The sequence below is a fragment of the Phyllobates terribilis genome, unplaced genomic scaffold, assembly GCF_046119375.1.
Source record: "Phyllobates terribilis strain yellow unplaced genomic scaffold, ASM4611937v1 Scaffold_11__3_contigs__length_659146591, whole genome shotgun sequence".
Lineage (NCBI taxonomy): Eukaryota > Metazoa > Chordata > Amphibia > Anura > Dendrobatidae > Phyllobates > Phyllobates terribilis.
Genome location: NW_027362771.1, coordinates 429,313,626 through 429,457,804, shown reverse-complemented (window position 1 = coordinate 429,457,804; position 144,179 = coordinate 429,313,626). Strand labels below are relative to the sequence as shown.

Here is a 144,179-nt window from a genome sequence, read left to right as displayed (position 1 = left end):
TGAAGGATGTTGCAGGCAGCAGATCGCTCTCCACGGCGTCTCCAGACTGTCACATGTGCTCAATGTGAACCTGCTTTCATTTGTGAAGAGCACAGGACGCCAGTGGCGACTTTGCCAATCCTGGTGTTCTGTGGCAAATGCCAAGCGTCCTACACGGTGTTGCCCCCATCTGTGGACGTCGGGCCCTCATACCACCCCCATTGTAGTTGGTTTCTAACCGTTTGTGCAGACACATGCATATTTGTGGCCTGCTGGAGGTCATTTTGCAGGGCTCTGGCAGTGCTCCTCCTGTTCCTCTTTGCACAAAGGCGGAGGTAGCAGTCCCGCTGCTGGGTTGTTGCCCTCCTACGTCCCCCTCCACGTCTCCTCGTGTACTGGCCTGTCTCCTGGTAGTACCTCCAGCCTCTGGACACTACACTGACAGACACAGCAAACCTTCTTGCCACAGCTCGCATTGATGTGCCATCCTGGATGAGCTGCACTACCTGAGCAACTTCTGTGGGTTGTAGAGTCCGTCTCATACTACCACGAGCGTGAAAGCACAACCAAAATTCAAAAGTGACCAAAACCATCAGCCAGAAAGCATTGGTACTCAGATGTGGTCTGTGGTCCCCACCTGCAGAACCACTCCTTCATTGAGGGTGTCTTGATAACTGCCAATAATTTCCATCTATTGTCTATTCCATTTGCACAACAGCATGTGAAATTGATTGTCAATCAGTGTTGCTTCCTAAGTGGACAGTTTGATTTCACAGAAGTTTGATTTACTTGAAGTTATATTCTGTTGTTTAAGTGTTCCCTTTATTTTTTTGAGCAGTGTACACACACACACACACACAGTTGAAACCAGAAGTTTACATACACTATATAAAAAGACATATATGCATGTTTTTCTCAATATTTGACATGAAGTCAGAATAAACCTTTCCTGTTGTAGGTCAATTAGGATTACCATCATGTTTAATATTTGCTAAATGCCAGAATAAAGAGAGAGAGAACGTTTTAAGACATTTTTATTACTTACTGCAAAGTCAAAACTTTACATACATTTCATTTGATGCCATTGCCCTTAAACTGAATGACTTGGGTCAAACGTTTGGGATATCCTTCCACAAGCTTCTCACAATAGTTGGTGGTTGGAATTTGGGACCATTCCTCCTGACAAAACTGGTGTAACTGATCCATGTTTGTAGGTCGCCTTGCTCCCACCTGCCTTTTCAGCTTTGCCCATAAATTTTCAATAGGATTGAGATCAGGGCTTTGTGATGGCCACTGCAAAACATTGACTTGGTTATCCTTAACCCACTTTGTTACCATTTTGGCAGTATGCTTCAGGTCATTGTCCATTTGGAAGACTCATTTCCACTCAAGCTTTAACTTCCTGACTGATGTCTTGAGATGTTGCTTCAGTATTGCCTCAATCTTTTCTCGTGATGCCATCTATTTTGTGAAGTGCACTAGTCCCTCCTGCAGCAAAACAAAGCCACAATATGAGGCGGCCACTTCCATGTTTCACAGTTGGGATGGTGTTTTAAGGCTTCCAAGCTTCTCCCTTTTACCTCGAAACTTAACGATGGTCATTATGCCCAAAAAGTTCAATTTTAGTCTCATCAGCCCACAGGACATGTCTCCAAAAATTAAAGGTCTTTGTTCCTGTGTGCATTTGCAAACATTAATCTGGCTTTTTCATGTTTCTTTTGGAGTAATGGTTTCTTCCTGGCAGAGTGGCCTTTTAGCCCATGTTGATATAGTACTCGTTTCACTGTGGATATTGGCACAATCTTACCAGCTTCCGCTTATCTTCACAAGGTCTTTTGCTTTCGTCCTTGGGTTGATATGCACATGTCGGACCAAAGCACGTTCATCTCTGGGACACAGAACCCGTCTCCTTCCTGAGCAGTATTATGGGTGGACATTCCCACCTTGTTTGTACTTGCATATAATTGTTTGTACAGATGAACGAGGCACCTTCAGGTAACTTGAAATTGTACCCAAGGATCAGCCAGACTCGTGCAAGTCCACAATTCTCTTCCTGATATCTGGGCTGATTTCTTTAGACTTTCCCATGATGCCAAACAAAGGAGTGTTTCATGTGTGCATTAAAATACATCCACAGGTGTGTCTCTAATTAACTCAGATATTGCCAAAATATCTATCAGAAGCTTCCAAACACATGACATCATCATATGGGCAGTCCAGGATTGTTTAAAGGCATAGTAATCTTAGTGTATATAAACTTTTCACTTTGCAGTAAGTAAAAAAAATGCCTTAAAACATTCTCTCTCTCATTATTCTGGCATTTGGCAAATATTAAAAATTATGGTAATCCTAATTGACCTAAAAAGGGAAAGGTTTATTCTGATTTCATGTCAGATATTGAGAAAAACATGCAGATGTGTCTTTTTATATAGTGTATGTAAACTTCTGGGTTCAACTGTATGGCGTGTGTGTCATTCATACACTATATACATAAACACACTACTGTATATTCATACACTCTATATCCATATATATATCTCCATACACACAATGCAGCACATGCCCGCTCGCCGGACTCCAGCTGCTCGGTAGGAGCTCCCGCACACCCCATGCACCCGCAGTGAGGACAGTACGGCCCGTGTACCGCGCAGACTGATCCCTGCTGCACTGATCACTACCAGGGGTGATAACGGTGGAGACCGGCTCACTCCCGGGCTCCAGGCCTTGTGGACGTGGCAAGTAGGCCGCAGACAACGTCCTTTCCGCTCTCCTACCATATTGCTCCTTCAGCTACACATTCAGGGCAGAGGTAGACACGTGACCGGCCCCATAGTCACAAATACTCACGGGTCATGACTCCGGTTCTCCGGGACTCGTCCTGCAACAACTTCCTCCTCAGTCCGCTGCGGGTCACCGTTTGCCGATCACTGATTGGCTGTCCCACATCACATGGGCCATAGCAGCTGCCTCACACAACAACTATTTCCAATGTGTTACACACAAGCCCCGCCCCTTAGGAGGTGGAGCCTCAGTGTAAGCTCAGCGAATGGGAGCAGCCACAACGTGTACGCGTGGTCACTTAGCCGAGTGTTATCGCCGGGAGTTTTGTGGTTAAACGTATTGTCACGTGAGCCCTGACGTCACGGCTTAGTTCAGTAACTCCATTCTGGCTTCTACCTGGAATCCGCGACACTTGCAGGACGTTCTTCTAGTGGACGCTGGAGGGCAGCACTAGACATGTTACAGACAAGGCGGCTGCACTACTGACTCCTCTGTATCTGGAGAGACCGGATGGCTTAGAGGAGTTTTCCAGTGTTCATCATGGTTACAGTTGCCAAGTGCTTGTTAAAACAAGAAACTCTGCACTTTACTTCTTATTAAAAATCATTCCTGTTCTGAAGAATGAAGGGATTATTAATTCTATTGTTTACTGTTCGTTGCCTGGGTTACCGGCCAGCTTCCTATTCTCACATCACTCTGACCAGCTTCAGCCCCCTGCCCGTCTCCCAGGGACAGAGCATTCTCTGCTTAGTGCAGACAGGTAGTGCCACCGTGCCGCTCACCTTTTTAAATGTTTAAAACCTGTGCTTTATTTACTGTGCTTCAATCACCCTCCCCAGGTCCAGTGCTGAGTCTCTGCCCCATCTGTGTTGCTTGTCTGCAGAGCTGACGTCACATCGACGACGTTGCGGCTACTGACTGAGCTCAGCAGCTCTGACTGGCTTTTACCTTCTTTATCGGCAGAGCTGCTGGTCTCAGTGATTGGCTGCAGCGCTGTCAAAGTCAGGCCCAGCGTCAGCACCCAGGCAAGTGCCGGGGCCCTGAGCAGGCGGGGGGGGCCCACTCGCCGTCAGACACCCCAGCGCTATGGGGCCCGTGAGCGGAGGAGTCGGGCAGCGCCCGCGACTGCCCCCCCTCCCCGGCTTGCTCAGGACCCCGGCACTATACTTTCCTCACCCCGTGCCTCCGCAGCAGGTCCTGTCGCTTCTGCGTCTCCTGAATGTGACTCCCCAGGTCAGGGGGCGCGATGACGTCTTTCCACCGCGCCCTCTACTGAGCAGGCACAGCGCAGAGAGCGGGAAGACAGCGACGCTGAGGAGTCCGGAGCAGAGCTGTGGCAGCAGGAGAGGTGAGGTGAGTATTTGATTTTTAAATTTTTTTATGTATGGAGGCATGGGGCATTACAGCATGGAGCATAACATGGTGGCCATACAGCATGGGGCATTAAATGGGGGCCATACAGCATGGAGCATTATATGGGGGCCATACAGAATGGGGCATTATATTGGGGCCATACAGGATGGGGCATTATATGGGGGCCATACAGCATGGAACATTATATGGGGGCCATACAGAATGGGGCATTATATGGGGCCATACAAGATGGGGCATTATATGAGGGCCATACAGGATGGGGCATTATATATATGGGGCATTGTACTGAAAAATATGTTGGGAAAAGGAAGAATGGGCAATTGTAAGTCCTGATTCAGACCTCTAAATTTTCTTGCACGTGAATTAAACGGACTCATTTTCATCAGTGTTTGGCTACGTTCACACAGCTGCATTTCTGGGATGAGAGCTGTTCGTGAAAAAAAGCTGACAGCACGTGGACTGATATTATTCAGTTGGTCTGGGGTTTTTTTTGAGTTCTGAGACCCCAATTTAACAAGACCGGTAATTTTCTCACCGTTCTTCACAATGGGTCAAAGTGGAGCTCCTGATTCGTGAAGAGGCGCACGCCGTCCAATCAGGAGCGTCTGGTGAGTGGAGTACGATTTCTGCTGTAGGGAACGCTGCGGCTCGTCATTAATTAGACAAACCATGGTGTCGCGCCTCCGAATTGCACAAGAATTTTGCAATTCTGGTGAAATTGCTTTTGATGAATCGGGGCCTGAATGTCTACGGGAAAAAAATCACAAGATGCAATAGTCTCTTACATATATTGAATGAGAATCACTGTTCAAGTCTATGGATGTGCAAAGAAAATCACATCCCATATGAATAGTCTGTATAGCATCCAATTTTTACCATCAGTATTTCTTGCATGTAAAAATCTGATGGAGAATTCTCAAGCTCCCATTAGTAAACAGTGAAAATTGGACCGCACGAGGATGTCATCAGTGTGCTGTCTGAGTTTTGCACTGACCCATAGACTTGAATGTGCAGTTTTGATCTGTGACTGAAATGAAAATTGTATGTCTCACTTTTTTATTTTATATGCAAACTTGTCAAAAAAGAAAAAACACCGACATTTGAAGAACCCCTATAATGGGTACCTGTTCTATCCTAGAAAAACAATGCTAGAACTTGTACCCAAAAAAAAACAGATTGAGGCCTAAGGATCTGAGAGGTTGAGGAGCAAATTTTGAAGGTAAGACATTTGGGTCTGAACACCTCCAAAACCACAGATCTTATGGGTGCTTCTGTTATGCATTGCTTATTATTTACCAAAAGTGAGGACAACTGGTGAACCAGCGACAGGATCATGGTTGCCCAAGGCTCTTTGTTACTTGTGGGGAGTGAAGGCTAGCCTGTGGTCCAATCCCACAGAAGAATTACTGTAGCGCATGAATATACTGAAAATGTTATGGCATTGGGATGTACTAATAGAAGAAATCAAGTAGCAGGAGGCAGGGTGATATGTCCTGGGCGTCAGGGCTGTGAAGTTGGAGTCTTGGAGTTGAAGTCTGAGCCCATTTTGGTGGAGTCGGAGTCGGTATAAAATGGACCGACTCTGACTCCTAAAATATATATTAAATTGGGTACAGTAGTTCAATGCAGTTTGTGGGGAATATTTTTTCATAAGAATTTGGGAAAGTCATTAAATGTCCTATAAATGTCTGTCCTATTCCTGATCTAAGGGTCTAGACTTTTAGCTGAGATGAATCTGTGCTACAGTAAATTTATCACTTAAACATGAGCCATGTATGAGGGAGTCGGAGTCGTGGAGTCAGTGTCATGGAAATTGAGGAGTCAGAGTCGGAGGTTTGGCTTACCGACTCCACAGCCCTGATGGGCATACTGACTACTTTCATACCTTATATCAGTGGCCTGGCGACCTGAACATTTTTCTGTTTTGTTGGTCTATTTATTCCTATAAATAAATGTTAATTGTAGGATATTATATTGAGGTGTTTTATTCTGGCACTGATGTACGTAAGTGAAGTGTGTCTGAAGGATGTGACCACAGATCTCTATGTAAGTGACGCGCCCCCTGGGCCTGTGCTGCTGCTGCTGTGCAGGGGGAATACCCGGAGCCGGATCGCTGGGGGTTGTAGTTCTCCGTGGCGGTGACCCGGTCCGTGCCCAGGGCGGTCAAACCAGTGGCAGTCTATTTGTATTGGAATAAGTGTCCGACTACGCCACCCGTGGATTGCGGTCAGTGGGGACCGCCGCTGCGCTGCAGACCGCTGAGGCTGATGTTGTTTGCGCAGCTGAGTATGGGATGACTCCCCACGGGAGAAGTATTGCCTCAGGGCAGCTAATGTGGAAGGTGATGGGAGTGATAGTGTGAGGGTCCCAGTGCTAATGGTGCTGGTGCGGCAAGGAATCACAGAGACGTGTGGTGCAGTTCAGGGTCTTTACTGATGGTACAAGGCAGACCCTCCCGGGAGTACTGGCTAGTATAAGGGGCCTGGTCAGTCTGCGAGCAAGCAGGAGTTCCCCTGGCCAGGTGGAGTTGTAGGCCTCCCCGTTAATCTGCACTCTTCCTGGCTACCTTGCTGTCAGCGGTTACAAGTAGCCCACGTCCCTGAGTATACTGTGTGGTGCTCACCCGTATGGCTGGTGACTTGGGGCCTTCTGTTAGCCTCCGCTCCTGGATGGCGGCGCTGGTCCCTTCTCTGTGACTGAGCCTCCGGGCTTCTATGGCCAGAGGACCTGGAATCCCCTGCCGGCTGGTTTCTGCTGCTGGGTGTAGATCAGTCCCCACAGCCTCGGACTCCGGTGTACGGCTTTAGTATCTTCGTCCAGGGCGAACTCTGCTCAGCTCCAGCCCCTGGACTTCTGCTACTGCTCCTACAGAGCTCCTGTTCTTGCTTTCCCTGTGTCTGGAACTGAACTCCAGACTCTGACTCTGTCTGCAGCTTCACTCTCTAACCCGCCCCAGACCCAGTTTATAAGGGCAGATTCCTCCCCTCCCAGGTCTGGGTGGGCCGTGTTGCATGTTTAGGGATCCTGACCAGAGAAACCTCCCACTTGCTCTCAGACATAATATCTCTATTACTGTGGCAACCAGACCCCTGGGGAGTCACATTCCCCCCTAGTAAATTTTAGTACTCCGGGACTAAACACATTTTTTAAAGAAACATGAATACAAGGTATAACAATAACAAGACAACATATTTACAAGAAACTTTAGTCTGTAGAGGTCACGGCGTTTCCGTGACCGGGTGTCCATATCACCCAAGGTGAAGTTTATGAAACAAAGGGGGTGTCCATGTCACCCAACAAGGCGAAGTCTTGGCACAGAATAGGGGACCTGTCCAAAGCAAACCCCTTGCGTTGTCCTTGGGCGTGGCTGCAAGGCTGGAGCTAGCTACTTTGGGCCGCAAGTAGGCCACGCCAGACAGGTTTTCTCTTCTGCGGCCGTCTTCGCAAGAGGCACCAAGGTGCAACTATCTACAGAACTGTTCCGGTTATCCAGCGTCCATAACCTGTTAGTCCAAATAAATCTGCAGGGTAACTGAGAAACATAATTAGTAACAGGCAACAAACATAAACCATAAACATTTTTCAATAAACAGTCAACTTTACAGTGCATTGGTTTAGATTCTCCAGCGAGCGGGCATCTGACCTCTAGTGACTCTAGTGGACCTACGGAGCTCACTAACTGGTTCTGCACTACAGGGTGTAGGAGGTGTTATGGGCAAGCTGGGCAGCTTTCTGCGCACTCTTTGGCTCACTAGGGGCACGGCAGGCTCACTACTAGCAGAGGGTTGATCCTCCTGTACTGCTGGTGTGGACTCTTCTGCCTCTTGGGCCGGCTGCTCTTCCAGCTCTACCGGTTCCTCTGTAGGCACTTGCGGGGCTGGCTGGAGAAAGGTGAGGACGGGTACCACGACAGCGCCGTTTACTTGTGTCCAAGACCGGGGGAAGTCTCCGAGTACGGTACTGATCATTTCTTCCCTTTCCTCTGCGGGTTAAGGGTTTTCTTGACCTTCTTCAGGGCTTTGCAGCTGCTCGGGACACTTCTTCAGGTGGTCTCTGGAGACAATGGCTGTGGTTTCTTCTCCATCCTTACTTATTACGCAGATTTTTGGGTTCTCATGGCTTGATGGCAGTACGGTGTACGGGTCCTTCTCCCACTGGTCGTCCAACTTGTGGAGCCGCCTCTTCCTCTTCAAGACCTGCTCTCCAGGTACCAGGGGAACAGCAGGAGCATACTGGTTATAAGCCTTCTCTTGCCTTTCTCTAGCTTGAGACAGACTTCGCTCGACGCTCTCCTGTACTTTCCGATACTGCTGCTGCCGTTCTGTATCCCAGTCTGCCTCTGGCGAGGTGTCCTCAGGCGTCAGGACTCCCATATCCAGGTCAATAGGCAGCTTACCAGGTCTTGCTCTCATTAGGTAAGCCGGGGTACAGTTGGTGGAACCTACAGGGATGTGGTTATACAGGTCCACCAGATCGGGCAGTTTCTCAGGCCACAGACTGCGTTCTTCCAGGGGCAATGTTTTTAGCAGATTTATCACCACCTGGTTCATCTTCTCGCAGAGTCCATTGGTTTGAGGGTGATAGGGTATTGTTCTTATCTTCTTGCAGCCATACAGGTTGCAGAACTCCTGGAAGACCTCCGCTTCGAAGGCTGGTCCTTGGTCTGTCAACACTTGGTCCGGGTACCCGTGTGGACGGCAGAAGTGCTGCTGGAAGGCTCTAGCTGCTGTTTGAGCCGTTAAGTCCTTGACCGGGACCACCACCAGGAACCGGGAGTAATGATCTACGATTGTGAGGGCGTAGACATACCCAGATCTGCTTGGAGCCAGTTTCACATGGTCCAGGGCTACCAGTTCCAGTGGCTGTCTGGTGATGATGGGCTGCAAGGGAGTCTTCTGGCTGGCACGGTCCTTTCTTCTCAGGTGGCACGGGCCACAGTCTCTACACCACCTCTCGATGGCTCCTCTCATGCCTACCCAGTAGAACCGTTCACGCAACAAGAACTCCAGCTTCTTTCCATCCGAAGTGTCCTGCTCCGTTGTGGTATGCCTCCAGAACCATAGCTGCGTCTCGTCTTGGGACCACTACCTGCCAGGTCAACTCATGTGTTCGAGAGTTAACCATTCTCCGGCACAGCTTCTCCCTGTAGAGGAACAGCTTACTTTTCTCCTTCCACAGTTGCTTGGTCTCCTCCGGAGCATCTGGGTCAAGATGGGCATCGGCCTGGGTCAGCATTTCCTTCACCAAATGGACTGCGGGATCACTGTCTTGCGTCTCCGCCCAGTTGTAGTGGGGCAAGGGATTGAACGTCACGGAGCGCCTGTCCTTCACACGGTGGGAATACAGGGTAATCCCATGACGGTGGAACGCAGGGAGCTCAACTTCTTCCAGATCTTCTGGATCTTCCCCTACGTCCGGTAAGTTCGGCATTCTAGACAGGGCATCCGCGTTGGCATTTGAGCGTCCTGCCCGGTATTTGATGGTGAATTCAAAGTTGGACAGGCGGGCCATCCATCTCTGTTCCAGGGCACCGAGCCTTGCAGTGTCCAGGTGTGTCAACGGGTTGTTATCCGTGTACATGGTGAATTTGGAGGAGGCAAGGTAATGCTTGAAACGCTCGGTGACTGCCCACACTACTGCCAGGAACTCCAGCTTGAATGAGCTATAATTCTCAGGGTTCCTCTCCGTGGGCCGTAGCTTTCGGCTGGCGTAAGCGATTACCCGTTCTTTCCCTTGCTGGATCTGGGACAGTACGGCTCCTAGCCCGATGTTGCTTGCGTCTGTGTGGAGGATAAAGGGCAGGCTGTAGTCTGGATATGCCAGGATTTCATCCCCCGTGAGGGCCATCTTCAGCTGGCAGAAGGACTCCTCTTCCAGCTTTTCCCACCTAAAGGGCGGCTTCTGGTTTTTGGCTTTCCGAGATTGACCTATCAGGAGGTCCTGCATAGGGGCTGCCATTTTGGTGAAACCGGGAATGAATCTTCGGTAGTAGCCTACCAACCCGAGGAACTGCCGCACTTCCTTTATGCTGGAGGGTCTTGGCCAGTCCTTAATTACGGTGATCTTATCAGGGTCGGGAGCCACTCCGTCAGCACTCACCACGTGTCCCAGGTACTGCACCTTTGGTTTCAGGAGGTGACACTTCGAGGGTTTCACCTTTAGGCCGTAGTTTGCCAGAGCTTCGAACACTTCTGCCAGGTGTTTCAGGTGGTCCTCGTAGGTCTTGGAATAGACGATGACATCGTCCAGGTATAACAGGACCGTCTCGAAGTTCCGGTGTCCCAGACAGCATTCCATCAACCGTTGGAAGGTTCCTGGTGCGTTGCAGAGCCCGAACGGCATACAGTTAAATTCGCTGAGTCCCATCGGGGTGGTGAATGGGGTCTTCTCCCGGTCCGCCTCTGCTACAGGAACCTGCCAGTACCCGCTAGTGAGATCCAAAGTAGAGAAGAAGTTAGCAGATTTTAATGCAGCTAAGGACTCTTCTATCCTTGGTAACGGGTACGCATCTTTGTGTGTGATACGGTTGACCCTCCTGTAGTCTACACACATTCTCATAGTGTTGTCTTTCTTTTTCACTAAGACTAGTGGAGCTGCCCAGGGTCTACAGCTGTCCCTGATTACCCCAGCCTCCTTCATGTCTTTAAGCATCCCCTTGGCGTGTTGGTAGTGTGCCGGGGGTACGGGTCGGTATCTCTCCTTTATGGGAGGATGGTCTCCCGTGGGGATGTGGTGTTCTACCCCCTTTACTCGCCCGAAGTCTAGCGGGTGTTTACTAAACACTCTCTCGTACTCTCGAACCACCCGATAGACTCCCTGTTTCTGGTGTGCGGGAGTGGAGTCAGTACCCAAATGCAGTTGCTGACACCAGTCCTCCATTGGTTTCTTAGAGCCGTTACCTTCCTCTGGTTGAGATGGAGGCAAGGGTTCCACGGCCTGTACAGAATTCTGGTTTATGGTGAACAATTTGGCTAGCGTGGCATACCGGGGCAGGTGTACTTCTCTCTCCCCGATATTTATGATGCGAAAGGGCACCCTCCCATGGCGTACATCGACCACCCCCCGTGCTGTCAAAATGGTGGGCCTACTGTCTGAGTAGACGGGTTCTACCATTGCTTGGTAGTCTCTACCTCTTAGACCAATAGCTGCCCGGCACCAAATCATCATCTCACTTTTTGGGGACATGGCAATAGGGAACGGGTCACACATTCTCACGCTACCTATCTCACCACCAGATAGTTCCACCTGTTGCCGCTTCATCAGTGCCCGGATCTCTTTTTGGAGCACACGCTGCTGGCCGGAACTGGCGTTCTTGGCAACCTGCTGTAAAATGAGAATCACCTCTGCAAGACAATTTTCAATCACATTAGTTCCCAAGGTTATTCTAGGGTGACTCTCATGACGGTCTATGTCCACTATAATCAGTCCTTGTGCCACCAGTTCGACTTTACCGATCTTAATGGTCACCTCTTTGAATCCCACCTGCGGCACGGGCTGACCATTGCTGGCGATGATACTCAGGTCGTCATCTGGGTAGCGGGTTATGTCCGAGTCATTCCAGTACTGTTTGAAGAGCACGTACGGGATGGTGGTGACCTGTGACCCGGTGTCTAGTAGGGCACTCATAGGAATGCCATCCAGTACCACAGGCAAGATTGGACGTCCCCCTACGTATTTATCACGCCAGTTTGATGGGCCTAATGGTCTTATGCCTGGGGGTTGGCCCTCTACCCCAGGTTGTGCCCGTTTAAATGACAGTACCTTGCTACATGTCCGGGTTGATTGCAGCGGCGGCAGATGGGTCGTCCGTCCTCGTTGTATCTGTCGCTGGGTCTTCCTCTGGCCGGTGGGGTCCTCCTCAGTCGGCGCCACGGGACGTCCTCCGGTCCGGATGCCAGCTGGATCTTTCCTGGAGAAGAGACCTGTAAAGACTGCACAGTTCTGGTTAGCGCGGCAACGCTCTTAGTCAGCTCTTGGACCTGATGGTGCAGGTCTGTAGCCGGGTCACTGTTTAAAGCCTGCGCATCAGCTCCCACAGGCCCTGCAGACAAGGGCGCCGTCTCCTGGTGGTAAGTGATAGCAGGGCGCCTGTGGGTCACAGCGCCACCTGGTGCCGGTTCTCGGAGCACCCGGATGGCTCTGTCCTTGAACTGTGCAAAGTCCAGGTCAGGGTCCTGTAAGGCCATTGCCCGCAACTGGGTTCGGTGGGCATTGCACAGTAGACCCTCAATAAATTGTTCAGTCAACAGCTTATCTTCATTTCCCACGCTGTCAGGGTCTGCCTGCTTAATGGCTCTCAGGGCCTCTTGTAGGTTTAGAGCATAGTCTCTTATACTCTCATGTGCCCGCTGTTTACACCCGTAAAATCTGAGCTTTATTTCGGCTGAGGTGCGGGTATCAAATGTGTCTTTCAGCCGGGCTAGTATTTCTCTGACAGTCCTCTTCCTCCCAGGTGGCCAGGACTTTACCTCCCTTTGGGCTGCCCCGATTAATTGGGCCACCAGGATGCTCACTTTTTGCTCTTCTGTGAGGGGGTATACCTGGAAGAGGCTATCCAGTCTTTCTCTAAAGTCGTTTAGGGTATGTGACTCCCCTGAGTACTGGGGTAGCCAGGTTGCCCCCGGGATATAGGGCATGGTGAATGGCATGACTACTGCAGCGGTTGCGCTGGCGGTGGCTGTGGCAGTGGAGCTCCCCTCGGTGTCCGACATCCTCCTTCCCCCCTAGTGGACCGTGGCCTACCTTGCGATGCTCTTCTTCTGTAGGCCGCGGCTCCGCAGTCGATCGTCGGGGTTGAGGACCTGGCGTCGCGCTCCGATGACGTCAGAGTCGCTCTTCCTCCCTTCCAGGACCTTGCGGAGCGTCAGAGCGTGGGGCGGAGCTTCGGATCTCGCGCGCTTTCGGCGTCCACGCCCCTCTTCTTCCCGTGCGGCGTCCCGAAGATGGCATCCGAAGGCGGGAAGCAGCTGCGGATGGCGGGAAGAAGGCAGAAGACGGCGGGAAACGGTCCAAGATGGCGTCTGATGGCGGGAATCGGCTCCGGATGGCGGGAAACGACTCCGGACGGCGGGAAACTTCACCACAGGTAAGTATAAAAGTCTCTTTTTCAGGCACGCAGTACCCGGTGGTTGCGGGCACGAAATCCTGCCGACTACGCCAAAGTTGACGCGCCCCCTGGGCCTGTGCTGCTGCTGCTGTGCAGGGGGAATACCCGGAGCCGGATCGCTGGGGGTTGTAGTTAACCGTGGCGGTGACCCGGTCCGTGCCCAGGGCGGTCAAACCAGTGGCAGTCTATTTGTATTGGAATAAGTGTCCGACTACGCCACCCGTGGATTGCGGTCAGTGGGGACCGCCGCTGCGCTGCAGACCGCTGAGGCTGATGTTGTTTGCGCAGCTGAGTATGGGATGACTCCCCACGGGAGAAGTATTGCCTCAGGGCAGCTAATGTGGAAGGTGATGGGAGTGATGGTGTGAGGGTCCCAGTGCTAATGGTGCTGGTGCGGCAAGGAATCACAGAGACGTGTGGTGCAGTTCAGGGTCTTTACTGATGGTACAAGGCAGACCCTCCCGGGAGTACTGGCTAGTATAAGGGGCCTGGTCAGTCTGCGAGCAAGCAGGAGTTCCCCTGGCCAGGTGGAGTTGTAGGCCTCCCCGTTAATCTGCACTCTTCCTGGCTACCTTGCTGTCAGCGGTTACAAGTAGCCCACGTCCCTGAGTATACCGTGTGGTGCTCACCCGTATGGCTGGTGACTTGGGGCCTTCTGTTAGCCTCCGCTCCTGGATGGCGGCGCTGGTCCCTTCTCTGTGACTGAGCCTCCGGGCTTCTATGGCCAGAGGACCTGGAATCCCCTGCCGGCTGGTTTCTGCTGCTGGGTGTAGATCAGTCCCCACAGCCTCGGACTCCGGTGTCCGGCTTTAGTATCTTCGTCCAGGGTGAACTCTGCTCAGCTCCAGCCCCTGGACTTCTGCTACTGCTCCTACAGAGCTCCTGTTCTTGCTTTCCCTGTGTCTGGAACTGAACTCCAGACTCTGACTCTGTCTGCAGCTTCACTCTCTAATCCCGCCCCAGACCCAGTTTATAAGGGCAGATTCCTCCCCTCCCAGGTCTGGGTGGGCCGTGTTGCATGTTTAGGGATCCTGACCAGAGAAACCTCCCACTTGCTCTCAGACATAATATCTCTATTACTGTGGCAACCAGACCCCTGGGGTGTCACATAAGCAATGGAAGATAGTGTGGTAAGATGACTCACTCGGCTGCTTCCACAAGTAGACACAGGAACGTTCTGGTCTGCAGGTTTATTTACAACGGCATAAAGCACTGCAGGTTCCACAAAATAAACACGGCCTTGCTGACATAACGGTAAAACAAAAGCTAAACGATCGCACAGTCCATGTGTGTGCGGGATTCACCTGCTTAAGTTGCAGCACACTTCAGCTCCTCCTGAGCTGAAGTTCCACACAGTCTGGAGACTTCCTTCTCCAAACTCACAACTGAGAAAAAAAAAACAGTGACTGAGCATTTACCTTGCCCAGCTACACCCTGAGGTGGAGATATGGTGAATGACTTCCCACCCTTCTCAATGTCATTCATAAAAAACACTCCCTTTTAAAATGGTGGTTTAACCCACAACACATAACATGCTGGAGGAAATTTGTAGGAGGTTTAGTTCACTGAAGCTGGTAGCTGCAATGAAACATATCTCTCCTCACATATATCACCAGTGACTCTGTCACAATAGGTTACTCGCTATCCTCACCTATCGCTTGCTTGACCAGCTGCATGTGGATTATCCAGGAAGGCATATGCAGTGGACAAACTTTTAGGTAGTTTATTCACAGTACCTTGACAAATGATGAAAGATGTCTAGGAAAGATGAAGAGATGAGGAGTATAGAGGTAACAGTAAAATTCTCTCTCCAGGTCTGATGCACACTTCTGCCAAGATGGCACTGACCAGAAAGTAAGGATGTGAGGAAAAAAGATAGGAGGAGTTGCAGAGAGGAAAAGGCAAGATGGGAAATTATATCAGCAATACAAGAGAACATAAAATAACAATGGCCAGTAGATGGCAGCAAAAGACAACAAACTCTTTAACAAGCATACTAATACAATTAAGACATTATATGTATTTCCTAGTGATATTTGTAAGCCCTGATGAAGATGGCAGGACAGCACATGTTTACTGTAAATACATTGTAATCCTGGCCGATTATCTACAGAATGGATTATTATCTCCATATTATTCTGCGGTAATATCGCCCTCTACTGGTCTCTTTTACTATATTATTTATTTTCTTACCTACAAAGTAAGGCAGCAACGCTGCCCTACTCAAGCTATACTTTCACTATATATGTCAGAAATACTGAAATCAAATTTTATACACATCTTGCATTGAATGAGAATTGCCATCGAATGGCCTGATGGGTGGGCCAGAACAGTCCTTGGTGCCTCATTACTGTCTGAAAATTCAGCCTCATTTCCATTGATTGATGTGCATGGTGTCCCCTACATCTTCCATATGGAGCTGTAATGTTTGCATTAACTTAGATTGAGGCACGCAGCGGCCCTTAGATAAACAGTGATAGTGAAAGATTTACAGTTCGATGTAGATGACATAGGGGGCATTACCCACGTGAATCAGAGGCAAAAGTGCTGGATTATCAGCCAGACTGGAGACTCTGAGACTTGATCGAGTCTTCTCACTAATGATTTCTATAGCGCAGGAAACATGTGTAAAGCCATTTTTTTATGGTGTGCCATGCTGTGGTGGTGAAATGAGAGATAGTATGGAAATGGACAGTGTTGGGGTGGGACATTATGGAGAGGAGCAGTGTGGGGGGGGACAGTCTTGAGATGGGCAATGTCATGTGACAGTGTGGAGATGGGGTGACCCTGAAGATTAGGACAAGGTGGAGATATTGACAGCATGAGGGGAAAGACTAGCGAAGGGGACAGCGTGAAGTGGAGAGAGTATGGTAGTTATGGTTCAAAAAGGTAGACAGTGTGGCAGTCATAGTTCATAAGGGAGGACAGTGTGGCAGTCAATGTTTATAAGAGAGGACAATGTTGTGACAATAGTTAATATGGGGGATAGTGTGGCAGTTGTAATTTGTAAGGGGGGCAGTGTGGCAATTAAAGTTCATAAGGGAAGACATTGTGGAGGCTATAATTCATAAGGGAGGCCAGTGTGGTGGTTATAGTTCATATGGAAGGACTACGTGGAGACAGTATTTTATAGGAGAAAAAGTCTGGAGACAATATTTTATAAAAGAAGCAATGGACCATAAGTGAGACAATATGTGGGACAATTTTTATGCATGGAGCCCAGTGAGGGAGAATTATGTAATCAGATGCACAGCAAGGTAGATATTTTTATACATGAGGTATTATAATGACACTGCTATTTTTAAGAAAAATGTGTTTGGGTGTGCTGCAGAAGGCCCTAGAAGAGTGCAGTGCAGTCTGCTCAGAGAAGCTATAGATGTGAAAAGTCATCATTGCTTCTGGACAAGTTGGAGAAAAAAGGAATGATAATGACTCCTATCAGAGAAGAAGTCACCTGTAAGGTGCCTGCATGTAAATGTTTATTTGTGATACTGCCAGCGTCAAATCAGTTCTGTGGTTGCTCTATGGTGCGCAGTCTGATGATGGCTGTTAACAACAAATCCAAGTATCTCCTTACCATCACTGAAGGGGTTTTTCAGGTTTATCACAAAAGTCTGCAGTCACTCTATGTGACTGCAAACTTGTGAATTCTCACATCGCGCGCAGTGTGTGCTGTGAGGATTCTCCAGTGCCGGCGGCGAGACCAAGTATATGCCAGTGCAAGTATGCGATATGCATACTCTCGGCCACATTACGACCAGATGTGTACTGCCTTGCTCAATTCACTTCTAAAAGGAATAAAAAATAACAGTAAAATATAAACCAAGTTTTTACAAATATAAAAAAGAAATTAAATCACCCTCTCTCCTTGTTAAATTTATCAAAATGTAAAATTAATTAACATGTACATTAGAGAAAAAAAAATTGAAAAGCCAGAATAAAATATAATCAAACTGTCATATGTACCCTAAAATGGTATCAATAAAAACAAGAGCTCACCACTAGTGTTGAGCGATACCTTCCGATATCGGGAAATATCGGATCGGATTGGATCGGACCGATACCGAAAAAGTATCGGATATCGCCGATTCCGATACCGGAAACCAATGCAAGTCAATGGGACAGAAATATCGGAATGAAAATAAACCCTTTCTTTCCTTGTAGGTTAATTCTACATGAAGGAAAACAACTAAGAATAATGTAGAATGTATTGGGGGAGGTGGGGGAGACAATAAAGGCATAGAGGTTTAGCCCAATCAAATGGAATAGCAGGAATTAATATTTTTTTTAAGACGTTCTGAGTTACGGAAATATTGACTATGTTAAGTATTTTTATATTTTGTCAGATATTTATGTTTCACTATTTCCATGCTCTTCACCTTCTTTTTTACTTCTCCCACACTTTCTCCTTCATCATCCTCAGCATCTTTTTCATCCTCTTCTTCTTCACCTTCTTCATCTTCTTCTTCTTCACCTTCTTCGTATTATTCTTTTTTTTTACATTCTTCATATTCTACTTCTTCATCTTCTTCATATTCTTCTTCTTCATCATATTCTTATTTGTGACAGGCATTCCTGTAGTTGTTATCTATAAAAGGTTGGACATTACACCTTTCGTTCTGCCCGTCACAAAAGATTTACAACAGGATTTGTCTGCGTTCAGTTTGGCCTGCAGCAGCAGGTCTTTTCCAGGGGCACCACGAGGAGGAACGGACTCACCCCCATACACTGCTTAGTCATCTTCTGCTTATAATTTAGATATTATCTTTTGCTCTGATTTTTAGTCTTATGCTTAATGTTCTTCCGCTTTTTGTTCTGCAGCTTCTTGTATTTCTGCTTCTTGGCTTTCTGTCTCTTGTTCTTCTGTATCTTGGTGCCTGTCTTCTCTTCTTTGTCCTCTTGGTCAACTTCTTCAGGGTCATCTTCTTGGTCTTCTTCGGGGTGGTCTTCAGGGTCGTCGTCTTCGGGGGTCCTCATCTTCGGGGTCCTCGTCTTCTTCGGGTTGGTCTTCTGGGTCCTCGTCTTCGGGGTCCTCGTCTTCTTCGGGGTGGTCTTCAGGGTCCTCGTCTTCTTCGGGGTGGTCTTCAGGATCCTCGTCTTCTTCGGGGTGGTCTTCAGGGTCCTCGTCTTCTTCGGGGTGGTCTTCAGGGTCCTCGTCTTCAGGGTCGTTGTCTTCGGGGTCCTCGTCTTCTTAGGGTTGGTCTTCAGGGTCCTCGTCTTCAGGGTCCTCGTCAGGGAGATCCAGAGTGATTACCAAGAACCATTTCAAAAAGCTTGAACTTGGAAATGTAGCAGAAGGTACAAGAAAGCTGAGGAACTACCGAGAACCAGCTGACGGTACTGGAACCCGGATGGGTAGCAGAAGGTACAAGAGCCAATGGAACTGCCGACGACCAGCTGACGGTACTGGAACTCGGTTACTAAGCAGGAGGTACCTGTGCTAGAAAGCACTACCAAGGACCAGCAGACGTTGGTGGAACTTGGATACCGACAAGGAGGCACCTAATCCAAAGGCACTGCCGAGAACCAGCTGACGGTACTGGAACCCGGATGGGTAGCAGAAGGTACCCATGTAAAAAAAAGTTCAAGGCCGCGAACCGGCCGCAGTTACCAAAACCCACAGTCCTACAGGGGGTGCTTGTCCTATTGACACTATGGAACCAGCCTTCATTGCCTGATCCCGCAGCCCACATAGGAGTCACCTAAACTGCAGGCACCATAGAGTCGGCTAACCCGACCGCAACACGACAGGACAACGCATTGGAGGCAAAGTGACGTTGACACTACCCAGAAACAGCTGGCGTGCTGGAACCAGGCTGGGCAGGAGGGAGTACCCGTGCCAAAGTCACTGCCGAGAACCAGCTGACGGTACTGGAACCCGGATGGGTAGTAGAAGGTACAAGAGCAAATGGAACTACCGAGGACCAGCTGACGGAACTGGAACCCGGATGGGTAGCAGAAGGTACAAGAGCCAATGGAACTGCCGAAGACCAGCTGACGGTACTGGAACTCGGTTACTAAGCAGGAGGTACCTGTGCCAGAAAGCACTACCAAGGACCAGCAGACGTTGGTGGAACTTGGATACCGAGAAGGAGGCACCTAATCCAAAGGCACTGCCGAGAACCAGCTGACGGTACTGGAACCCGGATGGGTAGCAGAAGGTACCCATGTAAAAAAAAGTTCAAGGCCGCGAGCCGGCCGCAGTTACCAAAACCCACAGTCCTACAGGGGGTGCTTGTCCTATTGGCACTATGGAACCAGCCTTCATTGCCAGATCCCGCAGCCCACATAGGAGTCACCTAAACTGCAGGCACCATAGAGTCGGCTAACCCGACCGCAACACGACAGGACAACGCATTGGAGGCAAAGTGACGTTGACACTACCCGGAAACAGCTGGCGTGCTGGAACCAGGCTGGGCAGGAGGGAGTACCCGTGCCAAAGTCACTGCCGAGAACCAGCTGACGGTACTGGAACCCGGATGGGTAGTAGAAGGTACAAGAGCAAATGGAACTACCGAGGACCAGCTGACGGTACTGGAACCCGGATGGGTAGCAGAAGGTACAAGAGCCAATGGAACTGCCGAAGACCAGCTGACGGTACTGGAACTCGGTTACTAAGCAGGAGGTACCTGTGCCAGAAAGCACTACCAAGGACCAGCAGACGTTGGTGGAACTTGGATACCGAGAAGGAGGCACCTACTCCAAAGGCACTGCCGAGAACCAGCTGACGGTACTGGAACCCGGATGGGTAGCAGAAGGTACCCATGTAAAAAAAAGTTCAAGGCCGCGAGCCGGCCGCAGTTACCAAAACCCACAGTCCTACAGGGGGTGCTTGTCCTATTGGCACTATGGAACCAGCCTTCATTGCCTGATCCCGCAGCCCACATAGGAGTCACCTAAACTGCAGGCACCATAGAGTCGGCTAACCCGACCGCAACACGACAGGACAACGCATTGGAGGCAAAGTGACGTTGACACTACCCGGAAACAGCTGGCGTGCTGGAACCAGGCTGGGCAGGAGGGAGTACCCGTGCCAAAGTCACTGCTGAGAACCAGCTGACGGTACTGGAACCCGGATGGGTAGTAGAAGGTACAAGAGCAAATTGAACTACCGAGGACCAGCTGACGGTACTGGAACCCGGATGGGTAGCAGAAGGTACAAGAGCCAATGGAACTACCGAAGACCAGCTGACGGTACTGGAACTCGGTTAATAAGAAGCAGGTACCTGTGCCAGAAAGCACTACCAAGGACCAGCAGACGTTGGTGGAACTTGGATACCGAGAAGGAGGCACCTAATCCAAAGGCACTGCCGAGAACCAGCTGACGGTACTGGAACCCGGATGGGTAGCAGAAGGTACCCATGTAAAAAAAAGTTCAAGGCCGCGAGCCGGCCGCAGTTACCAAAACCAACAGTCCTACAGGGGGTGCTTGTCCTATTGGCACTATGGAACCAGCCTTCATTGCCAGATCCCGCAGCCCACATAGGAGTCACCTAAACTGCAGGCACCATAGAGTCGGCTAACCCGACCGCAACACGACAGGACAACGCATTGGAGGCAAAGTGACGTTGACACTACCCGGAAACAGCTGGCGTGCTGGAACCAGGCTGGGCAGGAGGGAGTACCCGTGCCAAAGTCACTGCCGAGAATCAGCTGACGGTACTGGAACCCGGATGGGTAGTAGAAGGTACAAGAGCAAATGGAACTACCGAGGACCAGCTGACGGTACAGGAACCCGAATGGGTAGCAGAAGGTACAAGAGCCAATGGAATTGCCGAAGACCAGCTGACGGTACTGGAACTCGGTTGCTAAGCAGGAGGTACCTGTGCCAGAAAGCACTACCAAGGACCAGCAGACGTTGGTGGAACTTGGATACCGAGAAGGAGGCACCTAATCCAAAGGCACTGCCGAGAACCAGCTGAGGGTACTGGAACCCGGATGGGTAGCAGAAGGTACCCATGTAAAAAAAAGTTCAAGGCCGCGAGCCGGCCGCAGTTACCAAAACCCACAGTCCTACAGGGGGTGCTTGTCCTATAGGCACTATGGAACCAACCTTCATTGCCAGATCCCGCAGCCCACATAGGAGTCACCTAAACTGCAGGCACCATAGAGTCGGCTAACCCGACCGCAACACGACAGGACAACGCATTGGAGGCAAAGTGACGTTGACACTACCCGGAAACAGCTGGCGTGCTGGAACCAGGCTGGGCAGGAGGGAGTACCCGTGCCAAAGTCACTGCCGAGAACCAGCTGACGGTACTGGAACCCGGATGGGTAGTAGAAGGTACAAGAGCAAATTGAACTACCGAGGACCAGCTGACGGTACTGGAACCCGGATGGGTAGCAGAAGGTACAAGAGCCAATGGAACTGCCGAAGACCAGCTGACGGTACTGGAACTCCGTTAATAAGCAGGAGGTACCTGTGCCAGAAAGCACTACCAAGGACCAGCAGACGTTGGTGGAACTTGGATACCGAGAAGGAGGCACCTAATCCAAAGGCACTTCCGAGAACCAGCTGACGGTACTGGAACCCGGATGGGTAGCAGAAGGTACCCATGTAAAAAAAAGTTCAAGGCCGCGAGCCAGACGCAGTTACCAAAACCCACAGTCCTACAGGGGGTGCTTGTCCTATAGGCACTATGGAACCCACCTTCATTGCCAGATCCCGCAGCCCACATAGGAGTCACCTAAACTGCAGGCACCATAGAGTCGGCTAACCCGACCGCAACACGACAGGACAACGCATTGGAGGCAAAGTGACGTTGACACTACCCGGAAACAGCTGGCGTGCTGGAACCAGGCTGGGCACGAGGGAGTACCCATGCCAAAGACACTGCCGAGAACCAGCTGACGGTACTGGAACCCGGATGGGTAGCAGAAGGTACAAGAGCCAATGGAACTGCCGAAGACCAGCTGACGGTACTGGAACTCGGTTACTAAGCAGGAGGTACCTGTGCCAGAAAGCACTACCAAGGACCAGCAGATGTTGGTGGAACTTGGATACCGAGAAGGAGGCACCTAATCCAAAGGCACTGCCGAGAACCAGCTGACGGTACTGGAACCCGGATGGGTAGCAGAAGGTACCCATGTAAAAAAAAGTTCAAGGCCGCGAGCCAGCCGCAGTTACCAAAACCAACAGTCCTACAGGGGGTGCTTGTCCTATTGGCACTATGGAACCAGCCTTCATTGCCAGATCCCGCAGCCCACATAGGAGTTATCTAAACTGCAGGCACCATAGAGTCGGCTAACCCGACCGCAACACGACAGGACAACGCATTGGAGGCAAAGTGACGTTGACACTACCCGGAAACAGCTGGCGTGCTGGAACCAGGCTGGGCAGGAGGGAGTACCCGTGCCAAAGTCACTGCCGAGAACCAGCTGACGGTACTGGAACCCGGATGGGTAGTAGAAGGTACAAGAGCAAATGGAACTACCGAGGACCAGCTGACGGTACTGGAACCAGGATGGGCAGCAGAAGGTACAAGAGCCAATGGAACTGCGAAGATCAGCTGACGGTACTGGAACTCGGTTACTAAGCAGGAGGTACCTGTGCCAGAAAGCACTACCAAGGACCAGCAGACGTTGGTGGAACTTGGATACCGAGAAGGAGGCACCTACTCCAAAGGCACTGCCGAGAACCTGCTGACGGTACTGGAACCCGGATGGGTAGCAGAAGGTACCCATGTAAAAAAAAGTTCAAGGCCGCGAGCCGGCCGCAGTTACCAAAACCCACAGTCCTACAGGGGGTGCTTGTCCTATTGGCACTATGGAACTAGCCTTCATTGCCTGATCCCGCAGCCCACATAGGAGTCACCTAAACTGCAGGCACCATAGAGTCGGCTAACCCGACCGCAACACGACAGGACAACGCATTGGAGGCAAAGTGACGTTGACACTACCCGGAAACAGCTGGCGTGCTGGAACCAGGCTGGGCAGGAGGGAGTACCCGTGCCAAAGTCACTGCCGAGAACTAGCTGACGGTACTGGAACCCGGATGGGTAGTAGAAGGTACAAGAGCAAACTGAACTACCGAGGACCAGCTGACGGTACTGGAACCCGGATGGGTAGCAGAAGGTACAAGAGCCAATGGAACTGCCGAAGACCAGCTGACGGTACTGGAACTCGGTTACTAAGCAGGAGGTACCTGTGCCAGAAAGCACTACCAAGGACCAGCAGACGTTGGTGGAACTTGGATACCGAGAAGGAGGCACCTAATCCAAAGGCACTGCCGAGAACCAGCTGACGGTACTGGAACCCGGATGGGTAGCAGAAGGTACCCATGTAAAAAAAAGTTCAAGGCCGCGAGCCGGCCGCAGTTACCAAAACCCACAGTCCTACAGGGGGTGCTTGTCCTATTGGCACTATGGAACCAGCCTTCATTGCCTGATCCCGCAGCCCACATAGGAGTCACCTAAACTGCAGGCACCATAGAGTCGGATAACCCGACCGCTACACGACAGGACAACGCATTGGAGGCAAAGTGACGTTGACACTACCCGGAAACAGCTGGCGTGCTGGAACCAGGCTGGGCAGGTGGGAGTACCCGTGCCAAAGTCACTGCCGAGAACCAGCTGACGGTACTGGAACCCGGATGGGTAGTAGAAGGTACAAGAGCAAATGGAACTACCGAGGACCAGCTGACGGTACTGGAACCCGGATGGGTAGCAGAAGGTACAAGAGCCAATGGAGCTGCCGAAGACCAGCTGACGGTACTGGAACACGGTTACTAAGCAGGAGGTACCTGTGCCAGAAAGCACTACCAAGGACCAGCAGACGTTGGTGGAACTTGGATACCGAGAAGGAGGCACCTAATCCAAAGGCACTGCCGAGAACCAGCTGACGGTACTGGAACCCGGATGGGTAGCAGAATGTACCCATGTAAAAAAAAGTTCAAGGCCGCGAGCCGGCCGCAGTTACCAAAACCCACAGTCCTACAGGGGGTGCTTGTCCTATTGACACTATGGAACTAGCCTTCATTGCCTGATCCCGCAGCCCACATAGGAGTCACCTAAACTGCAGGCACCATAGAGTCGGCTAACACGACCGCAACACGACAGGACAACGCATTGGAGGCAAAGTGACGTTGACACTACCCGGAAACAGCTGGCGTGCTGGAACCAGGCTGGGCAGGAGGGAGTACCCGTGCCAAAGTCACTGCCGAGAACTAGCTGACGGTACTGGAACCCGGATGGGTAGTAGAAGGTACAAGAGCAAATTGAACTACCGAGGACCAGCTGACGGTACTGGAACCCGGAAGGGTAGCAGAAGGTACAAGAGCCAATGGAACTGCCGAAGACCAGCTGACGGTACTGGAACTCGGTTACTAAGCAGGAGGTACCTGTGCCAGAAAGCACTACCAAGGACCAGCAGGCGTTGGTGGAACTTGGATACCGAGAAGGAGGCACCTAATCCAAAGGCACTGCCGAGAACCAGCTGACGGTACTGGAACCCGGATGGGTAGCAGAAGGTACCCATGTAAAAAAAAGTTCAAGGCCGCGAGCCGGCCGCAGTTACCAAAACCCACAGTCCTACAGGGGGTGCTTGTCCTATTGGCACTATGGAACCAGCCTTCATTGCCTGATCCCGCAGCCCACATAGGAGTCACCTAAACTGCAGGCACCATAGAGTCGGCTAACCCGACCGCAACACGACAGGACAACGCATTGGAGGCAAAGTGACGTTGACACTACCCAGAAACAGCTGGCGTGCTGGAACCAGGCTGGGCAGGAGGGAGTACCCGTGCCAAAGTCACTGCCGAGAACCAGCTGACGGTACTGGAACCCGGATGGGTAGTAGAAGGTACAAGAGCAAATGGAACTACCGAGGACCAGCTGACGGTACTGGAACCCGGATGGGTAGCAGAAGGTACAAGAGCCAATGGAACTGCCGAAGACCAGCTGACGGTACTGGAACTCGGTTACTAAGCAGGAGGTACCTGTGCCAGAAAGGACTACCAAGGACCAGCAGACGTTGGTGGAACTTGGATACCGAGAAGGAGGCACCTAATCCAAAGGCACTGCCGAGAACCAGCTGACGGTACTGGAACCCGGATGGGTAGCAGAAGGTACCCATGTAAAAAAAAGTTCAAGGCCGCGAGCCGGCCGCAGTTACCAAAACCAACAGTCCTACAGGGGGTGCTTGTCCTATTGGCACTATGGAACCAGCCTTCATTGCCAGATCCCGCAGCCCACATAGGAGTCACCTAAACTGCAGGCACCATAGAGTCGGCTAACCCGACCGCAACACGACAGGACAACGCATTGGAGGCAAAGTGACGTTGACACCACCCGGAAACAGCTGGCGTGCTGGAACCAGGCTGGGCAGGAGGGAGTACCCGTGCCAAAGTCACTGCCGAGAACCAGCTGACGGTACTGGAACCCGGATGGGTAGTAGAAGGTACAAGAGCAAATGGAACTACCGAGGACCAGCTGACGGTACTGGAACCCGAATGGTTAGCAGAAGGTACAAGAGCCAATGGAACTGCCGAAGACCAGCTGACGGTACTGGAACTCGGTTACTAAGCAGGAGGTACCTGTGCCAGAAAGCACTACCAAGGACCAGCAGACGTTGGTGGAACTTGGATACCGAGAAGGAGGCACCTAATCCAAAGGCACTGCCGAGAACCAGCTGACGGTACTGGAACCCGGATGGGTAACAGAAGGTACCCATGTAAAAAAAGTTCAAGGCCGCGAGCCGGCCGCAGTTACCAAAACCAACAGTCCTACAGGGGGTGCTTGTCCTATTGGCACTATGGAACCAGCCTTCATTGCCAGATCCCGCAGCCCACATAGGAGTCACCTAAACTGCAGGCACCATAGAGTCGGCTAACCCGACCGCAACACGACAGGACAACGCATTGGAGGCAAAGTGACGTTGACACCACCCGGAAACAGCTGGCGTGCTGGAACCAGGCTGGGCAGGAGGGAGTACCCGTGCCAAAGTCACTGCCGAGAACCAGCTGACGGTACTGGAACCCGGATGGGTAGTAGAAGGTACAAGAGCAAATGGAACTACCGAGGACCAGCTGACGGTACTGGAACCCGAATGGTTAGCAGAAGGTACAAGAGCCAATGGAACTGCCGAAGACCAGCTGACGGTACTGGAACTCGGTTACTAAGCAGGAGGTACCTGTGCCAGAAAGCACTACCAAGGACCAGCAGACGTTGGTGGAACTTGGATACCGAGAAGGAGGCACCTAATCCAAAGGCACTGCCGAGAACCAGCTGACGGTACTGGAACCCGGATGGGTAACAGAAGGTACCCATGTAAAAAAAGTTCAAGGCCGCGAGCCGGCCGCAGTTACCAAACCCACAGTCCTACAGGGGGTGCTTGTCCTATTGGCACTATGGAACCAGCCTTCATTGCCTGATCCCGCAGCCCACATAGGAGTCACCTAAACTGCAGGCACCATAGAGTCGGCTAACCTGACCGCAACACGACAGGACAACGCATTGGAGGCAAAGTGACGTTGACACTACCCGGAAACAGCTGGCGTGCTGGAACCAGGCAGGGCAGGAGGGAGTACCCGTGCCAAAGTCACTGCCGAGAACCAGCTGACGGTACTGGAACCCGGATGGGTAGTAGAAGGTACAAGAGCAAATGGAACTACCGAGGACCAGCTAACGGTACTGGAACCCGGATGGGTAGCAGAAGGTACAAGAGCCAGTGGAACTGCCGAAGACCAGCTGACGGTACTGGAACTCGGTTACTAAGCAGGAGGTACCTGTGCCAGAAAGCACTACCAAGGACCAGCAGACGTTGGTGGAACTTGGATACCGAGAAGGAGGCACCTACTCCAAAGGCACTGCCGAGAACCAGCTGACGGTACTGGAACCCGGATGGGTAGCAGAAGGTACCCATGTAAAAAAAAGTTCAAGGCCGTGAGCCGGCCGCAGTTACCAAAACCAACAGTCCTACAGGGGGTGCTTGTCCTATTGGCACTATGGAACCAGCCTTCATTCCCTGATCCCGCAGCCCACATAGGAGTCACCTAAACTGCAGGCACCATAGAGTCGGCTAACCCGACCGCAACACGACAGGACAACGCATTGGAGGCAAAGTGACGTTGACACTACCCGGAAACAGCTGGCGTGCTGGAACCAGGCTGGGCAGGAGGGAGTACCCGTGCCAAAGTCACTGCCGAGAACCAGCTGACGGTACTGGAACCCAGATGGGTAGTAGAAGGTACAAGAGCAAATGGAACTACTGAGGACCAGCTGACGGTACTGGAACCCGGATGGGTAGTAGAAGGTACAAGAGCCAATGGAACTGCCGAAGACCAGCTGACGGTACTGGAACTCGGTTACTAAGCAGGAGGTACCTGTGCCAGAAAGCACTACCAAGGACCAGCAGACGTTGGTGGAACTTGGATACCGAGAAGGAGGCACCTAATCCAAAGGCACTGCCGAGAACCAGCTGACGGTACTGGAACCCGGATGGGTAGCAGAAGGTACCCATGTAAAAAAAAGTTCAAGGCCGCGAGCCGGCCGCAGTTACCAAAACCAACAGTCCTACAGGGGGTGCTTGTCCTATTGGCACTATGGAACCAGCCTTCATTGCCAGATCCCGCAGCCCACATAGGAGTCACCTAAACTGCAGGCACCATAGAGTCGGCTAACCCGACCGCAACACGACAGGACAACGCATTGGAGGCAAAGTGACGTTGACACTACCCGGAAACAGCTGGCGTGCTGGAAGCAGGCTGGGCAGGAGGGAGTACCCGTGCCAAAGTCACTGCCGAGAACCAGCTGACGGTACTGGAACCCGGATGGGTAGTAGAAGGTACAAGAGCAAATGGAACTACAGAGGACCAGCTGACGGTACTGGAACCCGGATGGGTAGCAGAAGGTACAAGAGCCAATGGAACTACCGAAGACCAGCTGACGGTACTGGAACTTGGTTACTAAGCAGGAGGTACCTGTGCCAGAAAGCACTACCAAGGACCAGCAGACGTTGGTGGAACTTGGATACCGAGAAGGAGGCACCTACTCCAAAGGCACTGCCGAGAACCAGCTGACGGTACTGGAACCCGGATGGGTAGCAGAAGGAACCCATGTAAAAAAAAGTTCAAGGCCGTGAGCCGGCCGCAGTTACCAAAACCCACAGTCCCACAGGGGGTGCTTGTCCTATTGGCACTATGGAACTAGCCTTCATTGCCTGATCCCGCAGCCCACATAGGAGTCACCTAAACTGCAGGCACCATAGCGTCGGCAAACCCGACCGCAACACGACAGGACAACGCATTGGAGGCAAAGTGACGTTGACACTACCCGGAAACAGCTGGCGTGCTGGAACCAGGCTGGGCAGGAGGGAGTACCCGTGCCAAAGTCACTGCCGAGAACTAGCTGACGGTACTGGAACCCGGATGGGTAGTAGAAGGTACAAGAGCAAATGGAACTACCGAGGACCAGCTGACGGTACTGGAACCCGGATGGGTAGCAGAAGGTACAAGAGCCAATGGAACTGCCGAAGACCAGCTGACGGTACTGGAACTCGGTTACTAAGCAGGAGGTACCTGTGCCAGAAAGCACTACCAAGGACCAGCAGACGTTGGTGGAACTTGGATACCGAGAAGGAGGCACCTAATCCAAAGGCACTGCCGAGAACCAGCTGACGGTACTGGAACCCGGATGGGTAGCAGAAGGTACCCATGTAAAAAAAAGTTCAAGGCCGCGAGCCGGCCGCAGTTACCAAAACCCACAGTCCTACAGGGGGTGCTTGTCCTATTGGCACTATGGAACCAGCCTTCATTGCCTGATCCCGCAGCCCACATAGGAGTCACCTAAACTGCAGGCACCATAGAGTCGGCTAACCCGACCGCAACACGACAGGACAACGCCTTGGAGGCAAAGTGACGTTGACACTACCCGGAAACAGCTGGCGTGCTGGAACCAGGCTGGGCAGGAGGGAGTACCCGTGCCAAAGTCACTGCCGAGAACTAGCTGACGGTACTGGAACCCGGATGGGTAGTAGAAGGTACAAGAGCAAATTGAACTACCGAGGACCAGCTGACGGTACTGGAACCCGGATGGGTAGCAGAAGGTACAAGAGCCAATGGAACTGCCGAAGACCAGCTGACGGTACTGGAACTCGGTTACTAAGCAGGAGGTACCTGTGCCAGAAAGCACGACCAAGGACCAGCAGACGTTGGTGGAACTTGGATACCGAGAAGGAGGCACCTAATCCAAAGGCACTGCCGAGAACCAGCTGACGGTACTGGAACCCGGATGGGTAGCAGAAGGTACCCATGTAAAAAAAAGTTCAAGGCCGCGAGCCGGCCGCAGTTACCAAAACCCACAGTCCTACAGGGGGTGCTTGTCCTATTGGCACTATGGAACCAGCCTTCATTGCCTGATCCCGCAGCCCACATAGGAGTCACCTAAACTGCAGGCACCATAGAGTCGGCTAACCCGACCGCAACACGACAGGACAACGCATTGGAGGCAAAGTGACGTTGACACTACCCGGAAACAGCTGGCGTGCTGGAACCAGGCTGGGCAGGAGGGAGTACCCGTGCCAAAGTCACTGCCGAGAACCAGCTGACGGTACTGGAACCCGGATGGGTAGTAGAAGGTAAAAGAGCAAATGGAACTACCGAGGACCAGCTGACGGTACTGGAACCCGGATGGGTAGCAGAAGGTACAAGAGCCAATGGAACTGCCGAAGACCAGCTGACGGTACTGGAACTCGGTTACTAAGCAGGAGGTACCTGTGCCAGAAAGCACTACCAAGGACCAGCAGACGTTGGTGGAACTTGGATACCGAGAAGGAGGCACCTAATCCAAAGGCACTGCCGAGAACCAGCTGACGGTACTGGAACCCGGATGGGTAGCAGAAGGTACCCATGTAAAAAAAAGTTCAAGGCCGTGAGCCGGCCGCAGTTACCAAAACCAACAGTCCTACAGGGGGTGCTTGTCCTATTGGCACTATGGAACCAGCCTTCATTGCCAGATCCCGCAGCCCACATAGGAGTCACCTAAGCTGCAGGCACCATAGAGTCGGCTAACCCGACCGCAACACGACAGGACAACGCATTGGAGGCAAAGTGACGTTGACACTACCCGGAAACAGCTGGCGTGCTGGAACCAGGCTGGGCAGGAGGGAGTACCCGTGCCAAAGTCACTGCCGAGAACCAGCTGACGGTACTGGAACCCGGATGGGTAGTAGAAGGTACAAGAGCAAATGGAACTACCGAGGACCAGCTGACGGTACTGGAACCCGGATGGGCAGCAGAAGGTACAAGAGCCAATGGAACTGCCGAAGATCAGCTGACGGTACTGGAACTCGGTTACTAAGCAGGAGGTACCTGTGCCAGAAAGCACTACCAAGGACCAGCAGACGTTGGTGGAACTTGGATACCGAGAAGGAGGCACCTAATCCAAAGGCACTGCCGAGAACCAGCTGACGGTACTGGAACCCGGATGGGTAGCAGAATATACCCATGTAAAAAAAAGTTCAAGGCCGCGAGCCGGCCGCAGTTACCAAAACCCACAGTCCTACAGGGGGTGCTTGTCCTATTGACACTATGGAACTAGCCTTCATTGCCTGATCCCGCAGCCCACATAGGAGTCACCTAAACTGCAGGCACCATAGAGTCGGCTAACCCGACCGCAACACGACAGGACAACGCATTGGAGGCAAAGTGACGTTGACACTACCCGGAAACAGCTGGCGTGCTGGAACCAGGCTGGGCAGGAGGGAGTACCCGTGCCAAAGACACTGCCGAGAACTAGCTGACGGTACTGGAACCCGGATGGGTAGTAGAAGGTACAAGAGCAAATTGAACTACCGAGGACCAGCTGACGGTACTGGAACCCGGATGGGTAGCAGAAGGTACAAGAGCCAATGGAACTGCCGAAGACCAGCTGACGGTACTGGAACTCGGTTACTAAGCAGGAGGTACCTGTGCCAGAAAGCACTACCAAGGACCAGCAGGCGTTGGTGGAACTTGGATACCGAGAAGGAGGCACCTAATCCAAAGGCACTGCCAAGAACCAGCTGACGGTACTGGAACCCGGATGGGTAGCAGAAGGTACCCATGTAAAAAAAAGTTCAAGGCCGCGAGCCGGCCGCAGTTACCAAAACCCACAGTCCTACAGGGGGTGCTTGTCCTATTGGCACTATGGAACCAGCCTTCATTGCCTGATCCCGCAGCCCACATAGGAGTCACCTAAACTGCAGGCACCATAGAGTCGGCTAACCCGACCGCAACACGACAGGACAACGCATTGGAGGCAAAGTGACGTTGACACTACCCGGAAACAGCTGGCGTGCTGGAACCAGGCTGGGCAGGAGGGAGTACCCGTGCCAAAGTCACTGCCGAGAACCAGCTGACGGTACTGGAACCCGGATGGGTAGTAGAAGGTACAAGAGCAAATGGAACTACCGAGGACCAGCTGACGGTACTGGAACCCGGATGGGTAGCAGAAGGTACAAGAGCCAATGGAACTGCCGAAGACCAGCTGGCGGTACTGGAACTCGGTTACTAAGCAGGAGGTACCTGTGCCAGAAAGGACTACCAAGGACCAGCAGACGTTGGTGGAACTTGGATACCGAGAAGGAGGCACCTAATCCAAAGGCACTGCCGAGAACCAGCTGACGGTACTGGAACCCGGATGGGTAGCAGAAGGTACCCATGTAAAAAAAAGTTCAAGGCCGCGAGCCGGCCGCAGTTACCAAAACCAACAGTCCTACAGGGGGTGCTTGTCCTATTGGCACTATGGAACCAGCCTTCATTGCCAGATCCCGCAGCCCACATAGGAGTCACCTAAACTGCAGGCACCATAGAGTCGGCTAACCCGACCGCAACACGACAGGACAACGCATTGGAGGCAAAGTGACGTTGACACTACCCGGAAACAGCTGGCGTGCTGGAACCAGGCTGGGCAGGAGGGAGTACCCGTGCCAAAGTCACTGCCGAGAACCAGCTGACGGTACTGGAACCCGGATGGGTAGTAGATGGTACAAGAGCAAATGGAACTACCGAGGACCAGCTGACGGTACTGGAACCCGGATGGGTAGTAGAAGGTACAAGAGCCAATGGAACTGCCGAAGACCAGCTGACGGTACTGGAACTCGGTTACTAAGCAGGAGGTACCTGTGCCAGAAAGCACTACCAAGGACCAGCAGACGTTGGTGGAACTTGGATACCGAGAAGGAGGCACCTAATCCAAAGGCACTGCCGAGAACCAGCTGACGGTACTGGAACCCGGATGGGTAGCAGAAGGTACCCATGTAAAAAAAAGTTCAAGGCCGCGAGCCGGCCGCAGTTACCAAAACCCACAGTCCTACAGGGGGTGCTTGTCCTATTGGCACTATGGAACCAGCCTTCATTGCCTGATCCCGCAGCCCACATAGGAGTCACCTAAACTGCAGGCACCATAGAGTCGGCTAACCCGACCGCAACACGACAGGACAACGCCTTGGAGGCAAAGTGACGTTGACACTACCCGGAAACAGCTGGCGTGCTGGAACCAGGCTGGGCAGGAGGGAGTACCCGTGCCAAAGTCACTGCCGAGAACTAGCTGACGGTACTGGAACCCGGATGGGTAGTAGAAGGTACAAGAGCAAATTGAACTACCGAGGACCAGCTGACGGTACTGGAACCCGGATGGGTAGCAGAAGGTACAAGAGCCAATGGAACTGCCGAAGACCAGCTGACGGTACTGGAACTCGGTTACTAAGCAGGAGGTACCTGTGCCAGAAAGCACGACCAAGGACCAGCAGACGTTGGTGGAACTTGGATACCGAGAAGGAGGCACCTAATCCAAAGGCACTGCCGAGAACCAGCTGACGGTACTGGAACCCGGATGGGTAGCAGAAGGTACCCATGTAAAAAAAAGTTCAAGGCCGCGAGCCGGCCGCAGTTACCAAAACCCACAGTCCTACAGGGGGTGCTTGTCCTATTGGCACTATGGAACCAGCCTTCATTGCCTGATCCCGCAGCCCACATAGGAGTCACCTAAACTGCAGGCACCATAGAGTCGGCTAACCCGACCGCAACACGACAGGACAACGCATTGGAGGCAAAGTGACGTTGACACTACCCGGAAACAGCTGGCGTGCTGGAACCAGGCTGGGCAGGAGGGAGTACCCGTGCCAAAGTCACTGCCGAGAACCAGCTGACGGTACTGGAACCCGGATGGGTAGTAGAAGGTAAAAGAGCAAATGGAACTACCGAGGACCAGCTGACGGTACTGGAACCCGGATGGGTAGCAGAAGGTACAAGAGCCAATGGAACTGCCGAAGACCAGCTGACGGTACTGGAACTCGGTTACTAAGCAGGAGGTACCTGTGCCAGAAAGCACTACCAAGGACCAGCAGACGTTGGTGGAACTTGGATACCGAGAAGGAGGCACCTAATCCAAAGGCACTGCCGAGAACCAGCTGACGGTACTGGAACCCGGATGGGTAGCAGAAGGTACCCATGTAAAAAAAAGTTCAAGGCCGTGAGCCGGCCGCAGTTACCAAACCAACAGTCCTACAGGGGGTGCTTGTCCTATTGGCACTATGGAACCAGCCTTCATTGCCAGATCCCGCAGCCCACATAGGAGTCACCTAAGCTGCAGGCACCATAGACTCGGCTAACCCGACCGCAACACGACAGGACAACGCATTGGAGGCAAAGTGACGTTGACACCACCCGGAAACAGCTGGCGTGCTGGAACCAGGCTGGGCAGGAGGGAGTACCCGTGCCAAAGTCACTGCCGAGAACCAGCTGACGGTACTGGAACCCGGATGGGTAGTAGAAGGTACAAGAGGAAATGGAACTACCGAGGACCAGCTGACGGTACTGGAACCCGGATGGGCAGCAGAAGGTACAAGAGCCAATGGAACTGCCGAAGATCAGCTGACGGTACTGGAACTCGGTTACTAAGCAGGAGGTACCTGTGCCAGAAAGCACTACCAAGGACCAGCAGACGTTGGTGGAACTTGGATACCGAGAAGGAGGCACCTAATCCAAAGGCACTGCCGAGAACCAGCTGACGGTACTGGAACCCGGATGGGTAGCAGAATGTACCCATGTAAAAAAAAGTTCAAGGCCGCGAGCCGGCCGCAGTTACCAAAACCCACAGTCCTACAGGGGGTGCTTGTCCTATTGACACTATGGAACTAGCCTTCATTGCCTGATCCCGCAGCCCACATAGGAGTCACCTAAACTGCAGGCACCATAGAGTCGGCTAACACGACCGCAACACGACAGGACAACGCATTGGAGGCAAAGTGACGTTGACACTACCCGGAAACAGCTGGCGTGCTGGAACCAGGCTGGGCAGGAGGGAGTACCCGTGCCAAAGACACTGCTGAGAACTAGCTGACGGTACTGGAACCCGGATGGGTAGTAGAAGGTACAAGAGCAAATGGAACTACCGAGGACCAGCTGACGGTACTGGAACCCGGATGGGTAGCAGAAGGTACAAGAGCCAATGGAACTGCCGAAGACCAGCTGACGGTACTGGAACTCGGTTACTAAGCAGGAGGTACCTGTGCCAGAAAGGACTACCAAGGACCAGCAGACGTTGGTGGAACTTGGATACCGAGAAGGAGGCACCTAATCCAAAGGCACTGCCGAGAACCAGCTGACGGTACTGGAACCCGGATGGGTAGCAGAAGGTACCCATGTAAAAAAAAGTTCAAGGCCGCGAGCCGGCCGCAGTTACCAAAACCAACAGTCCTACAGGGGGTGCTTGTCCTATTGGCACTATGGAACCAGCCTTCATTGCCAGATCCCGCAGCCCACATAGGAGTCACCTAAACTGCAGGCACCATAGAGTCGGCTAACCCGACCGCAACACGACAGGACAACGCATTGGAGGCAAAGTGACGTTGACACTACCCGGAAACAGCTGGCGTGCTGGAACCAGGCTGGGCAGGAGGGAGTACCCGTGCCAAAGTCACTGCCGAGAACCAGCTGACGGTACTGGAACCCGGATGGGTAGTAGAAGGTAAAAGAGCAAATGGAACTACCGAGGACCAGCTGACGGTACTGGAACCCGGATGGGTAGCAGAAAGTACAAGAGCCAATGGAACTGCCGAAGACCAGCTGACGGTACTGGAACTCGGTTACTAAGCAGGAGGTACCTGTGCCAGAAAGCACTACCAAGGACCAGCAGACGTTGGTGGAACTTGGATACCGAGAAGGAGGCACCTAATCCAAAGGCACTGCCGAGAACCAGCTGACGGTACTGGAACCCGGATGGGTAGCAGAAGGTACCCATGTAAAAAAAAGTTCAAGGCCGTGAGCCGGCCGCAGTTACCAAAACCAACAGTCCTACAGGGGGTGCTTGTCCTATTGGCACTATGGAACCAGCCTTCATTGCCAGATCCCGCAGCCCACATAGGAGTCACCTAAGCTGCAGGCACCATAGAGTCGGCTAACCCGACCGCAACACGACAGGACAACGCATTGGAGGCAAAGTGACGTTGACACTACCCGGAAACAGCTGGCGTGCTGGAACCAGGCTGGGCAGGAGGGAGTACCCGTGCCAAAGTCACTGCCGAGAACCAGCTGACGGTACTGGAACCCGGATGGGTAGTAGAAGGTAAAAGAGCAAATGGAACTACCGAGGACCAGCTGACGGTACTGGAACCCGGATGGGTAGCAGAAGGTACAAGAGCCAATGGAACTGCCGAAGACCAGCTGACGGTACTGGAACTCGGTTACTAAGCAGGAGGTACCTGTGCCAGAAAGCACTACCAAGGACCAGCAGACGTTGGTGGAACTTGGATACCGAGAAGGAGGCACCTAATCCAAAGGCACTGCCGAGAACCAGCTGACGGTACTGGAACCCGGATGGGTAGCAGAAGGTACCCATGTAAAAAAAAGTTCAAGGCCGTGAGCCGGCCGCAGTTACCAAAACCAACAGTCCTACAGGGGGTGCTTGTCCTATTGGCACTATGGAACCAGCCTTCATTGCCAGATCCCGCAGCCCACATAGGAGTCACCTAAACTGCAGGCACCATAGAGTCGGCTAACCCGACCGCAACACGACAGGACAACGCATTGGAGGCAAAGTGACGTTGACACTACCCGGAAACAGCTGGCGTGCTGGAACCAGGCTGGGCAGGAGGGAGTACCCGTGCCAAAGTCACTGCCGAGAACCAGCTGACGGTACTGGAACCCGGATGGGTAGTAGAAGGTACAAGAGCAAATGGAACTACCGAGGACCAGCTGACGGTACTGGAACCCGAATGGGTAGCAGAAGGTACAAGAGCCAATGGAACTGCCGAAGACCAGCTGACGGTACTGGAACTCGGTTACTAAGCAGGAGGTACCTGTGCCAGAAAGCACTACCAAGGACCAGCAGACGTTGGTGGAACTTGGATACCGAGAAGGAGGCACCTAATCCAAAGGCACTGCCGAGAACCAGCTGATGGTACTGGAACCCGGATGGGTAGCAGAAGGTACAAGAGCCAATGGAACTGCAGAAGACCAGCTGACGGTACTGGAACTCGGTTACTAAGTAGGAGGTACCTGTGCCAGAAAGCACTACCAAGGACCAGCAGACGTTGGTGGAACTTGGATACCGAGAAGGAGGCACCTAATCCAAAGGCACTGCCGAGAACCAGCTGACGGTACTGGAACCCGGATGGGTAGCAGAAGGTACCCATGTAAAAAAAAGTTCAAGGCCGCGAGCCGGCCGCAGTTGCCAAAACCAACAGTCCTACAGGGGGTGCTTGTCCTATTGGCACTATGGAACCAGCCTTCATTGCCAGATCCCGCAGCCCACATAGGAGTCACCTAAACTGCAGGCACCATAGAGTCGGCTAACCCGACCGCAACACGACAGGACAACGCATTGGAGACAAAGTGACGTTGACACTACCCGGAAACAGCTGGCGTGCTGGAACCAGGCTGGGCAGGAGGGAGTACCCGTGCCAAAGACACTGCCGAGAACCAGCTGACGGTACTGGAACCCGGATGGGTAGTAGAAGGTACAAGAGCCAATGGAACTGCCGAAGACCAGCTGACGGTACTGGAACTCGGTTACTAAGCAGGAGGTACCTGTGCCAGAAAGCACTACCAAGGACCAACAGATGTTGATGGAACTTGGATACCGAGAAGGAGGCACCTAATCCAAAGGCACTGCCGAGAACCAGCTGACGGTACTGGAACCCGGATGGGTAGCAGAAGGTACCCATATAAAAAAAGTTCAAGGCCGCGAGCCGGCCGCAGTTACCAAAACCCACAGTCCTACAGGGGGTGCTTGTCCTATTGGCACTATGGAACCAGCCTTCATTGCCAGATCCCGCAGCCCACATAGGAGTCACCTAAACTGCAGGCACCATAGAGTCGGCTAACCCGACCGCAACACGACAGGACAACGCATTGGAGGCAAAGTGACATTGACACTACCCGGAAACAGCTGGCATGCTGGAACCAGGCTGGGCAGGAGGGAGTACCCGTGCCAAAGTCACTGCCGAGAACCAGCTGACGGTACTGGAACCCGGATGGGTAGTAGAAGGTACAAGAGCAAATTGAACTACCGAGGACCAGCTGACGGTACTGGAACCCGGATGGGTAGCAGAAGGTACAAGAGCCAATGGATCTGCCGAAGACCAGCTGACGGTACTGGAACTCGGTTACTAAGCAGGAGGTACCTGTGCCAGAAAGCACTACCAAGGACCAGCAGACGTTGGTGGAACTTGGATACCGAGAAGGAGGCACCTAATCCAAAGGCACTGCCGAGAACCAGCTGACGGTACTGGAACCCGGATGGGTAGCAGAAGGTACCCATGTAAAAAAAAGTTCAAGGCCGCAAGCCGGCCGCAGTTACCAAAACCAACAGTCCTACAGGGGGTGCTTGTCCTATTGGCACTATGGAACCAGCCTTCATTGCCAGATCCCGCAGCCCACATAGGAGTCACCTAAACTGCAGGCACGATAGAGTCGGCTAACCCGACCGCAACACGACAGGACAACGCATTGGAGGCAAAGTGACGTTGACACTACCCGGAAACAGCTGGCGTGCTGGAACCAGCCTGGGCAGGAGGGAGTACCCGTGCCAAAGTCACTGCCGAGAACCAGCTGACGGTACTGGAACCCGGATGGGTAGTAGAAGGTACAAGAGCAAATGGAACTACCGAGGACCAGCTGACGGTACTGGAACCCGAATGGGTAGCAGAAGGTACAAGAGCCAATGGAACTGCCGAAGACCAGCTGACGGTACTGGAACTCGGTTACTAAGCAGGAGGTACCTGTGCCAGAAAGCACTACCAAGGACCAGCAGACGTTGGTGGAACTTGGATACCGAGAAGGAGGCACCTAATCCAAAGGCACTGCCGAGAACCAGCTGATGGTACTGGAACCCGGATGGGTAGCAGAAGGTACAAGAGCCAATGGAACTGCCGAAGACCAGCTGACGGTACTGGAACTCGGTTACTAAGCAGGAGGTACCTGTGCCAGAAAGCACTACCAAGGACCAGCAGACGTTGGTGGAACTTGGATACCGAGAAGGAGGCACCTAATCCAAAGGCACTGCCGAGAACCAGCTGACGGTACTGGAACCCGGATGGGTAGCAGAAGGTACCCATGTAAAAAAAAGTTCAAGGCCGCGAGCCGGCCGCAGTTACCAAAACCAACAGTCCTACAGGGGGTGCTTGTCCTATTGGCACTATGGAACCAGCCTTCATTGCCAGATCCCGCAGCCCACATAGGAGTCACCTAAACTGCAGGCACCATAGAGTCGGCTAACCCGACCGCAACACGACAGGACAACGCATTGGAGACAAAGTGACGTTGACACTACCCGGAAACAGCTGGCGTGCTGGAACCAGGCTGGGCAGGAGGGAGTACCCGTGGCAAAGACACTGCCGAGAACCAGCTGACGGTACTGGAACCCGGATGGGTAGTAGAAGGTACAAGAGCCAATGGAACTGCCGAAGACCAGCTGACGGTACTGGAACTCGGTTACTAAGCAGGAGGTACCTGTGCCAGAAAGCACTACCAAGGACCAACAGACGTTGATGGAACTTGGATACCGAGAAGGAGGCACCTAATCCAAAGGCACTGCCGAGAACCAGCTGACGGTACTGGAACCCGGATGGGTAGCAGAAGGTACCCATATAAAAAAAGTTCAAGGCCGCGAGCCGGCCGCAGTTACCAAAACCCACAGTCCTACAGGGGGTGCTTGTCCTATTGGCACTATGGAACCAGCCTTCATTGCCAGATCCCGCAGCCCACATAGGAGTCACCTAAACTGCAGGCACCATAGAGTCGGCTAACCCGACCGCAACACGACAGGACAACGCATTGGAGGCAAAGTGACATTGACACTACCCGGAAACAGCTGGCGTGCTGGAACCAGGCTGGGAAGGAGGGAGTACCCGTGCCAAAGTCACTGCCGAGAACCAGCTGACGGTACTGGAACCCGGATGGGTAGTAGAAGGTACAAGAGCAAATTGAACTACCGAGGACCAGCTGACGGTACTGGAACCCGGATGGGTAGCAGAAGGTACAAGAGCCAATGGAACTGCCGAAGACCAGCTGACGGTACTGGAACTCGGTTACTAAGCAGGAGGTACCTGTGCCAGAAAGCACTACCAAGAACCAGCAGACGTTGGTGGAACTTGGATACCGAGAAGGAGGCACCTAATCCAAAGGCACTGCCGAGAACCAGCTGACGGTACTGGAACCCGGATGTGTAGTAGAAGGTACAAGAGCAAATGGAACTACCGAGAACCAGCTGGCGGTGCTGGAACCCAGGGTAAATACTAAAAACAGAGTGGAGCCAGAGGTGTAATTGGAGCAAGTTTTAAATCAGTAGTACAGTGGATGTGGACAAAGCAGGAGAATTTGCCGGACACACAGCAGGGGAACAGCTGACGTTACTGAACCCCAATAACACTGGAGCAAGCGTTGACTGTGCAGACGGCACTTCTGAGCAGCAACTAGCGGTATTGGAGCCCAGGGTAAATACTAAAAACAGAGGAGCAAGAGGTGTATTTGGAGGAGGTTTTAAATCAGTAGTACAGTGGATGTGGACAAAGCAGGAGAAATTGCCATCCGCACAGCAGGGGAACAGCTGACGTTACCGAACCCCAATAACACGGCAGCAAGTGTTGACTGTGCAAACGGCACTTCCGAGCGCCAACTGGCGGTGTTGGAGCTCAGGGAAGTAGGCGCTCAGGGATAATACTGAAAACAGAGGAGCCAGAGGTGTATTTGGAGGAGGTTTTAAATCAGTAGTACAGTGGATGTGGACAGAGCAGGAGAAATTGCCGTCCGCACAGCAGGGGAACAGCTGACGTTACTGAACCCCAATAACACGGCAGCAAGTGTTGACTGTGCAGACGGCACTTCCGAGCGCCAACTGGCGGTGTTGGAGCTCAGGGATAATACTGAAAACAGAGGAGCCAGAGGTGTAATTGGAGCAACTTTAAAATCTGTAGTAGTGAGAATGTGGACAGAGCAGGAGAAATTGCCGTCCGCACAGCAGGGGAACAGCTGACGTTACCGAACCCCAATAACATGGCAGCAAGTGTTGACTGTGCAGACGGCACTTCCGAGCGCCAACTGGCGGTGTTGGAGCTCAGGGATAATACTGAAAACAGAGGAGCCAGAGGTGTAATTGGAGCAACTTTAAAATCTGTAGTAGTGAGAATGTGGACAGAGCAGGAGAAATTGCCGTCCGCACAGCAGGGGAACAGCTGATGTTACTGAACCCAATGACACGGCAGCAAGTGTTGACTGTGCAGACGGCACTTCCGAGCGCCAACTGGCGGTGTTGGAGCTCAGGGATAATACTGAAAACTGAGGAGCCAGAGGTGTAATTGGAGCAACTTTAAAATCTGTAGTAGTGAGAATGTGGACAGAGCAGGAGAAATTGCCGTCCGCACAGCAGGGGAACAGCTGACGTTACTGAACCCCAATGACACGGCAGCAAGTGTTGACTGTGCAGACGGCACTTCCGAGCGCCAACTGGCGGTGTTGGAGCTCAGGGATAATACTGAAAACAGAGGAGCCAGAGGTGTAATTGGAGCAACTTTAAAATCTGTAGTAGTGAGAATGTGGACAGAGCAGGAGAAATTGCCGTCCGCACAGCCGGGGAACAGCTGACGTTACTGAACCCCAATGACCCGGCAGCAAGTGTTGACTGTGCAGACGGCACTTCCGAGCGCCAACTGGCGGTGTTGGAGCTCAGGGATTACAGTTCAGGTGGTAGAAACATGAACAGAACAGGAGACCTGGATACTTTTGCCAACAATTATTTATTCTGGAAGAGGACTGGCAAATTCATGAGAGATCCAGGCCTTGTTCATTTTGAGAAAAGTAAGCCGGTCAACGTTATCGGAGGATAGTCGCATGCGACGGTCTGTTAGTACATCACCTGCGGCACTAAAGACGCGTTCCGATAATACACTAGCAGCAGGGCAAGCTAGCACCTCCAATGCATACTGACTTAGCCATGTATCTAGCTTACAGACCCAAAACTTGAAGGGAGAAGAGCCGTCTGGGAGTACACTAAGAGGGCAAGACATGTAGTCTGTCACCATCTGACGGAAACGTTGCCTCCTGCTGACTGGAGCCGTCTGTGATGGTGTAGACATTTGTGGCGGCGGGGACACAAAACTTTGCCACATTTCGGCCATACTGGTCTTGCCTTGTGCTGAGGCGCTGCTTCTGCTCCCTCTTTGTGCAGAGCTTCCTCCACTGCCTCGACGCACTGAGCTGCTTTGTTAAGCACTAGCAGCACTGCTCTCGGTTGGAATGGAGAACATGATGGAATGCACCAGTGCGTCTTGGTACTCCCGCATTTTACGCTCCCGGTTCAACGGTGTTATGAGGCTTTGCAAGTTGTCCTGGTAGCGAGGATCTAGGAGGGTGGACATCCAATAATCAGCCGTGTTGAGAATGTGGGCGATGCGGCGGTTGTTTCTCAGGCACTGCAGCATGAAATCAACCATGTGCTGCAGACTGCCAACTGGCCAAGAAACGCTGTCCCCTGCTTGAGGCGTGATCTCTGCCTGCTCTGCATCACCGCACCCTCGCTCTAGATACTGACTACTAGAGCATTGTGTACCTCCCTCCTCTGGACAGATGTCTTCCTCATCCATTGACTCCTCCTCATCCTCCTCACAAAGTGTCCCCTGCCTAGGCCTTTGTGAGGAACCACGTTGCGCAGACTGTAGAGAAGCAGATGGCATTTGTGACTCCTCATCCTCCACCTCTTCCAAAACCTCGTCCCTTAGTGCTTGCAGTGTTTTTTCAAGCAGGCAGATAAGGGGGATAGTCATGCTGACTAGTGCATCATCTGCACCTGCCATCCGCGTGGAATAATCGAAGGCACGCAAAACGTGGCAAATGTCCTTCATAGAGGCCCACTCAGTGGTGGTGAAGTGTGAACGGCGCGCACTGCGACTTGTTTGCGCCTGCTGCAGCTGGTACTCCATTACTGCTGCCTGCTGCTCACACAACCTCTCCAACATATGTAACGTTGAATTCCACCTGGTGGGTAGGTCACATATGATGCGATGTTCCGGAAGACGTGATCGGCACTGCAGAGCTGCAATGCGTGATCTTGCATTGCTGGAACGCCGCAAGTGAGCGCACTCTATGCAGACCTTGTGAAGCAGTGCATCAAGATCCGGATAGTCCCTCAAAAAACTCTGCACGACCAAGTTGAGCACATGTGCCAGACATGGGATGTGAGTGAGGTTGCCTAGGCCCAGAGCTGCCACCAGATTTCGGCCATTGTCACACACTACCATGCCTGGCTGGAGATTCGCTGGCACAAACCACACGTCGCTCTGCTGCTTGATGGCATTCCAGAGCTCCTGCGCTGTGTGGCTTAGATTCCCCAAAGAAATTAATTTTAATACGGCCTGTTGACGTTTGGCCACGGCTGTGCTCATATTGGTCACCATAACAGGTAACCGTTCACGCGTCGATGTGGAGGTAGACCGTGACGGCTCCTGCAGCGCTGATTCAGAGGAACTGGAGTATGAGGAGGAGTCAATGTGTACAGACTGGATTCCTGCAATCCTTGGAGTTGGCAGAACACGTACAGCGCCACTCTCAAGATCTGTACCCGGCTCCACAACATTTACCCAATGGGCAGTGAGGGAAAGGTATCGTCCCTGTCCATGCTTACTGGTCCAAGCATCGGTGGTCAGGTGGACCTTGCTACTGACGGCGTTTTGTAGCGCATGTTTAATTTTTCCCTCCACATGATGTTGCAGGTCAGGGACGGCTTGCCTGCTGAAATAAAATCGGCTGGGCACATTGTATTGTGGGACTGCCAATGGCATAAAGTTACGGAATGTGTCAGTCTCCACCAGCCTGAATGATAGCATTTCAAGGGCCAGTAGTTTAGCAATGCCAGCATTCAGAGCCTGTGCTCGGGGGTGGTTTGCCGAGTATGGGCGCCTTTTCTCCCATGCCTGTGCTAACGATGGCTGTAGACTGGCCTGGGAGTGTGAGGATGACTGGGAAAGTGGTGCTGTGGGTGGAATTACACTGTGTCTCTGTACAACAGTGCCAGAGATTCTTCCATGGCGATCCTGTGAGGAAGCCGAACCAGCTGTGTGTGAGCTGGAGGAAGAGGCTAGAACATGAGCTGAAGAGGTGGTAGGTGGCGCTGTAGGTTGACCTAGGTCTTCAGTGTGTTTTTGTAACTCCATCACGTGCTTGGTCCGCACATGTTTCCACATATTTGTGGTATTGAGGTTGCTGACACTTTTCCCTCTTTTCACCTTCTGATTACACAGCTTGCATTTGACAAAGCAAATGTCATCTGCAACTGTGTCAAAAAAGGACCAGGCACTGCAAGTCTTGGGAGCGCCCGCTTTGGATTTTGGAAGAGCCATGCTCCTAATGGGTGCCGAAGTGGAGGCTACAGGCAACCAAGTCTGCCCCCTCCCTCTCCCTCCTTTTTGGGCTGTTCGGGGAATCTCTTCCTCAGAGCTGCTCCCACCACCTTCCTGTCCCTCACGCCATGATGGGTCAAGGACCTCATCATCTACACCACCCTCTTCAAACAGCTGCTTCTCCTGGGTAGTCTCGACAGCACAGTACGCACCAGAAAGTGGCACCCGAGTCTCATCATCAGATGCATACTGAGGTGTGCTGCTGACCATAGGCACTGGCCCACCCGCCTCTTCAGATTCAGAGAGACAAAACGGTTGCGCATCACTGCATACTACCTCTTCTTCAAATTCTCGAATTCTGCTTGGCTGGCCCCCTCTTTCCAAGCCAAGAGATTCAGAGAACAGAAGTAGAGATGGCTCCTGTCCAGGGCTCTCTGACTGCCTGGGCAATTTGGCAGGTGGTGAAGAGACAGATGGGTGCTCTTCAGTGCTCAGGACCTGAGAGGATCTGGAACTAATTGAAGTCGATGCGTTAGCTGCCATCCATCCGACAACGGCTTCAATTTGGTCCTCCTGCAGCAGTGGGGTACGGCTAGCTCCTACAAAGCTGCGCATAAAGGACTGTTCCCTGGTAAAACTGGGGGATGCTGAGTCACTGGTGCCCGCAGCAGGCACAGAATCCCCACGTCCTCTCCCTGCAGGCACAGAATCCTCATGTCCTCTCCCTGCAGAAACTCCACGCCCTTTCCCACGACCACATGCCTTACTCCCTGCCTTCTTCATCTTGGTAGACTGATAAAGATAGGCAGAAAAGTACTAAGGGCTTAGTGTGCTTATTCCTGAACAGCTGCTAACAGGTATAAGAAACACTAATTTTATAAAGTGTGGACTAGACTTTAATATGAGCTAATGTGGCCTACACAACTGTAAAGTGGAGTGTTTGGTGAACTTTATTTAGGTTTTTTTTTGTCACAAAAAGACACTGGATGTGCCTAAAGATGTAATAACGATAGTATCACAAACTTTTTGTAGCTATTACAATGTAGGAAGGTAACCTACAATGCAATAGATGAGGCTGCAAAAAATAGGCTAATACTAATCTGGCTGGGGCTGCAGGGCCCAATGCTGCAGAAAGGCTCCTCTAACTACTCCTATATAGTGTGTTTGTAACCAATTTAGCTGAATACGGATGGAACCACCACACTAATAGGAGAAATCAGGAAAAATTATGAATTGGCAAAAAAGGACAATGTATGAGGCAGTGACACACACTGAGTGCACTACAACCAGACGTGGTTGAAGCACACACTACAGGGTGAGCTGCACTCACACACCAGACCTTGCAGACAGCGGTGAACAGTACAGATCCAGAGCACTGTGCACTAGTGCTGCAAGACCAAAAAAATTTCTCTATCTACTCCTATATAATGTGTTTGGAACCAATTTAGCTGAATACGGATGGAACCACCACACTAATAGGAGATATCAGGAAAAATTATGAATTGGCAAAAAAGGACAATGTATGAGGCAGTGACATACACTGAGTGCACTACAACCAGACGTGGTTGAAGCACACACTACAGGGTGAGCTGCACTCACACACCAGACCTTGCAGACAGCGGTGAACAGTACAGATGCAGAGCACTGTGCACTAGCGCTGCAAGACCAAAAAAATTTCTCTATCTACTCCTATATAGTGTGTTTGGAACAAATTTAGCTGAATACGGATGGAACCACCACACTAATAGGAGATATCAGGAAAAATTATGAATTGGCAAAAAAGGACAATGTATGAGACAGTGACACACACTGAGTGCACTATAACCAGACGTGGCTGAAGCACACACTACAGGGTGAGCTGCACTCACACACAGAGACCTTGCAGAAAGCGGTGAACAGCACAGAGAACTGTGCACTAGCACTGCAAGGCACAGCGATTTATAAAGTAGCTTGGGTAAAGCAGAATAGACCAAATAGGTAGCTAAAACTGTCCCTCAGAACAACAGCATCCTATCCCTAACGGAATTCACAGCAGAGTGAGCTCAAAATGGCGGCGGCGTCTTTTATAGTGCATCATGACATCATTTCAGCAGCCAATCACAGCCATGCCATTAGTTAAGATGCCTACATGCCTAACAGGATGTGCCCACACTTCTTAGGATCCTCATTGGCTGAATAAAATGAAAATGGCTCATTGCATTATGGGAACTTCCAATTCCGGTATACGATATTGCAAAAGTATCGGAATTAAGTATCGGAATTCCGATACCGCGAATATCGGCTGATACCCAATATTTCAGTATCGGAATGCTCAACACTACTCACCACTCAAAAAAACAAGTCCTCACACAGTCCCATTGACAGAAAAATAAAAATGTCAAGAATCTCAAAAATTTGCATCCCAAACCAAACATGTTTTTTTTAAAAAAAAAAAATCCATTAAAGGGAACCTGTAAGCAAGTTTTTATAACCCAAACTGATGTTAGGTCGCTATAATGCTGAATAAATCCAAACCTTTGTTTTATCAATCCTTGATTCCATTGCAGAAAAATCCCTATTCCCTTTTTTATGCTAATAATTATACAGTTCTCTAGACTCTCTCGCTCTTTCCCAGCCCACCACCGGACTCGTATCACTGACTGACAGGCCACTCTTCTTTGCGGCCCGGATCCTCAACTGAGATCTCGCTCAGCACATATCGATATTCGGCGCATGCACATATCGATATTCCAGCTCTCCCACTGTCATCATGACCTTACTGAGCATGTGCTGCCCAAGAAATGATGATGCTTGTGCAAGATCTTAGGTGGGGAAGCAGGTTGGAGAGAAAAGTAACTTGTCAGTCAGTGACAGGAGTCCGGTGGAGAGCTAGGAAGGGCAAGAGAGGTAGAAGAGCTGTAAGTGCAGGTCCAAGCACCCTACAATTGTGGCTCATTAGCATAAAAAATTGGAATAGGGATTTCTCTGCAATGGAATAAAACAAAGGTATGTGTGACATGCAGAAGTAGTGCTGTAGCAGAGTGTGACATGCAGAAGTAGAGCTGTTGCTTTAAAAGCATTCAACAACTATTAGAAGTAACACAAGCACAGGAGACAGGAAGTGTCGTGCTCCAGAGGCATCCAGCAACTAGAGGAGGTTAACACAGTTACAGGAGAAGGGGAGTGTTTTAGAAGAGCCCCAGGAGAATTATGGGGAAGTTGTTTACTGTGGGGTCGGAGCCAAAAAGAAAGGTGGCTTATGATCTATATCTCACAAAAGGCAAGGGAACAGAATTCAGGTCAGGAGGGAAGCTAATCAAAGGTCAGTTAGACTCCCTGAGCTAACAGTGTGGAGTATTATTCGCCAGGAAGATAAGGACTGGAAGGAATCGTGTCATACGGATCATCTCCCTCTCACACCCCCCCCTCCATCTCCATGCAGGATAAAGAATGTTGTGTACTAGTGAGTCCTTGTGAAGGAAAAGCCTGTGGTTGTGTATGCATTAAAACTGTGCTGTACTGTGCTACCGGATAATAGACTGTGTACTGCTGTGCTGCAAAGGAGACTCTACTGTTATTACTGGAGCCTGTTGCGCAAAGAGACATTTGCATTGCACTGGCCGTGCCTCATTAAATGTTACTGTTCTACCGTTTATGAAGACTCTTGTCAGATGTGTCTGGTCAGCAACTGAATCTATCATGTGCCTGAGTGAAACTGCAGCCTATAATCGCCCTAACGGTTCCCCCAGGATTCCAACAAATTCATGTAACCGGTCTCACCCCTATCTGAACTAGTGAGGTGCGCCATTTCAATTTTTGTCTCAGACAGCAGAAAAGCTAGAGTTGGCACTGCCACTGAACTGACATACTAATGGTGCAACCTGTGCAGCCCAAGACGTAAGGGGGCCTCCTTCCATGACTAAAGCACGTGGAATTATGCATTATAATGAGGTAATGGACTGCAAACAGCCCAAATATTACGCTTGCACCGGGGCTCTCTTCTGTCTGTGTCCGTTCCTGCATCCAACCCAATGCTCAAGCCATGGCCTACCACAGATCACGGTTGTACTCTGGTCTTAAGACCACATCCTTCCAGCTTTGAATATGAAGCCCATTCGGGATTAAAAAAAATCCTTTCTTATTTATTGGTGATTTAGTTTGTGCTTCTAAACGATTCCTAATCTTTTCAACCTAATCCTCAGCAGATGTCCAGGATTATTTAAACCACCCGGAGCACATACAGTAAATGTAGACCTATTGTACAGTTGTCCCCACTCCTCTGTGCTCCCTTAGTGTACATGTTCTCTATAGTTGTAAAATATTTGCTTTATACTCTGTAAAGATAGACAGGATTTTAGGTGATAGGAGAACCAGTATGTGACCCATCTGTCCTGCTCGCGTCTTCACCGATAACAATCTTATCTATGTAGATGCTATTAAATTCCAAAACTGACAAGTGTCAGAGGCCAGTTGTCCTTTTTTAATCTTCAGGGTCAGTCACCAGTTTATTAGATTTTTCCTTGGAAACTTTTATCCTTGGAAATGTCCCTATTAACAATGAGTAATGACACACACACAAAAATCCTCTCCTCATTTCATTACTAATTTATTTTGACCCTCAAGTTGATTCCCTGGTTTCTTGACATGTAAAATGAAATGTCAAAGTGATTGAATGAAGGACATTTCCTATTTTATCAAAATATTTTACATTTTAACCCCTTACCTCCAACCCCGGTTTTCACCTTCCTGGCAGAGCCCCATTTTTTCAAATTTGACATGTGTCAATTCATGTTGTAAGAACTTTGGAATGTTTCTTCCAGTCCCAGTGATTCCGAGAATCTTTTTTTCCGTGGCACATTGTACTTCATGATTTGGTGAATTTAGGTAGATAAAATTTGTGTTTATTTATAAATAAAATAATAAAAATATCATTATTTTGGGAAAATGTAGAAAAATTAGCAATTTTCAAACTTGTAATTTTTGTACCCTTACAACAAATATCTGGTAACTAATTTGTATGGTATGACTAACATTTTTCATGTTAGTTTACATGAGCATCATTCTAAAATTTAGAAAATCTATTTATTACAAACCTCAGTTTTGAAGTAACTATATGTATTCATTTTACAGACATCATCACTGTCCTCATTGGGGCTCACAATCTAAATTCCCTATCAGTATGTCTGTGGAGGGTGAGAGGAAAACACATTCAAACTCCTTGCAGATATTGTCCTTGGTGGGATTTGAACCTAGGACCCAAGTGCTACAAAGCAATTATGCTAACCACTGAGCCACTTTGCTGTTAACCCTTCAGGTGCTTTACAGGAATTAATGCAAAGTGAAATGAAAAAATATTAAAACATTTCTTTCAACAAAATGTTGCTTTAGCCCCACATTTTTCATTTTCACAACCTGTTATGAGAGAAAATGCACAGAATTTTTCTTCATCAGTTTCTACTGAACACACAGATGCCCCATATGTGGTCAGGATCTACTGTTTGGACACATGACATGGCATGAAAAGGAAAGAGCGTTATTTGATATTTGGATGCCAATTTTGGCTGGAATAATTGTCGCTTTTGCAGAGTTCCCAAAGTGCCAAAACAGCAGAAACCCACCACATGTGACCCCCATTTTGGAAACTATCCCTTCAAGCAATTCATCTAGGGGTGTAGTAACCTTTTTGAACTCACAGGTGCTTCTCGAAAAATTAATCTAGGGCGTGGTGATCATTTTGAACCTACAGATTTCTCACAGAATTTGATTTTTTACACACTAAAAGCACTTCTGTACAGAAATGTATTTGTTTTTGCATCTCTACATTCTGAGAGATATAACTTTTTTTTTTTCAAAAGAGCTGTATATGGGCTTGTTTTTTGATGAATTGAAGCTTTTATTGGTAATATGTTGGACTACATAACATTTTTTTTAAATCTGTTCTTTTCTTTTTTTTTCAATTTTTGTGTGGCAGAGTGAACAAGAGCCAGCAATTTCAAAATTGTCATTTTAGTTTTTAACTCTGTTTATTGTGAGGTAAAAGTGGTAAATAAATGTTATTCTTTGGTTCAGTATTATCACAGTGTTACCAGATTTATATTGAATTTATTTTATGTTTTGCTAGTTTTGCAAAATAAAATCAATTTTTAACAAACAATAATTTGTTTTTACATCGTCATATTAACAGCTGAAACTGGGTGCCACAATTTGTAAAGCAATTTCCTCATATGTAATTGAACAGTACTGTTAGGGCACACAGGAATGCTCTGAAGGAAAGGTGCTCTATTTGAGGCAAGTGTGGGGACATAGCACTGCGCCCTAAGGGTACATGTTTGGGGACATAATACTGTGCCCTAAGAGGACTTTGTGGGGACATCATATAGTGCCTTAAGGGGGCTATGTGGGGACATAGTACTGAGCCCTAAGGGGGCTGTGTGGGGACATAATACTGTGCCTTACAGTGGCTATGTGAGGACATCATTTTGCGTGGTGGGCTCTGTTGAGACATTATACTTTGTAAGGACATCATACTGTGTGAGGGGTTTTGTGGGGCATCATACTGTGTAAGGGGCTTTGTGGGGCATCATACTGTGTGAGGAGCTGTGTTGGGACATCATACTGTGTTGGGACTGTGGGGGCATCATATTGTGTTAGGAGCTGTTGATTAAAATATAAGGGCTCAATAACAGGAGCAGTATGATTTGCTGCATTATATAAACTTATAAAAAGCAATAAATTATATGGTGTTGAGTAGCTGCTACTGGTAGGATACATGTTACAATAATCCCTATAGTAACATGTATTAGCAGTAACAGCGAGTCACCAAAATGAATTTTGCTCAATATGAAGTGATAAAAATTGATATAAAACAGTAATAATGAGCATAATTAAGTTTAGTCAATGAGTTCGGCATCCACAACAGTTACAGTCTCTCATGTAGCCCCTTGGGAAAATTAATTGTTAACCCCTGGTCTAAAACAAGCAGGTAGTACAGAGGCAGTTTCTGTACTTCCTCTTACATACAGACATACATGTGTAGCCAATCACCGCCACAGTGGTGACCAATATGTCACTGTGGTCACAAATCTATTTAGACCAAACAGGAAGTAAAGAGATCTACAGAGAACTGGAGTACGGTATATCATTTATTTTATCATTTTACTGCATTCTTATAGGTTTGTTTTATATTTAGAGGCTGGATAACCGCTTTAATAGTGGGAGCTTGGTGCATTTTGCTGTACGTTGCAGTCAATAATAAAACTGTATTCAGTAGGCTCCAAGGCTCCCTCTAGTGGAGGCTGCATCCCAACAGTGCATTATGTATTATATCAATTATTTATGTGTCTATGTAGGAGCTTTCAAGCTCTATATCAAAATAGGAGAGTGCAGACCACTATAAAGACTTATTAGAAATGAAGATCAAGACACTATTTTGGAACTAAAAACATCTTGCTGTTAAATAGTAGACATTCACTGTAAGAAATTAGGAAAACCCTTATAAAATATTATAATACTAGGAACATGGAGAACAGAATATAATCCTTTCCGATCAGCACTTTCATTAATATGAATAAAAAGAAAGTCGCCTTCTTGTCTGAATTTCAGTTTAAACCCCAGAGTCCTCCCACTGCTGACGAGTATGGCGAGCATTGCCTGTTGGCTCCATTGGTGGTGGCAGAGGTGGTCACTCAGAATACTCTAGACACAGCGTCAATAATGTAAAGTTAGGTCCTTCATCATCATCATACAGTATCTGCACATATGGACAATGGTAACCATAAAATACAACTGAACATTATCCTGATTATCAAGATTCAGGTGTCTTGCACAAGGATGAAAGTTGCCAGTAAACCTAGCAATGCTGCAACCACAGCTCCAATCAGCACCATTCTGTTGGTTACCTGAGGACATGGAAATACATAGGTTAGTTACCAGGACAGCACTGAAGACAAGATGAGACATGACTGATATGGTTACTTAACACAATGGAGACCATTACCAATATCTAACAATTCTCAATAGGTAGTAGAACCTAAAGAAATCAATTAACACATTAAATGACTACACTCAATGATTAGCCATGGGCATAAAAAAGCACAACCGTAGGACCCATGCTCACTGATCATGAGAATCCATAATTTTATTCTACACATACTGTAGGCTGCCGACAGAGCTCTGGGTTTTCATTTACAGTCTACAGTTCTGTGCTTACAGCCTAATGCTTTCCACGTTGTGGTAAGATGCCTCACTCGGCCGCTTCCCTAAGTAGACTCAAGAACCGTGTTTTCTCTGCAGGCTTAATTCTGTGGCATAAAGCTCTGCAGCTCCAGCAAAAATAAACACAGTCTTACTGGCAAAACAACAAAACAAATGATAAATGATAGTACAGGCCATAGCAGTGGGGGTTCGCCCACACAGGTTGTAGTCCCAGCTTTCAGCTCCTCTCTGAGCTGTGGCCTTCCAGTCTGTAGTCCTTGCCTCTCCAAACCCCACAACAGAAAAAAAAATGGTGACTGAGCGTTTAAACCTTGCTCAGCCACACCCTGAGGGGAGGTAGCGTGAATGGCTTCCCACCCTCTTTGCCATTCACATAAAACCACACACTCTTTAGTAAGTTATCTCCCAGCATATAACATGCTGGCATGATTTTTGTTTTAGTTCACACCTGAGTGACACATACCTCCCCTCGTATATCACACCAGTGACTCTGGCACAACGTATAAGATATACAGTACAGACCAAAAGTTTGGACACACCTTCTCATTTAAAGATTTTTCTGTATTTTCATGACTATGAAAATTGTACATTCACACTGAAGGCATCAAAACTATGAATTAACACATGTGGAATTATATTCTTAACAAAAAGTGTGAAACAACTAAAAATATGTCTTATATTCTAGGTTCTTCAAAGTAGCCACCTTTTGCTTTGATGACTGCTTTGCACACTCTTGGCATTCTCTTGATGAGCTTCAAGAGGTAGTCACCGGAAATGGTTTTCACTTCACAGGTGTGCCCTGTCATGTTTAATAAGTGGGATTTCTTGCCTTATAAATGGGGTTGGGACCATCAGTTGTGTTGTGCAGAAGTCTGGTGGATACACATCTGATAGTCCTACTGAATAGACTGTTAGAATTTGTATTATGGCAAGAAAAAAGCAGCTAAGTAAAGAAAAACGAGTGGCCATCATTACTTTAAGAAATGAAGGTCAGTCAGTCCGAAAAATTAGGAAAACTTTGAAAATGTCCCCAAGTGCAGTTGCAAAAACCATCAAGCGCTACAAAGAAACTAGCTCACATGAGGACCGCCCCAGGAAAGGAAGACCAAGAGTCACCTCTGCTTCTGAGGATAAGTTTATCCGAGTCACCAGCCTCAGAAATCGCAGGTTAACAGCAGCTCAGATTAGAGACCAGGTCAATGCCACACAGAGTTCTAGCAGCAGACACATCTCTTCAACAACTGTTAAAAGGAGACTTTGTGCAGCAGGCCTTCATGGTAAAATAGCTGCTAGGAAACCACTGCTAAGGACAGGCAACAAGCAGAAGAGACTTGTTTGGGCTAAAGAACCCAAGGAATGGACATTAGACCAGTGGAAATCTGTGCTTTGGTCTGATGAGTCCAAATTTGAGATCTTTGGTTCCAACCACCATGTCTTTGTGCGACACAGAAAAGGTGAACGGATGGACTCTACATGCCTGGTTCCCACCGTGAAGCATGGAGGAGGAGGTGTGATGGTGTGGGGGTGCTTTGCTGGTGACACTGTTGGGGATTTAGTCAAAATTGAAGGCATACTGAACCAGCATGGCTACCACAGCATCTTGCAGCGGCATGCTATTCCATCCGGTTTGCGTTTATTTGGACCATCATTTATTTTTCAACAGGACAATGACCCCAAACACACCTCCAGGCTGTGTAAGGGCTATTTACCAAGAAGGAGAGTGATGGGGTGCTATGCCAGATGACCTGGCCTCCACAGTCATCAGACCTGAACCCAATCGAGATGGTTTGGGGTGAGCTGGACCGCAGAGTGAAGGCAAAAGGGCCAACAAGTGCTAAGCAACTCTGGGAACGCCTTCAAGATTGTTGGAAGACCATTTCCGGTGACTACCTCTTGAAGCTCATCAAGAGAATGCCAAGAGTGTGCAAAGCAGTCATCAAAGCTAAAGGTGGCTACTTTGAAGAACCTAGAATATAAGACATATTTTCAGTTGTTTCACACTTTTTTGTTAAGTATATAATTCCACATGTGTTAATTTATAGTTTTGATGCCTTCAGTGTGAATGTACAATTTTCATAGTCATGAAAATACAGAAAAATCATTAAATGAGAAGGTGTGTCCAAACTTTTGGTCTTTACTGTGTATGTATATGTATATATATATATATATATATATATATATATACACTGATAGTGCTAGATTTTCTTTCTGTGTTAGTCAAATTAATAGTGTTGGGTAAGTACCACATTGTCTGCGCTGTTGCTTCCAAGTAACCTGTTCACAACTCTATATGCACATTTTTATATGCACTTTTTTTTGCTTTTGTAGCGTAGTATGTGAAATTTGTGTGCACACCATCTGTTCGGAGTCTTTTAAGATTCTGCCAATTGCAGCTTGGCAGCTTCTGAGACTGCTAGATCAGCTGCCGAGCTGTGATTGACAGCATTTGGGAGGGCGGGGTGAAAGTGTATGCCCCAAGATAACACTCTGAAAAATCACCCAGTTGAATTACAAGCAGAGATTTCACATACTGTGCTCCAAAAGCAACAAATGTGAATGTCTCTGGAATGAAGAGATGCAATGCAAAACGTAACAAAGTGACAGAATAAGGAGTTTTTCCAAAGTTTGCAGCTCAATTTTTTGAGCAAGTGACAGGCCCTCTTTAAATAGTCCTGGGTATCCCTGGTGATTCAACTTGTACATTATCACCACAAACTTGTGGTTTTGCAGCTTTCACAAGACAATAAAAAATAACATACATAAGAATTTACACTTGGTGACAATAAACTAAATAATTGAGTTAATGAGTCAAAGTCAATTTCTAATTAATAGGGTCTTTTCCATTTCAGAAAGTGATAGTATATCAATAGCTTATGGCACCACTCTCGGGTCAGTTTCTGATAGACTTTGATACTTTTATCATGCATCTATTCACAAAGCCATAAAATAAAGTGTCCAGGTAGAATTGAGGTTTTACAAGCCCCCAAATAATAATCCATGTCCTTAGTTTTTGTTTGTGCAGCTCATCCCTGTCTGATCTGGCACAAAAGTCAAAAGTTATTTCTCTATACAGCTGATATGTGCCAATGCATAAGAAAGGACTATCTCATGCACAAAAATAAAAAAAGAGAACTAGGGTCAATAAAAGGGCTATACAATATTGAACGGTTATAAGTATATATATTAATATATATATATATATATATAATCTAGAAGAATTAATTCCAGAGTCCTTATGAAATCGATAAATATAATGTTTTATATTTATTGATTCTTCGTGGAGTTAATTTTTTGGATATTATTTATATCTTTGTAATTTTTTATACCGTTTTACTCATGTCCTACAAAGAAATATACATGTTTTTTTAAACTTTACATTATTGTCATTCATTAGAGGGATTCACCAGTGTCGGTACTTATTTTGTTTTTATTCTAATTTTTGGAACTCTTTAGATATAAGGGTGTACCTGAGCACTATGGTCCATTTCATCTGTGTAGTATTTTTAGCCCACCCATACCTTTGGTCATTTTTAAATACAAGAGTATAACATTAGGCGGAAGGTTATGTATTACATTGGAGACAGAACTCACCCTCTGTTTTGCGCTGTGACAAATAAGCGGATTTAAGTCATCTCTAAGCTTAAGATGAGCTTTGGGTTTAGTTCTCACCGGGGATTTGGTGATTTCAGGCTGTCCATTTTGTCTCCTTACCAGCTTGGAAAGCTCTGCATGGATTGCCTTAAAGGAAGCATTCATTGAATTAGTCATAGTGTGTTCAGCACCACAAAAAATCATAATGTCTAGAGACTATTGCTTGTTCTTTGAGTGACTTACCCAATTGCTTAAGAGATCTCAAAAATATTTCCCTTACACAAACTCTGGCTTTATCATTAGAAGTATTCGGCTATGTGCCCATGCTGCGGAAATGAAGCAGAAATTTTGTGCTTCATTTCTGCATGTCCTCTCCCGGATAAAAGCATGCGGAATTCCGCACGCGTTTATCGCGCGTTTTCCACATGCGAAATTGCCTTGCATTTTTTATTGCATTGCAAAGGCAATTCCGCTTGCGGAAACGCAAAATTAATGGACATGCTGCGAATTTTTCAACGCATCATAAACGCTGCGGAAAAATCCGCAGCATGGGCATTGAACTTGCGGAATCCCTTTGGGGACCATGGGGTGCGGATTACCTAGCGTTTAACAAGCGTTTACGCTGCGGAAATTCCACAGCATATACGCTTGAAAAACGCTACGTGGGCACATACCCTTCAGATCAATATGGAAAGATAGATAGATATATTTTTGTGATACTGCTTGCATAGCAACAAAATACAGAACCTTTAGGCGTATTGGCTATGAACATTTTTATCCTCTGACATACTATTGTATGCTGTTTTAAATGTTTATATGGACCAGATCCTTCCTATCCACTGCTCGTACCTCCACATGCACAAGTGCAATGCTGTGTTTCTGATAAATGCCGTCTATAGGAATTTATACAATGCTAAGACTCTAAATATTAATATACCCATACATTTGCTTTGTGCCATTAAGTCAACGTCACACCTATTAGTCAGGTTACTGTTTTTTTTTATAAAATCCAAAGAGTGACAAATTAAGCTTTTGATTTCTCTCACAAACAATATGTTCAAAGTACGACAAAGGTGAAAAATATGTTTACCAGGCAATAACTTAAAGTTCATCCTCATCAAACAGAGCACAAGGAACTAGTAGGCCGGCAGGACATCAAGCAAAGTGGATAATTTGCATCACACGTTCCAGTGCTTCTTTGAAACAGTAACCTCTTTATTGCATTATGATAAATATCCACATCTATATATACTGTATATATAAAGTAGAAAATTTAGGTGTGGTAGCCCGTTGAATAAAAAAAACCATATTTTTCACCCGATTTGAGTTAAAATTTGCATGGCCCATCTTTAACACCAGACTAAAAATATTATGAACATTAAAAGTCGAAATCTTCCCCCTTCACGAGATTTGGGCCCTCGAATTTAGGCTCTATAGAAATAAAGGAGAAAATGCGTGTGTGTGTTTGTTAAAGCCACTAAGGTGTAGTCACTAAGGTGGGGCAACCTAATAAGTCGCTCTAAAGCAGGGATGTCAAACTCAAACACACAGAGGGCCAAAATTAAAAACTTGGACAAAGTTGCGGGCCAACCAATATACAGTATAATGGGCCCTACATAGTCCTCCATACAGAATAATGGCCCCATATAGTCCTCCATGCAGAATAATGGCCCCACATAGTCCTCCATACAGAATAATGGCCCCACATAGTCCTCCATACAGAATAATGGGCCTACATAGTCCTCCATACAGAATAATGGGCCTCACATAGTCCTCCATACAGAATAATGGCCTCACATAGTCCTCCATACAGTATAATGGCCCCACATAGTCCTCCATACAGTATTATGAGCACCACATAGTCCTCCATACATAATAATGGCCTCACATAGTCCTCCATACAGAATAATGGCCCCATATAGTCCACCATACAGAATAATGGCCCCATATAGTCCACCATACAGAATAATGGCCCCACATAGGGGTGGTGATTCTGGTGTCGCCGGCCAAATAAAACCAATCTACGGGCCAGATTAGAGCTCTAAAGTCTGTAATTATAGCAATGGCTGTTGCAGAAGTAACTGGGGCCTCATTTATGAGAATTGCCTCACAGTAAGATGGTTCTGGTTGCCTATAGCAATCAGTGTTCAGCATGAAGCTGCTGAGGTAAAGTGAAAGCTGAGCTCTGATTGGTTGCTATGAACAACTAGAGCAGTCTGACTGTGAGGCAGTCACTCATTTCCTGCTTTATTTATATATAGATTCACCTATTAGATCTCTGATCAGTGTGAGGTGATTACTAAGGGTCATAATACTAAGGACTGTTATTTAAAATGCCGCCCCAAAAAAATCACCATTTATTGAGCAGTTAATCCAAAAGCCAAGAAAGCAAAACCGTCTCAAACAGCTGAGACAAGTGGACAAGGAAACGGATGAGACAGGTTGAATCAAAGGCTGAATGCCTTTTTAAAATCTTCTTATCTATGGAGACATATTCAGAAGCTAACTCTGACTACTAATATGCGGGTTGTATTGATAGGAAACACTACTGCAGACACATTTACACGCCACCTACTACGCCTTGGAAATGACAGGTTCCCTACAGATTCCACTTCTGGCTTAATTTCCTTCCCAGAAAACTTTTGCAAAATGACGTCCTCGGAAACTGGAAGTAATTGACCAAGTTTTCCCTGATATTTGTAACAATTTTAACAAACATCAGTGGCTATGTGAATGCGCAATCCTGGCGCCTGAAAACAATAGTGTCAGCTCCATAAATCTACAAATACTTGGGAGACTGCCCGGTCCAGCGGCCACATACATGTCCTCTGATTCAGTCATGGATAGTGAACAAGCCATAACGTACCCACTGAAGTTCCTAAATTGTTTGGAGCCTCCTGTAATGCCACCGGATAGGCTCACTTTAAAAATAGGAGCTCCGATAATGTTACATAGGAACCTTGACCCACCAAAACTGTGTAACGGCACAAGGTTGTGGGTTAGGAGTTTCATGCCCAACGTTATTGAAGCCACTAGTCTTATGGGAAACTTAAGGGAGAAATGTTTACATTCTGCGTATCCCCTTTCTACCAAGCGACAAGCCCTTCCATATAAAGCTTCTTCATTTGCTATGACTATAAACAAAGCACAAGGCCAATGCCCGTGTTTTTCACATGGTCAACTCTATGTTGCTTGCTCTAGGGTGGGAAACCTGAAAAATCTTTTTATATATGCCCCTGAAGGTAAAACGAAAAACGTTGTTTGCCAAAAAGCACTACAATAGACAGCTGTGTATCTGTAAATGTGTCTTACTCCTTTGTCCGTTAACTACTGATAGGTTACACTGGTGGGAGGGCTGTGAAGGGTTGCACTATGCTGTCCCTCTCTTAATTTTTTTTTGTGTTTGTGAACGGACAGTACATTTTAATATTTAATAAAAATTTGTTCAAAAAGTAGTTGTTGTTCGCCTCAGTGTTACGACACAGTTGTAAAAATAAACAACTGCTAACACCAAACTAACAAAAAACAAGAGTTGAAAAAACTAATTTTAAACACTGAAGATGCCAACTTCAGGGTGAAACGGAAAATTTAACCTTAGCAAGCGTAACCAACAATTTAACATTTTGCAAATAGATATAGGCTGTGTGCCCACGATGCGTTTTTTAAGCGTTTCCGCAGCGGCAATTCCGCTGCAGAAACGCTTAAAAAACGCATGGTAGAAGGCCTGCCATGTTCCCCAATGATAATCCGCATGTGCTGTGCACATGCTGCGGAAATTTCCTCTGCGGATTATCATTGCGGAAAAAAACGCAGCACTACCAATTATTTGGAGGAAGCGCTGCGTTTTGACTTTCATTGGCACGCTTGGATTCTGCATCATTGCATCTGTACATGCGAAATCAATGCGTTTCAATGTGCGGATGGTACCCGAGTGTGGAGGACAGGAGACTCTCGTCTGGACCCGGGTAGCATAGAACCTGTAAAAAAAAATAATAAAATAAAAAATAAATATTATATTTACCTTCTGATGGCCCCCAGTGTCCTTGTCTTCGCTTGCCGGCAGATCGCGGTGGACTGAAGGATCTGAGCTGACGTCATTTAGTCATGTGACGGCAGGTACTTCAGTGTACCACGAGCTGTCGGCAAGCCGAGACGCATCGAATAAATACTCTGGGGGCCATCAGAAGGTAAGTATAGATTTATTTTTTTATTTTTTACCATTCTTTAAGGTCACACTATATAAATCTATGCCGTTTGCATGGATTTATATGTGGCGCCCCTGAGGGTTCGACCGCCACAGGGATGCTGCACTTCTTTAATGGAGTGTAGTGTTCCTCCTCTGAGGTAAGAACAGTGTGATGGTCGGGACCCAACCTTTGCATCCAACACCACATTTCTCCACCAGAGGGGGCTAGAATGCACTAGGTGCTGCCCTCCTGGTTACAGGGAGACTGGGGAACCAAGAGTTAGGGGAACCAGTTAGTGGGTGAGGGCGGAGGACTCACAATTTAGTGACACTTAAATTTCATAGTTAATAAAAAGCCATCTTTGGATTTGGTCTTTGTGCTGTCAATTACTGAGTGGTACTGTGATCTCCCACCCTGAACGCGGATCCTCTGTGGGCCTGCATCGGATGGGGACACAGCCCTCGTACCCTGGCCTTGGGACGAGGGGCAGGTGGCAGACGAGGAATGTCTCAACCCGGTCAAAGACCATGACCAAGAAGGCCCTTAGCTTAGGAGTGTAGCGCCACAGCAAATGGATCCCGGGGAGGATGCAGACAGAGTGGTGTACGCTACCTGTCCTCACCACCTGATATATTCAGAGGGAGTCCGGCTGCAAGAGGGGTGCCGACACCCGACCTTGCTACTCCATGTCCTGGTCGGGAAAGCGGTAGGCCCTGAGCACGGGTCGGGTCCGGGCCACAGCTGCACCCCATCTCTCCATCATAGGACCCGACTCCGAGTCCCCCATCTCCCAGGGTAAAGAAAAGGGCTTTCGAGTAGAGGCGTCACATATATAGTGTGACCAAGTTGACAAGCACTTTCCAAGTGATGCTAAAATCGCTTGGAAAGCGCTTGTCAACCAGCATGCGCAAATGCATGTGAAGAACACTTCACATCCGCATGTCCCTAGCAGGAAAAACGCATGTACAATCCACATGTACAATCCGCATGCGTTTTTTCTGCAAGGGAGATGCAGAAACGCTCAGGAAAAAATCCTGAGCATTTCTGCATCGTGGGCACATAGCCATATAAAATCCATGAGTAAGAACTGGTAAAGTTTGAAATTAGTAGGTTTTTCAACTCTGGCTTTCATCTGTCTATGTGGATATTTATAATTATGAAATAAAGAGGTTACCATTTTAAAGAAGCGCTGGATTGTGTTAAGGAATTTATCCAATTTGCTAGTGAAGATGTTCACCTGTCAAACAAATGCAAAAGGACAGTCTTTTGAGGAACATTTTAGCCGCTGAAAGCTATAAGTATGTCACAGTATATATTTGCATACAGTTTGCATATACTAGTGCTGTTAAGAAAATGCGCTTCCATGGATCTCACAATCTAATTTCTCGGTGTCAAGCACTCCTTTTACGTTGGCAGATAAATTGCTTGCAGCAAGTGTCAATCAATGATATTGCTAATCAGTGCTCGTTTACTACCCTTACGAGTTGCAATTACTGTAATGGTTTTGTACAAAAATCATTCTTGCAATCCTTCATTTCCCCCTCTACATACAGTTTACATTATAGTCTAGATGAAGGGATGTGATGCTGACAAATGAGTTTAATATCTGCAAAAAAAGAATATTTATTTCTTAAAACCATAGCAATGCCCCTGGATTAAGTGCACTGTAATGTAACACTATGCACAAATTTATAACAATAGATGAGCAACTATCGTTTCTCATTTTCCAGGCAGGTTTACAACGGAAAATGAAGCCGAAAGAACATTCATCTGCGCAATCTTTGGTCTGATAATCGCAATTTGTAAAAGTTTCTTAGAGGGAATCTGTCAGCAGGTTTGTGCTATTTAATCTGTAGAGGCAGAAAGCCTGATTCCAGCAATGTGTCACTTACTACGCTGTGTGTTGTAGTTTCAATATAATCAGTGTTTTATTAGCAGGAGATTATCTCTGCCTGACATGGTCTCACCTGCAGGCCAGTCAGGATACTCTGTGTAACCCCCACCACATCACTGATTGGCAGTTGGCTGACAATTCATTATACACTGGAAGCTGCCAGTCAGGGGTGTGGGTGGGTTATACACTGACCAGAAGGCTTAGCTCTGCTACATCTACATCAGGAAAAACAGGTATTCAAGCAAAACTGCACCAAGCAGACCAGTAAGTATTTGTATTTGGTAATCCATTTTGTGGATTATTAGCAACTATGTAATATATTTCATACTTAACCTTATTATAGGTTGTTTAATATATAGTAATTATATTATCTGCATCTTTGCTGTGGTCCCTTATAGTATCCTGGATCCATAAGTCCATGTTTTGCTGTTTACATAGTACATATTAATTGTTAACCCCTTCACCCTCCAGCCTGTTTTCACCTTCCTGACCAGACCAATTTTTTCAATTCTAACCACTGTCACTTTATGACGTAATAACTCTGGAACGCTTCAACGCATCCCAGCGATTCTGAGACTGTTTTTTTCATGACATGTTCTACTTCATTCTAGTGGTAAACTTAGGCTGATATGATTTGCGTTTATTTCTGAAAATATAATTTTTTTTACAAAAAATTTGAAAATGTTGCAATTTTCATACTTTGAATTTTTATGCTCTTAAACCAGATAGTTATACCACACAAAATAGTTAATAAATAACATTTACCACATACTGTATCTGCTTATCAGCAATTTCACATTTTTCCAACAAAATTAAGAAGACCAAATTTTTTAGGAACCACATCCCTTTTGAAGTAACTTTGAGGGCCCTATGTGACAGAAAATACCCAAATGTGACACCATCATTACACCTCTCACTGTGCTCAAAACCACATTCAAAAAGTTTATGAGCCCTTTAGGGGCTTCACCAGAATTAAAGCAATGTGGAAGTAAAAAATTAAAACTTTACTTTTTCCCATCAAAATATTGATTCCAGAGTACACCGATACCCCATACAATGAAGGAAATTATTTGATCCCTTACTGTTTTTGTAAGTTTGCCCACTGACAAAGACATAAACAGTCTATAATTTTAAGGGTAGGTTAATTTTAACATTGAGAGATAGAATATCCCCAAAAAAATCAAGAAAATCACATTGTATAAATGAGATATTTTTTTTGCATTTTGCAGTGAGAAATAAGTATTTGATCCCCTACAAACCATTATGAGTTCTGGCTCCTACAAACCAGTTAGACGCTCCTAATCAACTCGTTACCTGCATTAAAGACAGCTGTCTTACATAGTCACCTGTATAAAAGACTCCTGTCCACAGACTCAATTAATCAGTCAGACTCTACCTCCATAACATGGGCAAGACCAAAGAGCTTTCTAAGGATGTCAGGGACAAGATCATAGACCTGCACAAAGCTGGAATTGGCTACAAAATCGCAAGTAAGACGCTGGGCGAGAAGGAGACAACTGTTGGTGCAATAGTAAGAAAATGGAAGTAATACAAAATGACTGTCAAAAAAGCAAGGGATCAAATAATTATTTCTTTCACTGTATGCGGTGGAAAACTACTGTTTGGGTACATGGCACAGCTTGGAAGGGAAGGAGCACCCTTCAACTTTTAGGGTGCAAAATTGTCTGGAATCGATAGCAGACGCCATGTTACATTTGCAGGGCCCTAGATGTGCCTAAACAGTGGAAATCCCCCACGAGTGACTCCATTTTGGAAACTAAACCCCTCAAGGAACTTATCTAGAAGTGTGGTGAGAACCTTGAACCCACAGGTGTTACAAAGAATTTTATAATGTTAAGCGGTGAAAATGAAAAACATATATTTTTAATTGACCCTGAGGTGCCAAAACAGCAGAACCCCCCATAAGTGACCCAATTTACAAACTACATCCCGAGAGCCAAAGAATTAATCTAGGGGTGCAGTGAGAATGTTGACACCACATGTGCCTTGTGAAGATCTGAGGTTGTTGGTTGTATAAATCACTTAGGCAGGTTAACGATGCAATTAGTTTTATTTCTTCCATCCACGGCCTTACAGTAACTTCAGGTAGATGGCCACAATGAGATGCCCCCAGTCCACAAGATCCCAATCCGGGACCGGTAGTTTCACTAACCCGTACTAGGCGATACCCACTGTCTCCCAACTTTTGGTTGGCCCACAGCTTTTTAATCTCCTGACAGTATAGTCTGCAGTCACAGCCTATTCTCCTCCAGACAATGAATATCACGACCAGCATTGCAATGCATTATACCTGTTAGTGCTGCACTGACAGAAGCCTCTTAGACCATTCTCCTGGCATGGTCTAACAGGCTTGCCATGGCAGGCTGACCTGGAGTTGCCATGGCAACTGGCTCTCGCGATGATGTCACGAGGTGCCGATTGGAAGGGAGAGGGAGCACCCTCCCTCTTCCAGCCTTCTAAATGCTTCAATTGATATCAATTGCAGCATTTAGGGGGTTAAATGGCCTGGGGCATTGCCCTTACTGCTCCTGACAGTGACAACCGTGCTCACACCGGCGATCGCTCGGGCACAGCTCCTGTGCCCGAGCCCTGCACTATCGTCAAGATGTACCCATACAGGTACTGCAGCTCATATATACAAATAGCTATCATAGTGGTGGAAAACACCTTTTAAGTCCTGTAAGATCACATTAATAATATGAAATGATGATCAATTAGCATAACAGTCATAGATCCTTAGCAACACAAGAAGCACTAAGGCTAAGTGCCCACGATGCAGAAATGCAGCAGATTTTTTCTGCACCTCCCTGGCACGAAAAACGCATTCGGATTTTACATGCGTTTTTCCTGCCAGGTAGAAGTGTTTGTCAAGCGTTTTTGCATGCATTTCTGCATGCGAGTTATCAAGTGCTTTCCAAGCGATTTTAGCGTCCCTTGGAAAAGTGCTTGACAACTTGGTCACACTATATAAATCCATGCAAACGGCATGGATTTATATAGTGTGACCAAGTTAATAGTTAAAAAAAGAATAAAAATGGGAAAAATAAAAAAAAAAACATTATACTCACCTTCTGATGGCCCGTCTTCTCTCCGGTGCGTCCCGTCTCTTGTACGGCTCGCGGTGGTGTAAAAGGACCTTCCATGACGTCATTTAGTCAGCGGTCGCGTGACCTGTCACATGACTAAATGACGTCATGGATGGTCCTTTTACACCATCGCGAGCCACGGGGGAGCCAGGACGCACCATAGAGGAGACCGGGGGACATCGGAAGGTGAGTATATATATTTTTCATTTTACTTTTTTTTTTAACAGGTACTATGGTACCCGGGTCTGGAGGAGAGTCTCCTCTTCTCCAGACCCGGGTACCATCCGCACATTGAATCGCGACTCAATGCAAGTCAATAACGGCAATTACGCCGCGTGTCCGCAAAAATAATGGACATGCCGCGGATTTTTCCTTGGGGACCATGGGGCACGTATTACCAAGCGTTTTTTAAGCGTTTTTGCTGTGGAAATTCCGCAGCAAAAACGCTTGAAGAACGCGTAGTGGGCACGCAGCCTAATAATGACATTCAAAAACCTCTCTATTATGGCTCGTTCAAACGATCGCATTTTCGGTCCGAATGCTCTCCATGAGAAAAACGGACAGTACTCAGACCAATGTTATTCAATGGGGCAGTGCAGATGAGTGATATTTTTCACTGACCGAACCTGCGTGTGAAAAAAATCCAAGCATGCACTAGTTTCTTCCATAAATGATGAGACACATCTATACAAGTCTATGGGTGCCCAAAAAATTTGGATGCTTTACGGAGACACATTATAGCATCTGATTTTATGGATACATTGCAATTCTGTTACATAGGGAACTGTAAATGGTCTTGTAAATGATTAATAGTTGGTCCTATAAAAAAAACAGATTGCTCACGATTACACACGGATGTCAAGTGAGGAAAAAGGGTCCACTTTTCTGGATGAAACTCTGAACAAGTTTTTATACGCTTGTATGAACCTACCCTTAGACAAAGAAAAGATCTACTACTAAGAGCAGTTTATGTTCTGGAGGACCTAGCATTTCTGTGTGTTGAGCAGATGATGACTCATTGAATTTAATTATACTGTTCATAATTAAGGATGAGGGGACCCGTGGATGTTCGAGTTCTGGTACAAAGTTCGGTTTGCGTACCAGAACTGTACCCAAACTTCAACCTGAACCCGAATCCCATTGAAAACAATGGGGACCCAAACTTTGGGGCTGGAAAATTCTCTCTCTTTCTCTCTCTGAACATTCCGGGAGAAGTTCTTCTTCGGAGTTTAGCACTTTTAAGTTTGGGTTCGCTCATCTCTATTCATAATTATTCAGTGCCGCCGTAGGGGATACACCAGTGTCTGTGACCACCTAAGAATGTTCTCAAGCTGTAGCTTACCAAATAAACATGATTCATGTTCTTAGAGATCCTTAACCCCTTTACAACCTGTGACATACTTATATAGCATGGGTCACCTCCCTCCCTTTGATGTGGGCTTCGGCGCTGAAGCCACATCTTTTCAGGCACATGACAGCTGATCTGATCAGCTGTCATGTGCCTCTAACATCTTAGCATGTGAAATGCCGCTGTCAATCTCTGATAGCGACATTTAACATGATCTAGTCGGAAGCGCGTCACAAACCACGCCCATCGGCGCCCCTGTCACATGATCACGGAGCGCCGATGGGTTGGCATGACAACTGGGGGTCTGCAGAAGACCCCCGTGCTTGTCATTGCAGATCTACTATAAGTGCCGCCCCATGGCCAGCGTTCACAGCGGATGATCATTTCTGCTATACATAGCAGAGCTGAAGCTGAACCTTGCTATGCGTAGCACGAGCGATCAGAAGATCGCAGCTTCAATTGGAGCAAGTAAAAAGTGTAGAAAAAATGTTTTAAAAATTATAAAAAAAATAAAAAAATATAAAAGTTCAAATCACCGCCCTTTGCCCCATTCAAAATAAAGCTATAAAAAATAAATACACATATTTGGTATTGCTGAGTTCAGAAACGACCGATCTATCAAAATATAGAAGTAATTAATCTGATCTGTAAATGGCGTAACAAGAAAAAAACGCCAGAATTAAGTTTTTTTGGTCTCTGCAAGTCTGCAACATTGCAATAAAATGCAATAACAGGTGATAAAAACATCATATCTACCCCAAAATAGTATAAATAAAAACGTTAGCTTGGTGTGCAAAATAAGCCTTCACTCGGCCCCAGATCCCAAAAAATGGAGACACTAAAGATCTCAGAAAATGGTGCCTTTTTTTTCACAAACTTTGGATTTTTTTTTCACCATTTTTTTCACCATTTAAATAATGACATAATGACCTGGAGAATCTTAATGGCAGTTCAATTTTAGAATTTAGTGAACTAGGATAAAAAAAAAAGAAAAAAAGCAATTGTGGAATTGCACTTTTTTGCAATTTCACTGCACTTGGAATTTTTCCCCGTTTTCTACTACACAATATGGTAAAATCAATGGTGTAGTTCAAAAGTACAACTCGTCCTGCAAAAAAACAAGCCCTCACATGGCTATATTGACAGAAAAATAAAAAAGTTATTGGGGAAAAGGGGAGAAAAAAACGAAAACGCAAAAACAGAATATTCCAAGGTGGTGAAGGGGTTAAGCCTGTCACATTGTCTAAGCAGTCTCATCTGTTGACAGCATGGTATAGAGAAAGAGAAGCTGACCGAATTGATTTATAGATTTTTTGGAAAATGTTCGAAAACAATGAAATCACTAGTAAAGGTCTTCAAATCGAGGAACATTTCACTGGTGATGAAGAAACGCTTTGTGCATAGTCTAGTCTTTTCTGTGGTAACATACGGATGCAAAAACCTGGACGATAAAGAAACAAGACAGAAGAAGAATCGACGCCTTTGATTTGTGGTGCTGGAGAAGGATGTTATCAATACCATGGATAGCAAGAAGAACAAACAAATACATTTTGGAACAAATCAACCCAAATATGTCACTCTGTAACGGGTCTGGGAGGCGGAACCTCTGAGCTACTATACAAGGGGGCGGTCCTTGTAAGGGAGCGGGGGGCGACCAGGCAGGCAGTCACAGCAGGTGACCGGGACAGTCTCTGGAAGAACGGGCAGATGGTCACGGCAAGTGACCGGGGCAGTCTCTGGATGAACGGGCAGATGGTCACGGCAAGTGACCGGGGCAGTCTCTGGATGAACGGGCAGATGGTCACGGCAAGTGACCGGGGCAGTCTCTGGGTAAAGGGTTGGTACGACCTGTGGCGGCTGATGGTAGACGTGAGCTCCCAGGTGAGCAGGCGAGAGTCTCTGGATAAACGGGTGGTCACAGCATGTGACGGCGGAGCCTCCAGGAAGACCAACAGACAGGCGGCAGATGAGCGCTCCCAGGTGAGCGGGCAGAAGTCTCTGGACAGGCGGGTGGTCACAGCACGTGACGGCAGAGCCTCCAGGTAGGCTAGCAGACAGGCAGCAGATGAGCGCTCCCAGGTGAGCGGGCAGGAGTCACTGGACAGGCAGGTGGTCACAGCACGTGACGGCGGAGCCTCCAGGTAGGCTAGCAGGCAGGTAGCAGATGTGCGCTCCCAGGTGAGCGGGCAAGCTGGTCCATAGACAGACTGACAGGAGTTGGAAGGCAGACCGTCGGACCTTAGGCTAGCAGGCAGGTAGCTGATGTGCGCTCCCAGGTGAGCGGGCAAGCTGGTCCTTAGACAGACTGACAGGAGTTGTAAGGCAGACCGTCGGACCTCAGGCTAGCAGGCAGGTAGCAGAATATCAGGCAGGAATAAGACAGCAAGCTGGCAGGAATCTGGCAGGTAACTGGCAACGGGACCTGAGGGCTGAAGCAGAGTAGTGAATAGTGCAACAACATTGCTCGGGCACCTCCATTTTGGAGGAGGTGCCTTATATATGGTGAAGTCCTCCGGCCATTGGCCGGGGACTCCTTAGGACGGCGCGCGGCCCCTTTAAGAGGGAGGGAGAGCGCGCGCGCCCTAAGCACAGTGGCCAGGAAGGAGCGCGCGCTGCCAGCAGAGCGGGAGGAGGACGCCGGGCACGGAGCAGAGAGGTGAGGGGAACAGCGTCCCTGCCTAGCAGAGGGCAGGGACGCCGGCGCTACAGTACCCCCCCCTTTAGGCCCCCCCTTTTTTAGGCCAGACAGAAATTTAGCAAGGATAAGAGGGGCATGGATGTTCTCCTGGGGCTCCCACGTTCTCTCCTCAGGACCAAACCCCTTCCAATCTACTAGAAAAAAGGTCTTTCCTCTTACCCTTTTGGTGGCAAGAATGTTCTCTACCTCAAACTCGTCCTCAGCAGAAACCGGAGCAGGAGGCGTACCTGTAGACTTGGAAAAAGAGTTAAGTACCACAGGTTTGAGGAGAGATACATGGAAGGAGTTAGGGATCCGTAAGTTGGCCGGGAGTTTCAATTTATAGGCCACCGGGTTGATCTGACTGATGACCTCCAGAGGACCAATGAGGCCCTAACTTGTAAGAAGGTATCTTGAGTCGGACATATTTAGATGAGAGCCAGACTTTATCTCCAGGACGAAATTGTGGAGGATCCAGGCGTTTTTTGTCAGCGTGTCTTTTCATCCGTTCGGACGACTGAAGGAGTGCGGATCGGGTACTCTCCCAAATGGAGGAAAATTTGCTAACGAGAGATTCCGCAGCCGGGTTGTCCACAGAGGTGGAGACAGGAAAAGGAATCCGAGGATGCTGACCGAAGACTACAAAAAACGGGGATTTGGAGGAGGATTCGCTCTCGTGATTGTTATAAGAGAACTCGGCCCATGGTAGGAGATCCACCCAGTCTGAATGATGGGCATTAACGAAGTGCCGGAGGTAACTGGTCAGGTTCTGATTGATCCGCTCCACTTGACCATTGGACTGTGGGTGGTAAGCGGAAGAGAAGTCCAGGGTGACGTCTAGCAGTTTACAAGTGGCTCTCCAGAAGCGTGAGGTGAACTGTACCCCACGATCCGACACGATGTGGAGGGGCAGGCCATGAAGACGAAAGATGTGATGAATAAAGTCTTTAGCTAGCTCGGGTGCAGACGGGAGGCCTGGCAGGGGAACGAAATGAGCCATCTTGGAGAAGTGATCAGCGACCACCCAAATGACCGTACAACCGGCAGAGACTGGGAGGTCAGTTATAAAGTCCATTGCTATATGCTGCCAGGGGGCAGCAGGTACAGAAAGCGGAAGGAGGCGACCGGCTGGCAGATGTCTCGGAACCTTGTTGCGGGCGCAGGACACACAGGCAGAAACAAAGTCTATTACGTCCTTGTGCAGGGTAGGCCACCAGTAGTGCCGGGTAATAAGCTGGAGGGTCTTTTTCTGACCGGCATGGCCAGCCAGTTTAGACGAGTGACCCCAGTGAAGGATCTTCTCCCGATCAGGTATTGATACGAACGTCTTTCCGGGAGGGAGACGATTTAGACTCACGGGAGCCACCTGCATTACTCTGGCGGGATCGATGATGTGTTTCGGATCTTCCTCGAGATCAGACACCAGAAAGGATCGAGACAAGGCGTCCGCCTTGACGTTTTTGTCAGCCGGGCGAAAATGAAGAACAAAATCAAAGCGAGCAAAAAACAAGGACCACCGGGCTTGGCGCGGGTTAAGTCTCTGGGCATGCTGGAGGTAAGCCAAGTTCTTGTGGTCAGTGTAAATTATTACCGGGTGAAGAGCCCCCTCGAGCAGGTAACGCCACTCCTCCAATGCCAGTTTGATGGCCAATAACTCTCGGTCTCCTATGGAATAATTGCGCTCTGAGGAGGAGAAGAGTTTAGAGAAGAAGCCGCAAGTTACCATCCTCCCGGAAGATGATTTTTGAGTAAGTACCGCTCCGGCTCCAGAGGAGGAGGCGTCAACTTCCAGGAAGAACTGCTTGTTGCCGTCCGGGCGATGCAGCACCGGGGCGGAAGAGAAGGCCTGTTTTAAGGAAAGAAAGGCCTCCTCTGCTTCGGGCGGCCACTCTTTGGGATTAGTACCCTTTCGGGTGAGCGCGGAAATTGGGGCAGTCCGGGAAGAGAAGTGTGGTATGAAGAGGCGGTAGTAGTTGGCGAAGCCCAGGAACCGCTGAATGGCCTTCAACCCCTCCGGTCGAGGCCATTTCTCTATGGCAGACAGTTTCTCTGGATCCATTCGTAGGCCGGTCTGAGAAATAATGTAGCCCAAAAACGGAAGCGAGGTCTGCTCAAAGAGGCACTTCTCGTATTTAGCGAAGAGGTGATTCTGCCTGAGCCTGAGCAGGACCTGACGAACGTCCCTCCGGTGAGTCTGGAGATCCGGAGAGAAGACCAAGATGTCGTCCAGGTACACCACTACGCAGGAGTAGAGAAGGTCCCGGAAGATGTCATTGACCAACTCTTGAAAGATGGCAGGAGCGTTACAGAGACCAAAGGGCATTACCAGATATTCATAGTGGCCGTCCCGGGTGTTGAATGCCGTCTTCCATTCATCCCCCTGACGGATACGAACCAGGTTGTATGCCCCACGGAGGTCCAGTTTGGTGAAGATTCTAGCCCCTCTCAGACGATCAAATAACTCCGGAATGAGCGGAAGGGGGTACTTATTCTTCACCGTGATCTGGTTAAGGCCTCTATAGTCTATACAGGGACGGAGAGAGCCATCCTTCTTTTTGACGAAAAAGAAACCTGCTCCCGCCGGGGAGGTAGATTTCCGGATGAATCCCCTGGCCAGATTCTCCTCAATATATTCGGACATCGACCGGGTCTCAGCAGCGGATAATGGATAAATACGCCCACGGGGAGGAGTAGTACCGGGTAACAGGTCGATAGGGCAGTCGTATGGTCTATGAGGGGGTAGTGTCTCTGCCTCCTTTTTATTAAAGACATCAGCATAAGACCAATAAAGAATCGGAAGTCCAGGTAGATTAGCTGGGGTAGGAGAAGGACGGACGGGATGGACGGGAACCAGACAGGTCTTATGGCAGTCCTGTCCCCAGCGAAGGACCTCTCCGGTCTGCCAGTCAAGCATGGGTGCATGTCTCTGGAGCCAAGGTAGACCTAGCAAGAGGGCGTGAGAGAGTCCAGGCAGAACATGAAAGGAGATACTCTCAGAATGCAGCATTCCCACCTGCAGAGTAATGGATTCGGTGATGAGTTGGATGGGGCGTGGTAAGAGACCCCCATCCACGGCAGCAACAGACAAGGGTACAGCCAGAGGTTTGGTGGGGATGCGGTATTTCTCTACCAGGGACTGTGAAATAAGATTCCCGGCTGCTCCAGAGTCAAGTTGGGCTAGTTCGAAATAACGGTTCTCCCCGCAGACGATTGAGACTGACAGCAGCAGAGATGGAGAGGATTTATTCTTGTCTAGGTCGACCTCTCTGAGCGAACCTAGACACAGGCGTTTCCCGACCTCTCCGGGCAGGCACGGATCCGGTGCTCCTTACTGCCACAGTAGAAGCAGCTCCCCTCGGCACGGCGTAAGTCCTGACGGGTTTTGACCATCTTGGTCTGGTCGACCTGCATAGGCTCAGGAGAGTGTACCTGGGGAGAGACGGAGGGAGTGACGGGCTTCTGAAAAGTAGGAGCTAGACGTGGAAACCTCCTCTCACGGGTGACCTCTTTGGCACGCTCCTGGAACCGTAGGTCAATCCGGGTGGCAAGAGTTATTAGGTCATCGAGAGTGGTAGGAATGTCCCGACCGGCAAGTTCATCTTTAATACGGCCGGACAAACCCTCCCAGAAGACGGATACCAGAGCGTCGTTATCCCAGGCCAGCTCCGAGGCAAGGGTACGGAACCGTATGGCATATTGGCCCACGGTGAGACTTCCCTGACGGAGGCGTAGCAGTGATGATGCGGATGAGGTCTTCCGTCCGGGTTCGTCGAAGACTTTCCGGAAAGCCGTGAGAAAGGCAGGCAAGTCGGACACCAGGGGGTCTCCTCACTCCCATAGAGGATTTAGCCAGGCCAGGGCCTCCCCGGTGAGATGGGACATGATGAAGGCAATTTTTGCCCGGTCGGAGTTAAACTGGTGGGACAATAGTTCAAAGTGCAGGGTGCACTGATTTATGAAGCCCCGAGCCTGGGCGGAGTCGCCTCCGAAGCGAGGAGGTGCAGAAAGCCGGGGTCCGGGGTAGGATACCATGGTATTAGTGGGCAGCGGAGCTGCCGGATTGCGAGTCATGGCACTGGCGGAGGTTGCTGGCGGAGCAGTCAGAGTGTCCAGGCGAGAATTGACATTCCGCAGGTGACCCAGGATGGACTCCTGTTGGGACCTCTGACGGGACAGTTCATGACACAGGTCCGAGAGCAAGGGAGCTTGGGTGCCACCGGGTTCCATGGCCCGAGCAAACTGTAACGGGTCTGGGAGGCGGAACCTCTGAGCTACTATACAAGGGGGCGGTCCTTGTAAGGGAGCGGGTGGCGACCAGGCAGGCAGTCACAGCAGGTGACCGGGACAGTCTCTGGAAGAACGGGCAGGAGGTCACGGCAAGTGACCGGGGCAGTCTCTGGATGAACGGGCAGATGGTCACGGCAAGTGACCGGGGCAGTCTCTGGATGAACGGGCAGATGGTCACGGCAAGTGACCGGGGCAGTCTCTGGGTAAAGGGTTGGTACGACCTGTGGCGGCTGATGGTAGACGTGAGCTCCCAGGTGAGCAGGCGAGAGTCTCTGGATAAACGGGTGGTCACAGCATGTGACGGCGGAGCCTCCAGGAAGACCAACAGACAGGCGGCAGATGAGCGCTCCCAGGTGAGCGGGCAGAAGTCTCTGGACAGGCGGGTGGTCACAGCACGTGACGGCAGAGCCTCCAGGTAGGCTAGCAGACAGGCAGCAGATGAGCGCTCCCAGGTGAGCGGGCAGGAGTCACTGGACAGGCAGGTGGTCACAGCACGTGACGGCGGAGCCTCCAGGTAGGCTAGCAGGCTGGTAGCAGATGTGCGCTCCCAGGTGAGCGGGCAAGCTGGTCCATAGACAGACTGACAGGAGTTGGAATTAAAGATAAAACCCGGCACTCAGAAGCTTAATTGTCGCTTTTTTTAATAGTAAAGTGGATGAATACAAAAGTACAAACGTTTCGGTCAATTGGGACCTTCATCAGTGTACTAAAAAAACAAAAAAATATGCAAATATTTACAAAATTACAATGGTCAAGTACAAATATATGTTGCACATATAGGTAAATATTGAAGTATGGGAGGGGACGAAAGGGAATAGGATAATGAGGGAAGGTGATGTATTTTGAACAGAGATAGGAAAAAAGGGGGGCATACCAGTATTCAGAGGAAAGCCAGAATTGGGCTGTGTCCACACAATGGCTGTAAAGAGAGTAGATAGCTATTAAGGGACATGAATAGATGCAATGAGCAAAAAAGAAGTCAAAGTGGAACAGGATGTCAGGCACAAACCTTGTATATATGGCAGGCAGGTATAATATGTTGAGGAACGCGGTATCCACCGCTTGTTCTATGGTGGTAGAGTATTGAGCAGGTGATTTGAGCGCTCTTTTATGAGCGTGGGGTGGGCCTCTGTGAGTTCTAAGGTTATCATTGGTGGTAGTGGAGCGCTGTGTAAGAGATGTATGGCCTGTAGGACCTGTGATGACCCGGTAAGGTCCTATTGGTTAGCGGCGGTCACGTGGGCGGAAGTGACGCGACACGTGTGTTCCATTCGTCCAGGAAGTGCGTTCCACCAGGAGTAATGTATAGGACCTGACATAGCAGGGATCCTATTGGAGGGCGGCGGTCACATGGGCGGAAGTGACGCGTCGCTTGCGTTTCAGGGCCCAAAGGATGCGTTCCACAGGGTATTTATATAGCAATAGTGGAGAAGAGGAATGTCCCAATTGACCGAAACGTTTGTACTTTTGTATTCATCCACTTTACTATTAAAAAAAGCGACAATTAAGCTTCTGAGTGCCGGGTTTTATCTTTAATCTATACTTGGTTTGGCACCTTACCCGGGCACCACTTCTACCAGGTGTGCGATAGTTTTTGCTTTATACAACTAATTCCTATATATCAGCACCTTGGTTGGTCATGACTTCCTCCAATACATTCTTCTATAACGCTGAAGAAACCTCCCATATTATCTCCCAATCCAACTTATCCTGTGATTTCCTTCAAGCACCACCAAAAGAAACACGAGGAAAAGATTGGGAAAGGGAGCTCCGACATCTAACGAATATTGAACTGCATTGTGCTACTCTGACCGAATACGTACGCGTTCAGCGCATCCCACGAGGTTTGAGAGTACCACTCCGTCTCACCTTGTTCAGCGACCAAGGGGACTATTGTGCCAAGTTTGAACGCATTTTAAATAAATGTTCTTTCGACTTAATGACTCTAACCATTGAATCCCTGCAGAAAGCCATCTCTTCTTCCAAGGAACATACCACCAACATTGAGACCCAATTATCCACCTTAGTTCCTCCAGAGGAATTCACAACCTTGAAAACCAAGATTCAAGCCACCATCGAACAGCACAGACGTGATACAGAAAACAGGAAACGCATAAAATTCACGAGAGACGCAGAAGATTATCAGCAAGGCCGTGTATACAGATGGCGAGACAAGCGAGCTCCTCGACGAAATTATATGCGTTCAGGACCCTCCTCTACAGATCAATCCACTTCTGGTTCAGAGATAGACAGACGCGACCTCACTACATCTGCTCATTTTTTAGGAAACCGCAAGAAGAATTTCAGAAAAAGAGGACCAGGAGAGGAGGGACCCACAAGAGGCAACATGGACTTCGTACGGGTGACACGCCCCCAGGTGTAGCCCCACTTGTGGTAAATATCTCTTCTCGTTCGTTAAGCATCGCCGAACTTTCTGTATTACAAAAGGGTCTAAATTTCTGTCCTTCCAATCGGTGCAATACGTTTACACTCGATATGGAATTGCAGAGATTCTTTCGTTCGGTCAGAATTAAGGCTCACTTCTCACAGGAATCCATCCCAGACACCACAACAGCTTACACCACAGGTTCCGGTACACCTCACATTACGGCAGCCAGTTTGGGACTCAAACTAAAAAGCACCTATCGACCTCCACATACCCAACACGCGGTCGAAACATTTATTGAATTTATAGACCAGTCATTTCAAAAATTAAGGTCGGATATGGATAAGGGCCTCATACATTACCATCACAATATGTCCAACCTTGACAAGCAAGCCCTAAGAACATTACAAGCAGACCAATCCATTATAATCAAACCCGCCGACAAGGGTGGGGCTATAGTTGTTATGGACAAAAGTACCTACCTGACTGAGATCGTACGCCAACTAGGCGACACGACAGTCTATCAGAAGTTACCAAATGACCCCTCTAACACCACTAAGGCCATCATTACTGAGACGATTGACCGACATCTAGGAATTGGCACTATTGACCTCAAAACACGAGACTATCTAATCAAGAAATTCCCCATAATTCCCGTGTTTTACACACTACCTACAATAAACAAGTGTCTAGAAAACCCACCAGGACGACCCATCGTCGCCTCGACTGATTCCATCTTAGCCCCATTATCCATTTTTCTTGAGAAAATAATCACTCCTCTGATTAAAGAAAGTCCATCATTTTTATTGGACACAGGTGTATTTCTAACTACCATTCACACCATCCATCAGATCCATCCAGAGTCTCTCCTAGTTACTTTAGATGTCAACAATCTGTACACTTGCATTCCCCACAAAAAAGGTATCCAGTGCGTTGGGAACTTACTGGAGAAGTCTGGCATCTCCACGGAAGTTCGCAATCTTAGCATAGACCTACTCACACTGGTCTTGACAAAAAATTTTTTCATGTTCCAAGATTCTTTTTACCTTCAGAAACAAGGGACCGCGATGGGCTCCAATGTAGCCCCTCCCTATGCTAATTGCTACATGGCAACATTTGAGGAGAACATCGTTTACCCCAATACATTATTTCAAACCCATGCCATCTTATGGAAAAGATACATAGCTATCTACTCTCTTTACAGCCATTGTGTGGACACAGCCCAATTCTGGCTTTCCTCTGAATACTGGTATGCCCCCCTTTTTTCCTATCTCTGTTCAAAATACATCACCTTCCCTCATTATCCTATTCCCTTTCGTCCCCTCCCATACTTCAATATTTACCTATATGTGCAACATATATTTGTACTTGACCATTGTAATTTTGTAAATATTTGCATATTTTTTTGTTTTTTTAGTACACTGATGAAGGTCCCAATTGACCGAAACGTTTGTACTTTTGTATTCATCCACTTTACTATTAAAAAAAGCGACAATTAAGCTTCTGAGTGCCGGGTTTTATCTTTAATCTATACTTGGTTTGGCACCTTACACGGGCACCACTTCTACCAGGTGTGCGATAGTTTTTGCTTTATATGACAGGAGTTGGAAGGCAGACCGTCGGACCTCAGGCTAGCAGGCAGGTAGCTGATGTGCGCTCCCAGGTGAGCGGGCAAGCTGGTCCTTAGACAGACTGACAGGAGTTGTAAGGCAGACCGTCGGACCTCAGGCTAGCAGGCAGGTAGCAGAATATCAGGCAGGAATAAGACAGCAAGCTGTCAGGAATCTGGCAGGTATCTGGCAGGTAACTGGCAACGGGACCTGAGGGCTGAAGCAGAGTAGTGAACAGTGCAACAACATTGCTCGGGCACCTCCATTTTGGAGGAGGTGCCTTATATATGGTGAAGTCCTCCGGCCATTGGCCGGGGACTCCTTAGGACGGCGCGCGCGGCCCCTTTAAGAGGGAGGGAGAGCGCGCGCGCCCTAAGCACAGTGGCCGGGAAGGAGCGCGCACCTTCTGTCACCATACAATAAACCCTTGACAAGGAATTAGCATTCCCATGTTGTTTCCCAGGCCTATGCTGTACCCGGAAACTAAAATCTTGTAGAGCCAGGAACCACCTAGTCACTCTGGCATTGTTCCCATTCTTTTCTCGCATCCACCTCAGTGGGGCATGGTCTGACACTAACCTGAACCGTCTACCTAACAGATAATAAATACCTCAGAGTGTCTAACGCCCACTTAATGACCAAACATTCTTTTTCTACAATGGAGTAGTTCTTCTCACAAGTGGAGAACTTCCGACTGAGGTATATTACAGGGTGTCCTTCCCCGTTAATCTCCTGGGACAAGACTGCTCCCAGCCCGACATTCGATGCATCCGTCTGGACCACAAACTCCCTGGAGAAGTTGGGCGCCACCAAGACTGGCTGTTTACAGAGGACCAGTTTCAATTCCTGGAAGGCCGCTTCTGCTTCCGGGGACCACTTGGCCATAGCTGACTTCATCCCTTTCAGAAGATCCGTCAGCTATCAGGGCAAAGTTAGGGACAAATCTTCAATAGTAGCCCACAATGCCTAGAAACGCCGTGACCTGCTTCTTCGAGAGGGGCTGTGGCCAGTTCAAGATCGCCTCGACCTTATTTATTTGTGGTTTTATTTCCCCTCTACCAACCACGTACCCTAGGTACTTGGCTTCCTCCATCCCCATGGTACATTTCTTCGGGTTGATAGTAAAGCCCGCCTCCCTTAGGGCATCAAGTATGGCTTGAACTTTGTCCAGATGACTTTCCCAGTCCTGGCTGAATATGACGATGTCATCTAGGTAGACCAGTACATACTTTTTGTGGGGTGCTAAGATCCGGTCCATGGCTCTCTGGAAAGTGGCCAGAGCTCCCTGCAACCCAAACAGCATCCTGACGTATTGATAACATCCCTCTGGCGTCGAGAAGGCTGTCTTCTCCTTGGCCTCTTTGGACAGGGGAATTTGCCAATATCCTTTGTTGAGGTCCAGAGTGGTGATGTACCGAGTGGGTCCTAGCCTTTCGATAAGTTCATCTACCCATGGCATTGGGTAGGCGTCGAACTTCGAGACCTCGTTCAGCTTCCTATAGTCGTTGCAAAACTGCCGTTCCCCATCTGGTTTCGGCACTAAGACTATAGGACTGGACCATCCACTTTTGGACTCTTCAATGACTCCCAGGTTAAGCATCCGCCTCACTTCTTTTGAGATAACCTCTCTGCGGGCCTCGGGGATCCGGTATGGTTTTAGATTGACACGAACATGAGGCTCTGTGAGAACCTCATGCTCTATGACCTGAGTGAGTCCTGGCAACTCCGAAAACAGGTCTTTATTTCGCTGTAGCAACTCTTTGCACTGTTGCTTTTAGGCACGTGACATTGACTCTGCCACCTTGACCTCTTTCACATCGGCCTCAGCCACTAACCAGGGAGCTTCCACGGGCTATCTATCTTGCCCTGGCTTAATCAAGTTAACATGGTAAATTTGGTAGGGCTTCCTCTTCCCCGGTTGGTGGATTTTATAGTTGACTTCCCCCACTTTCTCTACCACCTCATAGGGGCCCTGCCACTTGGCCATGAACTTGCTCTCCACTGTGGGCACTAGCACAAGCACTCAATCTCCTGGGTTGAACAATCTTACCCTGGCTGACCTATTATACACCCTGGACTGTGCCTCTTGTGCCTTGAGGAGGTGCTCCCTCTCAATGGGCATCACGTGGGCAATCCTCTCTTGCATCTGGGCAACATGCTCCACCACGCTCCTATAGGGAGTGGTCTCAGCTCTTTCGCCACATCCTGGAGTCCTCAAGGGTGTCGTCCATAGAGTAGTTCAAACGGGGAGAAACCTGTGGAAGCTTGGGGAACTTCCCTGATGGCGAACAACAGAGAGGGAAGCAGACAGTCCCAGTCTCAGCTATCCTTTTCCACTGCTTTCCTCAACATTGCTTTCAAGGTTTTGTTAAACCTCTCGACCAGTCCGTCCGTCTGGGGATGGTACACGGAGGTTCTCAGTTGTGCAATCTGCAATGTCTTGCACAATTCCCTCATGACCTTCGACATAAATGGAGTTCCTTGGTCTGTTAGGATCTCCTTAGGCAACCCCGTTCTTGAAAACATGTGGACTAACTCCCGGGCTATACACCTGGCGGAGGATTTTCGTAGTGGTATGGCCTCTGGATACCGTGTAGCATAATCTAATACCACCAGGATATACTGATGCCCTCGAGCGGACTTGACCAGAGGCCCCACTAGATCCATTGCTATGCGTTCGAATAGGACCTCGATGACTGGTAGAGGCACTAGGGGACTGCGGAAGTGGGCCACTGGGGACGTCATCTGGCATGTGGGGCAGGAACGACAATAACTCTTTATTTCTCTATAGCAACTTGGCCTGTAGAATCTCTGGAGGATCCGTTCCTGAGTCTTGTCTGCACCCAGGTGACCACCCAACACATGAGAATGAACCATGTCTAACACCCTGCATCTATAGGGCCCTGGCACCAGCAACTGTTCTATTACCTCACCCCTTGGCTTGGTTACTGTAGCGTCGGCGTCCCTGCCTCCTGCTAGGCAGAGACGCCGTTCCTCTCACCTCCCTGCTCCGTCCTCGGCATCCTCTTCCCGCGCTGCTGGCAGCACTCGCCGCTTCCCGGGCACTGTGCTTAGGGCGCGCTCCCTCTCTCTTAAAGGGGCCGCGCGCCGTCCTAAGGAGTCCCCGGCCAATTGCCGGTGGAGCTCCCAAATATAGGGCACCTCCTCCAAAATGGAGGTGCCCGAGCAAAGTTGTTGCAAAGCCTTTCACCTCTGCTTCAGCCCTCAGGTCCCGTTGCCAGTCTGTTTTCCAGCTCTGTTTACCTGCTTGCATTCCCTGCGGTCCGACAGTCTGTCTACCAGCATCCGCCAGTCTGTCTATGGACCAGTCCGCCTACGAGAGACTCTTTCCCGCTCACCTGGGAGCGCTCACCTGCTACCCGCCAGCTAGCCTACCTGGAGGCTCTGCCGTCACTTGCCGTGACCACCTGCCAGCCAGCCGAGAGACTCTTACCCGCTCACCTGGGAGCGCTCACTTGCTACCCGCCTGCTAGCCTACCTGGAGGCTTTGCCGTCACTTGCCGTGACCACCTGCCTGTCTAGAGACTCTTACCCTGCTGTCACTTGCCGTGACCACCTGCCTGTCTAGAGACTCTTACCCTGCTGTCACTTGCCGTGACCTCCTGCCCTTCTACCCAGAGACTGTTTCTGTCACTTGCCGTATCTACCTGCCCGCCTTCCCTGGGAGCCACCCGCTTCCTTACAAGGACTGCCCCTTTGTATAGTAGCTCAGAGGTTCCACCTCCCAGACCCGTTACAGTTACTCTGTACAGCAAATCCCCATTCACCGCAAAATGAGGGAACCGAGTGTCAGCCCCCGGTTCCTGAGGCACCCCATTTAACATAGTAACATTTTCAAAGGCCGCTTTCAGAGTTAAATCCTTGAGTTGGGCAGTACCAAAGTTTCCCTCGGACACCTCCAGCTCAGGGATATTGGCCTCAGGGGATGTTGCCTCATCCTACTCGCCCACAAACACACACATGGGAAACTCATCTACCATTTTCTGTGGGTAAGTTTCCTTAGGGGCAAGCTGTCGTCCGAGCAACCAGGTGTCCCCGCTTTCCCCCACATTTCCCAGAATAATGCAAAGTCACGTCCAATTATTATGGTATGCAATAGGTCCTTAACGACCGCCACTTCATGAGATGTGGTGCCACAGTCCGTGTTTACGTCCACCTGGGCCACAGGATAGTTCTTGGCGTCCTAATGGATAAACCGGACACCCACCACCTTCCCAGGAACCAGTCGATGAGGGAGTGTGGCCCTTATCAGGGTCACCAAACTTCCTGAGTCCAATAGTCCAGAGACTTGTACCCCGTTTACTGACACTGAGCATGCCTGAGGGCCCTCGCCATGTTGAGAAACTGCGCTGCAGGCGGGGTAGGCAAAATAGGAGCAACGCCGGCCCATGTTGCAGTCCATTGGCTCAGAGTTTATGGGTCACCGGGCGGAAATATGGCCAGGGGTATGACATCTCCAACACACTATATTATGGGGTGGGACCTTGGGCAGCAACTCAGACCCCTCCTGAACTCTAGGACACCCCCAAGGTGAGGCTCTAGCTCCCTTCTTTTGGGTGTCCGCCGCCTTTTGTGAAACCCAGTATTGAGAAGCTACGACCCCTTGTTTTCCCAACGGACTCTCAATCTCCTGGTATCTTTCCACCAACCCCACCAAGTCATCGGCATTATGGGGATCTCCCTGGGAAACCCAGGATTTCACCGACTTCGGGAGAGAGTGTATAAACCTGTCTATAACGACCTTCTCCACCATCTGTGCTGGGGAGGAAGATTCAGGTTGCAACCACTTTTGGACCAGGTGTAGGAGGTCGAACATCTGGGACCGGGGAGGTTTGTCACTGCAATAGGCCTAGTGGTGCACCCATTGCGCCCTGACAGTCAGAGTCACTCCCAAGCGTGCCAAAATCTCCGTTTTCAACTTAGCGTACTCTTTTGCGTCCTGCAAGGCCAGGTCATAATAGGCCTTCTGTGGCTCGCCTGTCAAATATGGCAGCAGTACCTCCGCCCACTGCTCTGAAGGCAATTTCTCCCGCTCTGCCACCCTCTCAAAGACCGTCAGGAACGCCTCAACATCATCACCCGGGGTCATCTTTTGTAATGCTCTTCTTACCGTCTTCCTGACTTGTGAATAATCACCTGGATCTGAGGATGTGGCGGTCCTCCTGCCACGGATCTGCTCTGCCAAGATTTCCATTTGTCTTTGCTGCTGTTGGATCTGCTGCATCAGAAGTTTATTTGTTTCCTGCTGCTGCTCCCACTGCTGTTGTATGTTCTGCTGGCTCTGCTGCATGCTCTGCTGGCTCTGCAGGCACTGCTGCTGTTGCTGAAGTTGCTGCTGGTGCTGCGCTTGTTACGCCTGCTGTGCCTGCAACAGATGTTTAAGCAGGGCCTCCATTTTGTCCGGCGACACTTGCTGGCTTATGGCCGACTTCACCCAGGACATATACGTCTTCTTGTAGCAGTCACACTGCTGCTTGGGATCTGTGCCCATGCTTCTAGCACCAATTGTAGGGATTTGTACTCACTGAGCCGCGTTGGAGGTAGGCACAGGTTCACACAGTGATGCAGTCCGCGGGTTCAAACAAACTGTTGGTTTATTATTAGTGTCCAAACACCAGTGAGGAAACAAAAGTAACAGCCTTTTCCTGGCACAAAAAGGAATAACAGAACAAAGCTCAAAATAACAAGTCCATGTAGCACGGCTTCAACCATTTAACCCTTTTGCAACCTTGGGTTTTGTCGTTTTTGTTTTTTCGTTTTTTGCTCCCCTTGTTCCCAGAGCCATAGCGTTTTTATTGTTTGGTCAATATGGCCATGTGAGGACTTATTTTTTGCGGGACGAGTTGTACTTTTCAACGCCATTACTAGTTTTACCATATCATGTACGAGAAAACGGGAAAAAAATTCCAAGTGCAGTAAAATTGCAAAATAAGTGCAATACCACAGTTGTTTTTTATTTATTTTTTTTACCACGTTCACTGAATGCTAAAACTGACCTGCCATTCTTATTCTACAGGTCATTACGAGTTCATAGACACCAAACATGTATAGGTTCTTTTATAGTTAAGTGGTGAAAAAAAATTCCAAAATTTGGTAAAAAAAAAAAAAAAAAATAGCGCCATTTTCCGAGACCTGTAGCGTCTCCATTTTTCGTGATCTGGGGCTGGGTGAGGGCTTATTTTTTGCGCCGGGCTGACGTTTTTATTGATAACATTTTGGGGTAGATCCGATGTTTTGATTGCCCGTTATTGCATTTTATTGCAATTTTGCGGCGACCAAAAAACGTAATTCTGGCGTTTAGAATTTTTTTCTCGTTACGCCGTTTACCGATCGGATTAATTCTTTTTTTATATTGATAGATCGGGCGATTCTGAACGCGGCGATACCAAATATGTGTATGTGGGGTTTATTTTTTATTATTTTATTTTGAATGGGGCAAAAGGGGGGTGATTTAAACTTTTATATTTTTTTAAAAACTTTTTTTTTTCACTTACTGCATGCTTCAATAGTCTCCATAGGAGATTAGAAGCAGCAGTTGTCTGATCGGCTCTGCTACATACAGGGGACCTGCAGATCCCCTGCATATAGCAGAAATGGTCCTGTGCTATGAGCGCCGACCACTAGGTGGCGCTCATAGCGACGAGATCATGACAACCACAGGCGTCTGCTGCAGACCCTGGGTTGTCATGCACGCCCATCGGCGACCCGCGATCACGTGACGGGGTCGCCGGTGGGCGGGGCTTAGGACGCGCTTCCAGGAAGCGCACGTTAAATGCCGCTGTCAGAGATTGACAGCGGCATTTAACAGGTTAATCGCGATCCACCCGCGGCTGTTGCGGGCACATGTCAGCTGTAAGAATCAGCTGACATGTGCTCGGTTCAGTGAGGGCTCAGCGCAGCAGCCCTCACTGAACGGGCAGTATGCAAATGTGCGTACTAAGACGTCATGGGCTTTAAAGGGGTTAAACAAAGTGCTTTTCTCTGCCTCCTGCAGAGTCTAAGAAGCACATGCAAGGTCTGCTCATCTTGCCCAACACACACAGACAGACTGAGACAGGCGCAGCTGTCTTAAATCAGCCTTGCAAGACCTGGACTGGAGGTAAGTGAGCAGCTGTTCCCCCCCAGCTCTTTCAGTTGCTCGTAAAACCCCGCCCTGTAATCCGGGCCCATTAAATTCCTCTCAGCACTATGTGTTCTGGAGCCTGCTTCTCCGGGTCCTACATCACCGAAGCTTGGCACTTCGGGGACACATACCTCCCGTCCACGACCTGTCCGGCAGCCACCTTACAATGGGCATAAAACTTTTTTAGAAGTTGTAAAATTTTTGTGCAGCTTAAAGTTGTGCATTTTTTTTGGTGTTTTCAAACCACTCCTGTGCCTAAGTGGTCAGAGCATAGGTTGGACAGGTGTGGCCCGCATGGCCAATTCAAGAAAAGTTACACTACTTTCCTGGCGTGACTCACTCCAGAAGTGCTACTCCAGTCCCTGACTGGACCAACATTTCTGGTGAGGTGTGTACAATGCCAGTCGTAATGAACGGGGCCCAGAGTGTTTGTTAATGGAAAAATAAAAAGCTCTAGAACGGAGAATGCATGGACACAAAATGATATAGAAAGATTGCGGCCCCTGCCTACAAGAACTTCCAGTCTACAATGGAAAGGGGAAGATACGGTAGGTGAGGTTAAAAACTATTTTCCCAAAGAGGTGGGTTTATGGGTAAATTTTGATTGTTTAATGGGTAGGAGAGAGCAAGTTCCTGAGTATGGGGAATACATGGGAGAAATCATGGAGATAATGATGTTAAGGGAAGACAAAGAGGGTCCTGAAAGGACTGGAGATTATAAATGGGATATTATTGACAGATTACAAGATGGATGGAGTGGGACAATTTGTAGGCTGCTCTACTTGTCATGATTAAGAACAGCCTAGCTTGTACTTATTTTGTCATACAGGGGTTAGAAATAAAAATACAATTTTTATACCAATTATAAAAAATAAACTTTACTTTATAGATTAGTATCTAGATATATATCAAAACAAGAAAAGTGCTTTCAATATTAAAATAGTCCTGATTTTATTCAACATATATATACTTTTGAACACTGAGATTGTAAGACCAAGAAGGAAAAACTGTGGAATTATGGAAATCACATGTTAATGATATGAAAATGATGAAAAACGGCCAATCCCTTTAACGCATAGTGTGAGCACTGGGGGGATTCATAAGTCTGCAGTCACACAGAGTGACTGCAGACTTATCGATTTGGACTGAACAACCCCTTTAAAATTAGGTAAATACAACCTCAGGTGAACAACAACACATGACAGATTATGTCGTGTCATAATTTATTTAACAAAAACTAAGACAAAATGCAAAAGTAGTGTGTAATAAATTAAGTACACCCTTACTAAGGGTAAGAGGCAGCCAGGTGCTTCTAGTCAAATACTCTTGAGTCTTGATTTATTCTTCATCAGCAAGTGTGACCACCTCTGCAAAAGCAGAAGTTTTTGTCAGTTTGCTGGTTTGGAGCATTCAGGTATGTGTTAACACAATGGCAAAGAGGAAAATCACCAGCAATGAACATTAGCAATTGATGCTGCCTATGAACTGATGAAAAGTTATAACTCCATTTCCAAACTATTTAGAGTCTATCAATATACAGTGAGAAAAAGATTGTTCACAAGTGGAAAACATTCAAGAAAGTTGGAAACCTTTCCAGGAGTGGATGTCCCAGCTAATTTATCCCAAAGACAGATGTGCAATGCTGAGAGAACTTGCAAAGAATCCAAGAGCCACAGCGCAGCCTCTAAAGGTCTCAGCATGTTAAATGGTCATGTTCATTACAGTACAACTAGAAACATGCTGAACAAGTATGGCTTGTTCATAAGGGTTACCAGAGAAAAGCCTCTTCTTTCTAAGAAGAACATGTCAGCACGGCTAAAGTTTGCAAAGTTGCATCTAAACAAGCCACAAGACTTCTGGAACAATGTTATTTGGACAGACAAGATGAAATTGAAGATGTTTGGTGATAATACCCTGCACCATGTTTGGTGTAAACCAAACACAGTATATCAGCACACACACCTGATAGGAACTGTCAAGAATGGTGGTAGAGGGGTGATGATTTTGGCTTATTTTGAAGCCAGAGGACCTGGGCACTTTGCAGTCATTGAGTTAACCATGAATTCCTCTGTATTTCAAAGTATTCCAGAATGAAATGTGAGACCATCTATTTAAAAGCTAAAGCTTGGCCAAAACAGGGTCCTGCAATGGGATAGTGATATGAGCAGACAAGCAAATCTACAGGTGCATCTCAATAAATTAGAATATCATCAAAAAGTTAATTTATTTCAGTTCTTCAATACAAAAGTGAAACTCCTATATTATATAGAGTCATTATAAACAGAGTGATCTATTTCAAGTGTTTATTTCTGTTAATGTTGATGATTGGTCTACAAAAAAAAAAAAATTCTGGCATGGACTTTAAGAACAGTTTTAGACTAATTTGAGGGTGCTGAATTAAAATCTGATCTTATAATTTCTCTATCACATCACGTTTTTGCGCTATAGGTATATAGCCCATTTTCATGAATTCCATGAAAAATATAAGTAGTGTATGAAAAGTGCCGGTTTATACGGTTCACTAAGGTAAATGTAATTTTCATTTAGTCTCCCAATAAATGTGAGAATATCTTTGTTTTCTTTGAACATGCAGAATTTCCATTTGTTATGATAAGAAAGTAAAAAAACAGTTTTCAACGTACACAACAGTCATGTGCAGGTACTGTTTTATTTATTGAAATTTTCAATGAATTTTGATATTTATTGTTTTTATCCTGCTGGTTTTCTGTTTTTTGTTTGTGAATCAATACCTAAGGTGTGTGTGTGTGTGTGTGGGGGGACAGAAATTCAATGAACAAGGAAAGAATGCTAAACTTCAGTTTGGAGTTCCTATGGTTTGGAGAGAACCAAGCAATCATTTAGAAGACAGCTATTTCTGCCTTGTCGATGTAAAAGGTTTCAATAAGAAAAACAAGTAATATTTGCAATACCCGAGTATCCCTTCAGCTATTCAACCAGTTGCCCATAGTGAAGACATACCTGTTCCAAAATTTACTGCGCTTCCAGAAAACGTTGACACAGATCTCTCCTCACATTGTTATACTGATGAAGAAGACAGTCCAGATATTTTTCAGCCATGTGATGAAGATTGTGACAAACCAATTCTGTTTACTCAGTCTGCTTTGAATGATCTGGTTAGAGATCTTTTTCTACCAAAAGAGTCTGCTGAACTATTGGCTTCAAGACTACAAGAGAATTGAATTCTGAAACCCGGTACAAGTGTCTCATTTTATCGTAACAGGGAAGCAGAACTGCGGAAGTACTTCCATTCAGATGGCCAGCTTGTCTATTGTACTGATGTTGAAGGGCTACTTCTCTTTATGGGACTTCCAGCATATGATTCAAGGGATTGGAGGCTTTTTATTGATAGTTCCAAAAGAAGTTTAAAATGTGTTCTGTTACACAATGGAAATAAGTATGGCTCTGTACCAATAGGTCATTCTGTAAAACTTAAAGAAGAATATAAAAACATCAAGATTGTTCTAGAGAGGTTACAATATAATGTTCATGGGTGGTTAATTTGTGTTGATTTGAAAATGGTTAAGTTTCTTTTGGGTCTGCAAGGAGGGTACACAAAACACCCTTGTTTTCTGTGCTACTGGGACAGTGGAGCTACAGCAGAGCATTGGGTGAAAACTGAATGGCCTCAGCGACAGAGTTTGGCATCTGGCGATAAGAATGTCATCCATGATCCTCTACTGGATAGGAAGAGCATTGTCTTTCCTCCCTTGCACATAAAACTTGGATTGATGAAGCAGTTCTTCAAAGCTCTCAATCACAGTGGAGAATGCTTTAACTATATATGTTCAACTTTTCCTGATCTTAGTGAAGAGAAGAAAAAGGCTGGAATATCTGATGGACCTCAAATAAGAACACTAATGAGAGACCCAAATTTTATCACATCAATGAATGAGACATAAGAAAGAGCTTGGAATGCATTTTGTAATGTGGTGCAGAATTTTCTAGGGAATAAGAAAGCAGACAACTATGAAGAGATTGTGTAAGAGCTACTAATGAGTCTGCAAAATCTTGGATGTAGAATGAGTATCAAGATTCACTATTTACACAGCCATTTGGACTTTTTTCCAGAGAACCTTGGGGATGTGAGCGAGGAACAAGGGGAGCGTTTTCATCAGGACATTAAAGCAATGGAAGAACGGTATCAAGGCCGGTGGGACTCACATATGATGGCTGACTATTGCTGGAGCTTGATGAGATACAACCCAGAAGCTGTACATCACAAATCAGCCAAGAAAAGAAAGTTCAAATAACTGCCATTTGCCATTCATCTGTGTGCCATATATATGTGTTTTTATATTTTGTAGTTTAATTCTGTAAGTATATTTGATTTTCTGTACATAGACTTTGTAATCTTTGTTATTCCTTGATTAAAAATATACAAAATGTAGTACCGAAAATCATGTGTTTTTATCAAAAAACATTCGATAGGAGTAATTTTCATGAAAAATTGAAAATATCTCGAAATCCTGATGTGATAGCCAAAAACGGAGTTCGTATTCGTAATCAGCAGCCAAAATTGACTTAAAATATGTTTTAAAACCTTTTGCCAGAAAAATTGCGTTGACCTATGGCTAACAAGACAATGAAAACACAAAAGTCATTATCTCAGTAAATTAGAATACTTTATAACACCAGCGGAGGGTACGTATGAGTTATACATGCTGTTGGCCAGTGGGCGCTGCCTCGCTTCCATACATTTGTATAGAGCGAGGCCGCGCCCTCTAGTTGGCCTCACCAACTGAACGCCAATGTCACGAGACGTGGTGTGGCCTTGCTCAATACAAGTGTATGGAGCGAGGTCACACCCACTAGACGGCTTCTGCCCGGGAGTATGTATAAATCATACCTACCCTCCGGTCCCAACTCAGAAACCAGCGAATCCCCGCTGCGCACAGTGCTTGCACTGGGGGGATTCATAAGTCTGCAGTCACACAGGGTGACTGCAGACTAATCGATTTGGACCAGACAACCATTTTAAGGACTTCAAAAGACCATATTTTTTTTATTATGTTCTGAAACGTAAAAACATAGAATTTAAACATGGTGTACTTAGTTTTTCCTAAGACTGTGGACAAATAGATGGATGGATGGTTATAAATAGAAAGCAATGAAATTGTAATGTTCCTAAACATAAAATCCTTGCACACAAACACCATAAGCATGTGACTTATTAGCAGAGCTCAGCACTGACAAGTTGATCTTAAGAGCATTCATCTTCAGGAGAATGGTGACGTACATTTTACCTTTATTTAGGTTACCTCACTGCATAACTTTCTTATTCTTTGCAAATACAGTGGAAACTCTAAGTAAAATCTTGTTGTATTATTTTCCATCAAGTGTAAATTGATAATCCCATGATAATGTATGCCTGAACATGCTTAACAGCCACATCAAAATTACATTGTAATGTCAGTTTGCAATGATCTCTGGTTTCACAAATGAAATGGAAAACTAATGGCTGAAAGTGAGAGAACATCTGTGGCCATTTTGACTATTTCCTTGATTTACTATCTTTCCATACAAATCACTGATGTCATAGGTTTCAGAGAATGGTGAAGCCAGGGTAGGGATTACTGCACTCTTCAGAGGACACCTGTTGCTGAAGGACTTTAACCAAAAAAGTAGACGCCTAAAAATAAATATCCTGCCTTTAGTTTGCCCAAGACAGTAAAATGAAATCTGCTATCAGGTATGAAACACGTTCTGTCTATTTTGTCATCTGATTGCAGAACTGGAAGTATGACACAAAGTGAAAAAAAGTGAAGAAATGATCTTGTGCTGTAGCTGAGCCCTGTTACTTCATATTACAACATGCCTGTACAAATCTGCTCCAGGTTTAAAAACCAGCTCCAAAAGGATCTAAACTACTGCGGTCTACAGCAAGACTACAGACTACTTTTTGACAGGATCTAGAGTCAAACACTTGAATGCACCTTCCCATCTACTTGTTTTTTTTTTTAATTATTTCCATCCTCTGCTGTCAATTATGAAAGAAGAGGCCAGGGATAGATGAAAAACAAGTTATTGGGGAGGTACACTGAACAGCTTGTTTATGCCAAGGTTGCACCAAGTGCCTATGCTTAGCTTGAACAGCCACAGGGTACCCTGATGAAGAACAACATTCTTTAAAATGCAGGATCCGGAGCCCCAGCAGAGACCCTCCAGGGCCACCAGTGGTGCCTCTGCATTCACTGCTAGCGCGGCGCTCTAGAAGGAATCCACAGTGCTGGCCTGGTACCATGGGGGAGGTGAGTGATGTTGTAGCACCCCGAGGGCTCGGCTGCTACAGGGGTATTGCACCTCAGACCAGAGGTGTGATATTCCACTCCCGGGTAAGGATGGAGTATGGACCAGGGCTCAGTTAGCTGCATGCACCACACACACCCCATTTCCGGGGGACAGCTCGACGGTGCTCCCACTAGACAGAAGTGCAGGCACGACAGCATCTGTTCCTGGCTGGAGTGGGGAGGGGGTGGAATACCCAGTGCTGTAGGGGCAGATAGGGGTGGGTCTCTGGGCATAGGTAGGAGCCCATTCGTTGCTAGTCACCTGGGCTCGGGTGTCAGAAGGAGGTATATAAGGTGGGCACCATCTTAGGACAGGGTTCAGTGCAGTGCAGAGAAGAAGCTAAGAGTGAGAGGAGAAGACAGGAAGCAGAGCCCCTGCATGGCAGGCCTTGTCAGGAGGCTGGAGCCTGAGAGAGAGAGAAAGGAGAATGAACAGAAAGGACAGTAAGAAAGGAAGCAAGGAACAGGAACACAGAGAAAGGCCCAGAGACACGAGGACAGAAGGAACCCCATATGCCCAGGAGATACAGGGTGAAGGGTTGGCAGAGCAGGGTACCGGAACCCAAATTGGTGGAGGCGACTAATCCTCAGCCAAAACCGGAGGTTGTGACCACATCTTGGTGCGACCCCTCACTACATCCACCAGGAAAGCATACCACATAGGGTCAGGGAAACCGGAGAGAGGTTTCGCCAACAGAAGGCCTGAGGAAGCTGGACAAAGGTGGGTCACTGGTGGGGACGGCCAGAGAAAGGAAAGGAAGGGAGTCCTGTGCCACGCTCTGGAATTGCCTGGGAGTTGGTCGAGCCCCTTGCCTGGTGGACGCAGCACGGCTTGGGCAGTCACCGCCGGTACCGAGGTGACTAGGACCAGTAAAGAACTGTGAGTAAAGCATTGGAAACTGCAACCACACGTCTCTGTGTTTCATCGCCGCACCAGCACCATTAGTACTGGGACGCTCTCACCATTACTCCCATCCTCCACACTAGCTGCCCTGAGGCAATACTTCTCCCGTGGGGAGTTATCCCATACTTGGCTGCGCATACAACATCAGCCTCAGCGGTCAGCAGCGCAGCGGCGGTCCCCACTGACCGCAATCCACGGGTGGCGTAGTCGGACAATTACAATACAAATAGACTGTCACTGGTTTGACTACCCTGGGCACGGACCGGGTCACCGCCACACGGAGACTACAACCCCCAGCGATCCGGCTCCGGGTATCCCCCTGCACAGCACAGGCCCAGGGGGCGCGTCAATGTCACTGGCCCCTCCTCCTCTTCGGGGTTGCGGCATGGGGTCAGCGTGATGATGCAGTCAGCATCATTACATGAGCTGGCCACAAACCCAGAAGTGCAGCCTGTGCAGCTGCGCAGGGCCCAACATCAGGAGACGCCGGGAGAAGATTTGCGACAGGCATCGGCTACAGGGACGCAGCACAGCAGACAGGGGTGTGCCAGCAGAAGGGCAAGGAGCCAGTGGTGCTGTCGGTGCTAGGAAGCGGCACGGTAAGGCCAAGGAGCAGCAGGTTGGTTCCACAAGTGCGAGCTGCAGGCATGCAGTTGAAGTCCATGCTCCTTTACCCGGACGGCGAGCAATATCGTCGCCATATCGTCATCTTGGTTTTTTTTACTTTTGAAAAAAATAACCCTAACCCCAACCCTAACCCTAATACAACCCCAACCCTAATACAATCCCAACCCTAACCCTAGCCCAACCCTATCCCAACCCTAACCCCAAGCCCAACTCTAACCCCAAGCCTAACCCTAGCCCAATCACAACCTAATCCTACCCTAACCCTAGCACAACCCTAACCCTAACGCTAGAGTTTATTTTTTATGCCGTTCCTCGTGCGCTATAAGTGATTAGAAGACTTTATTCTTCGAGTCGGTGCGATTACAGCAATACCAGAATCATATCGGGTTTTTATGATTGACAGCTGTCACACACTAAAAGACGCATTTTTTTTAAAAATCTATTTTTTGCATCGTCATATTTTGAGAGCTATAATTTTTCCATGTTTTGGCCGACAGAGTCATGTGACGGCTTGTTTTTTGCGGGATGAGTTGATGTTTTTATTGGTACCATTTTCAGGCATGTGAAATTTTTTGATCGCTTTCTATTCCGATTTTTGGGAGGCAGAATAAACAAAAAACAATTCAGGAATGGTTTTTTTAAAAAAAAAATTATGCTGTTCCGCGTGTGGTAAAATTGATAAGGTAGGTTTATTCTTCGGGTCAGTACGTTTACAGCGGTACCACATTTATATAGTTTTTCTATGTTTTGGCGCTTTTACACAATAAAAGCTATTTTATAGAAAAAAATATATTTTTTTGCATCGCTTTATTCTGAGAGCTATAACTTTTTTATTTTTCGGATGATGGAGCTGTATGGTGGCTTGTTTTTTGCGGGACAAGATGACGTTTTCAGCGGTACAATTTTTATTCATATTTGTCTTTTTGATCGCATGTTATTCCATTTTTTGTTTGGCGGTATGATGATAAAGCATTGTTTTTTTGCTTCGTTTTTTATTTTATTTTTTTTACCATGTTAACTAAAGGGGTTAACTAATGGGACAGTTTTATAGGTCAGGTCGTTCTGGATGCGGCAATACCAAATATGTGTACTTTTATTGTTTTGTTGTTTTTTTCCATAATAATATTTATTGATGGGTACATTATATTTTTATTTTTGGTGGATTATTTTTATTTTTATTTTTTATATTTTTGCAATTTTTTTTTTTCATTTTTTAACACTTTTTTTACTTTTATATTTTGTCCCACTATGGGACTTTCACTTTTTTTTAACTCTGATTGCCTGTATAGCATAGGGATGGAGCACCATCCCTGTGCTATGCAGGCTGTCAGCGCTGCAGATGCAAAAGATACTTTGGTCATGCACTGAGCACTTTGGTCATGCACTAATTTAGTTGACACTATATTGAACAAAAGAACGTATAAGCCATCCCACCAGTGTCCCCGCATATTTTTACGGTTTTGCTTCAGTTCCTTGCACCTTGTACATATGGTGTGCGTGTCCCACCCCTTTCGGGCTTTGCATGTTGTATATTTAGCTTTCCAGTAAGGTCTAGGTCCTTCCCTACCCCCGTCTATATTGAGGCCTTATGGCATGTAGTGAGGTGAGATACTAGACATCGGGACCATCCTGATTAGGTGCACCTTATTGCGGTGGTATGGTATTTTACCCTCTTTTGATCCAAATGTGGTCAACAAAGTACCCTATGTTATTTATATAGAAACAAAAAGGAAAAAGGGCAGCAAATTTCATAATAGATCAAGACTCATGTAATATATATCACCTACAAAGCACTCATATAGAGTCATAAAAAGATCCAAATCATCGATTATAGTAAAAAATAAATCTGTAATTTTATTAAACACAAGACATACATATACATCAATAAAAGAGCTGAACTCATTAGTGACAGCACAAGAGAAAAATTCCTCATCAGTAATGAAACATAGGTCCAGATATAGGCTCACAATCAAAAACACGATGCAAATCACAAAAGGGAAAGAAAAGGGACACAGATCAAGATCTATATATGCATGGCTTCTTTCCAGGATCACAGATGGAGTCCAAACACTCTCATATGGGGTTAAACATCACTTTATGTATATAGAGTAGTCACAACATTGGAACGCCACCCATGGTCCAGAGGGTGGGTGCTCCAAATGCGAATCCCACCATGGAAGGCATGCATAGAAAACTGTAGTCCCCATGAGTAAACATAGTATCACATTGTCAGTATAGTACTTACCTTCCCTATGTGTTGCACCGTTCGGTTTTGTGCCATTTATTTATTTACTGCATGGTATCTACTCATTGCTTTTATTCTAGGTTTTGCATAGAATTAGAAGTATAACTGATGTTACAACATAGAACACTTAACTGCATAGATACATGAACATAACCAGCTTACTACACAGAGACAGGAACAGCACTAGCTTACTACATTGATACAGGAACAGAATCAGCTTTATACATAGCGACAGTATTAGAACTAACATAACTGCAAAGATATGGGATCACAACTGAGCTTACTGTATATATATATATATATATATATATATATATATATATATATATATACATACACATACAGTGCTGTGCAAATTAATTGGGACAAAGCATTTTTTAAGTAAAATCGTAAGCTGGTTACCAGTCAGTGATTCAAGCCAGTTGTAACTTTTTTGAACAGGTGTGAGTGTACAACCGTGAGTAATAAGATGTGGTTTGACTGGTTTTAGTCAGAAAATAACAACTAGCTGCCCCCTCAGCTTCAGTTGAGAGCTTGTTTCTGTGAGGAGTGGTTTAGTGTACTTTTTCTCCATGCCACAATTCCAAGTGTGTGAAGAAATTCCTGGAAGAAAATAAAGTAAAACTGGACTGGCCTGGCAATTCACCAGACTTAAATCCTATAGAAAATTTGTGGAGCATTGTGAAGAGACATCTTGGCAAAATGGACTGTACAACCAAAGAACGCATGATAAACAGTGCCATACAAGTGTGGTTCCATGATGAAGAATTGAAGAATTTATGCAAAAACTTGGTAGAATCAATGCCAAAACGCATTGAAAATCTCATATCTGCCAAATGAGGACATATTTCTTACTAAAATTAGTATGTAACAGTGCATTATAACATTTTCTTATTAAATATTCAAAAATGTTTTTTTTTTTGGCTTTGTCCCAATTAATTTGCACAGCACTACATATATATATATATATATATATATATATATATATATATATATATATACAGTACAGACCAAAAGTTTGGACACACCTTCTCATTTAAAGATTTTTCTGTATTTTCATGACTATGAAAATTGTACATTCACACTGAAGGCATCAAAACTATGAATTAACACATGTGGAATTATATACTTAACAAAAAAGTGTGAAACAACTGAAAATATGTCTTATATTCTAGGTTCTTCAAAGTAGCCACCTTTTGCTTTGATGACTGCTTTGCACACTCTTGGCATTCTCTTGATGAGCTTCAAGACGTAGTCACTGGAAATGGTCTTCCAACAATCCTGAAGGAGTTCCCAGAGATGCTTAGCACTTGTTGGCCCTTTTGCCTTCACTCTGCGGTCCAGCTCACCCCAAACCATCTCGATTGGGTTCAGGTCTGGTGACTGTGGAGTCCAGGTCATCTGGCGTAGCACCCCATCACTCTCTTTCTTGGTCAAATAGCCCTTACACAGCCTGGAGGTGTGTTTGGGGTCATTGTCCTGTTGAAAAATAAATGATAGTCCAACTAAACGCAAACCGGATGGAATAGCATGCCGCTGCAAGATGATGTGGTAGCCATGCTGGTTCAGTATGCCTTCAATTTTGAATAAATCCTCAACAGTGTCACCAGCAAAGCACCCCCACACCATCACACCTCCTCCTCCATGCTTCACGGTGGGAACCAGGCATGTAGACTCCATCCGTTCACCTTTTCTGCGTTGCACAAAGACACGGTGGTTGGAACCAAAGATCTCAAATTTGGACTCATCAGACCAAAGCACAGATTTTCACTAGTCTAATGTCCATTCCTTGTGTTCTTTAGCCCAAACAAGTCTCTTCTGCTTGTTGCCTGTCCTTAGCAGTGGTTTCCTATTTTACCATGAAGGCCTGCTGCACAAAGTCTCCTCTTAACAGTTGTTGAAGAGATGTGTCTGTTGCTAGAACTCTGTGTGGCATTGACCTGGTCTCTAATCTGAGCTGCTGTTAACCTGCGATTTCTAAGGCTGGTGACTCGGATAAACTTATCCTTAGAAGCAGAGGTGACTCTTGGTCTTCCTTTCCTGGGGCGGTCCTCATGTGAGCCAGTTTCTTTGTAGCGCTTGATGGTTTTTGCAACTGCACTTGGGGACACTTTCAAAGTTTGCCCAATTTTTCAGACTGACTGACCTTCATTTCTTAAAGTAACGATGGCCACTCGTTTTTCTTTACTTAGCTGCTTTTTTCTTGCCATAATACAAATTCTAACAGTCTATTCAGTAGGACTATCAGCTGTGTATCCACCTGATTTCTGCACAACACAAGTGATGGTCCCAACCCCATTTATAAGGCAAGAAATCCCAAGTATTAAACCTGACAGGGCACACCTGTGAAGTGAAAACCATTTCCGGTGACTACCTCTTGAAGCTCATCAGGAGAATGCCAAGAGTGTGCAAAGCAGTCATCATAGCAAAAGGTGGCTACTTTGAAGAACCTAAAATATTAGACATATTTTCAGTTGTTTCACACGTTTTTATTAAGTATATAATTCCACATGTGTTAATTCATAGTTTTGATGCCTTCAGTGTGAATGTACAATTTTTAAAGTCATGAAAATACAGAAAAATCTTTAAATGAGAAGGTGTGTCCAAACTTTTGGTCTGTACTGTATATATATATATATATATATATATATATATATATATATATATATATATATATATACATACACACACACACACACACACACACACACACACACACACACACACACACACACTGCTCAAAAAAATAAAGGGAACACTTAAACAACGGAATATAACTCCAAGTATATCAAACTTCTGTGAAATCAAACTGTCCACTTAGGAAGCAACACTGATTGACAATCAATTTCACATGCTGTTATGCAAATGGAATAGACAATAGATGGAAATTATTGGCAATTATCAAGACACCCTCAATAAAGGAGTGGTTCTGCAGGTGGGGATCACAGACCACATCTCAGTACCAATGCTTTCTGGCTGATGTTTTGGTCACTTTTAACTGTTGGTTGTGCTTTCAAACTCGTGGCAGAAGTTGCTCAGGTAGTGCAGCTAATCCAGGATGGCACATCAATGCGAGCTGTGGCAAGAAGGTTTGCTGTGTCTGTCAGCGTAGTGTCCAGAGGCTGGAGGCGCTACCAGGAGACAGGCCAGTACACCAGGAGACGTGGAGGGGGCCGTAGGAGGGCAATAACCCACCTTTGTGCAAGGAGGAACAGGTGGAGCACTGCCAGAGCCCTGCAAAATGACCTCCAACAGACCACAAATGTGCATGTGTCTGCACAAACGGTTAGAAACCAACTCCATGAGGGTGGTATGAGGGCCCGACGTCCACAGATGGGGGTTGTGCTCACAGCCCAACACCGTGCAGGACGCTTGGCATTTGCCACAGAACACCAGGATTGCAAAGTCGCCACTGGCGCCCTGTGCTCTTCACAGATGAAAGCAGGTATTTTTTTGAGCAGTATATATATATATATATATATATATATATATATATATATATATACAGTGCCTACAAGTAGTATTCAACCCCCTGCAGATTTAGCTGGTTGACACATGCGGAATTAACTTGGCATTGTGACATTTGTACTGTAGATCAGCCTGGAAGTGGGAGATGCACTGCAGCAAATTTTTTTTTTTTTTTTTTAAACGTTAAAAGTTAATTCAGAGTGTCATTTATTATTCAACCCCTCAAACCACAAGAATTCTGTTTGGTCCCCCTAAAGTATTAAGAAGTAGTTCAGGCACCAAGAATAATGAGCTTCACATGTGTGGATTAAAGATCTCTTTTGCCAGCCTTTTCTGACTATTTAAGACCCTCCCCAAACTTGTGAACAGCACTCAGAGATGGTCAACATGGGAAAGACAAAGGAGCATTCCAAGGCCATCAGAGCCAAGATCGTGGAGGGTCACAAGGCTGGCAAGGGGTACAAAACCCTTTCCAAGGAGTTGGGCCTACCTGTCTCCACTGTTGGGAGGCTTATGGAACTACTGTTAGCCTTCCACGGCCAGGACAGCCTTTGAAAGTGTCCTCCCGTGCCGAGGCCAGGCTTGTCAGAAGAGTCAAGACTAACCCAAGGACAACAAGGAAGGAGCTCCGGGAAGATCTCATGGCAGTGGGGACATTGGTTTCAGTCAATACCATAAGTAACGTACTCCACCGCAATGGTCTCCGTTCCAGACGAGCCCGTAAGGTACCTTTACTTTCAAAGCGTCATGTCAAGGCTCGTCTACAGTTTGCTCATGATCACTTGGAGGACTCTGAGACAGACTGGTTCAAGGTTCTATGGTCTGATGAGACCAAGATCGAGATCTTTGGTGCCAACCACACACGTGACGTTTGGAGACTGGATGGCACTGCATACGACCCCAAGAATACCATCCCTACAGTCAAGCATGGTGGTGGCAGCATCATGCTGTGGGGGTGTTTCTCTGCCAAGGGGCCTGGCCATCTGGTCCGCATCCATGGGAAGATGGATAGCACGGCCTACCTGGAGATTTTGGCCAAGAACCTCCGCTCCTCCATCAAGGATCTTAAGATGGGTCGTAATTTCATCTTCCAACAAGACAACGACCCAAAGCACACAGCCAAGAAAACCAAGGCCTGGTTCAAGAGGGAAAAAGTCAAGGTGTTGGAGTGGCCTAGTCAGTCTCCTGACCTTAACCCAATTGAAAACTTGTGGAAGGAGCTCAAGAATAAAGTCCACATGAGACGCCCAAAGAACCTAGATAACTTGGAGAAGATCTGCATGGAGGAGTGGGCCAAGATAACTCCACAGACCTGTGCCAGCCTGATCAGGTCTTATAAAAGACGATTATTAGCTGTAATTGCAAACAAGGGTTATTCCACAAAATATTAAACATAGGGGTTGTATAATAATTGACCCACACTTTTATGTTTAAAATTTAATAAAATTCAACTGAGCAACATAACTTTTTGGTTTGTAAGATTTATGCTTCTGTTCATAAAACCTACTCTCGTTTGCAGTTTGAAGGCTCTAACTTATTTGCATCTTATCAAACCAGCTAAATCTGCAGGGGGTTGAATACTACTTGTAGGCACTGATTATATATATATATATATATATATATATATATATATATATATATATATATGTATATATATATATATATATATATATATATATATATATATATATACAGTACAGACCAAAAGTTTGGACACAACTTCTCATTTAAAGATTTTTCTGTATTTTCATGACTATGAAAATTGTACATTCACACTGAAGGCATCAAAACTATGAATTAACACATGTAGAATTATATACTTAACAAAAAAGTGTGAAACAACTGAAAATATGTCTTATATTCTAGGTTCTTCAAAGTAGCCACCTTTTGCTTTGATGACTGCTTTGCACACTCTTGGCATTCTCTTGATGAGCTTCAAGAGGTAGTCACCGCAAATGGTCTTCCAACAATCTTGAAGGAGTTCCCAGAGATGCTTAGCACTTGTTGGCCCTTTTGCCTTCACTCTGCGGTACAGCTCACCCCAAACCATCTAGATTGGGTTCAGGTCTGGTGACTGTGGAGGTCAGGTCATCTGGCGCAGCACCCCATCACTCTCCTTCTTGGTCATATAGCCCTTACACAACCTGGAGGTGTGTTTGGGGACATTGTCCTGTTGAAAAATAAATGATGGTCCAACTAAACGCAAATCGGATGGAATAGCATGCCGCTGCAAGATGCTGTGGTAGTCATGCTGGTTCAGTATGCCTTCAATTTTGAATAAATCCTCAACAGTGTCACCAGCAAAGCACCCCCACACCATCACACCTCCTCCTCCATGCTTCATGGTGGGAACCAGACATGTAGAGTCCATCCATTCACCTTTTCTGCGTCGCACAAAGACACAGTGGTTGGAACCAAAGATCTCAAATTTGGACTCATCAGACCAAAGCAGATTTCCACTGGTCTAATGTCCATTCCTTGTGTTCTTTAGCCCAAACAAGTCTCTTCTGCTTGTTGCCTGTCCTTAGCAGTGGTTTCCTAGCATCTATGGGCCTGCTGTACAAAGTCTCCTCTTAACAGTTGTTGAAGAGATGTGTCTGCTGCTAGAACTCTGTGTGGCATTGACCTGGTCTCTAATCTGAGCTGCTGTTAACCTGTGATTTCTGAGGCTGGTGACTCGAATAAACTTATCCTCAGAAGCAGAGGTGACTCTTGGTCTTCCTTTCCTGGGGCGGTCCTCATGTGAGCCAGTTTCTTTGTAGCGCTTGATGGTTTTTGCAACTGCACTTGGGGACACTTTCAAAGTTTTCCCAATTTTTCGGACTGACTGACCTTCATTTCTTAAAGTAATGATGGCCACTCGTTTTTCTTTACTTAGCTGCTTTTTTCTTGCCATAATACAAATTCTAACAGTCTATTCAGTAGGGCTATCAGCTGTGTATCTACCATACTTATGCACAACACAACTGATGGTCCCAACCCCATTTATAAGGAAAGAAACCCCACTTATTAAACCTGACAGGGCACACCTGTGAAGTGAAAACCATTTCTGGTGACTACCTCTTGAAGCTCATCAAGAAAATGCCAAGAGTGTTCAAAGCAGTCATCAAAGCAAAAGGTGGCTACTTTGAAGAACCTAGAATATCAGACATATTTTCAGTTGTTTCACACTTTTTTGTTAAGTATATAATTCCAAATGTGTTAATTCATAGTTTTGATGCCTTCAGTGTGAATGTACAATTTTCATAGTCATGAAAATACAGAAAAATCTTTAAATGAGAAGGTGTGTCCAAACTTTTGGTCTGTACTGTATATATATACTATATAATCGGCCTATCCCATCTGTCTGTCCGTCCAGGAAATCCTGCGCCGCTGCTCGCAGCAGAAGTACCCCGACCGGCGGCCTAGGCGGCGCCGCTCCCCCCTTCACACTTGCGGTCGGTAGCCGCATGGAGGTCAGCGGCGATGCAGCCGGGAGATGATCGGCCCTAAGCGGTCATCTCCCGGCTGCTCGCAGCGGAAGTACCCGCACAGGCATCGCCGCTCCCCGGTCCTCACTAACACGGTTGGCGCGAAATTGGCGTGAAATTTAAAACACCGCTGTCCTGATTGGTGGCAGCCGCCACCAATCAGCAACGAGCGCAGTCCGGACGCGAATTGGCGCCGAATTTGAAACACGCTTCGCTGATTGGTCGCGGCCGGGCGGGTGCGACCAATCAGCGATATTGGCGCGAAATTTAAAACACCACTTCTCTGATTGGTCGCAGACAGCCGGCCACGACCAATCAGCGACTGGCGCAGCCCGGCCGCGAATTGGCGCCGGATTTGAAACACGCAGGCCACCGTCGGGAGATCAACGGCAACGCAGCCGGGAGAAGACCGGTGCTAGCCGGTCATCTCCTGGCTGCTCGCAGCAGAAGTACCCCGACCGGCGGCCTCGCTCCCCGGTCCTCCCTTCACACTTGCTGCGTGGTCAGCGATGTTGTCACAAGCAGTATTGACAACATGACGTAATTACAAAATTCATTAGGGGCCCCGGGGGGATACATTGGGGGGTTAATTTAAAGTAGTGCACAACCCATTTAAACACTGCTTCGCAGATTAGTTGCGCCCGGTCGGCCGCATACATATTCTAGAATACCCGATTAGAATCGGGCCACCATCTAGTATATATATATATATATATATATATATATATATATATATATATATATATATATGGGAACAGAACCAAAATTACTACATAGAAACAGTATTAAAACTAAATTTATTACATAGATATGGTAACAGAACTAAGCTTACTATACAGATACGGGAACATAACCGAGTTGACTACACGAAAATGGGAACAGAACTCAGCTTACTAAGCAGATATGGGATCAGAACCAAGCTTATTGCATAGATATAGTAACAGTACAAAGCTTACTTCGTGGAGACAGAACAGAACCAAGCTTACCACATACATATGGGAACAGAACCAAGATTACTACATAGATACAGTAATAAAACCTATCTTACTACATAGATATAGTAACAGGAGCCACCTTACTGCATAGCTACAGGAACAGAATCAAGCTTACTACATAGATGCTGTACCAGAACCAAGCTTACTACACAGATACAGGAAAAGAACCAAGCTTACTATATAGATCCAGAAACTGAACCGAGCTTACAACATAGATACAGGAACAGAACTGTGCATACTACATTGATACTGTACCAGAAATGGGCTTAATACATAGATATGGGAACAGAACCAAGTTTAACACATATATATGGCAACAGAACCGAGCTTACTACATAGAGACAGTAATAGAACTGAGCTTACTACATAGATACAGGAACAGACCTCTGTTTACTACATAAATACTGTACCAGAACTGAGCTTATTACATAGATACAGAAACAGAACCAAGCTTAATACATAGATACAGAAACAGAACCGAGCTTACTACATAGGCATGGAAACAGAACTGAGCTAACTATATAGATATGGGAACAGAACTCATCTAGATATGGGAAGAGATCTATAGCAACAGAACTTGATAATGGTAAGAAAAGTGTGTGGCTTGGAAATTGCATAATATCATCATAGTTTTACCTTATTAACCACACTGCATCTTGTGTTCACATATGGCTTGGTGATTTAGCCTAAATCTAAAATCTAAATTTTTCTTCATTTTATGGACTATTCTCAAATTTAAAGAGTACCTGTCATGTGCAAAAATGCTATTTTCCTGCAGATATCACTCCCCTGTATTTTAACAGCTCACTGTATAGCTCATCTACGTAGAGTGGTGAGCAGTGACTATATCTGCTCCGTGCATTTCCCTATGACTGGACGCTGGTGACTCCTGGGAGGATTTAAGTTCTTTTTCTCCTGGTAGCCGCGCTTTCAAAAAAGTGGCCTGATAACACTGTAATGCTATTCACCAGCAGATTTACCCTATATCTGCAGATAAATAGCATTTTTACGCATGACAAGTTCCTTAAACTCAACTTTTTAAGTTAAAAAAATCTAAGGTTCATTTAAATCAAGTATATTTTTTTTAATATTTATTCATTTTATCTTGGCATTATTTTATTACATATTTCTTCTTTAACGATCAAGAGGAAAATGTACTGCCATGTTATGGGTGAACTCTGCTGCAGCATTTTTTATGGGACACTTCTCACAGTGGTTGATATGCTGCTATGCACATGCATACACTGCAGTTAATTGTTAGTCACCGCTAAGAGGAATAGAGAGTCTGTGAGAATGCTTAGGGCGCAAGTTTGCAGTCACTCTGTGACTGCAGACTTGTGAATCCTCACACTGTGTGCTGTCAGGATTCTCCAAAGCCGTGGGTAGGTGCCTCATGTGATTACAAGTATGCGATTTGCATACTTCTGGCCACATTTCTACTAGACGTGTCTGGCCTCAATTCACTACTGTTGAGTGAGTAAGAGCATGACTAGTCGGCATGTGCACACATGTATGCAAATGACGACCTTGCAGTCACGTGTCCGCCGCTCCTGCACACTGTGAGGATTCACAAGTCTGCAGTCACATAGAGTGATTGTAGACTTGCACTTCAAGCCTGATTGGCTGCAGGCCTTACATGCTTTAAAAATGACACGAGCCCCGGTATACCCAGCGCTAACATTGCTAGAATGGTGCCAGTAGAAAAGGTGAGTATATTATTTTTATTTTGCAATGGTGAATATAGTACTAAAGAGAACCTGTTATGTAAAATAACACTATTACCTGCAGACATGGAGTTAATCTGCAGGTTAATAGTGTTCTGACACTGTGCGACTCCCACTCCCAGAGCCCCGCTGCCAGGAGGAAATGAACTTCACACCCCCCTTCCCCCCTCCCCCCCCCGGCAGCGTTCGGCTTCCACTGGGACAGCGACGGTCCAGCTTCAGTCACCGCTCCTGGAAAAAGAGAGCAGCAACTGTAACTGCACCCCCTGCACTGACTGACAGCAGGCTCAGCATTAGGACGCTGGCTGTCAGTCAGTGCCGGGGGCGCAGTTAAGGCCGCTGCTCTCTATACAGGAGCGGTGACTGAACCTCCGCCACCCAGGTGATTGGGAGCTGAACACTGCCGTGAGGAATACACTTCCTCCTGGGATCGGGACTCTCAGTGCGCCGGCCGCACAGTGTCAGAACACTATGAACCTGCAGATTAACCCTATATCTGTAGGTTAATAGCGTTATTTTACATGACAGGTTCCATTTAAAGGGGTTGTACACTACTTTGACATTGTTACCCTATCCATAGAATAGGGCATCAATGTAGGATCGGCCGGGGTCCCGCATGCGGCACCCCCGCCGATCCCCCGGCCGATCATACATTGATGCCCTATCCTATGGGGTCTCCAGGATGACAGTGGAGGGGGCATCAGAATAGACATAGCAGAGTCGCAGGCAGCCATTCACTGCAGGCGTGTGCTGAGCTCACTGGTCAGACTATGTTGGATGAGATTTCTCATCCCTAGAGAGCAGGGAGCTCCCAACTCACAGCAGCAAATTTCTGTGACCACCATTACAGGCTTTGGGTGGATGGAGACGGTGCTCTGCTCATGTTAGATAAACATTCTTAGTTATTTGTTACTAACTTCCACGGCCACATGCTTTGAGGAAGTTTGAAGCTACTAACTGCTCACTCTCTGCCTCTTCTCCCATGCTGTTCTAGCAGTGCAGATGAAATGACTGCACAGGAGTCAAGACCAGAGCAGGGATGCAGTGAAGACATGATGTTGGCCTGACTATAAGCTAGCAGGCTTCTTGCTGGTGGGGGCGGGGCTTAAAGCACAGTGCTGACTTCCTGCTGTGCAGCTGTATCAGGCACAAATCAGAAGGCGTCTCCTCTCCTGCTCTGGCCCCCAGGTGACATCACCAGATGCGACCTCGCACAGTGCTGTATTGTGATGTTTAAAGGTACCGTTCAACTGAAGTAGCCAGCGGCCCTAAACAGACCCTGGGTGTCCGGCCCAGGGGGCAAATGCAACCTTGCCCCCCAGCCCAGCCCGCCATTGGGTTGAAGCCAGTAGTGTACAATGTGAACTTGGTGCTTTATACTGATGCATCTGGGGTGGTTTTGTGGCCTACTTTGGTGGTCGTTGGTGAATGGCCGGATACATGAAGAGCTTCGTGTGTATTTAGGAACATGGCCTTGCAGGAAATGTTTCCTATTGTGGCTTTGAAAGTTTGGGGCTCTGAACTTAAGAATAAAAAAGTGCATTTTATGTCCAACAATTTAAGCGTGGTTCATAGTATAAATAACATGTCAGCAGGATCGCCACCAGTGGTTGCTTTACTGCGTCACCTGGTTTAGAAGTGCTTAGAATTTAATGTCTGGTTATGTGCTGCCCATTCTGGTATACAGAACTCAATAGCTGATGCCTTGTCTCGCTTCCAGTGGCAACGGTTTGGGGAGCTGGAACCAGATGCAGAGCAGCAAGAAACTGTTTGGCACCATCAGTTGTGGGATCTGGTTTCGGTTCAGCCATAAAATTGGTTAGGAATTTGGTCTCGCTGGGCACTTGGACGAAGTATGTGGCAGCTTGGAGTCAGTGGCAGGAGCTTATGAACACGGTAGGGAGGAAAGTTTCAGGGGGTTGAAAGGGTTTACGTGTTACTTTATATGATCACAAAGCATTTGTCGTTCGCCGTTGTTTCCGGCAGGATAGCAGGATTGGCATTTTTCTTTAAGTTAATGGGTTGGAAGGATATTAAAGATTTCTTGGTTCCTCAAGCGCTGAAAGCGTTTCGGAAGAGTCGGGTGGTGAAGGATTGGCATCATCCAGTATCTTTCCCGATTTTGATTTAGTTGCCTTAAATGGGTGTGTAAATCGGAATACGAGTGTCGTTTGTTTGTCTTGGCTTTTTTCTGAGTTTTTCGGGTGGGAGAACTTGAAAGTAGGAATGTGAAGTGTCCTGGTGGTTTATTATTCAAGGATGTAGTCTGTGAGGCAGATGTGGTACAGTGTCATTTAAGGCGTTCAAAGACGGATCTTTTTAGCAAGAGTTGCTCTGTTGAGTTTTGGGGAGTGCAATGAATGGAAGAGTGTACGGTTAGAGGGGTCTCGTAATTTTTGGAAGTAAGAGGTTCTGGTCCTAGTTCTTTGATGATGCATCAGGATGGGTCTGCACTGTCGGTTTATCAGTTTGTGAATGTATTTGAGCTTTGCTTGAATTGGTGTGGTTTAAATAATGCAAATTTTGGGTTCCATTCTTTTTGGATCGGGGCTGCTACAGAAACCGCATTGGGGTTTGGGTTTGCAAGGTGTGCATAAGATTGGGAGTCTGCTAAATATCGGTACTATGTTAGGCCTCATTTGTTGTGATTTGTGTTATTAATGGATGATGTCTTTCCTTTGAGCGTTCACCGTTTTCATTGATTCATGTAGTTACACACACTCCGCTGCTGTTTTTTGTTTCTGTATTTTAGGAACCCCCCATTTTGATCTGAGTGTTAGGACATTCTTATGTTCTGTCTATTGGTGTGCCTTTTGGGCCAACGTAGGGACAATTGGGTCTTGCCAAAGAGGTTGCATCAGTTCGTTGGATTGGAGTTCGGGGTATGCTCTGGAGCAGGGTATTGCCCAAATTTCATATTGTTTTGGATATGTTCTTGCGCTGCACGTGGGTGGGAATGATTTGGGTTCTAGGGCTTTGAGGGATTTGATCCCTGACATTAAGTGTGATTGCCTTAGGCTCTTGTCCTCCCATCCAGGTTTGGTGCTCATCTGGTCTGACATCGTAGTGCATCTCAAATGGAAACATGCACTGTCGGTGGAAGAGATTAATAAGGCGTGTATTAAAGTTACTTGGAAGGTGTCTCGTTTTGTTGTGAGGCTCAGCGGGGTGTTGGTACAGCATCATGAATTGGAAGTCACTTCTGGAGTTCAATTAAACTCAATTGGCATAGATATTTGGCTTTGGCACTGTTAGAACCCTCCTGTTAGTTTTTTTCTATTTTGTGGTCACGTGACCTGTTGCCTATTTATTCCAGCTCCGCCCTTCTGGCTTTGCTGGACTTCAGTGTTACTTTGACTCTTAATCTAGCCAGGTGCTTTGTACCTTTCTCTATAGCTTGCTTGGTCCTTGGACCTCTAAGTATTTTTGTCTGTTTGTCTTTGTGCTCCGTTACAACTTCTGCTAGGAGGTGTCCAATTTTGTCCCAGTCCTTAGTACTTTTAGGGACCCCTCCCTTATATCTATAGGTCTGCGTTCAGACTAGCTGAGGACGAAGGCGGGTCTGTTCACAAGGAACAGGTTGCCCGCTGCATCGTAGGGAATCAGTTTAGTCCTATTGTAGGGACAGTTTTCCTATCTTTCCTTAGTTCTTGTAGCAGATCATAACAGGCACTAGTGGAAGGTGTTGAGAAGACTTTAGGTCTGTGGCGGGACTCACATGCATAAGGAGTCATGTCTGCTTGCTGTGGCTGAAAAAGAGTGGTAGATTGCACAGAAGGACAGGGGAGAACTCAGTAAAGTTGTAAGTGGGTCCCTACTGGGCTTAGGTCCCAGCGGGGCATCTGGTGCAGGCAACATTAAGCTAGGTGCCCTCAAGCCGGCGGGGTGCGGCTCAGGGCGGTGTAGAGGAGCTGTTGTTGCAATATGGAAAATTGGAACTTTTATTCCAGCCCCCCAAACTCCATCCTCCTTTTAGGGTGGTTATACTATTTATTATTGGGATTTTGATGTTATTTATTTTTGCCATTTTAATAAATGAGTCTTTTGTGACCTTTTTACATCCAACATCACGCAGTGGTGTTTTATTTTAGGTAAGAGGATGGGAAAGGGCTAATTGTGGGGCCTTATCTTTAAGGTTGGGTCATTTAGTCATACTATTCCAGAGTCATGCACCTTGGCTTTGCATACACCTATACTACAACCAGTAGACTTTATCACAATTCTGCAAGACTATTCCAGCAGTCACTGGCATATTAGGTGAGACTATTCAGATTTTTATTTATCCCAAAATATGTACTCTATCATCTTCACTTTCAGAGTTTTTGTTGCTTCGTTCTGTACTCCTGGTAACTGTGATTTTTAATCTCCTATTCAGTGGTACCTCCTCTTATTATTTTTAGCTTTATCGTCTGTATCAACACAACACATAGGGCTCGTATGGGACCATCAACAGCTATAATTTTTTGGGGTTTATCCCATTTATCCCAATGTATATTTGTCTATCCTTATCATATACAGTATATGTATTTTTGTTTTTAATGTCTGCTGTCATTTTTTTCCATCTTCTTTTAAAGCTCATTATTTCAGATCCCTACCTTTGTTGTAGGTTCCAATTGCAGTGCCTGTTTGAGGACAGACATGGCTTCTTCATAGTCACCTCTTTCTGATAAGACCTGATGAGAACAAAAATAAGTGGCAATTAATATTGATATTGTGAAAATTGTCCATACTTTTTGACTTTGTTTCCAAAGCAAATTTTAATTTGTAATGCCACACAAATAAAATATCCTAGTATGTCATTAATAAGACAACTTTGGGGTCTTATCATTGACCTTGCTGTGTGTCGGTGAATTCATTAGGTAGATAATTGGTTACCTAATTTTCTTCTGTTTAGCAATGGAAATTTTCAACTATCTTCCTGCAATGAGGTGTAACTAAAGATTTGTTGGTGCATTGTAAGAAAGTGTCATCGATCCTTCTGCAGAATAATGGATGACCCCATTCGGACTGATGTATTCGCACCAATCCATAAATATTTGGTTTCTCGTTAAATAACTCAGTGACTATGTTATAATTCCTTACAACGGTGAACCAATCTTTACTGCAGTTTATGAACCCTTAGCATATTTTATCATCTTATATTGTATTACTTAACTTTTATACTATCCCAGCACATTGCAGAACTTCGTCATTGCATGGTACATGAAGCCTGAAATGTAACAGTACATTATTATAAAACTAAGTTCATTAACAGTCGCAAATAATTACTCTTGAGAACAGGTTGTAATGTACTTTTCAAAAGCTCATACAGACTTAATATTAATTATAGAGAAAGAAAACCTTAATTTACTTGTATGGTTTCTCTTAGTTATATGTGAAAGGTTGAGATGACATTACCTTGCCTTTCCTATAAAGTGCCTTTGCATTGTCTATATCCATCTCCAGGACCGCATTGCAGGAATTGAGGACGTCATCATAGTGATGAAGCTTTAGCTGGGTGGCTGCCAGGTTATTAAGACATTTGACTCGATGCTCACGAATCTCCTCTTCTTCGTCAGAGCTCAGTGGGTCTGAGTAATACAGAAAATGGTGAGTCATAATCCTGGAGAAAATGTATGAAGGTCCCTGTGCATGCTACATGACTACTTACCAGCATGCAAAAAATAGCAATGGCCAGGCTGTGGCACCTACAGACACAGACTCTGGGTGCACGGTATACTTAAACTTAATAAAAGTATCATAATTAGATAAGATATTCCTATAAACTACATTTTTCAGGCATTTTGAGTCAGTTCATATAGACAGAATAGTTGATGTGATGTGAACACATATATATCATCCATTAATTTCCATGTACTGTATGCTGCAAGATGTTTCAAAATAGACATACTTTTTTCTGTAAAATGCAACATTTAATAAATGCATTTCTCTGAAATATTAGCAAGTTTTGCTTTTATTTGTTTTGTTTACTCATCTAGCCATCTTGTAAAATACAGTATCATTGTTCTCGCTATGCAAATAATTTGACACTAAATAGAACATGAAAGTAGCCATCATTAGAAGAAACTAAAGCTGCGTTTTTTAGATAATGGGCTGAAAGACCTGGTCCATCATACCATCATATATAATGTAAATGGGATAATCCGCTCCCTATGTTAAAGGGGTCGTCCGGTCCAAATCGATAAGTCTGTAGTCACTCTGTGTGACTGCAGACTTATGAATCCCCCCCCCGCGCACGCGCTGTACACTGCGAGGATTCACCAGTTTCTGAGCCGGGACCGAAGGGTATGTATGAGTTATACATACTCCAGGCCAGAAACCGGTGGATACATATGCATTATGTATACTCCTGGGCAGAGCCCATCCATTTGTATGGAGTGAGGCCACACCCTCTAGTTGGCCACGCCCACTGGATGGCTGCGTCCCTAGTCAGCCGCGGCTTTGCTCCATACATATATAAGAGGCAAAAAAGTATGAAAAGTGGACAGTAAAAAATTGGAAATGAGTGATTTGGAGTGATGAAACGAAAGTCAATAGACTTGGCTCTGATGGGTGCACATGGGCCTGGAAGAAACAAGGCAAAAAGGGGCTAATGGATCGAGAAATTAAAAGAACTGTCAAGTTCGGTGGAGGAAGTTTGATGATATGGGGTTGTTTCACAGCAAAAGGTGCTGGATATTTCACCAGAATCGATGGTGGTCTCAATGCTGAGCTATATGTGAGTATCCTATAAGATGAGTTACTTCGTACACTCGAGTACTATGGGTATGAAAAGGACGACGTAGTGTTCCAGCAGGACAAAAACCTGAAGCATATATCAATATTGGCAAAGAAATGGTTCAATGACAATGAAGTAGAGATGCTGGATTGGCCTCCACAGTCCCCAGACCTCAACCCAATCGAACACTTGTGGGTAGAGTTGAAGGAAATACTTATAAATACCCAAATGAGTCGACCAGTATGCACCAACTTTGGGAATGTGTAGAAGAGACCCGGGATCAGATTTCGGTGGAGACATGTGTGAGTATGCTCAGAAGGATTCAGGCAGTGTTGAAAGCCAAAGGTGGATTTACAAAATACTAGCAAAATAATAAAAATTTAAAGTTTTAGGAGCAAAACAGTAACAATGCAGTGACATGACAAGAATCTGCATAACTAATCATATGCTAAATAGTTGCAAGTCAAATTTACGTATGAGCCAAGACGATTGTCTATAAAATGATGTTAGTCTCACATTCAAAGCACTAGTGGATGGTGTGATATGGAGCCTGAAAGTCAAAAGTTCAAAACATTGTTACTCTTTCTCTCGTCAGTGTACATGTGAATGGTAGAAATGTAGTTATCTGTTATATATCATAATTAGAGTTAAAAAAAATTATTTATAAAGTGAATAATTATACAATGTGTTCCATTGGTATAACATGTCACCTAATCCACAAATGACATAAAATCTAACCCTCTTTTTTCTTGGCTACTTCTACTATCCTGAGTAGTGTTACCCAAAAGTCTGAATGTTCTCAGAAGTGCCTGTATACAGAGAAGCGCAGTGTAGATATATGAATTTGCTATAAATTCAAGTTATCTCATGTAGTAAAAAACATATATATTAAAGAGGATATCCACTGCTCGGACAACCCTTTCTCAAACTCTTTGTCGTCCCCCAGCAAAATAATTACACTTGTACTCACCTCTGGTGATGAAACCAATCCAGCTGTGTCAACACTGGCTCTCCTGGGGCTTGTGTGACATTATTATATCATGTGATCCCTGCGGCCAATCAGCGCTGGCTTCACTCCCCACTAGTTCAGACAAATCAGACATCTGGAGCAAGTTTGAGAGTAGCCTCACGTCTCACTTCCTCTGGATGTCAATTATATCTGTAGGAGAGTGAAACCAGTGCTGACTGGCCACAGGGATCGCATGACATTGGCCAGCACCAGATTTGAGTATGTGTTATGTTTTTCTGGGCGGAACTTAGGGATTGAATAGGGGTTGTCTGAGTAGTGGACAACCCATTTAAGATTGTTGTGTAGAGATGTTTGGCTTCCTAAAGGAGAATACAATGTGTCTCAAAGACGCAGACCTTTTAGAATTGAACAATATTCATACATAACTAAGGCCCAAACCTCATGTTTGTTGAATTTAGTAGAGATTATTTTTATTAGTTTCAGTTACCTGCAGTGGTTGGTGTGAGGATAGTCAATGCTTGGCTATAAGAGTGCATGGCACTTCGATATTCTTCACGTTCAAAATGGAAATTTCCACATTCCCGTTTCTGGTTGCCAAGAGTAATTCGGTCGGCAGTGGTGAGAGCAATGAGGCTGGGCTTGTCTCTGACTTCAAGTAAAGTCACTTTATAGAGTAAAGAGGCATCAGATGAAATATCTGGGTCCCTACAACAAGGAGTAGAGCAGTAAAAATTAAATCCACTACATAAATAAATACATATTACTATTTATTTTTAGAGCACCATTGATTCCATGGTGCTGTACATGTGAAAAGGTTTACATACAAAATACAAATATAAAATGACTAACAATGACAGACTGGTCCAGAAGGGCGGACCTGCCCTCATATGGGAAACAGACAGTAAATTAGGGGGTTGCAGCAGCTCTGGTGGTGGTGAGGTGACAGTGGTGTCATTGCAAACTGTATGCTTTCTTGAAGAGGTGGACTTTCAAGTTCTGTCTGAAGGTTCCGAATGTTGGAGAAAATCAGACATGTTGGGGCACAGAATTCCAGAGGATGGGGGATGCTCAGGAGAAGTCTTGAAGGCAATTGGTTAAGAAACTTATGAGGGTGGAGAAGAGATGGAGGTCTTGTGAGGACCAGAGAGTATGTGTGGGAAGATATCGGGAGATTAGTTCAGAGATATATGGAGGAGATACAGCTTTGTAGTTCAGTGTTAGTAGTTTAAACTGTATCCATTGGGAAATTGGTAGCCAGTGAAGATATTTGAGGAGCAGAAAATTAGAGGAGTAGAGAAGTGGATTATTCGGTCAGCAGAGTTAAGGACGGACTAGAAAGGTGCGACGGTTTTAGTTGGGAGGCCACCGAGGAGGATATTGCAGAAGTTGAGGGGGAAGATGATGAGGGCATGCACTAACATTTTAGTAGATTGAGGGTTTAGGAAGGGACAAATTGTGGTGGCGAGGGCTTGGATGTGTGGTTTGAAAGACAGGGTAGAGTCATGGGTTACAACAAGGCAGTGGACCTCCGAAACAGGGGAAAGTGTTATGTAATTTATAGCGATAGTAGATTTGAAAGGGTGGTAGGGAAGTTAAACAAGATGGAGGAAAAATGATTAGTTCAGTTTTGTCCACATTAAGTTTTAGGAAGCATGAGGAGAAGGAGGATATGGCTGATAGACACTCTGGAATTCTGGACAACAGAGAGATGACATCTGGGCCAGATAGGTAGATCTGAGAGTAATCAGCATATATATGATACTGGAAGCCATGGAACTTTATGAGTTGTCCTAGGCCAAAAATATATATGTAGAAGATTGGGATCCCAGGACAGAGCTTTGAGATACACTGACAGAGAGAGGGCAGGTTGAGGAAGTAGTATGGGAAGGGGAGACGCAAAATGTGCAGTTAGTGAGGTATGAAGAAATCCAGGAGAGGGCAAGATCCTTGATGCCAAGGGAATAGAGGATCTGTTGTAGAAGGGAGTAGGAAGCCAGATTGTAGGTTGTCGAAGAGTGAGTTGGAGGAGAGGTGGGAGGAAAAGTTCAATGTGGACATACTGATCGAGGAGTTTGGAGGCAAAGGGAAGTAACAATATGGGATATATATATATATATATATATATATATATATATATATATATATATATATATATATATATATATAATATGTGTGTGTGTGTGTATGTACATATCTAATACAAAGGACATGACAGTTTCCCTTTAATTATAAATATATTTGTTCCACTGTTTTTTATTAAGACGGCTATGATCTGTTTAGAATGTGACTTTTTTTTGCAACTTCCATATAGAAATGCATTCCTAAATATGTCATACTTCCTATAAAGGGGTTAATCATGACATTCAGTTTTTACGTTTTGGTGAAGGCACTAAAAATGATGTATTAAATAATACAAGCCATTGATAAATTTATACATTTAGTGGGCACATTTACAACAAGCAAATTTTGCAAGTTGTGCAAAATGATGGGTGTAAATGCAATGAAAAATGTCATGAGGTGCTGATACTTTTGTTAGCTTTTTTGCTGATAACATCCCTGAAACATGCCTCTGGTTATTTGTTATTGCCAAGAGTGAATGTCACATGGAAGCCCCTATTTATTGTGAGTATTCAATGATATGCATTAAAATAAATACCTTCCTAGAAGGCCGAAGGCATAAAGGCCATTTGTCAGTAGAAATGCCACTTCTCCCAGCTGCATTGATCGAACACCCAACTCTAAAGCCTGTGTACACAAAACATGACCTTAGTTAGACATGCGGGATACAAGCATTTATCAGTTAAAACAATGTGAAAGGAGTGAACTATTGGAATGAATCAGGTCTGTATGAGTATTTTCACCTTGTTTGTTTGCACTTTTTAAAGTCTCCAATTATATGCTGAAATAATATTGTGCTGAATAATATGCTCCATTAAATGGGTTGTCTGCAGTCACTCTGTATGACTGCAGTCTTGTGAATCTTAACATCGCATGCAGCGCGTATTGTGAGGATTCTCCGGTGCCAGCAGCGAGATCGACCAGTCTTGTGACCGTACGCATGTGATATAAATACTCCCGGCCACATTACAACCCGACGTGTGCAGCTTAGTTCAATTCACTTCCATGTCTATTGTCTATCACTTGCGCTTCAATTATGGTCCAGAGCCCTTGATGAACATTGCACAGAAAAGGGAGAGCAAACAAAGCACAGGATCTGTTTCCTGACCTCTCAGAAATATATGTGGCTACAAATGTCTCTGAATGTTAAAGTAGCAATCAAGTGATTTTGTTTTTATTCATCCTATGACTAGTCCTCCAATACATATAATCCAGTAGTACCTTATTTAGTTGTTAATTTCTATCTGGAAATTTATAGTATATGTCTCCTCAGTTAGGTCATGTGATCTTCTGGGAATTACATAGCTTTATGGGGTCACCATTTCAGCCACCAAAACTGCCTTCATGATGGTATTGCAAGGACTGTACCATTAAAGTTCTCCACAAAGAAGTTAGAACCTTCTATCACAGATAATGATGATGAATGCACAGCTCCTGTCACAAAATTATAATGTAGGCGTTCACAGTGCAGCCTCCCTTGTTTACTTATAATATATTAGCTTACTTAGAAGAATATGTCATGAATAATAATCCCAGTCTCTTCCCAGCAGATAGAGAGGACTGACTCGATCTTCACATGTGATGCTGTGCTGATGTAATATGGGACTGATAGCAGAGCATTAAAGTCAAAATACTGGGTGAAATATGAGAACCAAGATGGAGGATGAAGAGAAGTAAGAGGAGGCTGAATGCATGTAAGTAAGTACACCTTGTATTGCACAGTGTGCTAAACAATTAGGTGAGAGGTACAGGGATTGAAAAAAGAATTAAAATTATATAGAGGTTGGATCCTTTAGAGATTCTCCATCTGCTAATGACAACCACTGTCTACCACCTGAGGGAGGAGACATCTTTTTGAGACAACCAATGGATATCAGGAACTGCAGACACCAGGCAAAAATGATTTTGGGGATGAGCGAGTGCCTTTCCTCTGGTCAAAAGAAACATTTTTAGCTTTTCTTCCCTAAAGGATTACTAAAAAAATATTTCCCACAAGTCCCTTGTCTGCAACCCAGTAGCAGAGCCACTGGGGTTGCAGCAGAGGGTGTGGTCGTCCTGATAAGAGGAGCCCACCCGGAGCTATGCTACCCTTAACTGCATCAGCATGCACAGCTCGCAGATACATTTAATCCTTGCGGTAGAGCAGGGAGACATAATATCCCTGCAATACTGCTCTTCGTTCTGTAGACCGCAGGTCACTTTAAGCCTGCGGTCTACAGAACGGCTGATGCACGCAGGGAATCTGATGTTCTGTGCATGCGCTGGCGCTAAGACAGTGCATTGGTCAGCCCAAGCCTCGCCAGTGGAGTTGTCAGGATCCTGGATTAAGTGGGTATATGATGTTTTTTATTTTGATTAAAACTTGTGGGGGTATCATAAACAATGGGGGACCCTGAAACAGTGGGGGGCTCATATATTATGGGGACTACAATGGGGTCCCTTATGAGGTTTACAGGTAAATTAAAGAATTTGGGGGCTAATGTGGCGGCAATTATACAGTTTGGGGGCTAATGTGGAGGCAATTATCCAGTTTGGGGGCTAATGCAGTGGCCATTATACTGTTTGGAGGCTAATGTGGGGGCAATTATCCAGTTTGGGGGCTAGTGCAGGGGAAATTATACAGTTTTGGGGTTATTGTGGGGGCCATCATACAGTTTGGGGTCTACCGTGGGGGCAATCGTACAGTGTGGGGACTACTGTGGGGGCCCTCATACAGTGTGGAGGGCTCTCATACATTGTAGGGACATCAGTGGGTATCCTCATAAAGTGTGGGAGCCATTATACAGTTTGGAGCTTACTGTGGGAGCTATTATACAGTGCGGGGAACATTATACAATTTGGAGGCTAGTGTGGGGACTATTGTGGAGGCCCTTATACAGTGTGAGGGTTTCTGTGGGGTCATTATACTGTGTTTTGGTGGAGCTAAATATAGAGTAAACTAGATGGTGGCCCGATTCTAACGCATCGGGTATTCTAGAATATGTATGCAGCCGACCGGGCGCAATCAGCAGAACGTTGTTTTAAATTTGGCGCCAAAATCGCTGATTGGTCGCGGCCGGCGACCGCGACCGATTAGCAGAGCGGTGTTTAAATTTGGCGCCAATATCGCTGATTGGTCGCGGCCGGCGACCGCGACCAATCAGCAAAGCGGTGTTTAAATTTGGCGCCCATAATGCTGATTGGTCACGGTCGCCGGCCGCGACCAATCAGCTAAGCGGTGTTTAAATTTGGCGCCAATAATGCTGATTAGTCGCGGCCGCAACCAGTCAGCAGAGCGTTATTTAAATTTGGCGCCAATCTCGCTTATTGGTCACTGCTGGCGGCCGCGACCAATCAGCAGAGCGGTGTTTAAATCTGGCGCCAAAATCACTGATTGGTCGCGGCCAGCGGCCTCAACCAATCAGCAAAGCAGTGTTTAAATTTGGCGCCCATAATGCTGATTGGTCGCGGTCGGCCAGCGGCCGCGAACAATGAGCAGAGCGGTGTTTAAATTTGGCGCCAATCTCGCTGATTGGTCGCGGCCGGCTGGCCACGACCAATCAGCGAATCGTATTAGTGAGGACCGGGGAGCGGCGCTGCCTGTGCGGCTACTTCCGCTGCGAGAAGCTGGGAGATGAGCGGCTGCTCGCAGCAGAAGTATCCCGACCGGCAGCGCCGCTCCCCGGTCCTCCGTTCACATTTGCCGTCGGGAGATCAGCTGATCTCCCGACTGTAGCCGCATGGAGGTCAGCGGCGCCGCCGGTCGGGGTCCTTTTGGTGCAAGCAGCCGGGAGATGAGCGCCTCGCGCCGCCTCATCTCCCGGCTGCATCGCCGCTGACCTCCGTCCTGCAGATGAGCCGCTAACGGCCGCCATCTTTTTCTCAAATCCCGCGTCGCTAATTGGCCGCCACCAGACCAATCAGCCACACGGGATTTCCTGGACAGACAGACAGAAAGACAGACAGACAGACGGGATAAGACGATTATATATATATAGATGCGGGGGTATCATATGGTGTATAGCAGAGCTGTGGCCCATCACACTGTATATAGTGGAGGGGTGGGCCCATCATTCGGAGGTTATAAATACTTTTTTTAAAACATGGATTTAAGTGAATAACATTATAAAGGGATGGTTAGGCAGGGAATTTAATAATACATATGTGAATGCTGCTGGGTTGGAGGGCATGGGGGCCCTGACAGGTTCCTTTTAAGTGAGCACTGAAAAAGCATTATTGCTATAGGGGCTCTCAGAGTATTGTGGCTGTCAAAGGGGCAAAATGTGGACACTGTTTCCTAGGGGACTTGTAAATGCATTAATATTTTCTAGGGGGCAATTTTACCATCAAGATGGCACAAAGGAGGCATTATTACTATGTAAGTGGTGGGCATTACTATGTGGGGCACTAAGAGGAGCGCTGTTATTGTGCCAAACAGTAGGTGTAGTAATAGGGATACATATGGCAGCAGCAGCTCAGTATTGGGCTAGCAGTAGGATGAGACATTTATACAGGTTGGGAATAGATGGGACGGTGCTGGGAATATGAGAAATCAAATTGTCTTTGTTGATATTTCTGATGACGAGTCGTGGATGGAAGTTGCCGTGTTGGTCGGGGGAAGTTGGAAAAGACGGGAAAACGACTCCATCAGAAAGAACGTCAGTTGTAAGTTACTATATTAAACTATACTGTAGTCACTTATATGTTCTGCAGCACTGGTATTTACCATTATATGTCACCATTTGGTGGTAATATCAGTGTGCCACCATAGTTGTAATCAGCGTTACCGATTAGGGGCCCACTCAGATGTTTCACCCCTCCCTGAGCTGAAACCCTAGCTACTCCTCTGTTGCAACTGACACCAGGCAAAGCCTTTTCAGTTAATTCCCAAACCTTGTAATACACCAGGCCACTAAGAACCTGTTCTCATAGGATTGAAACCCCCTTTAAAGTAAGCAAAACTACAGCATACCTCGTAGCGGACTGATGGAGACCTAAATGTTCATACAAATAGCTACAGTGCATTGTGAAAGTATTTGGCCCCCTTGAACTTTTCTACCTGTTGCCACATTTCTGGCTTCAAACATAAAGATATAAAATTCTAATTTTTTGGGGAAGAATCAACAACAAGTGGGACACAATCGTGAAGTGGAACGAAATTTATTGGATATTTTAAACTTTTTTAGCAAATTAAAAACTGAAAAGTGGGGCGTGCAATATTATTTGACCCCCTTGAGTTAATACTTTGTACCGCCACCTTTTGCTGCGATTACAGCTGCAAGTCGCTTGGGGTATGTGTCTATCAGTTTTGCACATCAAGAGGCTGAAATTCTTGCCCATTCTTCCTTGCAAAACAGCTCGAGCTCATTGAGGTTGGATGGAGGGCGTTTGTGAACAGCAGTTTTCAGCTCTTTCCACAGATTCTCGATTGGATTCAGGTCTGGACTTTGACTTGGCCATTCTAACACCTGAATACATTTATTTTTGAACCATTCCATTGTACATTTTGCTTTATGTTTGGGATCATTGTCTTGTTGGAAGATAAACCTCCATCCCAGTCTCAGGTCTTTTGCAGACCCCAACAGGTTTTCTTCCAAAATGGTCCTGTATTTGGCTCCGTCCATCTTCCCATCAATTTTAACCATCTTCCCTGTCCCTGCTGAACAAAAGCAGGCCCAAACCATGATGCTGCCACCACCATGTTTGACAGTGGGGATGGTGTTTTGAGGGTGATGAGCTGTGTTGCTTTTACGCCAAACATATTGTTTTGCATTGTGGTCAAAAAGTTCGATTTTGGTTTCATCTGACCAGAGCACCTTATTCCACATGTTTGGTGTGTCTCCCAGGTGGCTTGTGGCAAACTTCAAACGAGACTTTTTATGGATATCTTTGAGAAATGGCTTTCTTCTTGCCACTCTTCCATAAAGGCCAGATTTGTGCAGTGTACGACTGATTGTTTTCCTATGGACAAACTCTCCCACCTCAGCTGTAGATCTCTGCAGCTCATCCGGAGTGATCATGGGCCTTTTGGCTGCATCTCTGATCAGTCTTCTCCTTGTTCGAGATGAAAGTTTAGAGGGACGGCCGGGTCTTGGTAGATTTGCAGTGATCTGATACTCCTTCCATTTAAATATGATCGCTTGCACAGTGCTCCTTGAGATGTTTAAAAGTTGGGAAATCTTTTTGTATCCAAATCCGGCTTTAAACTTCGCCACAACAGTATCTCGGACCTGCCTGGTGTGCTCCTTGGTCTTCATGATGCTCTCTGCACTTGAAACAGAACCCTGAGACTATCACAGAGCAGGTGCATTTATACGGAGACTTGGATTCTATTTATCATTACCAGTCATTTAGGACAACATTGGATCATTCAGAGATCCTCACTGAACTTCTGGAGTGAGTTTGCTGCACTGAAAGTAAAGGGGCCGCATAATATTGCACGCCCCACTTTTCAGTTTTTAATTAGTTAAAAAAGCTTAAAATATCCAATAAATTTCGTTCCACTTCACGATTGTGTCCCACTTGTTGTTGATTCTTCCCCAAAAAATTAGAATTTTATATCTTTATGTTTGAAGCCAGAAATGTGGCAAAAGGTAGAAAAGTTCAAAGGGGCCAAATACTTTCACAATGCACTGTAACTTTTGCAACATTGATATTTTTAAAGAAACTTCATAATAAAATGATCAAGGTCTGTAAAATAAGATCACTTAAGCTCAGTTCACATTGGTTAGTCTTTCAGGGTTTTATGTACATCTGATGGCAAAAAAGGGCAGTTCGCAATTATATTTTGCCATCAAAAATACAGGAAACCTTAAAAGAGTTGTCCACTTCTTCGACAATCCTCTCTTAAATGATGTAGTACCCCATGTAAAATAAAAAAACTTATACTCCCCTCCTGCACCCGCAATGTAGGTGCCCGGTGCTTGTGTGACATTGTTATGCCACATGAGCCGAGGGAAGTGTGGGCAGTGCTGCAGCACTCACCTGGTATAACAATGTTACTCGAGTGCCAAGAGAACTGGCATCCACATCCCAGGAATGGATTTGATGCATTTTTTTTATTTACATGGGGAAAAGCAGCATTAAAGAAGTGGTTGTCCCAGTAGTGGAAATCCCTTTATCAGTTGGACCACATTATGAACAAATGGGAGTCTCTCAGGATTTATCATTTTCTGTGAGAATACGGATCTGGTCATTGCTTGGTTATAAACAGAAGTTGTTGAATTTTATATATCTTTACCTGTATAACATCACCTTCATCTAAAATAAAGGACAGTTTAGGATCTTTTTCCACCAGAGTTCCATCTTCCAAAATACCCATAAGGTAGACAGTTACTTGTTGCCCAGGGAGTGGTATTGAATCTTCACCACGTCCTGGCCTCAGAATTTTCTTTCGCAACAGTTTGTCATCTGAAAGACAGAAAAAAGCATGAGAATATTTTAGATATTTCGGAGTCTAGTCTTTTGTTTTAATGTTTCTGTAACTCAGGGGTGTGGACCTTCAGGCCCACAGGCTGTTTACAGCCTTCGATGACCTTTCATCTGGCCGCCGGACAGATTTCCAGGGACCGCAGTGCTTAGGCCGGCAGCTGTATTTTGACGGCTGAGGCCTATTCATTTCTTCTTGCTCTGTGACCTGTGTTCTCTACTGAACGTTGAGGTGCATGTAATGAAGCATTACGTCCTGACACCATATTTTGTAGGCAGAGAAACGCTTCAACGGATTCCACTGATTCTGAGACTATTTTTTCACGACATATTGTACTTCATGATAGTGGTAAAATTTATTCAATATGACTTGCGTTTATTTGTGAAAAAATCGGAAATATGTCAAAAATTTTGAAAATTTAAAAAATTTTCAAACTTTTAATTTTCATGCCCTTAAATCAGAGAGATATGTCACACAAAATAGTTAATAAATAACATTTCCCACATGTCTACTTTACATCAGCACAATTTTGTAACCAAATTTTTTTTTTTGTTAGGAAGTTATAAGGGTTAAAGTTGACCAGCAAGATCTCATTTTTCCAACAAAATTTACAAAACCATTTTTTAGGGACCACCTCACATTTGAAGTGACTCTGAGGGGCCTTCATGGCAGAAAATACCCGAGAGTGACACCATTCTAAAAACTGCACCCCTCAAGGTGCTCAAAACCACATTCAAGAAGTTTATTAACTCTTCAGGTGCTTCACAGAAATTTTTGGAATGTGGAAGAAAAAAATGAACATTTAACTTTTTCACAAAAATGTTACTTTAGACCCAATTTTTTTTATTGTTGCAACGGTAACAGGAAAAAATGGACCCCAAAATTTGTTGTGCAATTTCTCCTGAGCATGCCAATGCGCCATATGTGGGTTCGGAAGGGAAGGAGTGCCATTTGACTTTTTGAATGTAAAATTTGCTTGAATAATTAGCGGATGCCATGTTGTGTTTGGGGAGCCCCTGATGTGCCTAAACAGTGGAAACCCCCTACAAGTGACACCATTTTGGAAACTAGACCGCTCAGGGAACTTATCTAGATGTGTGGTGAGCACCTTGAACCCCCAGCTGCTTCACAGAAGTTTATAACATTGAGTCGTGAAAATAAAATTTTCACATTTTTCTCACAAAAAATGTTTTTCAGCCCCCAATTTTGCATTTTCATAAAGGTAACAGGAGAAATTTCACCATAATATTTGTTATGCAATTTCTCCTAAGTAAGCCAATACCCATATGTGGGAGAAAACCACTGTTTGAGCGCACGGCAGGGCTCGGAAAAGGAGCTCCATTTCACTTTTTGAATGTAAAATTTGCTTGAACAATTAGCTGTCACGCAGGGTGTGGGAAAGACTTAGTGCAACACCGAGGGGAGAGGGAAAGGAAGCCCAGACACTAGGGAAAGGAGGAAGTGGAGACCTCCTAGTCTGGTCTAGTGTCACCCTGTCTCAACTACCGTCCCTATATTAGCTCTTTACCAATCGCCGCACGCGTGCCTCGCCCTGACTTTCCCTGGCGTATGACTAAGGCTAGGAAAGGGAGGAGATAAGCACTAGTCGATCTCCACTAAACTCTATAGACAACAAGGGTAGACAAACTGGGGTTTAGCTTAGCTTTAGATGACTCCAGCCAAATGCACACAAGGCCTCAAGCTCCAGAGAGGACGAAGTACTACTCTTGCTAAAGCCTCACAAGTAGTAATGAATATCACCGGCACCTCCCTCTCAGACACACCAAGTAGTTATACACTCAGGCCAGGGAGCTAATTAGCCAGAGGGAGGTAGTCGCTTGGTCCTAGAGACAGCCAGCCTCTAAGAAGATGTCTGTAATGCCAAATGTAGAGATCTCCTGCAATCAACTGTAGGGCGACTGTCTGTCACCTCTGACACACCCGTGACATTAGCGGACGCCATGTCGCGTTTGGGGAGCCCCTGATGTGCCTAAACAGTGGGAACCCCCAACAAGTGACACCATTTTGAAAACTAGACCCCTCAGGGAACTTATCTAGATGTGTGGTGAACACTCTGAACTCCTAGGTGCTTTACAGAAGTTTATAACATATAGCCGTGAAAATAAAAAAATCAAACTTTTTCCACAAAAATTATATTTTATCCCCAAATTTTTTATTTTCACAAGGGTAAGAGGAGAATATTGATGCAGTGGCATCTCTGTACTATGCAGGCTGTCAGCCCTGCACTGGCACAAGTTAGATAGATCATGCACTGAACACGATCTATCTAACTTCCTGATGCCTGGTTACCCAGATGTCATGACGATATCGGGTCACTATGGCAACGATCGGGATCCCGCGCACACAGGATCCCGCACACGCGGGGTCTCCGATCCAAGGTAAGAGTGGTGCTCTTACCTCTGCTTAACCCCGGAAATGTGATTTTGATCGCAGCATTTCGGGGGTTAATGTGCCGGGAGTGGTGCGGGACCTCTCCTGGCACATAGAACCGGGTGTCAGCTGTTAGAATTAGAGGACTCCCGGCGTAAATATATATTATTATGAAAAACAAAAACAAAACAAATAATAAAAGTACACATATTTGGTATCACCATGTCTGGAACGACCTGACCTATAAAACTGTCCCACTAGATAACCCCTTTAGTGAACACTGTAAAAAAAGAAAACAAAGAAAAAAAGAATACTTTATCATCATACTGCCAAACAAAAAATGGAATAAAATGCAATCAAACGCTAACCTATTTTTAGGTTGGTGAGATAGATTCACAAGGCCCCCTTTTATCATATAGTGAAAACATTTTATGTTGGTTCCATTTTATCGACGACATCTTATTTTTGTGGACGGGTCCTACTCTTGAATGTGAGGAATTCATATTATGGATTAATCAAAACCCATGGAACATTTCGTTGACTCACAATATTTCTTCTTCCTCAGTAGAGTTATTGGACTTGAAGATTATTCCTGAGAGGAATCAGTTAAGAATCACACTGTTTTGGAAGTTTACAGCTACCAACAGTCTGCTGCATTACCAAAGTTTTCATCCTAGTCATTTACGAAATGCCATCCCAAAATGTAAATTCCTTCGTATTAGGAGAAATTGTAGCGTCATGGATGATTTTCGGAACGAAGCTCAGGAATTCACAACCAGATTTAAGGCAAGAGGTTATCCACATGAAATCATTTCAAGAGCGTTCAAAAATCCATTCATTGACAGGAAGTTTTGACCCCATCCTTGATTGGTTAATTCCAGCATTAAAATCATAACTCCTTATAATAATCAATGGAGTGATATTTAGCAAATTCTACAAGACAACTGAGGTATTCTACGCAGTTAACCAAGACTAAGACCTTTCATACACACGGGACCAAAATTGATAGCTATAAGAGCAAAAAACCTCAAGTATCAACTTACAGCCATTTCAAAAGACCTACCCAAAAAAAGGGAAGAGGTCATAGATTGCTGGGATCTTACCACTCTTGGGGACTGTACTGTTTGGTTGTAGTATGTGTTTGGTTGATCCCATTAATATTTAGTGGTGCCCTTAGTAGTTCTTCTCTGTAACCACAAAACTAGGCGCCACACTACAGTAGTGTAAGCTGTGTAATGCTTTCAAGCTTCACTTGAATAAAATTGTTACTGGTTAACCCTGCTGTGTCTATGCTGTAACTGTTTTTCATTCTTCAAGCAAGGGGCCACGTTTGGATAAATGGATGTATACAAGGAAGTTGATTGGAAATAAAAACAATAAATCCGACTGTTAATTTAAAAAATGTGTAATACTATGATCTACTTAAAATTTCATAAAAGATCTTGTTAGGACTTGTTTTCACTTTGCATTTTTGCCTTGTTTTTTACCGCAGAAAAAATGCAATGTTTTATAGTACCAGCAAAGTGAATGAGATTTCTGAAATCTCATGCACATACTACCGATTTTTTTTCTCTGGGGATTTGAACCATTAGGTTATGTTCACACATTCCTCCTTCTTTGCCATGGTTTTTCCACGCATTTTTGTTGCGAAAAAGCGCAGTGTTTTACTGTATCTGTAAAGAAAATGACATTTCTGAAATCTCATTCCCATGCTGCTTATAATTTTCTTGCAGATTTGAAAAAGTTTTAAATCTACAGTATGTAATTTCTTTCAACATTTTTGCAGCATTTTTCACCCATTCAAATGAATGTAAAAAAAATCATAAAAAAGCACGCAAAAACGCAGCGAAAAAAAAAAAACAAAGAAAAAAACAATACTTTATCATACTGCCAAACAAAAAATGGAATAAAACGCAATCAAAAAGTCAAATGATAATAAAAATGGTACCACTGAAAATGTCATCTTGTCCCGCAAAAAACAAGCCGCCATACAGCTCCTTCAGCGAAAAATAAAAAAGTTATAGCTCTCAGAATAAAGCGATACAAAAAAATTATTTTTTTCTATAAAATAGTTTTTATTGTGTAAAAGCGCCAGAACATAAAAAAAATATATAAATGTGGTACCATAAACGTACTGTCCCGAATAATAAAGCTACCTCATCAATTTTATCACACGCGGAAATGCATAAAAAAAACAATTCCTGAATTGTTGTTTTTTGTTTATTTTGCCTCCCAACAATCGGAATAGAAAGCGATCAAAAAATGTCAAATGCCCAAAATGGTACCTATAAAAATGTCAACCTGTCCCGAAAAAAACAAGCCCTTACATGACTCTATCGGCCGAAATATGGAAAAATTATTTCAAAAACTAGTCTTTGCAAAAAAAAAAGTGTCTTTTAGTGTGTGACAGCTGCTAAACATAACCCAATATGAATATGGCATCGCTGTAATTGCAGCGACCCAAAGAATAAAGTTGTACCGCATGAGGAACGGCGTAAAAAATAAACTCCAGGGTTAGGGTTGTGCTAGGGTTAGGGTTGTGCTAGGGTTGGGGTTAGGGTTGTGCTAGGGTTGGGGTTGTGCTAGGGTTGGGGTTGTGCTTAATGTTGAGCGAATTTGTTCGGCATTTCAAATTCGAGTTCATGTTCGGGATTCCGGCTTGTTCGTGGCAAAAAATCAGCTCTGCCCTCAAACATCCTTGATTTGCCACGCTGTCACATAGATAACATTTGCGTGACAGTGTTTCAAATCAGGGATGTTCATGGGCGAAGCCGATTTTTTGGAGCAAACAAGCCGGAACCCCAAACACGAACCTGAATTTGAAATGCCGAACATATTCGCTCAACACTAGTTGTGCTAGGGTTAGGTTTGCGCTAGGGTTGGGTTTGCGCTAGGGTTGGGTTTGCGCTAGGGTTGGGTTTGCGCTAGGGTTGGGGTTGCGCTAGGGTTGGGGTTGCGCTAGGGTGGGACCCCAGGGGTCTGGTTGCCACAGTAATAGAAATATTATGTCTGAGAGCAAGTGGGAGGTTTCTCTGGTCAGGAGCCCTAAGCATGCAACACTGCCCGCCCAGACCTGGGAGGGGAGGAATCTACCCTTATAAACTGGATCTGGGGCGGGATTAGGGAGTGAAGTCCCAGACAGAGACGCAGTCAGGTCTGGAGGACAGCAGACAGAGGGAAAGTGACAACAGGAGCTCTGTAGGAGCAGGAGCGAGTGCCAGAGGCTGGAAGCTAGAAAGCTCGCCTTGGCTGAAGACACTAAACCCGGACACGGAGTCCGAGGCTGTGGGGACATCCAGGTCCAGCAGCAGAATCCAACCGGCAGGGGATTCCATGTCCTCTGGCCATAGAAGCCCGGAGGCACGGTCACAAGCAAGGGACCAGCACCGCCATCGTGAAGCGGAGGCTAACGGAAGGCCCCAAGTCACCGGCCATACGGGTGAGCACCACACGGTATACTCAGGGACGTGGGCTACTTCTACCCGCACACCGCAAGGTAGCCAGGAAAGAGTGCAGAGAGACGGGGAGGCCTACAACTCCACCTGGCCAGGGGGAGATCCTGCTAGCTCTCAGACTGACCAGGCCTCTACTGCTAGCCAGTACTCCCGGGAGGGTCTGCGTTATACCATCAGTAAAGACCCTGAACTGCACCACACGTCTCTGTGTTTCATCGCCGCACCAGCACCATTAGCACTGGGACGCTCACACCATCACTCCCATTATCCACACTAGCTGCCCTAAGGCAATACTTCTCCCGTGGGGAGTTATCCCATACTTGGCTGCGCATACAACATCAGCCTCAGCCGTCTGCAGCGCAGCGGCGGTCCCCACTGACCGCAATCCACGGGTGGCGTAGTCGGACATTTGTCACATTACTAATACTGCCACTGGTTTGACCGCCCTGGGCACGGACCGAGTCACAGCCACGGAGGACTACAACCCCCAGCGATCCGGCTCCGGGTATCCCCTGCACAGCACAGGCCCAGGGGGCGCGTCAACTTTGGCGTAGTCGGCAGGATTTCGTGCCCGCAACCACCGGGTACTGCGTGCCTGAAAAATACTTTTTTTTTTACTTACCTGTGGCGAAATTTCCCGCCGTCCGGAGCCATTTCCCGCCATCGGACGCCATCTTGGGTCGTTTCCCGCCGTCTTCTGCCGTCTTCCCGCCATCCGCAGCTGCTTCCCGCCTTCAGACGCCATCTTCGGGACGCCGCACGGGAAGAAGAGGGGCGTGGACGCCGAAAGCGCGCGAGATCCGAAGCTCCGCCCCACGCTCCGACGCTGCGTAAGGTCCTGGAAGGGAGGAAGAGCGACGCTGACGTCATCGGAGCGCGACGCCAGGTCCTCAACCCCGACGATCGACTGCGGAGCCGCGGCCTACGGAAGAAGAGCATCGCAATGTAGGCCACGGTCCACTACGGGGGAAGGAGGATGTCGGACACCGAGGGGAGCTCCACCGCCACACCGGCCGCCAGCGCAACCGCTGCAGCGGTCATGCCATTCACCATGCCCTATATCCCGGGGGCAACCTGGCTACCCCAGTACTCAGGGGAGTCACATACCCTGAGTGACTTTAGGGAAAGACTTGATAGCCTCTTCCAGGTATACCCCCTCACAGAAGAGCAAAAAGTGAGCATTCTGGTGGCCCAGTTAATCGGGGCAGCCCAAAGGGAGGTAAAGTCCTGGTCGCCTGGAAGAAGAGGACTGTCAGAGAGATACTAGCCCGGCTGAAAGACACATTTGATACCCGAACCTCAGCCGAGATAAAACTAAGATTTTACGGGTGCAAACAGCGGGCACATGAAAGTATAAGAGACCATGCTCTAAACCTACAAGAGGCCCTGAGAGCCATTAAGCAGGCAGACCCTGACAGCGTGGGGAATGAAGACAAGCTGTTGACCGAACAATTCATTGAGGGTCTACTGTGCAATGCCCACCGAACCCAGTTGCGGGCAATGGCCTTACAGCACCCTGACCTGGACTTTGCACAGTTCAAGGACAGAGCCATTCGGGTGCTCCGAGAACCGGCACCAGGTGGCGCTGTGACCCACAGGCGCCCTGCTATCACTTATCACCAGGACGTGGCGCCCTTGTCTGCAGGGCCTGTGGGAGCTGATGCGCAGGCTTTGAACAATAACCCGGCTACAGACCTGCACCATCAGGTCCAAGAGCTGACTAAGAGCGTTGCCGCGCTAACCAGAACTGTGCAGTCTTTACAGGTCTCTTCTCCAGGAAAGATCCAGCTGGCATCCGGACCGGAGGACGTCCCGTGGCGCCGACTGAGGAGGACCCCACCGGCCAGAGGAAGACCCAGCGACAGATACGAGGACGGACGACCCATCTGCCGCCGCTGCAATCAACCCGGACATATGGCAAGGTACTGTCATTTAAACGGGCACAACCTGGGGTAGAGGGCCAACCTTCAGGCTTAAGATCATCAGGCCCATCGAACTGGCGTGACAAATACGTAGGGGGACGTCCGGTCTTGCCTGTGGTACTGGACGGCATTCCTATGAGTGCCCTACTGGACACCGGGTCACAGGTCACCACCATCCCGTACGTGCTCTTCAAGCGGTACTGGAATGACTCGGACATAACCCGCTAAACAGATGACGACCTGAGCATTATAGCCAGCAATGGTCAGCCCGTGCCACAGATAGGATTTAAGGAAGTGACCATCAAGGTCGGTAAAGTTGAACTGCCGGCACAAGGACTGATCATTGTGGACATTGACCGTCGCGAGAGTCACCCAAAAATAACCCTAGGTGCTAACGTAATTGAAAACTGTCTTGCAGAGGTGATTCTTATTTTGCAACAGGTTGCCAAGAACGCCAGTTCCAGCCAGCAGCGTGTCCTCCAAAAAGAGATCCGGGCACTGATGAAACGGCATCAGGTGGAACTATCTGGTGGTGAGATAGGTAGCGTGAGAATGTGTGACCCGTTCCCTATTGCCATGCCCCCAAAAAGTGAGATGATGATTTGGTGCCGGGCAGCTATTGGTCTAAGAGGTAGAGACTACCAAGCAATGGTAGAACCCGTCTACTCAGACAGTAGGCCCACCATTTTGACACCACGGGGGGTAGTCGATGTACGCCATGGGAGGGTGCCCGTCCGCATCATAAATATCGGGGAGAGAGAAGTATACCTGCCCCGGTATGCCACGCTAGCCAAATTATTCACCATCAACCAGAACTCTGTACAGGCCGTGGAACCCTTGCCTCCATCTCAACCAGAGGAAGGTAACGGCTCTAAGAAACCAATGGAGGACTGGTTTCAGCAACTGCATTTGGGTACTGACTCCACTCCCACACACCAAAAACAGGGAGTCTATCGGGTGGTTCAAGAGTACGAGAGAGTGTTTAGCAAACACCCGTTAGACTTTGGGCGAGTAAAGGGGGTAGAACATCACATCCCAACGGGAGACCATCCTCCCATAAAGGAGAGATATCGACCCGTACCCCCTGCACACTATCAACACCCCAAGGGGATGCTAAAAGACATGAAGGAGGCTGGGGTAATTAGGGACTGCTGTAGCCCCTGGGCAGCTCCACTAGTCTTAGTGAAAAAGAAAGACAACACCATGAGAATGTGTGTAGACTACAAGAAGGTCAACCGTATCACACACAAAGATGCGTACCCGTTACCAAGGATAGAAGAGTCCTTAGCTGCATTAAAATCTGCTAACTTCTTCTCTACTTTGGATCTCACTAGCGGGTACTGGCAGGTTCCTGTAGCAGAGGCGGACCGGGAGAAGACCGCATTCACCACCCCGATGGGACTAAGTGAATTTAACTGTATGCCGTTCGGGCTCTGCAACGCACCAGGAACCTTCCAACGGTTGATGGAATGCTGTCTGGGACACCGGAACTTCGAGACGGTCCTATTATACCTGGACGACGTCATCGTTTATTCCAAGACCTATGAGGACCATCTGGGACACCTGGCAGAAGTATTTGAAGCCCTGGCAAACTATGGCCTAATGGTAAAACCCTCAAAGTGTCATCTACTGAAGCCAAAGGTGCAGTACCTGGGACACGTGGTGAGTGCTGACGGAGTAGCCCCCGACCCTGACAAGATCACCGTGATTAAGGACTGGCCAAGACCATCCAGCATAAAGGAAGTGCGGCAGTTCCTCGGGTTGGTAGGCTACTACCGAAGATTCATTCCCGGTTTTACCAAGAAGGCAGCTCCTATACAGGACCTCCTGATAGGCCAGTCCAGGAAGGCCAAAAAACAGAAGCCACCCTTCAAATGGGAAAAGCTGGAAGAGGAGTCCTTCCGCCAGCTGAAGATGGCCCTCACGGGGGATGAAATCCTGGCGTACCCTGATTACAGCCTGCCCTTTATCCTCTACACGGACGCAAGCAACATCGGGCTAGGAGCCGTACTGTCCCAGATCCAGCAGGGGAGAGAACGGGTAATTGCTTACGCCAGCCGAAAACTGCGACCCACGGAAAGAAACCCTGAGAATTACAGCTCGTTCAAGCTAGAGTTCCTGGCAGTGGTGTGGGCAGTAACCGAACGTTTCAAGCATTACCTTGCCTCTTCCAGGTTCACCGTGTACACGGACAACAACCCGTTGACACACCTGGACACTGCAAGACTGGGTGCCCTGGAGCAGAGATGGATGGCCCGCCTGTCCAATTTTGAGTTCACAATCAAATACCGGGCAGGACGCTCCAATACCAACGCGGACGCCCTGTCCAGGATGCCAAACCTACCGGACGAAGGGGAGGATCCTGAAGAATTGGAAGAGATCGAACTCCCTGCGTTTCACCGTCATGGGATTACCCAGTATTCCCACCGTGTGAGGGGCCAGCGATCCGCTACGTTCAACCCCTTACCCCACTACAACTGGGCGGAGACGCAAGACAGTGACCCCGCAGTCCGTCTGGTGAAGGAGATGCTGACCCAGGCTGACGCCCGCCTGGACCCAGACGCTCCGGAAGAGACCAAACAACTGTGGACGGAGAAGAGCAGACTGTTCCTCTACAAGGAGAAGTTATGCCGCAGAATGGTCAATTCCCGGACACATGAACTGATCTGGCAGGTGGTGGTACCGAGACGGGACGCAGCTATGGTGCTGGAGGCCTACCACAATGGGGCAGGGCACTTTGGATGGAAGAAGCTGGAGTTCCTGCTGTGTGAACGGTTCTACTGGATAGGCATGAGAGGAGCCATTGAGAGGTGGTGTAGAGACTGTGACCCATGCAATCTAAGAAGAAGGGACCGTGCCAGCCAGAGGACTCCCCTGCAGCCCATCATTACCAGGCATCCGCTGGAACTGGTCGCTCTGGACCATGTTAAACTGGCTCCAAGCAGAAGCGGGTATGTCTACGCCCTAACCATCGTGGATCACTACTCCCGGTTCCTGGTGGTGGTCCCTGTCAAAGACCTGACGGCTCAGACAGCAGTCAGAGCCTTCCAGCTGCACTTCTGCCGCCCACACAGGTACCCGGACCAAGTGCTGACGGACCAAGGACCAGCCTTCGAAGCGGAGGTCTTCCAGGAGTTCTGCAACCTGTATGGGTGCAAGAAGATAAGAACAACGCCCTATCACCCCCAAACCAATGGACTCTGCGAGAAGATGAACCAGTTGGTGATAGATCTGCTAAAAACATTGCCCCTGGAAGAACGCAGCCTGTGGCCTGAGAAACTGCCCGATCTGGTGGACCTGTATAACCACATCCCGGTAGGTTCCACCAACTGTACCCCGGCTTACCTAATGCGAGCAAGACCTGGTAAGCTGCCTGTTGACCTGGATATGGGAGTCCTGACACCCGAGGACACCTCGCCAGAGACAGACTGGGATACAGAACGGCAGCAGCAGTACCGGAAAGTACAGGAGAGCGTCGAGCGAAGTCTTTGTCAATGAAGAGAAAGGCAGGAGAGGACTTATAACCAACATGCTCCCGCTGTTCCCCTGGTACCTGGAGAGCAGGTCTTGAAAAGAAAAAGGCGGCTCCATAAGTTGGACGACCAGTGGGAAAAGAACCCGTACACCGTACTGCCCTCAAGCCACAATAACCCAAAGGTGTAAGTCATCAGCAAGGATGGAGGAGAGACCACAGCCACTGTCTCCAGAGACCACCTGAAAAAGTGCCCTGAGAAGTTGCAAAGTACGGATGAAGATCAGGAAGACCCTCAACCTGTAGAGGAAAAGGAGGAAATGATCAGCACCGTACTCGGAGACTTTCCCCGGTCCTGGACACAAGTAAACAACGCTATCGTGGTGCCCGTCCTCACCTTTCTCCAGCCAGCCCCTCAAGTGCCTACAGAAGACCAGGTAGAGCTGGAAGAGCAGCCGGCCCAGGAGGCAGAAGAGTCCACACCAGCAGCACAGGAGAATCAACCCTCTGCTAGTAGTGAGCCGGCCGTGCCCCTAGTGAGCCAAAGAGTGCGCAGACAGCTGCCCAGCTTACCCATAACACCTCCTACACCCTGTAGTGCAGGACCAGTTAGTGAGCTCTGTAGGTCCACTAGAGTCACTAGAGGTCAGATGCCCGCTCGCTGGAAAATCTAAACTAATGTACTGTAAATTTACCTGTTTCTTGAAACTGTTTATGGTTTTTGTTGTTGCCTGTTATTAATTATGTTTCTCAGTTACCCTGCAGATTTCTATGGACTAACAGGTTATGGACACTGGATAACCGGAACAATTCTTGTAGATAGTTGCACCTTGGTGCCTCTTGCGAAGACGGCCGCGGAAGAGAAAACCTGTCTGGCGTGGCCTCCTTGCGGTCCCAAAGTAGCTAGCTTCAGCCTTGCAGCCACGCCGAGGGCCAACGCAAGGGGTTTGCTTTGGACAGGTCCCCTACTTCGCTTAAAGCTTCACCGTGGGTGACATGGACGCCCTCTTGTTTCACAAACTTCACCTTGGGTGATATGGACACCCGGTTGCGGACACGCCGTGACCTTTAAAGAACTAAAGCTTCTTGTAAATATGTTATTGTATTATCTTTTATACCCTTGTATTTATGTTTCTTTAAAAATGTGTTTAGTCCCGGAGTACTAAAATTTACTAGGGGGGAATGTGGCACCCCAGGGGTCTGGTTGCCACAGTAATAGAAATATGTCTGAGAGCAAGTGGGAGGTTTCTCTGGTCAGGAGCCCTAAGCATGCAACACTGCCCGCCCAAACCTGGGAGGGGAGGAATCTGCCCTTATAAACTGGGTCTGGGGCGGGATTAGGGAGTGAAGTCCCAGACAGAGACGCAGTCAGGTCTGGAGGACAGCAGACAGAGGGAAAGTGACAACAGGAGCTCTGTAGGAGCAGGAGCGAGTGCCAGAGGCTGGAAGCTAGAAAGCTCGCCTTGGCTGAAGACACTAAACCCGGACACGGAGTCCGAGGCTGTGGGGACATCCAGGTCCAGCAGCAGAATCCAACAGGCAGGGGATTCCATGTCCTCTGGCCATAGAAGCCCGGAGGCACGGTCACAAGCAAGGGACCAGCACCGCCATCGTGAAGCGGAGGCTAACGGAAGGCCCCAAGTCACCGGCCATACGGGTGAGCACCACACGGTATACTCAGGGACGTGGGCTACTTCTACCCGCACACAGCAAGGTAGCCAGGAAAGAGTGCAGAGAGACGGGGAGGCCTACAACTCCACCTGGCCAGGGGGAGATCCTGCTAGCTCTCAGACTGACCAGGCCTCTACTGCTAGCCAGTACTCCCGGGAGGGTCTGCGTTATACCATCAGTAAAGACCGTGAACTGCACCACACGTCTCTGTGTTTCATCGCCGCACCAGCACCATTAGCACTGGGACGCTCACACCATCACTCCCATCATCCACACTAGCTGCCCTGAGGCAATACTTCTCCCGTGGGGAGTTATCCCATACTTGGCTGCGCATACAACATCAGCCTCAGCCGTCTGCAGCGCAGCGGCGGTCCCCACTGACCGCAATCCACGGGTGGCGTAGTCGGACATTTGTCACATTACTAATACTGCCACTGGTTTGACCGCCCTGGGCACGGACCGGGTCACAGCCACGGAGGACTACAACCCCCAGCGATCCGGCTCCGGGTATCCCCTGCACAGCACAGGCCCAGGGGGCGCGTCACTAGAGTTAGGGTTGTGCTAGAGTTAGGGTTGTGCTAGAGTTAGGATTGTGTTAGGGTTCGCAGCCAAAAATCCTTGCGGGGATTGCCCACCATGCACGAGCGATCACCGCATGTTTGTTTTTGGGTGTCTAACAACCGTGAAACATACGGGGCGGGGGATCGAGCATGTCACTCAAGCACCCGCGATACGTGGTGCATACCCGAGTACCCGATGCAAACTCAAGTAGCGAGCACTTGCGCTCAAGACTAATGACAACTTATTCAATATGATGACCTAATGTTATCAAATTCGTACCTTTGGGTTCAAAATGTTCACTATATCCCTTGATAAAATCCTTGAGGGGTCTAGTTTCCAAACTGGGGTCACTTGTGAGGGGTTTCCACTATTTAGGCGCATCATGGGCTCTGCAAATGCGACATGGCGTCCACTCTCGACTCCAGCCTATTTTACATTCAAAAAGTCACACAGTGCTCTTTCCCTTCTAAACCCTGCCGTGCGCCCAAACAGTGTATTTTCCCCACATATGGGGTAGCGACATACTCAGGAGAAGTTGCACAACTGTTTTTGGGGTCCATTTTCTCCTCTTACTCTTGTGAAAATAAAAAATTTGGGGCTTAAAGATTATTTTTGTGGAAAAAGTTTGATTTTTTTTTTCATTTTCACGGCTCTACGTTATAAACGTCTGTGAAGCTTCTGGGGGTTCAGGGTGCTCACCACACATCTAGATAAGTTCCCTGAGGGATTTAGTTTCCAAAATGGTGTCGCTTGTGTTTTTTTTTTCACTTTTTAGGCACATCAGGGGCTCCCCAAACGCAGCATGGTGTCCGCTAATTATTCAAGAAAAGTCAAATGGCGCTCCTTCCCTTCTGAACCCTGCTCGCGCCAAAACAGTGGTTTTCCCCCACACATTGGGTATTGGCATGCTCAGGAGAAATTGCACAACTAATTTTGGGGTTGATTTTTTTTTCTGCTACCCTTGCAAAAATAAAAAATGTAATTGCATGTAACTTACATTTAAATTATTATATCATCAATTATGGATAATCTACCTGTGGATGAAAGTCAAGCATTTTAGGATTTGTTGGAGCTTCTGCAGGAAAATTCTGGAGAATTAGGTAAGAGGGTTCCTTTCATGCATAAGCTACCCTCACTAACTACTCATTTTTTTTTATTCACAGTAGTCCAAATTTTTTATAACAAAGTATGTCAGGATATTCAAAATCTAAACTTGGACAAGAGCTGACAAATTAACCTAAGTGTGGAAGATTAAAGGGCATTATCACATCTCCAAAATAATCATAATTTCCTTATTAAGAAAGCTGATAAAGAGGGGAACATATTTTTGTGGCCTGTGGACTTGTATACCATAGAGGGGAAAAGACAGCTTACTAACACCAATTACTACCGGATTTTACCTTATAATGAAACATTGGTGTTCAATGAAAAAACTTGATACATTTTTAACATCAGTCTTTGAGCACTGTATTATCACTAAAAAGGAATTGGATTTTCGTACTACCCAACACCCAGTTTGTCCAACCTTCTATATGCCCCCGAAGGTGCACAAGTCTTTACAGGCCCCCCCGGAAAGACCTACAGTGGTGGACATAGGAGGTCTATACGAACGACCCTGTGTTTATGTGGATTTGTTTTTGCAGTCCTTGGTCACTTCGTTGGAATCATTTATCAGAGACACATCACATCTAATACAACAACTTCAAGGTCTGGTTATCCTTCCTAATACCATTATAACCACAATGGATGTAGAGTCATTGTATACATATATCAACCACAGTCTTGGACTTCAAGGTGTATCACATTTCCTTGATCAATATAATACAGGTTGATAGAAGGCATGACTCTTTTGTTCTGGACCTTCTTCATTTTATTTTGGACAAAAGCTATTTAATTTTTGACTGTGTCTTTTATAGACAAACCTCTGGTACTGCAATGGGGGCTCATTGTGCCCCCTCCTATGCTAACCTATTTTTAGGTTGGTGAGAGTAGATGCACAAGGCCCCCTTTTATCATATAGTAAAAACATTTTATGTTGGTTCCATTTTATTGACGACATCTTATTTTTGTGGACGAGTCCTACTCTTGAATGTGAGGAATTCATATTATGGATTAATCAAAACCCATGTAACATTTCGTTGACTCACAATATTTCTTCTTCCTCAGTAGAGTTATTGGACTTGAAGATTATTCCTGAGAGGAATCAGTTAAGAATCACACTGTTTCGGAAGTTTACAGCTACCAACAGTCTGCTGCATTACCAAAATTTTCATCCTAGTCATTTACGAAATGCCATCCCAAAATGTCAATTCCTTCGTATTAGGCGAAATTGTAGTGTCATGGATGATTTTCAGAACGAAGCTCAGGAATTCACAACCAGATTTAAGGCAAGAGGTTATCCACATAAAATCATTTCAAGAGCGTTCAAAAATCCATTCATTGACAGGAAGTTTTGACCCCATCCTTGATTGGTTAATTCCAACATTAAAATCATAACTCCTTATAATAATCAATGGAGTGATATTTAGCAAATTCTACAAGACAACTGAGGTATTCTACGCAGTTAACCAAGACTAAGACCTTTCATACACATGGGACCAAAATTGATAGCTATAAGAGCAAAAAACCTCAAGCATCAACTTACAGCTGTAGCATCGGCGTCCCTGCCTCCTGCTAGGCAGGGACGCCGTTCCCCTCACCTCTCTGCTCCGTGCTCGGCGTCTTCCTCCCGCTCTGCTGGCAGCGCGCGCTGCTTCTCGGCCTCTGTGCTTAGGGCGCGCGCGCTCCCCCTCTCTTAAAGGGGCCGCGCGCGCCGTCCTAAGGAGTCCCCGGCCAATGGCCGGAGGACCTCACCATATATAAGGCACCTCCTCCAAAATGGAGGTGCCCGAGCAATGTTGCTGCAAAGCCTTTCTACTCTGCTTCAGCCTTCAGGTCCCTTTACCAGTTACCTGCCAGTCACCTGCCAGATTCCTGCTTGATACCTGCCTGATATCGGCTTACCTGCTTGCTATCCTGTGGTCCGACAGTCTGCCTACCAGCACCTGCCAGTCTGTCTATGGATCAGTCCGCCTGCGGACCAGGAAGTACCTGCCAGATACCTGCCTGATACCTGCCTGCCTGTCCAGAGACTCTTACTCGCTCACCTGGGAGCGCTCACCTGCTACCTGCCTGCTAGCCTACCTGGAGGCTTAGCCGTCACTTGCTGTGACCACCTGCCTGTCCAGAGACTCTTACTCGCTCACCTGGGAGCGCTTACCTGCTACCTACCTGCTAGCCTACCTGGAGGCTTAGCCGTCACTTGCTGTGACCACCTGCCTGTCCAGAGACTCTTGCCTGCTCACCTGGGAGTGCTCACCTGCTACCTGCCTGCTAGTCTACCTGGAGGCTCTGCCGTCACTTGCCGTGACCACCTGCCTGTCCAGAGACTCTTGCCCGCTCACCTGGGAGCGCTCACCTGCTACCTGCCTGCTAGCCTACCTGGAGGCTCTGCCGTCAGTTGCCGTGACCACCTGCCTGTCCAGAGACTCTTGCCCGCTCACCTGGGAGCTCTCACCTGCTACCTGCCTGCTAGCCTACCTGGAGGCTCTGCCGTCACTTGCCGTGACCACCTGCCTGTCCAGAGACTCTTGCCCGCTCACCTGGGAGCGCTCACCTGCTACCTGCCTGCTAGCCTATCTAGAGACTCTTACCCTGCTGTCACTTGCCGTGACCATCCGCCTGTCAAGAGACTGTCCCCGTCACTTGCCGTGACTTCCTGCCCTTCTACCCAGAGACTGTCCCTGTCACTTGCCGTGACTACCTGCCCGCCTTCCCTGGGAGCCACCCGCTTCCTTACAAGGACTGCCCCTTTGTATAGTCGCTCAGAGGTTCCACCTCCCAGACCCGTTACAACAGCCATTTCAAAAGACCTACCCAAAAAAAGGGAAGAGGTCATAGATTGCTGGGATCTTACCACTCTTGGGGACTGTACTGTTTGGTTGTAGTATGTGTTTGGTTGATCCCATTAATATTTAGTGGTGCCCTTAGTAGTTCTTCTCTGTAACCACAAAACTAGGCGCCACACTACAGTAGTGTAAGCTGTGTAATGCTTTCAAGCTTCACTTGAATAAAATTGTTACTGGTTAACCCTGCTGTGTCTATGCTGTAACTGTTTTTCATTCTTCAAGCAAGGGGCCACGTTTGGATAAATGGATGTATACAAGGAAGTTGATTGGAAATAAAAACAATAAATCCGACTGTTAATTTAAAAAATGTGTAATACTATGATCTACTTAAAATTTCATAAAAGATCTTGTTAGGACTTGTTTTCACTTTGCATTTTTGCCTTGTTTTTTACCGCAGAAAAAATGCAATGTTTTATAGTACCAGCAAAGTGAATGAGATTTCTGAAATCTCATGCACATACTACCGATTTTTTTTCTCTGGGGATTTGAACCATTAGGTTATGTTCACACATCCCTCCTTCTTTGCCATGGTTTTTCCACGCATTTTTGTTGCGAAAAAGCGCAGTGTTTTACTGTATCTGTAATGAAAATGACATTTCTGAAATCTCATTCCCATGCTGCTTATAATTTTCTTGCAGATTTAAAAAAGTTTTAAATCTACAGTATGTAATTTCTTTCAACATTTTTGCAGCATTTTTCACTCATTCAAATGAATGTAAAAAAAAACATAAAAAAGCACGCAAAAACGCAGCGAAAACATTCTTATTTTACACAGCTTTTTTTCCTGCCAACACTCCAGTATATTCAGCAGATTTTTCTGAACGTGTGCACCGACCCCAAAAGCATTTTTTTCAAATCTACAGCATGTCAATTCTTTCAGCATTTTTGCAATGTTTTTCACCCATTCAAATGAATGGGGGGAAAAAAACAAGAAAAAATGCATCAAAAACGGCAATAAAATACACGGCAAAAATGTTTGTATTTTATACAGTGTTTTTCCTGCCAAGATACTGGTTTTTGTTGCAGAAAAATCTGCTGTAAATACGTAACGTACGTATATAGTCTTATTCTGCTGACATAGGGGTATTGTAAAATTACAACCTCAGGGATGTTGCAGACTGCACCAAATTATTAGAACCGCTGCACATAATGTCACCAAAGAATCAGCACAGAGTATTCTGCCATTTAAATTTCCGTTATTTATAGGATTTAATGGCGTGTAGCCTATTTAGAATTGTGAATATAATTTAAGGGGTTGCAAATAACTTATTGATAAAACTCTACATTATACTGAGATTTTGCAGGTTGTCAGCAGGGTGAAACATCTAATTTTAGTGCCCTATAAATACTATTGCAAAGAATAAAGTGTTGCCTTCTGTGTTGAAGTTGAACTAAAATGTTCAGAGGTTCATAGATTCTAAAATCACTGGTGTACGTTTATTATGCAAGTTGGACACTAAAATCCATAAACTGAAGTGTTATGCAAGATTCAAAAATAATTGGAAAATAACAAATGTTCGAATAAATACAAGAAAATTAGCTCTTTTCTACCAGAATCTTCTAAGTACTGTTCCTTTGCTATTGAATAATATATGAATACTATATATCATATATGAATAAGGAAATGAAATAATAAATGCACCACATGCTTTCTCCTTGCACCATACAGTACCAACAAATATGCAGCAGTAAACTTGTAGCCATAAGCAAACACCAGCTTTGCAAAAAGTTCCTGTTTTAATTAAATCTACAAGTGACAAATGACAGCAGCAACAGCAAATATCCAGTATTCGCTACATTAGGAAATATTATGTTTGGAAATGTTAATGGTGCATGATTATATTGACATGCATGTTAAGATATAGCAGGTAAAGTTCCGTATATTAACTTTTATAATTGAAATATAACTTTTCAGAGTAAACTGTAGTATCTGTGCACAATCTTTGCCTATTTTATGATGTGTGTCCTGCATTTTTCACCAGTTTTTCCTTTCTGCACGCTCTATCTCTAACTTGCAATTGACTCTCATCTGACTGGGTGAAAACTAGCTGCTAAGATGTATCCAATATACTGAACACACAGAAACAGGGATTGCTGCTATTTTCTCCTTTGGTAGCACGCATATAGAAGCAGAAGAGGCATGGAGGGCCATATACCGCAGTTCTGAGCAGTGCAGCTGTGAATCCAGCTCTGGGCAAAGCTCGCTAGGATCTCAACAATCTGTTTCTTTGCATCTCACTCTCACTTTTCCTATCTCCCACCCACCCACCCACCCAGCTTCTATAGTCTGATGAAGGTTACCTGAGATGTCACTGTCCTGGCAGTCCATCTTGTGTTGGGCAAGATGGATTTCAGCTGTTTTTCAGGGTGAATGATAAGATCAGAGTGGAGAGTAAGATGTGGTTTAAAAGTGGAGAAGCAAACAGATTTTTCTTAAAAGATATATTAAAAAGTTTCTTATACATACTTCTATCATTGATTCCTGCAATGTTTGTTGAAAGTACAGTTCATATTAAAGGGAATCTGTCACCAATTTGGAGTTATCAGACCTCTACTATGGGCACACAGGGTATAGAAAAGTAAATCTATATATACCTGTATGGCCCGTAGTAGAGGTTTGATTGCAGAGAAATGTAGTTTTATCTTCTTGGTTTTTCACAGGCTTGGCGTCCTCCGGACGCCAAACTATCCCGCCCATCTGTTTGTTATTCCACCAAATCCCCGCCTATGTACACGTTTACCAAAGTGGTGACAGATTCCCTTTAAAGAGTAGGGGATATTTTACTGTATTGAAATTGGGAACATGTATTTTATTTGGCTCATATGTTTACAATGGCTTCTGCAGGATAGTTTTACCTTTTAGCATTTATAACTTTTGAAATAATAAAAAAATTCCTCTAAGTTAATAAATACTTGGGTTATCTTTGTTTTTTGTCTGATGTTTTAGAGTCAATTTATTATCTGCATGGGTAATAGCAGCAGCTAACTGCTTGTGACAGCCGTTACAGTGTCCATTGAGATTATCATCAAGCTTTTACAAGCTCGAAATAGGATATTTATGTTATGTTTATTGATGTAAAATATTTATCTCACTGCATGTAAATACGAAATGTTACCTCATTCTTTCTGTGTAAAGCTGTTGTTACCAGCAGGAGAAAGAAATTGCACGCAAGTAATCAGGAATAATAAAGGATTTCACAAGGAGGACAACACAAGGACTACTTTTCTTTTTTTCTTTTAAATTGATTTTTCATTATTACTGCATTATTTCTTACCTATGATCCCTTTATTAGCCACATTAATTACATCAGTAATATAATAAATGCATAAAATATTACCATACCTGTAATATCTATCCACTGGTCTGAGGAGAAAATGTATTTGAAGCTGTAGCCTGTACCTCCCAGTGCATCTTCCACTGCTTGAAAGAACTGCATCTCCTCCTCTTGGGGTGTGTTGTCATCTATGGTGATGGGGGGCAATAGAAATTTGACTGTCTTTCCAAAACTAGGGATCCTTTGCAGAAGCCTTTCCTTTCTCTTGTGTTCACACTGTTGTGGATCTGTTTCTTGTGCAATTACAGTGGGTATCTTGTCAAGGTTTCCTTTGCTCTGTAGTTCAAGTGATGTGTTCCACAAGGTCCCATGTTCTGTAGGATCTGGGATCTTCCCGGACTGGAGAATATCTTGTGGCATCACCTCTTTTACTAACTCCACTTTTAAAGAGATTTATATCACTATCTAAATAAGGGTGATGTGATGGTTTAGATCTCACTCCTCCTGCTGTCACATCATCTTTTGGTCTTGACTTAACTTACTATCTAATGAGTGTTTCAATATATATGTTAAAGAGCAGGAAACACAAGCTCAGAAGACTGGCTGTCTTCAACCTGAACCCTGAGTCTAAATGTCTGTAATTCAATTACTGCTATTAACTGAATGATTAACATAAGCCTCTCTTCCCTCTCATTCTGTCTATTTACATTCGCCTAAGGATCTTAAGTCTGTTGACTGAGGGCACATGAGCCTTCATGACATTTGTACAGAGAAACAGTTGTTCTCTAGAGTCCAGATCATTGAGCAAACTGACAAATTCATTTCTTATTGGATGACTTTTTTTCCAGACATATGTTATTTATTTCATGACTACATCGAGAAGGGATAAGGAAGGACATTTTTTTTTTTAAATTTAAGTTTTTCCCAATTTTTCATTTATTTTTTTAACAAGCTAATTTACAGCATACATACTAAAGTACGCTAATTGGCAACGAGAGCTGATTATAATCAATGTCATACATATGTAAAGGAAAACTGAACTAGAATCTCTCAGAAGAACGCTGCCATAGAAAAACATAAGGATATATGTCTGAAAATTGAACACAGCGATCTGCACTTTTTCAAAATGAAATAGTTTTTTTTCTCTGCTCGAAAAGACATATAATATGTGTATATACAGTACAGACCAAAAGTTTGGACACACCTTCTCATTTAAAGATTTTTCGTTATTTTCATGACTATAAAAATTGTACATTCACACTGAAGGCATCAAAAGTATGAATTAACACATGTGGAATTATATACTTAACAAAAAAGTGTGAAACAACTGAAAATATGTCTTATATTCTAGGTTCTTCAAAGTAGCTGCCTTTTGCTTTGATGACTGTTTGCACACTCTTGGCATTCTCTTGATGAGCTTCAAGAGGTAGTCACCGGAAATGGTCTTCCAACAATCTTGAAGGAGTTCCCAGAGATGCTTAGCACTTGTTGGCCCTTTTGCCTTCACTCTGCAGTCCAGCTCACCCCAAACCATCTCGATTGAGTTCAGGTCTGGTGACTGTGGAGGCCACGTCATCTTGCGTAGCACCCCATCACTCTCCTTCTTGGTCAAATAGCCCTTACACAGCCTGGAGGTGTGTTTGGGGTCATTGTCCTGTTTAAAAATAAATGATGGTCCAACTAAACGCAAACCGGATGGAATAGCATGCCGCTGCAAGATGCTGTGGTAGCCATGCTGGTTTAGTATGCCTTCAATTTTGAATAAATCCCCAACAGTGTCACCAGTAAAGCACCCCCACACCATCACACCTCCTCCTCCATGCTTCACGGTGGGAACCAGGCATGTAGAGTCCATCCGTTCACCTATTCTGCGTCGCCCAGAACCAAAGATTTCAAATTTGGACTCATCAGACCAAAGCAGATTTCCACTGGTCTAATGTCCATTCCTTGTGTTCTTTAGCCCAAACAAGTCTCTTCTGCTTGTTGCCTGTCCTTAGCAGTGGTTTCCTAGCAGCTATTTTACCATGAAGGCCTGCTGCACAATGTCTCCTCTTAACAG

The 144,179-nt window shown here is 46.7% G+C and overlaps 2 protein-coding genes and 1 long non-coding RNA gene across 6 annotated transcripts in view; 1 reads left to right on the top strand and 2 right to left on the bottom strand.

Annotated features, from left to right (window-relative positions):
- The window catches only part of SERF2 (small EDRK-rich factor 2), a 15,874-nt gene extending 12,890 nt beyond the window's left edge, over nt 1-2,984 (bottom strand). The window contains exon 1 of the mRNA XM_073650847.1: nt 2,827-2,984. Coding sequence (XP_073506948.1) covers nt 2,827-2,833 — 7 coding nt within the window. The 5' untranslated portion in view covers nt 2,834-2,984. The remainder of the gene's footprint in view (nt 1-2,826) is intronic.
- A 48,186-nt stretch (nt 2,985-51,170) lies between these two features.
- LOC141166474 (peptidyl-prolyl cis-trans isomerase FKBP8-like) lies at nt 51,171-142,851 on the bottom strand. Its single transcript, XM_073653180.1, has 8 exons — nt 142,189-142,851; nt 121,238-121,407; nt 114,557-114,645; nt 112,388-112,605; nt 109,610-109,782; nt 108,808-108,885; nt 55,832-55,978; nt 51,171-51,924 (listed from the first exon to the last, which is right to left on the bottom strand). Exons 1-8 carry the CDS (start codon nt 142,538-142,540, stop codon nt 51,838-51,840), a joined length of 1,314 nt encoding a protein of 437 aa, XP_073509281.1. The 5' UTR covers nt 142,541-142,851; the 3' UTR covers nt 51,171-51,837.
- LOC141166475 (uncharacterized) lies at nt 105,316-125,091 on the top strand. 4 transcript variants are annotated; one of them, XR_012251303.1, is made up of 4 exons: nt 105,316-105,451; nt 109,658-109,801; nt 115,566-115,716; nt 124,383-125,091. It is a non-coding gene; the product is annotated as an uncharacterized lncRNA (long non-coding RNA). The 4 variants fall into 4 exon arrangements; XR_012251304.1 differs by having other exon boundaries at nt 115,555-115,712; XR_012251301.1 differs by having other exon boundaries at nt 115,566-115,712; nt 124,383-125,085.
- Nucleotides 142,852-144,179: the final 1,328 nt, after the last annotated feature.

Coding starts and splice junctions, on each gene's coding strand:
- LOC141166474 (XM_073653180.1), bottom strand. CDS start 142,540: ATGCCACAAGATATTCTCCAGTCCGGGAAGATCCCAGATCCTACAGAA. Junction 121,408..142,188: donor CCAGTGGATAGATATTACAG/GTATGGTAATAT, acceptor TCTGTCTTTCAG/ATGACAAACTGTTGCGAAAG. Junction 51,925..55,831: donor GTCACAGCGCAAAACAGAGG/GTGAGTTCTGTC, acceptor CCATGTCCTCAG/GTAACCAACAGAATGGTGCT.